The following is a 136726-nucleotide window of genomic DNA, read 5'->3' on the forward strand; positions in this document are numbered from 1 at the left end:
GACAGACCAGTGTTCAATTAAAAAGTGTGCTATAGCAGAAGGGCTCCATGGACTGGGGTGAAAACCTTGCATACAGAAAGCCCTAAGTTCAATTTCTGGCACTGCATGATCCCCAAGCACTCCCAGGAGTGACCCTCTTGAGCACTACATCCAGAACAGCCCCTGGGCGCCACTAGGCATAGCCCCCAAATAGAAATAAGTCAATTAAAAGGTTTGACATGTTGGGGCTGGAGAGATAGTACAGTAGGTACAGTGCTTGCTTTGTATGTAGTTGATCTGAATTCTATCCCCAGCACCCCAGGGTCTCCCAAAGACCCACCAGAATCCCTGAACATAGCCAGGAGTAAGCCCTGAGCACTGCGGGCTGAGCCCCCCAAACAAAACAAAACTAAACTAAAAACTAAAAAAGGAATATGATCATGTGTAATAGAAATCTGAGATAATCTGCACACACCCCCCACCCCCGGGACACAAGCACCTATGTCCTTACATTTAGATGAATGTACATGGAGAACTAGCATCTCTCTCTCTCTCTCTCTCTCTCTCTCTCTCTCTCTCTCTCTCTCTCTCACACACACACACACACACACACACACACAGAAATGCAAGCTAGAGGCAAAAACCATACACTGGGTATTCTCCATTTGATTACATGCAGAGTTGGAACCAGGCTCCCCCCCCCACACACACACACACCTCTCCGTGATCACCAAGTAGCCACAGGTCCAAAACCTCAGCGGCACACGGGAGCACCCTCTGGTTCCATGGCAGCTGTTGCTCTCACAACCCCATCCCTCTCACACCGGAAAGACCAGCTGTGCACATTGTCCCTGGAGGAGTCCCTCACCTACGGTGGTGGCATTCATTCCCGCCCGTCACACACCCAATTGCTTCTCTCTGCTTGGGGATTCGCCCCAGCCCTGGTCACATGAAGCTGTGGGCTGGGGGGTGTGGGGGCTGTGGGCTGGGGATGAGTTATTAGAACCTCCCCGCTGCGGACGCTTCCTGGACACGGAGGGAAACCCCGCGGACCGGCTGCTGGACACCAGAGAGAAGCCTCGCCAGCCCGGCTGCACGGCTGCCCGTGGGTCTGCCGGCCGGGGCCAAAGAGAACAGGCAAGAGAACCCGAGGGGAGGCGGGAGCGCAGGGACTGGGATTCCGCGCGCGCGTGTATGCACGCGTGCACTGTCCAGCGGACGTCTGTCCCCCTTGCCCGGCCCCCCCACCCCCCGGTGGGCATCAGTGCCCCTAGCAAGCCACTGGCGTCTGAGGCAACTCTGGCGGGCCAAGAGTGCGTAGCTCTGTCCTGCTCGTTGGTGGGTTTCGGGGAGTTCGAGACGGTCACCCAGTGACCGGCGCGGGCCAGACAGGCAGCGGGAGGAGATGGGCGGGGGGCGCCCACGGACGGACAGATCCCCCCAAGCGGGGGCGGCGGCCGCGGGCCAGACAGCAGGAGAGGACGACCAGCAGACGACGGCTGTCGAAGGGAAACCGGCAATTTGGGGCGCCGGTTCTCCCCCGCTCCCGCCGCCGCAGCCCCCCGCCCCCGCCGGGGTTCCCTGTCGCCCCGCGTGTCCGCCGGGGCCGCTCCTGGTTGCGCCCAGCCCGGCCCGCAGCCACCGGGCCCAGGACAAACAGCCTTCCCGTTGCTAAGCGACGGCGTTCCACAGCCCGTCGCGTCACCGCGTCGGCGCGGGCGGGGCGGCGCGGAGACGGCGGCCGGCGTCGTTTGTTGACGTTGCCAGGCAACCGCCGCGGCGCTGCCCGGCAACGGCGGCCGACTGTTCTGTCTCTTAAAGGGGCCGGCACCTCGGCCCGGGGAAGCGGGCGGGCGGTACCGGTGCGGGACCCACGCTCAGCCGGCATCCTTCAGAGAGGGGCGCCCCCCCAGGCATTGGACGTTTCAGAGCCTTGAAGGCGGGCTTAGGCTCTCGCGGAGTGCAGAAAGAATGCGAGGAGGAGGAGCTGGTATTTGAAAGCCAAGAGTTTTGAGATGGATGTGAAGTTGATGGCAAGTGTGGAGAGGCGCCCTTGCGGGCCCTCGAGGGGACGTGGGGGGCTGAGATTAAGGCCAGGAGGCACCGATGGCCTCAAATCCCCTTTCCCACGAGGTGACCTTGACGCGTGTCTCCCTTTCTGAAGCAGGGGAGGTAAAACTGTTGCCTCCCGCACGGAGACAGCGTGAAATTCCTACCAAGCACTTACGCACAGAAAGTGCTCCATCCACAGGTATAATTACGTTATTTAATCATTGGGCTCCCTTCTACCCCACTGTGTTCCCAGATAAGCGACATGGAGTTTAGAGAAAACTCCCGGCCGGGTGCCTGCTCTCAGAATCCAAAGTGTGGTGATTATTTCCTCCACTCTGTAAGGGAAGAGATGGCAGGGCATCTTTGTCGGGGTGTTGGGGTGCAGTGGCTATGAAATCAGGCAGTTATTACATGGAGCCAGGGTTTTGTTTGTCTTTTCTGACCTTTTGCTCCTTCTTTGGTGGAACCTGTGATTGCTCACAAAACAGGTCCCTTCCAGGTCACAGTCCTGGATGAGGGGTCCCTCTAGGCGTGTGGGGTCATTGCCCAGAGTTATGGTCTGACTCATGGGCCCTATTATGTAAAGTTCCCGGACAGGTTATATAAATGTGTTTAACATGCAGCCTATAGGGAGGCCTGGCTTGGGAAGAACCAAGAAGCTGCTCTGGGCACTGGCAGGAGTAATTTCAGAGCTAAGAGCCAGGAGTAAGTCCTGAGCATCACCAGGAATGATCCAAAAACAAACAACAGCAACAAAAAACTGCCTCAATGGAAGAAACTGAGTCCTCTGAGAAGTTCTGTCCCCCCACCCCACCCCAGAATGGCTGACTTTCTGTTTCTGTGTCTCTCTGACCCCCCTCACTGTGTCTCTCCATTGCTGTGCAGATCTGTTTTGTCTCTGTTCCCTGAGTTCCTTTGTGGGTCTTGCCTTCTATTCTCCTCGTTTTGTTTGTTTGTTTTTGCTTTTTACTTTTTGGGCCACACCTGACATGCTCAGGGATTAGTTCTCTCTCAACCCTTAGGAATCACTCCTGGAGGTATCGGGGGACCCTATGGCATCCTAGGAATCAAAACTGGGTTGACTGCATGCCAAGAAAGCACCTTAACTGCTTATACTATCTCTATGGCTCTATCTGTTTGAGTGGCTACATTTTGTTTTGTTTTCACATATGGGCCACACTGGGCAGTACTCAGGACTTACTCTTGGCTCTGTGCTGAGGCTTCACTCCTGGTGGTACCCAGGGGACCCCTTGCAGTGCTGGGAATCTGGAGATTGAAACAGAGTCAAGCCAAATGCAAGGCCAGCTCCTTAACCCCTTTACTATCTCTCTGGCCCCTGAGTCTCTAGATTTTAACCCCGTTCATTTCTAGGTCTGTCTCTGTGTTATAATCTGTTCTATACTTTTCAATTTAAATATGATGGCAGGGTGCAGGGAGGCTAGCCTCAGACCCAGCCTGTGCTCCAGGGCCTCACCTAGCATGATACTCATGGAGGCCATTTCCCATGATACTCCAGGAGACCAGACCATTCTGGGGGGTCGAACCCAGACTCCCCACATGTCAAACCTGCCCTCCAGACTGAGCCCCTCTTGTCTTTCCTCTTACAGTTCAATTTCACTTTAAGACTTATTCCTCAAGGGGCCGGAGCAATAGGGTAGCAGGGAGGGTGCATGCCTTTCATGTGGCTGACCAGATTCGGTCCCTGGCATCCTGTATGTTCCCCTGAGCACCTCCAGCAGTGACAGCAGAGCCAGGAGCACCATCGGGTATGGCCCTAAAACAAATAAGCAAACAAACTTATTCCCCAAGAGCTCTAGGGAGATTCAGCACCCTGAACAGGAGCCCCCGCAGCTGAGCGCTATGTCATGTTGGGGGCCTAGGCTCTCACCCACCTACCAAGTCAGGGGGCAACGGGAGCATAAGCATATAGGAGTCCTCAGACCCCAGCGGTCCTTTTCCCCAGTCCCTGCAGATGGGGGGGGGGCAGAATTAGTGTGGGGAGGCGGGTAGGACATGTGGGACTCTGCCCGGGCTGATCTCAGCCGCCTGCCAGCCTGGTTGGCTCAGGGCCGCCACCCACTTGTCCGGGTGCCAGGTTCAGATGCCACCAAATAGTTAAGGTTCTCCACAGGCACCTCCACGGACAGAGAGGATTCCCCATAGCAGGGAGGGGCAAGTGGGGGAGTAGGGGGTTTGGGGGGCAGGGCGGAGCGATCAAGAGATCAGAAAGAGACTGAGCCAACTAGACAGACGGAGAGAAACAGGCTCCAACCAGAGCTCTGGCCACCGAGGGACATGGAAGGGACAGACGCGCAGTTGTCATAAGGCCCCACAGCCCGCCATGGCCGCTCCAATAGTGAGAAAACCAGGTACTTGTCTGCGTGCGAACGATTCTGTGTGGCTGCATGGGACATGTTGCTGCAGGCAGGTCTGGGGTGTGCCTGGGTCCCGTGCTGGCACTGAGTATGGGAGGTTCAGGGTGTACCCTCTGTACATGTATCTGCCTGTTCTGGAGGGGCTGTTGGGGGGGTACAGGTGACTGTTTGACAACAGAACACCATCTGGGCAACAGTCTTCTCTTCCAGACTTCAGTTTCTGGGACCCCTGAATAAGATGGATAAGGAACTCAATCCTTGGGTCTGGGCGTAGTGACCAGCTCTGGGGTGGTTGTGTTTGGGGGTGTGGGCTCAGGAACAGCTAGAGAAGAGCCGTCTTGGGGGCTCTGGTCTTCGGAGCAACTGGTTTGGCACCTCAGTTTTCGTATCTGTCAATTGGCCATGAGAATGATGTCCATGAGAAAGCAGCCACCCCTCTGCTCCTGGAAACCGACGCCATCTCTCCAGGGCTTAGCAGCAGCTTTTGTTGTTTGTTTGGGGCCACACCCGGCAGTGCTCAGAGCTTTATTCCTGGCTCTATGCTCTGGAATCACTCCTGGCGGTGCTCAGGGGACCATATGCAGTACCGGGGATCAAAGAGAGGGTGGCTGCATGCAGGCAAGTGCCCTCCCGGTGGACCCCTCATCAGGACTGAGGGTGAGAACGTCTGGGACCTTTTCATTTTGGTTTGTTTGGCTTGGGGGCCCCACTTGATGGTGCTTAGGGTTTATACTCCTGGTTCTGTGCTTAGGGATCATTCTTTGGAGGGGCTCAGGTGACCATCTGGGGTGCTGGGGAGCGAACCTACATCTGGTACTTGCAAAGCAAGTACCTTACCCTGCTACTATCTCAACCACCCCTGTTTTTGTTTAGGGGCTACATCTGACAGTGCTCAGGGGTTACTCCTGACTCTTCACTCAGGGATCACTCCTGATGTACTCGGGGGACCCTATGGGATGCCGGAGATTGAACCCGGCTTAGCCTCATGCAAGGCAGAGACCCTTCCCACTGGACAGTGGCTCCGGCTCCATCTCCTGCCCCTGTTTTGGTTTGAAGTCACCCCAGTGGTCTGTGGGTATGTGGGACCATGGACGAAACTGTGCCTCCTGCATATAAGCCCCAGCCGGGGCTTAGCTGTTGATTAACGTCTCCAGCCCAACCTCCAGGACCGGATCCTGGCCAGCCCCAATCCAAGTCACTGTCTCCGCTTGCTTCACAGGTGCCTGGTTCCCCTGCCTCTACTGTGACCTTCCTAAGCCTCAGACCCAGATACAGCTGGAGGGACGCTGTCCTTGTGGGAGAGATGCCTGCTCCTCTGCTGGTTCCTGCCGCGATTAGGAAAGTCCCATGCAGCCTGCCCTTCTGTCCTCTCTAGGACATGGGCTTGGGGACCCTGTGCTGCCCCCTTCCTCTTCCTCCCTGTTCCTTTATCAGACAGCTAGTGTGAATGTTCTGCATACAGAAGGCCTAGGTTTGATCCCTGACCCCACGCACCAAAGGGGATGAACTCCTCCCCTCAAAAAAAAGTGGGGGGTGAAGAGATAATACAGTGGGTAGGACGTTTGTCTTGCACACGGTCAACCTGGATTTGCTCCCCAGCATCCCACAGGGTCTCCTGAGTCCACCAGAGTAAGTTAAACCCTGAGCACTATCAGATGTGCACCCCCACCAAAAAATTACAATAAAATGGTAACCCCAGCCCTTCCTAGCTGCTTCCCCAGTTCCGGTTACTCCCCAAGTGCCATATAATGGAATCTTTTTCCTGTTTTTTATTGTTTATCCTGCAAAGTCTAAGCTGCCAGGAGGACCCACTTTTATTTCTTTTTTCTTTTTTTTGGAGGGGGATGGTGTCAGGAATCGAACTCGGTGCCTCATGCGTCCAAGGAAGTGCTGGACCTTTGAGTTACATCCGAAACTCCCTGACCTTTGTCCAGCCGGCCCTCCTCAGAGGGCCTGGCATACAGTAGGCGCTCAATAAGTAGCTGCAGAATAATGGAATGAAGGATGAATGGTATGTGCAGGAACGCTGCTTCGGGGTTCCAGGTGTGCGAAGCCTCTGAATCGTCTCAACAGTCCGACTCCTTTGGCCAATAGGTAAACTGAGAATTGCTGAGGAGGCGTCCCCGAGGAGGGAGCACAAAGCCCCCAGGACCTCGGAGACATGCTCCAATCTTGGGGCGCCTCCGCCAGCCAAGGTGTGGTCACGAAGCGCCCTCACTCTCTGGGTTCTTTTCGGATCTCGGCTGACTTCGGTTCCCGTATTTCTCCTGGATGGGCTCCGAGTGGCAGCCTCGGGGTGCGGGTGTGCGCCCTGGGCGCGGGGTCTGAGCCCCAGCGCTGCGCGCGGCCGAGCTGGCGGGGCTGGCGGGGCTGGCGCGCTGCACCCGCGGCCCGGGCGGGGCCTGTTGCCCGGAGACCAATGTTTTGCGGCTGCAAACTGGGTCTCTGGGCCACGCGGGGGCGGCCTGGGAAGCCCGGCCCGGCGTGGGAGCTGGGCCCGGGAAGGCCGTGGGTCAGCTGGGGGAGCGTGGGGGGGGGGGACGCGATTTGGGGGTCTAGAGGAGACGTGGAAGGGACGTTTTGGACATTGTCGTGAGACTAGAACGGACTGAGGGGCTCGGACCCCCGAGGGGGAGTAGGAGCCAGAGTGCGGGAAGGGGGTCTTGACTCTGACCCGGGGGTGGGGGGGCTGAGCGTGGGAAGGTGGGCGAGTCAGTGGGAACCGGGGTTCGAGAAGGTGAGGCGGGCCTTGGCGGGCTGGGTGAGGGGAAGTGTGGGAAAGTAGCCGTCCAGGGGCCTCTGGAAGAAAAGGGACGGGGTGAGGATGGGTGTTTAGGAGAGGTGGGGTGTAGGGGACTTATATTTGCAGGATCTGGGGGTGCACGGTGAGGGGAGAGGCTTGGGAGGGAATAAGGGTCCCCAGGAGGCTGCAGAAACCGCTGGAAACGCGGGTGAATCAGCCCAGGCCCCCTTCTCCCACGCCCCCCCCCCCCCGCCCTGCCCCGCCCTGGCACTTCGGGTCTCCGGAGGGAGGGGCGCTGCCCGCCCATTGTCCCTGGCCTGGGCAGGACGTCCGGGCGGCTTCCCCCGGGACACGACGTGGGTTACATAACCCTGGCAGGCCGGGGGAGGAGCCAGAGCCGCAGTCTGCCCACGCCCCAGCACCCGCCCCCCAGGCCCTCAACTGCCGCGGGTCCGACACCCCCCCTCCCCCCCCTCCCGCGGCCGCTGCCCAGCTGAGGTATTCTGATCAGCCAGAGGCCCAGCTGCTTTGGGGGGCTCAACTTCCTCCCACCCGTGGAGCAGGCTGAGCTTCTCAAACCCTGGGAGCAGAAAGGGGTGTCCTTAGAGACCCCCGGGTTGAGGCTCTTAGTAGATGTTAGGAGTCAAGAGGGTAAACTGAGTCCAGTCGGGAGTTAACCCATTTCATTGGCTTCTTTCTTCCCTCAGAGCTGTGTGGGCCAGGGACGCTCCTAGGGTCCCCAAACAGCAGCAACCGCTGGGGGGCAGGGGTGGGGCGGGGTGGGGGCTGACTCTGAAACCTAAGGACTTCATCCCCAGCTGGGTTAAGCCAGGACTCTCACCAGACCCAGCCCTCCGAATTTGGATGTTTACAACAATCTCTGTGAGACCCATCCCTGGGAGAGTGGTCGGGGTACAAGACAGTTCTCTCTGAGGTGTCACAGCCTTTGCTGTAACATCTCAGAGGCAAAGGGTGTTTGCCTTCCTGGGGGCGATCGGAGCTAGCCAGGAGTGAGCCTTGAGCACCACCAAGTGTGCACCCCCAAAAAACAGACAGTTCTGGGGCAGAGAGATAGCACATCGGGTAGGGCACTTGCCTTGCATGTGGCCGACCTGGGTTTGATCCCAGGCATTCCATATGGTCCCCTGAGCACTGCCAGGAGTGATCCCTGAGTGCAGAGCCAGGATAACCCCTGAGCAGTAGCCCCCAAACTAATGTGTGTGTGTGTGTGTGTGTGTGTGTGTGTGTGTGTGTAATAAACCAGGGCAGAAAAATAGAGTGGATAAGGCACGCAGCTTACATGCAGACAAGCCAGGTTTGATGACCAGTACCACACAGAACAAGGCTTCTCTGAGTTCCATCAGGTTGATCCCTGAGCTCAGAGCCAGAAATAAATCCCTGAGCGCAGCTGGGTGTGACCCCAAACCCCAAAGCCATAGACCTTAACAGTCGTGTCACTAGAACTAAATACCTAAACTATGGTAATAAAAAATACAAATAAGAGGGGGCTGGAGGGATAGCACAGCGGGTAGGGCGTTTGCCTTGCAGGCGGCCAATCCAGGTTCGATTCCCAGCATCCCATATGGTCCCCTGAGCACTTTCAGGAGTGATTCCTGAGTGCAAAGCCAGGAGTAACCCCTGTGCATCGCCGGGTGTGACCCAGAAAGCCAAAAAAAAAAAATACAAATAAGAGCCAGAGTGATAGTACAGTGGGAAGGGCACTTGTCCTGCTCACAGCTGACCTGGGCTAGATTCCCGGAACCCCATATGGTTGCCCAAATAATAATTCAGGAATAATAATTCCTGAGTGCAGAGTCAGGAGCAGTAACCCTTGAGCATTGCCGGATGTGCCCCCTCCCAAATTCAAATAATAGATGAGTCCAGGGGCTGGAGCAATAGCACAGCGAGTAGGGCGTTTGCCTTGCACACGGGTGACTTGGGTTCGATTCCCAACATCCCATATGATCCCCCGAGCACCGGCAGGAGTAATTCCTGAGTGCAGAACCAGGAGTAACCCCTGAGCATCGCTGGGTGTGACCCAAAAAGAAAAAAAATGAGTTCAGGAGATCGGTAGACAGTTTAAAGGGTGGGAGCACTTGCTTTGCAAGTGGGAAACAGTGGCTCAGTCCCAGATACGTGGCTCCCCACCCAAGCATGCCGAGAGCATCACTGAGAGTTATCTGCCAACGCCAGGCCTAGAGAAGCACCCCAGAATCACTGTCTGGGTATGACTCCACCACCCCAACCCCAGTTACCCTCTTTGTCTGAAGGTACCTCACACAGGCACTGCTTCTTCCACCGCCTCCCCATTGAGTCTTCCGCCAAAGGTACCCAAGCATCATGGTAACACCCTTGACTGTTCAGGTTTTGTTTTGTTTTGTTTTGTTTTTTGGTATTTGGGCCACACCTGGCCAGCAATGCTCAGGGGCTATTCCTAGCTTTGCACTCAGGCATCACTCCTGGAGGTGCTTGGGGGGAGACTAAATGAGATGCTGGGGGTAGAACTCTGGTCGGCTGTATGCAAGACAAGCACCTTACCCATTGTACTACCTCTCCGGCCCTTGTTCAGATCCTCCTTGCCCCCTGCTCAGATCCTCCATGCCCCCTGCTCTTAGAGAACAAGTCTTCAATCTGGTCCCCACTCACTTTCCAGCCTCCTAATTCCTCCATCCAACCCCATGATTCTTTTTCTGGTTTGTTTTTGGGCCACACCTGGTGGTACTAAGGATTTATTCAAGGCTCTGAGCTCAGGGGTTACATGCGGTGGTACTGAGGGAACTTTATGTGGTGCTGGGGATCGAACCAGGATCAGCCATATGCAAGACAGGTGCCTTCCCCACCTTGCACAATCCCACTAGCCCCTCAAGCCTACACTTCTTGCCTTCAAGGATGCCCTTCCCAGCTCAATCTCGTTGTCTGGTGGTTCAGACCCCTCCAAACAGATCATTGGGCACCTGACTGAAATCTTGGTATCCTCTAGGGTCAGCGACTTTGCTACCACTAAAGGTCTACCTGGGATTTAATCTATTTCTCCTACGTTCTCCAGTTTCATGGCATAAAGCTTTTCTTGCTTTTTATTTTCTGGAGGGAAATGTTACTGGTGCCCGCTAGAGCAAATCAATGAACAACGGGACGACAGTGCTACAGTGCTATATTTTGGTGGAGGGTGGTCTTCAAGGATTACTCCTCTGTGCTTAGGAAACACTCCTGGCAGTGCTTGGGGAACCACATGGGATGTTAGGGATTGAACCAGGATCAGCTGTGTGCAAGGCAAACACCCTCCTGCTGTCCTATCTCTTCAGCCCATGTCATAAAGATTTTCCAAGTGATCTTTTGAATCTCTGTGGTGTGTTATGGCCTCTTTCCTTTCTTTCTCTTGACTAGAATTTTTGCTTATTTTTTGTGAGTCTTGCTAATAGTCTGTCAAATTTTTTTTTTTTGGGTCACACCCAGCGATGCTTAGGGGTTACTCCTGGCTCTGCACTCAGGAATTACTCCTGGCGGTGCTCAGGGACCATATGGGATGCTGGGAATTGAACCTGGTCGGCAGCGTGCAAGGCAAATGCCCTACCCGCTGTGCTATCGCTCCACCCCACGAGTTTATCAATCTTAAGTCTTTCATAGAACCAACTCTTGATTTTGTTGATCTTTTGGATTTTTCTTTTCCTTTTGGGTCACACCCGACAATGCTCAGTATTTATTCCTGGCTCTGCACTCAGGAATTACTCCCAGTGCTGCTGGGGGACCATATGGGGTACTAAGGATTGAACCTGGATCAGCTTTGTGCAAGACAAACAAAGACCCTACCCGTTTATCACTCCAGCCTGATCTTTCGGATTTTTAAAAACAATTTTCAGTTCAAGTAGTTCTACCTAGATTTGTTTTTTTGAGTCACACCCAGTGGTGCTTAAGACTTACTCCTGGCTATGCACTCAGGGGTCACTCCTATCAGGGCTTAGGGGACCCTACGGGAAGGCAGGGATGGAATCTCGGTCGCGGTGAAAGGCAAATGACCTCCCTGCCGTACATACCGCTCCAGCCCCTGTAACCTGGGATTTTCCCAGAACCAATTATCTGATGGGCAAGCCAGGAGGTCACGCAGGCCAGTTTCTCTGTCCTACCATATCTCAGACTCTAGAAAGTCATTTTTTTGCCTCTGGGCCTGGGAGAAACTGGGTGCAAGATCTGACTGCTGATTCCTGCAGTCCGAAGGTGCTGAGTCACAGGTTATGAGGTGTTTGCGGGCTCCCAGGACAAAGTTCCAGGTAGAACTCGCAGCTGTTTGGGGTTGCTGGCACTGTTTTACGGGGAGAATGGTATTGGGACTGGGGAACACTCCGGGAGGGGTGCCAGATGACACGAACTCCAGTCTTCAGGCCAGAACTCCTTACATCTGTCTCCAGCCTGCATCCCTACCTAACCTAACCTGGGGCACAAGTGAACTCTGCCTCACCGGTCCCGAAGCCCCCCCCCCCAAAACCGGAGCTAAGGCTGCAGGTCAGGGGATGTGTGAGGTCTGGGCCCCCCTGAAAAGGCGCTGCCTGGACTCGCAGCTTTCAAAACTGTGAGCAACATTTCTCTGGCTTCTAAGCTAACACGGAAGAAAAGTTTAAATAAAAAAAAAAGTCACAAATGCAGAGGTGAGACCCTCATCATCCCAGAGCTCCCCATAGAGGACAGACTGACCACGGGGCTGAAGTCGGGGGGTGGGGGGGGAGGGGGGGGGGCGTTTCGAGGAAGCCAAAGGGTGGATATTGGTGCTGGGCGGGGGAGATCGGGGTGTGGGATGGGGAAGGGACGAAGGTGGGCGCGTGGGGGGACTGGGCTGGACACCAAGAGTAGGAAAGAAGAAGGGGTCGCGGCCAGGAAGGAATAAGTGGGGGAGGGGAGGGGAGGTGGAGGGCCGCGGCAGGGCCGACGCGGGCCCCGCGGTCGGGATCGCGGGGCCGGGGCAGCGGCCCCCCGCCCCCCGCGGCCGCCCCTTCCGCTCCCCGGAAGCGCCGAGTCCTCCTGCCTTATCGGGCGCCGCTATTTCGGTCGAGGCCCGGAGCGCGGCGCCTATTTTTAGCGGCGCGCGGGTAAAAATGGACGCGGCGCCGAGCGACTTCCCGCGGCCGCGCGCGCGCCCCTCGCGAGAATTGGGGCCGGGCGCGCGCCTGATTCACCGCTTCCCCCCCCCCCCCCCCCCGCCGCTGCGCGCCTGCGCGGACCTCCAGGGGCCCCGTGACGCCCGCCGGCCCGCGGGGCGCCCGAGAGGCCCCGGCGAGTCCGAGCGTAGCCCGCCGGGCCCCCAGCGTCGGACTCTGGGGCAGACGCGCCGCGCCCCCTGCCGGCAGCCTCGGGGATCGCAGGCGGCGCTGAACCTCGTCTTTTCTTTTCCCACTCTCCCTCGCCCACCCATTTTCTAAATGGGGAAACTGAGGCCAGCAGAGCAAACGAATGGGAAGAGGGGGGCCTCACCAAGTCGCCAGGTAATGGTCGTGTCGTTTGAGTTTGGAAACTTCCCTTCGTGGTTGGCGGAAAACTTGACTCGATTTGTTTTTGTTTAGGACTATAAAACAATGATTTTGTAACCTCGGGAGCTGGGGCCCCTGGATTGCATGTCTGCATGAAACTTGGGTTTGGTCCTCCAGCTTTACAAAATGAAGCTCAAGAAAGTATAAGGGAAAAAAACCAAATAACTTTCATTTTACTATGGAGATGTTGGGCTGGAGCGGTAGCACAGCTGGTAGGGCGTTTGCTTTGCACGCAGTCAACCCGGGTTCAATTCCCAGCATCCTATATGGTCCCCTGAGCACCTCCAGGAGTAATTCCAAGACCTCCAGTTCGTTCCTGGCTCTGCACTCAGGAATTACTCCTCTGATGGTCCTCAGGGGATCCTATGGGGTCTTGGGGATCAAATTAGGGTTGGCTGTGTGGAAGGCAAATACCCTACCCGCTGTACTATTGCTCTGGCCCTTGACTGTTTTTTTAATTGTGTGGTGTGTGTGTGTGTGTGTGTGTGTGTGTGTGTGTGTGTGTGTGTGTTTGGGCCGCACCCAGCGATGCTCAGGGCTTACTCCTGGCTCTGCACTCTGGAGTCACTCCTGGCAAGCTCGGGAATCATATGAGGTGCCGGGGATCAACAGGGTCACCCTCGTGCAAACCAGCACCCTCCCTGCTGTACTCTCTCTCTCTTCCCCCTGATTAATCATTTTCAGTTCCCTTCTGCTCCTTAGCTGAGAGGCTCATCACCTCCTACCCTGTATTTCCCTTGGGTCACTGGCAGTGGCCCCCATTCATTTGTGTTTTTAAAATAACACTTTGGGGCTGGAGAGAGAGCACAGCAGGTAGGGTGTTTGCCTTGAATGTGGCCAACCCGGGTTCGATTCCCAGCATCCCATATGGTCCTCCAAGCACCGCACCGCCAGGAGTGATTCCTGAATGCAGAGCCAGGAATAACCCCTGAGCATGGCTGGGTATGATCCAAAAAGCAAAATAAATAAATAAATAAATAAATAAATATAACAGTTTGCTGACTGGGGCTTAACTCAGCTGCAGAACACTTGCCTTGCATGTAAGACCCTGGGTTTGATCCCTGGCACCCGCACCCAAATAAAAGAATTTAAAAACTCAGGTGAGGGCCAGCGATAGTGAAGCGGGTTTCCCTTTTTATGACTGACTCCGGTTTGATTTCCCGCATATGGTCTCTGAGCCCCACCAGAAGTGATCTCTGAACTCAGAGCTAGTTGGAAGCCCTGAGCATTGCCAGATGTGGTCCAGAAGCCAAAAAGAAGGGGCTGGAGTGATAGCACAGTAGGTAGTGCGTTTGCCTGGCACATAGTCAACCCGGGTTTGATTCCCAGCATCCCATATGGTCCCCCGAGCACCGCCAGGAGTAATTCCTGAGTGCATGAGCCAGGAGTAACCCCTGAGCATCACCGGGTGTGACCCAAAAAGAAAAAAAAAAGAAATCGAAAAGAAAGCGGGGGGGGGGGGGGGGGGAAGAACACCTTAATCACCCTGCATGTGGCCAATTCCAGTACAATCCATTTGGACTTCCCTGGAATACCAGCTTCCATTGTCCAACATCTACTTTTCCCCAGTTGTTTTTGGAGGTGCAGTGCTGGGGTTCCATGGTCACTGGGGTGCAGAGGGTCGAAGCTGGGTCTCCTGTGTGTATATCAGCCCTTCGAGCCTCTCATGCCCGCCCTGCCCATCCATGTGTTCAATGCCTCCCCTGGACATTTTCTTTTAGGAGCTGGCAGTGGACACTGGGCATACTGAGGTGCTGGGAATGACGCTCCAGTCTGCCTCGGGCATAAGCCCTCTGGCTCTTTCCCTGGCCTCTCACTCGTGTTATTTTACAGGGTCCTCACCCCAACCCTAGCCGTGAGACAACAGTCCTGAGCCCCATGAGCATGGGAGGAACTGTGCTCTGCCCCCACCTAGGACTTTATCAGGAAACCAGCTGTGTCTAAGTTGGGGTTCACCCGGGTGCCTGGGGGTTCACCCTGTCAGCACTCCACTTTCTCCCTTCCCCTCCCAGCCCCGAGCACGGGAGCGAGTGGATTAGCGAGCGATGAGGTCATTTTCCCGGTGACCTTGTGTCCCTGGTGGTTAAAAGCGTGGGGTGAGGGGCTGGAGTGATAGCACAGCGGGTAGAGTGTTTGCCTTGCATGTGGCCGACCCGGGTTCGATTCCCAGCATCCCATATCACTTCCCAAGCACCGCCAGGAGTAATTCCTGAGTGCAGAGCCAGGAGTAACCCCTGAGCATCACTGGGTGTGACCCAAAAAAGCAAAAAAAAAAAAAAGAGGTGTGGGATGATTGCCTCGAGCTGTTCCCATGAGGCCATCTGGACCATCTGAAGGAAAAACAAAACAGGGAGCCTGGATCAAGCTGTGCCTGAAGGTGGAGGTTCCTGACCTGTGTGTCTTTCGGGCCACCCCAGGCAGCGTTCCTGGCTCGGTGTTCAGGGGCCCCTCCAAGTGGTGCTGGGGGAGTGGTCTGGTTCTGACACTCTGCATCACCCCTGGTCCTAATCAGAACCCCCGGAGCCCCCACTTAGCCCCGTTGCCTGTGTGGAAGCCTGGACTGGCTGGGATGGTCAATGCCCCCCACCTGTGCCCCTGCACTGGACAGGCAGGACTTGGGCAGCTCTGGGTATGCCCAACTCTGTGCTCCAGGCAGAGGCTGTGCCTCGGGACAGTACCACTTCCTGCAGACACCAAGGCTGATGGGTGTGTTACCCTCCAGCTCCCCTGCCCTCTGCCCCTGCCAGTGTTCAGAGGGCCACCCCCCCTCATGCTGTATCTAGAAGCCTCTTTCTTGGATGCCTCCCTCTGGATGCCCCACAGGATTGCACCACAGTCTCCTCTGTATGTGCCTCCTGCTTTGGGTGCCTACCTCAGGCCTAGTCCCTCCATGGATTCTGTCTCCCATAACAGGCCCAAGCCTCACCCAGATGCCTTTCTCCCTGTACTTGCCCTCACCCATCACTCTGCTCTTTCTTACTCTTTCAAGACTTCCTAGGTAGGGGCTGGAGTGATAGCACAGCAGGTAGGGCATTTGCCCTGCACGTGGCTGACCCGGGTTCGAATCCCAGCATCCCCTATGGTCCCCCGAGCACTTCCAGGAATAATTCCTGAGTACCTGAACCAGGAGTAACCCCTGTGCATTGCTGGGTGTGACCCCAAAAAAGCAAAAAAAAAAATGGAAAAAACATCCTAGGTAAAGGTCAGAGTGATAGTATAGCAGGGAGGGCATTTGCCTTGCACACAGCTGACCTGGGTTCGATCCCTGGCATCCTATAGGCTCCCCCAAGTCTGCCAGGAGTGATCTCTGAGTGTAGAGCCAGGAGCATCACCAGATATGACCCTAACCCCCCCCCCCCCAAAAAAAAAAGCTTTAAAAAATTTCCCTAGGTAGAACCAGAAATGTAGTTCAGTAATGGAGCCCTTTGCCTTTGCGTATGTGAGGCCCTGGGATCAATCCCTGGAAAAAAAGGAACGAAAGACAGGAGGGAAGGAAGGAGGAGAAAGAAGGGAGGAAAGATAAAGATTGTTCTCTGGGGCTGGAAGAAGCAGGACAGCGGGGAAGGCTGTTGCCTTGCATGTGGCCAACCTGGGTTCCATCTCCAGCGTCACATATGGTTCCTCGAGCACCGCCAGGCATGAGCAGGCAGAGGGCCCTGAGCATGCCAGGTGTGACCCCAAACAGAAACAAACAGAAGCTTCCTCACCCTCTCCCTGCTACTCCTCCCGGTCCCAGCTGCTCCAGCCTGAGCCTCAGACTCTTCCAGAGGCTTCCCTGCCCCATGTTCCCACCCAGGCACCCCCTCTCCCTCCCTCCAGACACGTCCTGTCCCAGGAGCTGTCCTCTTTTGGTTGCTTTCCCTTCCCTGCCCCGCCTGTCCTTTGATTAATGTTGTTGCAGTGATGGGGGAGCTTACACACACACACACACACACACACACACACACACACACACACACACAGACACACACGTATGCCTAGTTGCAGGGCTTCACATCTGTAGCTGGGGGTTCACACGTTTATATCTGGGGGCTCGCATGTCTGTAGCTGGGGGCTCACACTTCTACAGTTGTGGTGCTTGCTGCAGTAGCACCTCGCTTAGTTGCAGGGTGCCTGGGTTTATGCACTTGTAGGGCCGGGGCCCACGAGAGCAGCATGTGACCAGGATCACACTAAGGCAGTGCTGGCCTCGTGCCTGCAGGACAGGTGTTCCCCATTTTCCCACATCCCTGGGCACCAGACATCATCTGTATATATATGCAGATGTATATACATACATACATATATACACATACACACACACACTCACAGTCACACACAGCCTTTTTGCATGTTTGGACCACACCTGGTGGTGTTCAGGACTCACTCCTGCCTGTGCTCAGGGATCAGTCTGGCAGAATTCAGGGGACCCTGTGGGATCCTGGGGATGGAACCTGGCTTGGTCACGTGCAAGGCCACCCCACCTGGTGTGCTCTCTCTCTCCAGACAGTTTTTTTTTATTTTACCTCTAGAGGTAATGGGGGGGGGGTCACTTCCAGTGATGGTCTGTAGTTTGGGCCCATTGCTCTGGCACTAGAGCTGTGCCCACCAGTACGGACCGGGCATATTGTGTTAGTGTCCAGCTCAGTAGGTCACTTGTATCAGGCTGCACATATTCTCTGAGCACTCCCTCTGGCCCAGAAGTTATATAGTTTTATTAATTTTTCTCCCCTTATTTTAACTTTTTTTGGGGGGGCATACCTGACAATGCTCAGGACTGACTTCTGGCTCTGTGCTTCAGGGATCACTTCCTGGTGGGATTGGGGGGTCCTATAGGGTGCTGGAGATTGCATGGGGGTTTACCACATGCAAGGCAGGCGGCAAGTGCCTTAACCTCTGTACTCATCCCACTAGTCCCCACGGCATGAATTTTCCTTTTTTTTTTTTTGCTTTTGGGTCACATCTGGTGGTGCTTAGGGGTTACTCCTAGTTCTCACTCAGAAATTAATTATTCCTGGTGGTGGTCGGGGAACCATATGGGATGCTGGGGATCGAAGCAGGGTCCGTGCAAGGTAAACCCCTACCCCACTGTACTATCGTCTCGGCCCCCAAGCAGGATTTCTGTGGTGGTCTTCATGTGCTGAGCCAGGACGGTGCCGACCGCGAGTGTAGGAAGGTTGAACTCCACTGGGTTGTGGCCTGGTGAGGATCCCCCATCTGCGGACCCATGTGCAGGACAGATGCCCATAAAAATGCTGTTCTAGGGATGGATCCAGGATGCAGGTGCTGTCTGGATCAATACCTGATAACTCACGGGGTTCCCTGAGTCCGGCCAGGAGTCATCCCTGAGCACAGGACCAGGAGGAATCCTTGAGCACCAGTGTGCCCCCCATAAACTAAAACAATAATAAAAGAATTTTGTGGGGCTGGAGCGATAGTACAGCGGGTAGGGCATTTGCCTTGCATGCGGCTGACCCGGGTTCAATCCCCGGTATCCCGTATGGTCCCCTGAGCCCCTGCAGGAGTGATTCCTGAGTGCAGAGCCAGGAGTAACCCCTGAGCAACACCCGTTGTAACCCAAAAAAATGGAAAAAAAAAAGGAAAAAAAGAATTTTGTATTTAGTTCTTGGTTTTGTTTGATTGGGGGCCACGTGGGGGGCTGTGCTTACTCCTGGCTCTGCCCTCAGGGTCGCTCCTGGTGGGGCTCAGGGGACCATATGGGATGCCAGGGATGGAACCCAGGTTGGTTACATGAAAGGCAAGTACCCTATCGGTAGCACTATCTCTCAGGCATTCTTTATTATTAATAATAATAATGATAAAATAATAACAAAAGCTAATTTAAAGAATGGGACCCCACACAGGAGGTGGGACGAAGTACTGTGACCACACCTTAGCCCCCAGAACCCCTCCATCTGGCTACCCGCCCTCTCCCCTCTTCTAGAAAGTTAGTTGTCGGCGCGGGGGAGGGGTGGGGGGGGAGTTGGGGGCAGTCCCACCTCTGATCCGGCCGCAGCCTCCTGCGGCCGCCGCGGCCCGGAGCCCGGAGGGAACTCGAGCCCGAGGCAGGGCGCGGGTTCGGGCCGGCGGGCAGGGAGCCTCCGGGGCCCCCATCCATCCGGGGGCCGCCGCTCGGGGCCGGGTGAGTCAGCCCCCGCGCCTCCCGCGTCATCCCGGCCGCTCGGATCCGCTCTATTTCGGGCCCGGGGCGCTATAAATAGAGGCTCGCCCAGCGGAGCCGCCCCCCCTGCGCCCGGGCCCCCCCGCGTCCCGGCCCCGCAGCGGCCGCCGCGCCACGCGTCACCGCGGCTAAGTTTAGAGGCGGGTGGGGACACCGGCCGGGCACTGCGGCGCCCCGTTTCCAGAGCCTTCCAGCCGGCTCCCCGCCGCCCAGAGCCTCGCTCACCCGCGGCAGAGCGAGGGGCGGGGGACCCCAAGCTCACCCTCCTCGCCCGCCCCGCGCCCCGGACAACTTGGGACCCCCGAGGCTGAGATTCGGGGTTGCGGTGGGGCTGGAACCAGGGGTCCCCCGTGGCCGCAGAGCTGCAGCGGGGCCCTGAACTCGGGCGCCTCCGGGAAGACTGGCGTAGAGAGTCGAACCCCCAACCTCCCACGCCCCCCTCCCCCCGGGAGCAGGGAGGGATCTGGGGGTCGGAAAGTTGAAGTGGAGTTGGGAATAAAACTTGGGGAAAATAAAACCGCACTGCGGGACGGAGGGCAGACCCCGCCCCCACCCGGGCCCACCTCCCGACTAAGGCTCAGTATCCGTCGGCCGCGGCGGGGTCTTTGGGGCTGCGGGGGCACTGAACCGAGCCGGGGGAAGCAAAGGAATCCCGAGGGGGCCACCTGCAGGGGTCTCACGCGCCCAGAGTTCTGCAAGAGGCGCTCGCGCCACGGACATCCCGAAGTTTCCCGTGGGGAGCGACCGCCCCCTGGCGGAGAAAGACCGACTTGCAGGCTTGGGCGCCAAGTCATCCACACCGGCCCCGGGACCCCCACACCGGTCCCTCGGTCCCTCGCTCTGTGTCTCTGGGACCTTAGCTCCCGCCGCTGTCTAGTGACATATTGACCCCAACCCCCGGGGAGGGTGATTGTGAGACTAGGAGTACACCTTGTTCCATCTCTTTGGACTGATTGTATAATGAAGAATTCCCCCGCCCCAGGGGGGACTGACTGGAAGCTGCCACAAGTGTGTGGGGGGCGGAGGGGAATTCGGATAGAGAAGGGACACTATGATAATAATAGTTGGAAATGATACTCTGGACAAGAACCGAGTGTTGAGAGTAGGTAAAGGACCGAGTGTTGAGAGTAGGTGAAGGGATATTCATAATAACCTTTTGGTATCTGTATTGCAAACCATAATGCAGAGAGAGAGAGAGAGAGTCAGACAGACAGACATGGACAGACAGGCAGAGAAAAAAAACGCCTGCCATAGATTCAGGGATGGGGGTAGTAGGAGGGAAGCTGGGGACATTGGTGGTGGTAAATGTACACTGGGGAAGGGACTGGTGTTGGAACATTGTATGACTGAAATACAATCATGAGCAACTTTGTAACTGTATCTTACTGTGATTCAATTTTTTTTTTCCTTTTTGGGTGACACCCTGCTATACACAGGGCTTACTCCTGGCTCTGCACTCAGGAATTACTACTGGTGGTGCTTGAGAATCAAACCTGGGACTTACGCGAGCAAAACAAACACCCTACCCGCTGTGCTATCGCTCCAGCCCCCTGTGATTCAATTTTTTTTTTTGCTTTTTGGGTCATACCTGGCGATGAACAGGGGTTACTCCTGGTTTTGCACTCAGGAATTATTCCTGGCGGTGCTTGGGGACCATATGGGATGCTGGGAATCAAACCCAGGTTGACTACGTGCAAGGCAAATGCCCTACCCGCTGTGGTACCTCTCCAGCCCCTGTGATTTGATTTTTTAAAAATTCCTCCAAAATACTTTCCAGTAATAAAAGGCAGAGCCAGGCCACAGGACATCTTTATGGATATGAACAAGATGTTCATCTTCCTGGAATGGAAATACCAATTCAATGGAATTCCTGTCTTTTATTTTACTTATTTATTTATACTTTTTTAATGAATCACCATGAGGTACAGTTACAGACTTACAGACTTTCGTGCTTACATTACAGTTACAGTCATACAATGATCAGGACTCATCCCTCCACCAGTGCCCATTCTCCACCACCAATGTTCTCAGTATCCCTCCCACCCCCACCCCCCAGCCTCTGGGGGCAGGTGCATTCCCTTTTATTCTCTCTCTCTCTCCTTTTGGGTATTATGGCTTATGATACAGGTATTAAGTGGCCATCATGCTTAGTCTATAGTCTACTTTCAGCACTCATCTCCCATCCTGGGCGGGCCCTCCAAGCATCCTTTACTTGGTGGTCCCTTCTCTATCTGAGCTGCCTTTCCCCCCAGCATGTGAGGCCGGCTTCCAAGCCATGAAGCAATCCTCCTGATCCTTATCTCTACTATCCTTGGGTGTTAGTCTCCCATTCCGTTACTTTATATGGAATTCCCGTCTTAATCCCAACAGGAATCTTTTTTGTTTGGGGGCCACATTTTAGGGAGTTAGGGGCTACTTCTGGTTCTGTGCTCAGGAGTGACCCCTGGTGATGCTCAGGGACCATATTTGATGCCCAAGATGGAACCAGGATCAGGGGGATGCAAGGAAATTAACCCCTGCACTACTTCCTCTGTCCCATTCCAAGAGTTTTTTTTTCTTTTTTTAAAATTTTCAAAAACTTCATAGGACTTCCGGGGGGGGGGAGCAGGAGGTGGTGAGAGGCTGTGGTCTCAGGGGTCTGGTTCTGCACCTCAAATATATATACTAAACATAAATACTACCCTTTCAATCATAGCCCCTGCTCCCCAAAAAGGTTTTTCATGGAAACTAAGAAAGCAGGTGCAAAAGATTCTTCCAAAAGAGAAAATGGTCACAAGAATGGTTGGACTGTTTGAAGCTAAGAGGGAGGAATTTTCCCAGTGGAGATCAAAACAAATAAAAATAAACAGTATGGCATGGAGACCAGGAACATAGAGATCAAGGCAACGCTCAAAATAATCCTAAATAGACCTGTGTGTATGGAAATTTGGTATATGAGGAAGGTGGAATAGTACAACTGGGAACAGGATAAACAAATAAAGTCAAACTAGAACTCCACACTAGGAGGAAATATTTGGAATATATACAACTGACTAAGAATGAGAATCGGAATCCACAAGTACTCCTACAAATTAATAGCAATAAACAAAGGCCTACAAACCGCATGAGAAAAATGAGCAGAGGATATGAGCAAGCCCGTCACCTAAGACAAAATCTATCAGACCAATAAAGTCATGAGAATGTTTTCTCTCCTTAGTAATCGCCGCGAGCTGCCGCTTAGAACAGTGTGATACCAGCCCTGCAGGAAATGACTAACACTAACTCATCAGCCCGGACTCTGCTCAGATGTCCCTTCCTTTAGTGAGAGAGCCCTGGGGCTGGGCTCGTTCCCCTCCACCCCCACCCTGGCCTCTCCCTGCCCACTCGGGGTTGGCACTGCAAGGGAACCGGGCTGTTCCTCCACCTGTATTGTGAGGTTCAGGAGGACGGCGCGAGGTTACGATTGGTCACCACTGGCTAACACAGTCCCGGGAACAGGAAGGAAAATTGTGAGAAAAAAAAAAAAAGAATGAATTGGGAGTCTGAGGCGGAATCAGTGGCCGATCTGGAATTCCAAGCCAAGCCAGTAGAGAGAAAAAGGGGTCTTGTTTAGTGTCCAGCAACTTCTCGGGCGCGGAGTCTCGCCCGAAACCCGGGCGGATAAAACGCGCTCCCGAAACACAGTCCTAGGAATTAAAGGGTTTGGAGTCCAAACCGACACAGTCCTCCAGGACCATAGAAAGCAACAAGGGGGCCGCCCCTCCCGATGCTCCACCCCCTCCGGGGAACGGCGAGAGAGAAGTCGGCGGCTAGAGGGGCCGGAAGTGCGGCGGGCCCAGGGCCGTGCTGGCCGCCTCGGAGGTGAAAACGCCTCGATTCCTTGTGTGTTATTTTTCCTGGTAGCGCGGGGGACAGGGAGGTGAGTTCCCGCTCCACTGAGACCGTCGGTGCAGTGACTTAACGAGGGGAGACCATCGAGGTGCGAGGGGAAGCCAACGGAAGGCGGGGCGGGGCCAAAGAAAGTGGGGCTGGAGGGGCGGGATGAGTCCCGTGCTGAAACTTGGGGTATTGGTGTTTATCATCATCATCGTCATCATTGTTGTTATTATTATTGTTATTGGCTTTTTGGACCACACCCAGCGGTGCTCAGAGCTTGTTATGCTCCGGGATCACTCCTGGCTCTGTGCTCATGGGGCCGGGGATAGAACCCGGGTGAGCCACGTGCAAGGCAAATGCCCTCGCCGCTGTACTGTACTGTCACTTGGGTCTCCAAAGTGTTGGTTCTTTAGAACCGGAACCTTGGAGTTTTTCTGATGGGGGTGCGGGGAAATGGCCATCATTGGGAATGCAGATGTAGGTGTCTCACTCCATCCTGCCAACACCTTTTCATTTTTCAGGCCCCTGAAAGATCTAGGGATGGATGAGGAGAGTGTGCAGCCACCCCCAGGGCCGTCCCCCAGGAAGAAGTTCATCATTCCCCTGGATGAGGAAGAGATCCCTCCGGCCAGGGTAGGCCGAGGAGAGGGGGTGCCCCTGGGAACAGGAGGTGGGTTGTTGGAAGGGCTCTGTGGGATCCCAGTGTGGGTCTGGCTATGTTGGGGCCTGGGTGGTCTTGAGGGGACGGTTGTGTCAGTTTCCCCATCTGGAGCACATCCTGGTGGTGCTAAAAGAGGCCCAAGGCAGGGGAGGGACTGGCAGCCTGGCAGAGGCCCTGGATGTGCTTTAATTTTGTTCGGGGGCCTCACTTGGTGATGCTCAAGGGGATCATATGCAGTGCCTACTCGAGCTTGCAGGAGTACGGGCTCAGTGATTCCTAAGCACAAGTGACCTGCTCACTGTGCTCTGTTCCGCATCCCAGATGAGTCTTCTGTGCCCAGCACTCTCGTTTCACAGGGCATCCATGTATGGCTGACATTGGAGAAGTGGAAAGTTTTGCAATTAGAACAAAAAAGCCTGTACCAGGGCGTCTTCTAATCAAAAGTCAAGAATCTGGCAACTCGGAGAGCCCCTTCCCACAGGGAATGAGAGGCTGGTGCTCAGGACAATCTTTTATTGGTTTGTTTTGTTTGGTGACCACACCTGGCAATGATCAGGGATCACTCCTGGCAGTGCTCGGGGGACCTTATGGGATGCCAGGGATTGAAACCACATTGGCCATATGCAAAACAAATGCCCTCCCTGCTGTATTATCTCCCGTCCCCCCTCCCCCGTACCCCTGAGCCCCCCAGGAGTGATCCCTGAGCACAGAACTAGGAGCAAGCTCTGAGTTTGCTTAAACTTCTACTCATCACAACCCTTTTCTGAAACCCAAATATAGGTGTGTCAAGTAGGTATATAGATCAGATATTTATTGTCAGATTTATTTATTTATTTATTTATTTTAATGAATCACTGTGAGGTACAGTTACAGACTTACAAACTTTCGTGTTTACGTTTCAGTCATACAATGATCGAGTTATTGTCAGAGATTTGAGACCAGTTTTTCACTACCCCCACATCCAGCTTGCCGACCCCCTATGGGCTCACAACCCCAAATTTAAGAAGCTGAGTGCCTGTTCTGCCTACACAGCCCCCTGTGCACTGCCTCCAAAAGCAGCTCTACAGGGAGCTTCCCCCCTATCACCTCATGGATGGTGTCACATTGGTTGACACTCACATGATAAGGACCTCGCCCGATGACACATGCCTGAGCACATGTCCTGTCCCTGTCTTTGAGCAATATATGATGCAAGAGAAAGTGGGCCAGGGTCAGAGGGTGTGAGGGCACAGGTGCAGCCTTCCTAGGGAGGTCATCAGGGAGGGCCTCTTGAGGAGGTGACGTTGCAGTGGAGATGTGAAAGTGGGGAGGGAGAGAGGGAGGACGTGCTATCAGGGAGAGGACAGGAAGGCGGGGCCAGGAAAATAGCTGGGGAGCAGGGGTGAGTAGAGGCTGGCTGGGCAGGTTGGCAGAGGAGGACCCTGAGGCAGGGAGCAAGGGACATTTTTTTGTGGGGAAGGGCAGGATTGTTGGGCTACACCTAGAGGTGCTCAAGGGTTGACCCTGGCTCTGTTTGGAAGTGACCTCCGGTGGCCAGATCTGTAGAACAGCAGGTAGAGCATCTGCCTTGAATGAGGCTGACCTGGGTTCGATCCCCAGCATCCCATATGGTCCCCCTCAGCACCGCCAGGAGTGATTCTTGAGCGCAAAGCCAGGAGTAAGTCCTGAGAAACGCCAGGTGTGTGACACCCCCCCCCCAAAAAAAAAAAGACAAGAAAGACTCCTGGCGGTGCTGGGGGAACCCTCTGTGGTGCCAGGGATGGCACCTGGGTTAGCCACGTGCCTGGCAAGCACCCTACCCGCTGCCCTGTCGTGTGTCTCTGCCCAGGCCAAGCCCTTGTTCAAATCCACCCGGAACCTTCCCAGCACAGACCCCTCGCCTGTGCCAGCCTCCCTGAGCTACGCTGAGTATGCCCTCTCGGTGCCCCCCGGAGCACCTGTACCCTCCGGAGCACCTGTGCCCCCACGGCTGCCCGCGGCCCCCGAACTCCCCACGGCAGAGCCCCCCAACCAGGCACCCAAACCTGCCGCCAAATCCGGCAGCATCATCGTGAGCCCCCGGCAGGTGAGGCTCGAAGGGGGTTCGGGGATTGTTACCCACTCAGTTCTGGGGCTCGGGAAGTCCAGCTGCTGGCAGATGTGCACCTCTGTGAGTCCCCCAACCTCAAGTCGGCTTGTCGGCTCCCCCCCCGCCCCCCGTCAGACCCTCAGCACAGGGATGGGGCGTAAACATGCAGTGCAGAGCACCCCATCGCTCCTGGGGGCGTGGCTCTGTTTGTGAGGTGCGTGCCCTGTGTCCCAGGGCCTTTTGCAGGGGCACAGCCTTGGTTTAGGGGGTAGGAGGTTTTGGAGGGGCTGCCGGATACTTTCGACATGTGTGATACTGAGGACTCTCCGAAGCTCAGGCTTCGGGGAGGGGTACCTGGGTCCTTCCAGGACAAGGGGAGGGTGTGGAACCAGAGGGGACTCGGGGCCAGCAAGAGGTGGGGGGTGGGCAGGGGTCACCGGGCGGCTCGGCCCAGGTCAGCCTGGGTCATGGCTCTGCCCCTCTGCCCTGCACAGCGGGGCAACCCCGTGCTGCAGTTCGTGCGCAATGTGCCCTGGGAATTTGGAGAGGTGCTCCCTGACTACGTGCTGGGCCAGAGCACCTGTGCTCTCTTCCTCAGGTGAGCGGGCTCCCCCTGCGACCCCACAACAACAGAAGCCAAGGGTTAGACTCCCAGGTCTGAGGGAGGAGGCTGGGGATGGACCCTGGTCTGAGGGAGACTCCCAGGTCTGAGGGAGGAGGCTGGGGATGGACTCCTGGGTCTGAGGGAGGAGTCTGGGGATGGACCCTGGTCTGAGGGAGGAGGCTGGGGATGGACTCCTGGGTCTGAGGGAGGAGGCTGGGGATGGACTCCTGGGTCTGAAGGAAGAGGCTGGGGATGGACTCCTGGGTCTGAGGGAGGAGGCTGGGCATGGACCCTGGTCTGAGGGAGGAGGCTGGGGATGGACTCCTGGGTCTGAGGGAGGAGGCTGGGGATGACTCCTGGGTCTGAGGGAGGAGGATGACTAAGCCATTTCTGTCTCAGATGTCCAGGATTGGAGTTGAGGAGGAATAGTGTTCTTTTTTCTTGAGGTGGGGAGCACATTCAGCGATGCTCAGGGCTTATCCTGGCTCTGCACTCCTGGCAGGGCTTGGGGGACCCTATAGGATGCCCAGGATTGAACCTGGGTCAGCTGTGTGCAAGGCAAGTGCCTTCCCCACTGTATTATCTCCCCGGAACCTTGGGCCAGTGTCTTAACCTTTCTGATCTCTGGGCCAGACTGTGGCTTGTGCTACCCGAGCCCCACCGGGTTCCCACAAAGATAGGCTGCTGGACTCTCCAGGACACAGGACACTGACCCTCCTTCCCTCTGCTCCCTGCTCCCCAGCCTCCGCTACCACAATCTGCACCCTGACTACATCCATGAGCGGCTGCAGAGCCTGGGCAAGAACTTCGCGCTGCGGGTCCTGCTGGTGCAGGTGGATGTGGTAAGCAGGCCTCGGCAACCTCATCTGGGAAATGGGTGCGTGAGGCCACAGGCTGCTAGGGGTGGGTACGGCTCAGCCCCTGTGGAAGCCCAGAGGGTGGACCCCCCCTCCACCCTGCCACCGGGGACCGTGGCTCCATGGGCAGGGACACAGGCATCTATCTCCTCCACCCTAACCACCCACCTGAGAGCCTCCTTAAAGCAGATCCTGGGGTCTGTTTGGGCTTGGGTTACCACACCCCTCCCCAGGCTTCTCCTTATGCATCTGCTCTTCACTGAATGACACTTTCCCCTCTTTGCACATGTCTGGAATCCCCCACTCTGCTCTCCTTGGCCTCCTGCACACCTCCTCGTAATCTCTGGGCCCCATGCAGTTGGCCCTTCCTCCAGGAAGTTCTCCCTGATTTTCCATCTCTTCCTCCAACTCCCCTACCTTGACCACTCTGGGTCTTCACTCTGGGTGGGCGTGTCCCCTGCAGACTCTGGACCCCAGAAGGGCAGGGTGTGGACTGTTTCCTGGCTGCAGAGTCTGGGCTTCCTGGAAGCCTCGGCAATATTTGGAAGCCTTGGCAGTATTAATCGTCAAACATTTGGGCTGGCTCTGCCCATGTCTCTCAGCCTGAGTTTCCTCTTGCAGAAAGATCCGCAACAGGCCCTCAAGGAACTGGCCAAGATGTGCATCCTGGCCGACTGCACCCTCATCTTGGCCTGGAGGTGAGAGGCCCCTTCCCAGCCCCTCGACCTCCCTGTTTCTCCCTTCTCCCTGCTTGGTGACCCTGCTCCAGGCACAGCCGTGCTCAGTGCCTCAGTTTCTGCATCCATCAGTAGGGTCTTTTCTGAAAATTTGAATGCTCGGTGGAGTGATAGTCCAGTAGTCAGGGCGCTTGCCTTGCACGAGATCGACCCAAATTCCACCCCCAACACCCCAAATGGTCCTCCAAGCACCACCAGGAGGGATCCCTGAGCACAGAACCAGGAAGAAGCCCTGAGCACCACCAGGTGTGGTCCCCAAACAAAAGAAAACAAGAAAAACAATTTGGTACTGGTGATGCGACTCAGGAATTTTTTTCCCTCATTCTTCACCTTCCAAGCAGTGCTCAGGAGACATTTTTCAGCCAGTTGGGCCAGTAGTTCAGTGCCAGGGCCTGGGGATGCTGCGGGGAAAGGCGCCCAGAGCCACACGGTGCCAGGATCCAGACAGGTAGCCTCATTAGTGTACTATCTCCAGCTGACAGGAACCCCAGAGTTTCCTATGTGCAGATCAACATCTTCAGCCCTAGCATAGCGCCTTAATATCTTTTTTGGGGGGACAGGGGCAGTTAGGCCACACCTGGCTGTGCTTACTCCTGGCTCTGTGCTCCTGGGCCACTCCTGGTGGGGCTCAGAGGACCTGGCAGAGCAGGGGATCAAATCCGGTCCGGTGGGCTGTGTTCAAGGCAGATGCCCTCCCCACTGTACTATCTCTCTGCCCCCCACCCCTTTTTTGGAGGGCTACATGTGGCAATGCTCAGAGGTAATTCCTGGCTCTGTGCTCATGATCACTCCTGGCGGTGCTCAGGGGACCATATGGGCTGCTGGGATTGAACCTGGGTGGGCTGCAGGCAAGGTAGACACCCTTCCCACTGGATTATCTCTCTGGCCCAGGCATCCATTTTTTTTTTTTCTTTTTTGGTCACACCCGGTGATGCACAGGGGTTACTCCTGGCTCTGCACTCAGGAATTACTCTTGGCAGTGGGATGCTGGGAATCGAACCTGGGTCGGCTGTGTGCAAGGCAAACGCCCTATCCACTGTGCTATTGCTCCAGCCTCTGGCCTCCATTTCTGATCCACACCTTCAGGTGCTCGGTGCCCTGTGTTGCTAGGGATCAAACTTGGGCCCCTCCCCCCCAGCAAAGGCCTACAAGTACGCATACCTAACCTGGTGCAGGTACTCTGGGCCCTGGGGCAGTGGGAACATCTGCTCAGTCATGAGTGGGGCAGGGAGGGTGCGGTAGGGCCCCGCGTGGGGGAATGCTCAGCGTCCTCACCAGCTGACCCGGAATCTTTTGCAATCATTCCATAAATGAGGTTGAGCTTGGTGTGCTGGTGCAGAGCGAGATCCTGATTAGGTCAGAGTGTACAAAATTGGGGAGACACAGGGCGCGCTGGATGGGGTACTCACTCCCCATCCAGAAGATGGAGCTGTCCACTGCTACAGGAGTCCCGCCAGGAATGACCCCAGGGAAGAGTCGAGTCAGCCCTGCATACCACCGTGTGTGGCAAATAAACGTTAAAAGAAAAAAATGGGGGTGGGGGAGAATCTTCTCTCAAGAAATCATTGATCACTGCCTAGACAGACATGCTCCTTTTTATTTTTCTGCTTTTTGGGTAATACTTGGCAATGCTCAGGACTTACTCCTGGCTCTACACTCTGTAATTAACCCTGGTGATACTTGGGGACCATATGGGATCCGAACCCCAATGAGCCGCATTCAAGGCAAACGCCCTCTCCCCTGTCCTATCTTTGTCCCTGTGACACACTCCCTTGGAAGGTAGGAGCCGGGATTCCATCCCCAGCACCCCGCACAATCCCCCAAGCACCATCTGGGGTGGCCCCCAAACAAAAAACAAAATTGTTGCTGCCTTGCTCAATTTTTTTTTAATGTCGGAGTCCTGCTGTTTATTCAGCCACTGATTTAGCTGATTGAATTGGGCACGAACTCCACATTACTTTTTTGTTTTGAATCACTGTGAGATACAGTTACAAAGCTTTCATGTTCGAGATTCAGCTGTACAGTGATTGAACACCCATCCCTCCACCAGTGCACACTTTCCACCACCAGTGTCCCCAGTATATTCCCCCACCCCACCCATCCCAGTCCTCACCCTGCCTCCATGGCAGGCAATTTCTCCAGTACTCTCTCTACTTTTGAGCATTATGTTTTTTTTGTTTTTTTTTTGCTTTTTGGGTCTACAGCACCCGGTATTCCCAGGCGGTCTCCCATCCAAGTACTAACCAGGCCTGACCCTGCTTAGCTTCCGATATCAGACAAGATTGGGTGCATTCAGGGTGGTGTGGCCATATTCGATATGCCAAACACAGTAACAAGACTCACAATGTTTTTGGGCCCGCTTGAGCAAATCGATGAACAACAGGACGACAGTGACAGTGACAGCTTTTTGGGTCACACCCAGCGTTGCACAGGGGACCATATGGGACGCTGGGAATTGAACCCGGGTGGGCCATATGCAAGGCAAATGCCCTACCCGCTGTGCTATTGCTCCAGCCCTGGGCATTATGTTTTGCTAGAATTTTCCCACCAACATTCAAGCCTTCCTGTGCCTTGCTCAATTTTGAAGGCAGACTTGAGGCCCCTGGACAAACGCTGATTTGCTTTTTCTCTACTCAGAGAAGGGCAGAGCCGGAGTGATAGTACAGCGGGGAGGGCACTTGTCTTGCATGCAGCCTACCCAAGTTTGATCCCGGCATCCCATAAAGTCCCCTGAGCACCTTCAGGACTAATTCCTGAGTGCAGAGCCAGGAGTCAGCCCTGACTATTGCCGTGTGGTCCCTCCTGCAAAGTAAAATATTTTTAAAAAGAAAGATTGGCACTTTCCTGTAATGCATCCAGTCATATGTCTGAGTTCCTCCAGAGACCCGCTGTGACTCAGCTGTTCAGCTCCTTTTGAAATGGTTAATTACGCGTCAGAAAAGCAGGGCCTGGCTTGAGCGTTCATGGACATGGGTGGAACTTGAGTTCAGGACGATTCAGCAGTGGCAACCACATCCCCTCGGAAGGACGCTCAATTCTAACCTCTCCCTTTGCAAAGTGATAAACACCTCCCTGTGTTCCTGTGCTGGACCAGGGTGTGCTTCTGTTTGGAGAATCAGCAGGGGTCTGGATTCCCCCTTCCAGAATAATTTGCTTTTTCGGTTTTTGTTTTGGAGCCATGCTTAGCGGTGCTTAAGGTTGACTCCTGCCTCTGTACTTTGGGAGTGACTTCTGGCATGGCTTGAGGGACCGTAGTGGGTGCCAGAGATTAAATTTGGGCTATTCAGGTGCAATGTAAGCGCCCTCCCCACTATGTGCTCTCCAGCACTCACCAATTCTGCCCCCCTCCCCCCATGGGACTTAAGGGGCTTTGCCAAAACCATGGAGCTTAAAGGTTACTTCAGTGACGAAGGGACCATGCAGTGTCAGGGATTGAACCTGGGGCTTCTATGGGCAGATCATTGTGCTTCACACCATTTCCTTAGCCCTAGATGTTTTGGATTTGAAGTGCCAAGCTTAAATTACCCTGTCACTATAGATCTGCCATCGATCCATTTCACAGATGGGGAAGCTGAGGCCTAGAGGGGAGATCTCTGGCTCAGGACCACTCGGGTGGGGAGGCCAGAAACGGGACAGGAGCCAGAGTAGTAGTAGTACAGTGAGTAGGACGTTTGCTCTGCATGCAGCTGACCTGGGTTCAATCTCTGACATCCTATATGGTCCCATGAACACCACCAGGAGTAATTCCTGAGTCCAGAACCAGGAGCAACCCGTGAGCATTGCCGGGTGTAACCCAAAAAGCAAAATAAATAAGACCACCTCTGCCTAGAGCAGGTGGGGGAGGCTGGGAACTTTGCTTTTCTAGTTACTCACATTGGGCACTTCTAACAGTAGCTGGAACTGGCCTAATGACCAAAACTTAAACCCTGCCCTCCCGCCCCCCATCCCCACCCCAGCGCCGAGGAGGCGGGCCGCTACCTGGAAACCTACAAGGCCTATGAACAGAAGCCGGCGGACCTCCTGATGGAGAAGCTGGAGCAGGATTTCATCTCCCGGGTGAGGGTCCTGCGTCCCCCTCTGGGGCCACCCCCAGCTTCATCCCCAGACCATTCTGTCCACTCTTTCCTCTGCCCTGTTGCCTGGCTGCCCAACCCATCTTTCTCAGCGAAGCCTGATGCCCCTTCCTCCAGGAAGTTTTCTCTGATTCCTTAGGCCCTATCTAGTGCCCCCCATCAGAAAAAGATATGGGAGGCGAGGTGGTTTTAGAGGAGGCACACCTCTTTGGTTTTTCCGTATACTCGAGCTGAGCTGTTTTAGTGGGGTTCCCCCTTTCCAGCTTACATGTTTCCTCACTCTTGGCCATAGCTACTGCTAAGTGAAGGCTTGGCACTGGGTCCAGGCAGTAGCGCATGGTGATCAAACACCGCCACCCCCCGCCCCCCGCAACTCTTATGCCTTTCCCAGGGACTCTTCCCCGAGGTCACACAGCTGGGGGCCTCCCACTAGCAGCTGAACAGAAATCCAGGCCTGTTGATCCGGCCCAGCTCTGCGCAGGAACCCGGGCGGCACAGACTCACCCACCCAAGTCTCCAGCCTGGGATGAGCAGGGCCACGGTCCTCACCCAGGCCACAGGGCTCCACTCTCACCCCTGTGAGCAGGTCACGGACCACAGCTGCCTGAGGGGGTTCCCCCTTGCCCAAGGTTCACTTTCCTGGGTCATACTGTGACCAGCTGCGGGCTCAGCCCCAGGACCATGGCCATCCCAAGCCCAGATGTCTGGCCCTGGGGTTCAGCATCAGGCACCCACAGGGGACACATGATGGGAGGACAGTGTGCCCCCAGCCTGCATCCCAGGGACCGACCCACTGGATACTCTTTCTTAGCCCTTCTCTACTTGCAGATGACCGACTGCCTCACCACCGTGAAGTCAGTCAACAAAACGGACAGCCAGACTCTCCTGGCCACTTTCGGGGTGAGGCAGCCTATTTGCATCGGTTTCTTCCCCGTTGTCCAGAAAGCCTCTCCCCGATTTCCATCTGCCTCCTCCGGGGGATAGCTCCTGGCCTGCCCAGTGGGGTGGGTGCCCGCCCACACCTGACTCTGCACCCCGCACTCCTCAGTCTCTCCAGCAGGTCATCGCAGCCTCGAGGGAAGACTTGGCCCTATGCCCCGGCCTGGGGCCCCAAAAGGTACAACCTCTAGGTCTGGGCAGGTGGGGGGAGGGGAGGCAGGAGGGAGCCCCAGGAGTGTGGCCCCAGAGCCCACAGTGCTGTGATTATGGGACCTCGGGATTGTATGACAGAAGGAAAATGAGCCTGGGGAAGGGGGCGGGAAGTCCAGGCCCCAGCTCCCCTGGGCACTGGGCACATGTCAGGGTAGCCACCTTTTCCCTAGCGCCCTCCCCTTGAAAGAACCTGAAGTCCACTCAGATTAAAGTGACCCCTTTAATCAGTCCCCCCCCCATTCCAGGCCCGGAGACTCTTTGACGTCCTGCACGAGCCCTTCCTGAAAGTGCCCCCGGACCCTGCAGACAGGGGGCGCCCACCGCAACAATAAAGCACTTGGGGGCCTGGCTGTCTGGCTGGTGTGTGACTGCAGGGAGGAGGGGCTTCTTTGGGGCTTCCTTGCTGTCTGCCGGGAGGGAGGGGGGCAGCTCAGCTGAGTTCCATCAGTGGTTCTCCAGGATCTGTCCAGAGCTTCTTCTTCCGTTTCTTCTCACGCCCCTCGGGAACCCCCTCTTCCTGCGCTGCCTCCCCTCCAGGCTCACTGGCCCCCTGTCCAGCCTCAGGCCCCCTGTGTTTTCTCTCCTTCTTCCTCTTGGGAGGTGACAGTGCTGCCTGTGGCAAAAGGGTTTCGGGCAGCTCGGGTGCCTCATTCCCTTCGCAGGGCTCCCTAGAAGCCTGTGGTCCTTTGTCTTTCTTCCTTTTCTTGGTGGGGGGCAGAGTTGCCTGGGCCGGGGAGGTCCCTTCCGGCTCCATCATTTCCCTGCAGGGCTCCAGCGCCCCGGTGTCTGGCTCCACCAACCCTTGGCGCCCCTTTTCTCTTTTCTTCTTGGGGGATGGCTGTGTGGCAGCCTCCTCCTGGGGCTCCATCATCTGCTGCAGCTGACACTCACTGGGCACCCCCTCCCTGTCCTTCCGTCTCTTTTTCTTCCTGGGGGCAGACAGGCCCTGCCCTTCCTCTGTCTCACCCTGGAGCCCGGGCTGCTCCCTGGTCCTGTCTGACTCCGGCACCTCCGGCTCCAGCTCGGCAGTTTCGGCCTCTCTGTGCCGCTGCTTTTTCTTCTTCTTGGGGGGCACTGGGCTCAGCGCCTCCAGGGGTCCCTGTGGCTCAGCTTCTGGGGACTCTGTGGTCAGAGGCTCCACCCCCTCCAGGCCTTCCAGCTGCTGTTTTTTCCTCTTTCTCTTCTTCCCCGCCACCATCTCTGGTGTCCCCAGAGCTGCGTCCACCTCCAGAGTCCCATGCCCATTCACGGGCTCTCCAGGAGTCGTAACCTCTGGCTGATGCCTTTTCTTTTTCTTCTTTCCCGAGGCGGGAGACCTCAGCGCGGAGGCTGCCCCAGGCCCTGTGACGGGAGGGCTGCCCCCAAATGCACAGAACCGAGGCCTCAGACCTTCGGGAATCTGAGGTGCGGGGCTGGCTGGAATGGGCTGCAGGGGCATCCTGGAAGTGGCTTCTTGGGAACCCTCAACGATCCGTAGGTTGCCCTGGGGGGCTGGCGCACAGGTGAGGCCCCCTCCTGCCTCTGCTGAGGGGGCCAGCAGGGTGGCATCCCCAGCTCGAGGGCCGCTGCTGCTGAGGATGCGGTATCGGTGCCGCTTGCCAGCCACTTTGCCCTTCACCAGCTGGGAGCCAGAGAGGGGCACCAGGCGTCCATTGAGGCTGGAAGGGGGAGGAGGGGAGAAACAGGGTCAGGTTTTCTTGGTGTGACCCAGGAAGAGATCATTCCTGGGTTTCTCAGGAATGCCCGTCTAAATCTGACCCTTCCCCATAAAGAAAACCTGATAACGTTAAGTGCTGGGGGAGCCAAGAGACAGTACAGGCGGGAGGGCTGTCTTGAACACTGCTAACCCAGATTCATTCGATAGTCACATCCCACAGGGTCCGACTGTCCCCACTCCTGCCCCCGCTGCCCGGAGTGATCCCTGAGCGAAGAGCCAAGAGTAAGCCCTAAGCACCATCAGGTGTGGCCCGAAAACAAAACAAAATAAACAAACAAACAAAAAAAACCAAAAAAAGTGCCAGGGAAGCGGCTCAAAGGGTTAGAGGGCAGGTTCTGCGTGCAGGAAAACGGGGGTCCCATCACAGCACCGCAGGGTCCCCAACGCTATCTGGGGGTAGCCCCAGATAATGGTCGGGGGCGGAACCTAAAACCCAAATAGGGTTTGATCACCGCGATATTCCTGTCTCGGTCCACTCACCAGGCAGGGACGAAGTCGATGGGGGCTTGGATCAGCCAGAGTTCCGAATCAGGACCCGTTAAGGCCTCCAGGGAGAAACGAGGGGGCTCCGAGGACGCCGCTATAAAGTTGGGGGGGCAAGAGAATCGCGCAGCACCTGCGAAGAAAAATAAAGGGGGGGGTCGGACTTTCTGGGGCTCCCCGCTTCCCGGAGGGGTCCCAACCTCTTAAGCGTGCCGATCCCCTAAGCGGGTGTCTCCCCGCTGCGCTCCTGCTCCCCGAGAGGACCTCTTCGTCTCCGGGGCTCCTGCGCCCCTCCCGAGGGGACTGGCCGCGCCCGGGGACCCGGGGACTCCCGGGAGCCCCGTCCTCCCCGCCCTGCACCCCGTCCACCCACCTGAAAGTGACTCACCTCCAGCCAGGGTCCCCGCCATGCCCGGGGCCGCAGGTCACCAGCGCCCGCCACGGACCACGTGGAGCCCAGAGGCGTGGCCTTTCCGGGCAGCGCCCAAGTGACGCGGGGGGGGGTGTTGCTCCGAACCCGCCCGCTCTCGGCGCAGAACCCCAGACAATGTCCACTTGAGCAGAGCCGACGACCGAGGCACACTCGTGCTGCCCAAAGCATCCGCGGAGGCTGCCGCTTTGCCGCCCGGCGGGGGCTCGGGCCGCGCGGGCCCCCGAGGACGCCCCCCTCCGTCCCGCCGACCTTCTCTGCGCCGACGTCGTCTTAAAGGGACCGTCTCCTTATTAGCCCCCCGAACTTTTAAAGGGACAGGGAGCGCGGTTGGGCTGGAAACTTGAGACAGGTAAGCGCCCCGGTGGGCAGGCCAGTGTTTTCGGGGTTACAGTCCTTTCCCGGGCCCCCGGCTGCCTCGGAAGTTCAAAGCTTGAGCGACAGAGATGGGGGGGAAAATGGAGGCGGGGGGGCTATTCCGGGGGCTCGTATCAGCTAGGGGCGGGACTTCTGGACTCCGGGGGCGCGGGAAACCCAGGGGGAGGAGCCCGCGACTCTCGGGGCGGGGCCTCGGGGCGAGCGCGGGACACGCGTGGGGCGGGGCGCGCGGGGAGGCTGAGCTGCCGGGTCCACAGGCGCGGGTGGGTGCTGGTGCCTAGTGGGGGGGCGCTGCCCCGAAGGCGGTGAGCACGGAAAAGGGAGTGGGAGTCCCGAGCAGCGCCCCTTCCCCGCCCCGGGGAACGTGTAAACAGCAGCACGTGGACGCAGATGGGGGAGTGGGGTGACGCGCGGGCCCCTTCCCACGGGGACCGCACCGCGTGGGGCGGCGGGCGGGGCCGCGGGACGGTGGCTAGACGGGATGACCCGACTGCATTCCTGGCCGGTGTGTCAGCGTCGCCGCCCGCCCCCTCTGCAGAGATTTTGAGGATCCTTATTGCCGAATGGCTCCCCCTTCTGCAGGAGGGCCCGGCGGCCCCCACGAGCGGAGAGGACAGGGAAGGGGACGCGTTAGCTCCGCCCGGGATCCCCAGATAGTCCCCCCGCCTCGCGCGTGGGCGAGACACGCGGGCGCCGCCCCTGCGGGTGCAGGGACTACAGTTCCCAGAGGCCGCGGGGCGGGGGGTGCGGGGCGTTCGGCGTAGGTGCTGCTGGGAATTGTAGTCCCCACGGCCTATTTGGGTGGCGGGTGCTGGAGAGCCTTCGATGCGACTCGCTCTTTTCTGCCCGCTGAAGTGTCCGAAAATGCTGATTTAGCAAAAGCCTCATTTCCGTCTTCGGGGTGGGACATGTGAGTCTTTCAGCCTCCAACCATCTCTCCCTTTGGTGACCCCCGCCAAATCAGTGGGCCACTAGGGGCTCTTTCAAGGGAAATCATTCAGGAGGTAGAGCGCATGTCTTGCAGGTGCAAGCGCCGGAGTTCCTTGGTGGTCCTCTCCATCTCCGCATAAAAAGGAAGTCGGGGAGGGGCTGGAGCGATAGCACAGCAGTTAGGGCCTTGCACGCGGCCGACCGGGATTCGATTCCCAGCATCCCATATGGTCCCCTGAGCACCGCCAGGAGTAATTTCTGAATGCAGAGCCAGGAGTAACCCCTGTGACCCAAAAAGTTAAAAAAAAAAAAAGTGGAGAAGAAAAGAAGGAACAGCTCAAACCTGAGTAATGCAAGTTTTGAGTGCAGGAAACCTGGTTACCTCCAGGAGTAGCCCTCAACATCGCAGGGTGTGCTCCCCCCAAAATAGGGGTAACTGAACGGGACAGGTGGGGCAGGGACTATCTCCTGCAGCCGCCCAGAGATAGAGTCTGGACTGCGACTTCCACGGACAGGTCACCCTAGACTCCTTGGACTCGCCCTTCTTGTGAAATAGATTTTGAGGAACCGAAGTGATCCCACAGCGGGGAGGGCTCTTGCCTTGCACGCCGGCGCTGGCCCGGGTTCGACCCTCGGCATCCCACATGCTCCCCCAAACATCTCTGAGTGCAGAGCCAGGAGTCCGTGCTGACCACCGCCGGGTGTGGCACCAAAACAAAAACAACTACAAAAAAGATTTGAGTGCCTGCTGATGGAAGGAGTCTGTCGCGTCCTGTCCCTCCGGGACTACAAGTCCCAAGGTGCTCGAGGTGACCCCGGCTCCCCCTCCCCTCCGGACCCGCCTCCCTCCAGTTCCAGTCACGTCGTCTAACCTGTTCCAGGCGCCTGCCCCGCCCCGTCCTCCGCTGCTCCCCGGAGCCGGAGCCGGAGCCGGAGGGAGCCCCCCCGGTGCCAGGACCTGTCCCGGACCCGTGAGTTCCCCCCCCTCGGGGTCCAGCGTCTTTGGGGAAGCCCGCACCCAGACCCGCGTCCCTGGAAAGACCGGGATGGGTCTCGTACGCCAGTTCCCTGGGGCAGAATTGGGGGGTGCGCAGTCACTGGGGTTTGGGGGAGAAGAGAATTGGGATGCAGGCTTTCCCGGACAGAAGGAAAGGGAGTTTGAGTTGGGGGAATGGAAGTTCTGGGCGCTTTGGCCCCAGGAGGTGGAGAAGTGGAACCCCCGAGATCCTCGGATGGAGTGGGGGGCGCGGTGCTTTCGAAAGTTGCAGTCCTCGAGTGGCATTGGTGTATCGAACCCCCAAGTCTGGGGCAGAAAAGGGAAGCTCGAGCTGGGGCTCTGGGGTGGACGGCCGTCCTGCCTTCTCCACCGAGCCCTTTAAATACCCAGCGGAATGTAGGGGTGCCACGGGGCAGGGGACGAGGTTCCCCGAAATGGTGCCAGCACCCGGGGTCTCCCTGAACCCAGTATTCCCTCCCGTTTTCCGGCTTCGGGGTGGGGGCGAGTATGGGGGGATGGTGGCGGCTGTCCAGTTTTCGGTGCCGCTGCGCGATCCCCAACATGTCATTAACCCGGGAGTCAGACCTGCTAAACCAGCGCGGGAGGGGGCGGTGTGTGGGGAGGGGCTCGGCCCCAGGGCGCCCCCTAGCGGCGCCGCCCCCGCTATTGCTCCACCGAGGTGAGGAAATGTCACGATGGGGGGGCGGGTTTCCTGGGGACATTGGAGAGGCCAGCGGAGAAACCCTCAAGGAGGGGATGAATTCTGGGAAACTGGAGTGGACGGGGCACTTACACCACGGCCTTCTACGGAGAGGCAAACTGAGGGTTAGAAGGGCCCCCCACGGCAGCGGAGTTGGGGAGGGGGTTGGGAGTGGGTGTCAGGATTTGGTCTGACCCTGCCGGGAAAGGAAGGCGTTTCGTCCATCCCCAGGAAAGCATTCCGTCCTTCCCCACCAGATTTTCAGACTAACCTGCCTCTTCCGGGGCTCCGCACCCTGACCCCGAGGTGAGAAATGTCACCTCCTCCCTGTCTGTCTGACCTGGGGTGGCGTGAGAGATAAGGGAGGGATCCAGGCTAATTCTGGAGGTGTGTGTCTGTCCTTGGAGCTGGGGAGGGCAGGGCCCTGGCCCTCCCCTCGCTCTGTCTCCCCCTCCTCCCCTCCCCCCAGCGTCAGGAGTGGGGATTAAACCAGGGTCTGACAAGAGAGAGCAAGCAGCCTTTCCAATGTTTGGACTTGAAGGGCATTTGGTGATAGCCCGAGATGAAAGTAAAAATAATAACTGGGGTTGCCAAGCCCGAGCTGGAGTGAGCCAGGCGCTGGGCTGGCAGGTAGAGACGCTGCCCTGTTGTCTCCAGAATTCTCAGGCAGCTGTCCCACTGGTGTTGCCCACCCCCAGGAACAACTTCTTCCTACCCCTGCGGCTGGAAAAAAGGGCACTGCCCATCTCTCTTCTTTCTGTTTTCTTTTGCTTTGGGTTATACCCACCAGTGCTCAGCGCTTGTTTCCTGGCTCTACACTCAGGGATCACTCCTGATGGGCTCAGGGGACTATATAGGATTCCAGGATCAAACTCTGTCATGCCGAGTGCAAGGCAAGCATCCTCCCCCTCCCCTATGTTTTGGGGGATGACGGGACTCAGGGATGCCAGGAGAACTGGAAATTCACCACCCAGGTGAATTCTCAGGAAGTTGAGAATCTGGAGTTCTGTGTTTCTGGGCTCGGGCTGGGGATACGCTTATCCCCAGCTGGAGTGCTGGCCTGGATTAATCCCTTGGGTGTGGCCCCAAAACAAAAAAAAAAACAAACCAGCAAATAAAAGAACACCAAAAAACCTATGGACTGCAGAGAGTTCAACGGACATTGCCTGGAGGAAGCTCAGATTTTTTTTTTTTTGCTTTTTGGGTCACATGCGGCAGTGCTCAGGGGTTACTCCTGGCTCTGGACTCAGGAATCACTCCTAGTGGTGCTCAGGGGACCATATGGGATGGTGGAAATCGAACCCGGGTCGGTCGTGTGCAAGGCAAATGCCCTACCTGCTGTGCTATCGCCCCAGCCCCAGAAAGCTCAAATTTGATCAACAAAACCAAAACCACACAAAACCTGCAAAACAAACCAACCCCAAATCCTCGGGCTTGTGGAATCTCAAAAAGTACTGGTGCTTGGTTTGGGTTTGGGAGCCCCCAGAGGTGATGCATCAAGAAGCATTGAACTTGCAGCCACAAAACTGCGATCCAGCCCCTGAGCCCTCTTACATTTTGCCTCTGGTTCAGAACGAGTTGAAAGAGTCTTTTGGTGGGTGGGGGAGAGACTGGGGGATTATTTTGGATTTTTTTTTTTTTTGCTTTTGGGGTCACACCTGGCTATGCTCAGGTGTTACTCCTGGCTTTCTGCACTCAGGAATTACTTGTGGTGGTGCTCAGGCACCATATGTGATGCCCCTCGGGATCCATCCATGATTGGCCCATGCAAGGCTCTCCCCACTGTTGGAGTTTGTGACTCAGTGGGTCTGATCCTGTGCTCTCTTAATGAATAACCAGGGAAACAGTGGTAATTAAGAACCCTCAATGTGTGGACTGGATTCATGCCCTGCTCAGAGCCACAGAGCCAAACACTACACAAATGATGTCATCCAAACCTCACGCCAGGGAGCTGTTGCGTCCATCCCCCCTATGTACCGGAGGAAGATTGGGCAAAAAATAAAGAATTAACACCGAACACAGACTTTCCTGGGAGACCCCACCCAGTGTTCTCTACCCCGACCCACGCCCACTGTCTCCCAAGTCCCAGAAAGGGTGGGGGGCGTCGCAGCGTCCTCAGCAGTGGGGACACAGCTGTGTCATTCCCATCCCGGTTCGCCCTGCCCAGTCCGTCGGAAGACGACTGCTCCAAGAAACCCTTCGTGTCTCGTCCCGCCGCCCCGCGGGGTTCTTCACCCCGAATAACCCTGCTGGGATGTGGAATCAGAAGGGGAAGCTGGGAACGGGGACCCGGACCGGGGCTGGAGAGTAACTCGGGGGTGGAAGAGAACTCGCGGGGGCGGGAGGAGCCGGGCGGAGAAGACCTGCGGGTGGAGGGAGGAGCCGGGCCTGGGAGCCGGGGAGCGGCCCGTGCCGCCCTTGCGCCCCGCCCGAACCCCACTCCCCTGCCGCAGGAGGTTGCGCACCTGCCCGGGCCCGCAGCACATTCCCGGGGTCTGAGCTCAGGCGCGGTCCGCCCGGCCGACTCGGGACGGGCCGTGACCCTGAGCGCCCCCTGCCGGCCGCTGCGCCCGCAGCCGCCCCAGCCCGGCCCCACGCCCAGGCCTGGCATTTCCTTCCACCCAGAGTGTTATGTGGAGCCTAACAGACTTGGGGATCGTGAAATTTTCCCATCCCTAAGTAACCGTTCGCTGCCAGCATGCTGCCGCCGGAGGCTGCGTGCCATTGTGAATTTTGGTGTTACTTTTGGGGGAAATAGAAAGCAGGCCCAGCTCACACGGTGCCAGGGATCAAACCCCCATCTGCACACCAGCCCTTTGAGCTATCTCCCTGATCCCAGCACTGTTTATCTGTCTTGGGGGGAGTCTGGGGGGGGGGTCAGGGGGAGGAGGTAGACTCGGCGCTGTTTACAGTTTCCTCCTGGCTCTGTGCTCGGGGGTGACTCCTGGCAGGTCTCTGGGGGCCATAGAGGGTGCCTGGATGGAACCCTGGTCAGGTGCATGCAGGGCAGCACCTTCCCCCTGGATGATCACTCAGGACCCTCATTTGTCTATTTTGACAGACACGATGTCTCCTGGATATTCCAGAGGCTCTAAAATATTCGAGTTGGGACCAGAGCAATAGTAAAACAGGGAGGGTGTTTGCCTTGCACACGGGCAATACGGGTTTGATCCCCTGCATCCCCCATATGGTCCCCCAAGCATGTCAGGGGTGGTTCCTGAACACAGAGCCAGGAGTATCCCCTGAGCATCGCTGGACATGATCCAAAACCCAAAATAAATAAAAATAAAATCCCTGAGTTGGGGTTCCTGAGGTCCAGACATTTTCAGCTACACCTCTGGTCCCTTGTACCCTCCCGACAGCCCTCAGTGGTCGGCTGTGTTTCTTTTTTCTTCTTTTCAGATCAGGAAACTGAGACACTTTTGTCAGGGTGGTGGGTGAACAGGGGTCTTACCACCTCTAAATCCTAAATGTGCCCCTCCTTGGGCCTGTCCACATCCTATGGTACCCTCCACATTCCCTGAGACTTTGAGGAGATGGGTAAAGGTAAGGTAAATCCCTCCCGTTGATAGTCGATTTGCTCGAGCGGGCCCAGTAACGTCTCCATTGGAGACTTTGTTGTTACTGTGTCTGGCATATCGAATACTCTCGGTAGCTTGCCGGGCTCTCCGAGAGGGGCGGAGGAATCGAACTCGGGTCGGCCATGTTGGCCGCTTGTAAGGCGAACGCCCTACCCGCTGTGCTATCGCTCCAGCCCGAGGAGATGGGTATTGGATGGAAATGGGTATTTTCTAAGAAATCTAGATGAGTCCGTTTGGAGAATCCGAGCCTGTTCCCATCAGGAATCTTGAACTGTCTTTTCCGAAGTTGCAGGTTTTCAGTGCTTATCAAATTCCCAGAACAGCCCTCTTTGCCTCTTAGAATCTTGTTTTTGTTTTGGGGGCCACACCTGGCAATGCTCAGGGACTACTCCTGGCTCCGTGCTCAGGAATCCCCCCTGGCAGCGCTTGGGGGACCATATGGGATACCGGAGATCAAACCCAGGTGTCCCATATGCAAGGCAGGAACCTTACCACTGCCCTATTGCTCCGGCCTGCCTTTCAGAATCTTGATGCCTGCGAGGTTGAGTCGCTGATTGGCCCCTTCCTTTCACTGGTGGGGAAACTGAAGCCCTAGGAGGTGGAGACGCAACGCCCAGGGTCACACGACACTCCCCAACACACCCAGATGAGCCACTGGCCCCAACAGGTTCTGTTCGGAGCTTTCCCAGACAGCGGCCGTAATGGGCATGCTGGGGCCCGCCCCGCTGCCCACGCTTGCCCCACCAAGCCCGCGCTGCAAAGCCCGGAGCAGCGGGAGGTGGCAGCTGGGTGTGCATGGCGGCTGCCATGGGGATCATGATGGTGCCGGCTGGACCGGTTTCTGGTGGCCTGGCCCCCCTCCCACTGGGCTGGTGACCACTGCCCCCAGCCACCTCCCTGGCCGTTCCAGGAACACTGGGTCCTTGTGAAGCAGTTTTCTTTCTGGGTGTGGGCCCTGGGGAGAGGCGGTTGGGTGTCCCTGGCCTCGGGACCCTCCGGTCTGAAGACAGCCCAGAAGGACAAGTCAGGTCCTGACAGGGAGCCCAGCCTGCCAACTGGCTCCAGGATGTCCTGGGATTAATGTTTCCTGAACCCCACCTTCTTATCTTTTTTTTCGAGGTGCCTGGGGCTACTCCCAGCAATGCGGGGCCTGATAATTCAACCATTCAATGCTACAGTGCTGGTGGGGCACTGTTGGGGTCCACCAGGGCTGCCCGCAATGCTGCTGGGGGCTAATATGGTGCCAGGGTTGGAACTTGGGGCCCAATGCGTAGAACATATGTGTTCCAGCCTTTGACCCATCTCTCAGCCCCTGAGCCCCACTTTCTTGCCTGCATTGGGGGTTTTGACCATAGAATGAGGGGGTAGAAAGCCAAATTCACAACCCTGGGAGGAAATTACAACACAATGGTGTTTGTCTATTTGTGGTTTTTTTTTTTTTTGTCTTTTGCAACTGACCCGGGTTCCGGGTTCGATTCCTCCGTCCTTCTCAGAGAGCCCAGCAAGCTACCGAGAGTGTCTCACTGACATGGCAGAGCCTGGCAAGCTCCTCGTGGCATACTGGATATGCCAAAAACAGTAAAAAGAAGTCTCACAATGGAGACGTTACTGCTTGAGCAAATTGGTGAACAGCGGGAGGACAGTGCTACAGTGCTTTTGGGGGAGGGGGTGCACACCTGGCAATACTCAGGGATTACTCCTAGCCTCTGCACTCAGGAATTACTACTGGCCTACCGGCCATGTTTGGGGGAATCATATGGGATACCAGGGATTAAATCTGAGTCAGCCACATTGAAAGCAAACACCCTACCTGCCATACTAGTTCTCTGGTCCCTCAACAATTTTTTAAAAAATAGGGGGGCTGGAGCGATAGTACAGCGGGTAGGACATTTGCCTTTCATGTAGCTGACCCAAGGTCAATCCCCGGCATCCCATATGGTCCCCCGAGCACTGCCAGGAGTAATTCTTGAGTGCAGAGTCAGGAGTAAACCCTGAACATCACAGAGTGTGACCCAAAGAGCAGGAAAAAATTTACAGGGAGGAACAATAGTACAGCGCTTAAGGCTCTTGTCTTGCATACGGCCAGCGCGGGTTCTATCCCCCGCATATCATATGGTCCCCTGAACATCCCATATGGTCCCCTGCACATCCAATATGATCGATCCCCTGAACATCCCATATGATCCCCGAGTGCAGAGCCAGAATAACCCCTGAGCATCCCCAGGTGTGCCCCCACCAATATTATCTCTCGGGGGCGGGAGGAAAGACTGAGAAGGTTTCTCCTCTCTCGGCAGGTGCCCCGCTCCGGCCGGCACCATGGACAGCGAGGCTTTCCAGAGCGCGCGGGACCTTTTCGACCTCAACTTTCAATGTGAGCAGAGAGGAGGGGGCGGGCCTTGCCCGGCGGGGACTGGGTGCGGGGAGGGTCGAAGCGGCTGGGGGCACCCTCCGGCCCGGTCCTCACCTCTCCTTCCCGGCCAGCCCTGGCCATGAAGCACATGGACCTGAAGCAGATGGAGCTGGACACGGCGGCGGCCAAAGTGGACGAGCTCACCAAGCAACTGGAGTCGCTCTGGTCCGACTCGCCAGCGCCCCCTGGCTCGCAGGCCGGAGCCGCGCCTCGGGTGAGCCTGGCCCCCACCCTGGCCCCGCGCAGCTCCACCCCCACCCCACCCCACCCCCTACCCCCTACCCCCAACCAGAGTCCACTTCTTGCCGCCAGTTCAGGCCAGGCTGACCTGAAAGTGCAGGTATTGAGCGACTTGAGATCGCTTTTTTAAGAGAGGGAAGGGGGGCTGGAGCGAAAGTACAGCAGGGAGGGCGTTTGCCTTGCATACTTCCGATCCGGGTTCGATCCCCGGCATCCCATATGGTCCCCCAAGCACTGCCAGGAGTGATCCCTGAGTGCAGAGCCAGGAGTAACTTGAACATCGCTGGGTGTGAACACTCTCCCCGCCAAAAGGGGGATGTAGCTTGACTGCTGAGCTACATTCTGAGTACTACATACTGCTGAGTAACTTGAACATCGCTGGGTGTGAACACTCTCCCCGCCAAAAGGGGAATGTAGCTTGACTGCTGAGCTACATTCTCCGGTCACTTTTTTTTTTTTTTGCGTCACACCTGGCGGTGCACTCAGGAATTATTCCTGGCGGTGCTCAGAGGACCATACGGGTCCCCATGTGAAGGTCCCCCAGCTGGGAATCGTACCCGGGTCGGCCGCGTGTAAGGCAAACGCCCTACCCACCGTGCTATTGCTCCAGTCCCCCACTTGCCTTTTTAATAGGTGACCCAAAGGTGCTGATTTCAGCCCTGACTCGGGACTCCGTTCCCAGCCCCTGACTCCGGCATGGGACAGCCCTTTTGACTTCCTCCCCACTCCCCATGACGCCCCTCTGACCCACTAATGCCCGGCTCCCCACAGCTGCCCCGGTACAGCTCCAGCCCAGTCTCGGAGCTCTTCAGCAACCGCGGGTCCCCCAGGAAGACGGCCCCCGACGGCGCGGAAGGCCCCTTCGGACGCTCCGAGAGCTCCCCGGCCCTGCACCCCTACAGCCCGCTGTCCCCCAAGGGCCGGCCGTCGTCCCCACGCGCGCCGCTCTACCTGCAGCCCGACCCTTACGGCAGCCTGGACCGCGCGCCCTCCCCGCGGCCCCGCACCTTCGACGGCGCGGGCGGCTCCCTCGGCCGGGCGCCCTCCCCGCGGCCCGGAGCCGGCCCGCTGCGCCAGCAGGGCCCCCCCGCGCCCTTCGACTTCCTGGGCCGCGCCGGCTCCCCCCGAGGGAGCCCCCTGGCCGAGGGACCCCAGGCCTTCTTCCCTGAGCGCGGGCCCTCGCCGCGCCCCCCAGCCACCGCCTACGACGCGCCCCCGGCCGCCTTCGGGAGCCCCCTGCTGGGCGCGGGCGGTAGCGCCTTCGCCCCGCCTCTGCGCGCTCAAGGTGAATTGCTGGGAGTGGGGTGATCCCCCTGAGCTGGGGAGGTGGGAACCCGCGTCCCCGGCACACCCACCCACTCATCTTCGCTCACGTCTCCGCAGACGACCTGACACTGCGCCGGCGGCCCCCCAAAGCCTGGAACGAGTCCGATCTGGACGTGGCGTACGAGAAGAAGTCTTCCCAGACGGCGAGCTATGAGCGTGAGTGATGGCAGTAAGGCGGGGAAGTGGGGTTTGCCAGCTACGTAGGGTGCCCCAAAACCCAACGGTTCGGTTCTCTTCTCAGGTCTGGATGTCTTTACTCGGCCGGCCTCGCCGGGTCTGCAGCTGTTACCTTGGAGAGAAAGCAGCCTGGACGGGCTGGGGGCCCCTGGCAAGGTGAGGGGCTGAGGAAGGCGAAGGAGGGTGGGGGGGTGTGGACAAGCCGCCTTCCCTGTCTCCTGCCAGCTCTCATGCCCTTCTGGACGCTTCCAAGCTGGGATTTTCTTTTCTCTCCCACCTTCCCGCCCCCCCCACCCCTGCCTTCACCCCATCTTCCTCGCCTGAGTCACCACCTCCTTCCTTCCTTCCCTCTCTCTTCCCCGCCAGGACCTCACCAGCGCCACTCTGCCCCGAAATTACAAGGTTTCCCCTCTGGCCAGCGACAGGCGCTCGGATGTGGGCAGTTACCGCCGATCGCTGGGCTCGGCGGGGCCATCGGGCACGCTGCCCCGTAGCTGGCAACCCGTCAGCCGAATTCCCATGCCCCCTTCCAGCCCCCAGCCCCGCGGCGCCCCCCGCCAGCGCCCCCTCCCCCTCAGCATGATATTCAAGCTGCAGAACGCCTTCTGGGAGCACGGGGGCAGCCGGGCCATGTTCCCTGGCTCCCCCATCTTCTCCCGGCTGCCCCCCCCAAAACTGCCTCTCCAGCCCCAAGCCCCCTCCCAGCCCCAGCTGCCCCCTCAGCCCCAACCACAGCCCCAGCCTCAGCCTCAGCCTCAGCCTCCAGCCCCAGCCCCACAGCCACCCCAGCAGACCTGGCTCCCTACAAGCACCAGCGAAGGTGAGTGAGTCTGCAGGGGGGACCCAGAGGGTTGGGCAGAGAGAGGACCAGACCCATCGGGGCACTGTCTGGGGGGTATCGTCCCTTCCAAGCTGCTGTTTCCAGACACTCTTTCTGCAGGAGGCTAAGCCAGAGGAGCTTGGGAATTTGCTCAGGACTCAGGGATGACCCACAGCTAGGCATGGACCAACAGTCAGACTGTCTGATTCCATGCTGTGTGACCTTAGACAAGCCCCTTCACCTCTCTGAACCTGTCTTATTTAATAGGAATGGTGAATAGTGATAGGACCTATCCTTGTTTGTTTGGGGGGGTTAGAAGGCACATCCAGCAGTGCCTAGGGACTACTCCCAGATTGGTGCTCTGGGCTCACTCCCAGCAGTGTTTGGAGGACTGTGTAGAGCCAGGATTGAACCCAGGCTTACTGCATGCTAAGCATGTCCTCAGCTCATTGTGCTTTCTGGTCCCACTAGATCTGATATTCTTGAAATATGCCATTAGAATATTTAATCCATACATCCTGGGCCCTCTGATCAATGACAGTAGTATAGCAGGGAGGACACTTGCCTTGCAAGAAACTGCCCTGAGGGGCTGGAGCAATAGCACGGCGGGTAGGGCATTTGCCTTGCACTTGGCTGGCCCAGGTTCGATTCCCAGCATCGCATATGGTGCCCCGAGCATCGCCAGGAGTGATTCCTGAGTGCAGAGCCAGGAGTAGTAACTCCTGTGCATCTCCAGGTGTGACCCAAAAAGAAAAAAAAAAGAAACTGCCTTGAGGTCACACAGAGAAGGTGTGCTGATGGCAGGTCCCACCAATCGTGGGCAGACTTCTGGGACCACCCTTCTCTTCCCCCTTGCCCTGATATGATTTTTGCTCTTTTTTAGCGCCCCCCAAGCCCCCGCCAGAGCTGGAGCCGGAGCCGGAGCTGGAGGGGCTGCTGACGCCCGCGCTGGAGGCGGGCGAGGGGGACGAGGCGGTCACGCGGCCCCTCAGCCCCACGCGGCTGCAGCCGGCACTGCCCCCCGAGGCCCAGTCGGTGCCCGAGCTGGAGGAGGTGGCGCGGGTGCTGGCGGAGATCCCCCGGCCGCTCAAGCGCCGCGGCTCCATGGAGCAGAGCCCGGCGGTGGCGCTGCCGCCCACGCACAAGAAGCAGTACCAGCAGATCATCAGCCGCCTCTTCCACCGCCACGGCGGGCCCGGGGCGCCGGAGCCCGACCTCACGCCCATCACCGAAGGGGCCGAGGCCCGGGCGGGACCCCCAGCTCCGGCCCCCCCTGTTCCCATCCCACAGCCGGCGCCGCAGCACAGCAGCCCCCAGGAGCAGCCGCAGAGCCAGGTACGTCTATTAGCGCCGAAAGGGGCCTCCAGCTGGACGAGGGGAGAAGGACCCCCTGGGAATTGGTCCATCTCATCTCTGCATGCTGCTGGCCCCCTGCTAACCAGGACCTCCAGCTGCGCCGGCGCCAGTTGTTGTTGTTGTTGTTGCTGTTGTTGTTGTTGTTGTTCCTCGTCCTCCTCCTCCTCTTCTTTCCTCCTCTTCCTCCTTCTCCTCCTCCTCCTCCTCCTCCTCCTCGCGTTTGCCTTGCATGCGGCCGACCCCGGTTCAATTCCCAGCATCTCATATGGGTTCCCCCCCCCCCCCCCAGCACTGCCAGGAGTAATTCCTGAGTGCAGAGCCAGGAGTAATGCAGCATGTGACCCAAAAAGAAAAATATTATTTCATTTTAGTTTTTGATTTTGTTTTGGGGTGCAACCCTGTGGGATGCCTGGGACTGAACCCTGGTCACCAGCGTGCAAGGCAAATGCCTTCTCTGCTGCGCTATTGCTCAGGCCCCTGTGCCTGCGTTCTGATGGGAGGGAGGAGCCCAGAAGCCCCAGATGTGGCTCGAGCACCACCAGGCATAGGTGAGGCTCTGAGTTTGATCCCTGAGCTGCAGAGAGTGATGTCCCCTAAACCTTCCCCCAAAATAATACTCAACGGAGGCCTGGCCACCCAGAGACTTTCTCTGCCTGCCTTCTATTATGCTGTTTTTGTTTCATTTGGGGGCCACACCCATCGGTGCTCAGGGATTACTCCTGGTGGTGCTCTGGGGACCTCGGCGGGAGGGGGGAGGGGGGATCCGAACCCGGGTGGGCCACATGGAAGCGCCTCCCCACTATGCTATTTCTCCGGCCCCCCACCGTCACCATACCATTTCTGACTCTGGTCACCCCACCCCATCCCCTCCTCTCCCAGTCTCTGATCTCTCTCGCCTCATCACGCCCCAGCTGTGGCTAGAAAGCTTCCACCGCCCTCTGAGTCAAAGCTGCCTCGCCACGCTTGATAAACTGACTTGACAGGCCTCGGAGGCCTTGACTCAGAGCTCCTTCCGAGTCTCTGGCCTCCGAGGCCATCCCTGTTTGTGTTTCCCTCTCCACCTCTGCCTGTCTGGCTATAAGCCCCTAGCTCCAGGGACCTGGTCAGCAGTAGAACACCAGGAGACTCACTGGGCCTCGGTTTTCTCATCTGTAAAATGGGCAGAGCAGCTGCCCCATCTTCCAGGACTTGGTTAATATGTGTTTAGATTCTGGGACAGGGAGATACTCAGAACTGGAGGCCAGGCTGGGTGGGTCTGGGGCCCCCAAGTCCCAACACCTCATTATGCCCTGCTCATCCACAGCATCCTGGTGGCCCCCAAGTGGGAGCGAAGAATAAAAGACTCAGAGCCCATGAGATTGTCCAGGGGTTAAGGTGCTGCCTTGTATTTGGCTGATCCCAGTTAGATCCCTGAGACTGCCTGATCCCGGGTGGGAGCCTCCCTGAGCACAGAGCCCTGAGTACCCCTACGTGTAGCTTCGCCCCTGCGAAATTCAAATTTTTTGAGAGGGGGACAGCCAGCAGAGCTCAGGGCTTACTCCAGCTTTGTGCTCAGGTTTCACGCCTGGGGCTGGAGTGTTAGCACAGGGGGGAGGTCCTTGCACCGGTGGAACCAGGTTTGGTCCCCATAGGGTCCCCTGAGCACTATCAGGAGTAATTCCTGAGTGGAGAGCCAGGAGTAACCCCTGAGCATTGCCAGGGAAGAGTAAAAAAGAGGAAAAAAAAATAAAAAGACTCCTGTCTGGGTTCAGGGGACCGGATTTTGTGCCTGGGAGAGAACCCAGGTCGGCTGCTGCGAGGCAAGCGCCTTCCCTGCTGTAGTCTCTCGAGTCCCAAGGCACTTAGCCAATTTGCTGCGAGTTTTGTTGACCTTTAGCCAGGAGAGGAATTTCTGCTAGCCTGCTGGCCTTGGTCCCTGTCTCTTGTCAGGGGGAGGATGAGGGGCCCCTTAGGAATCTCATGAAAAGTACCCATCTCTCTCTGTGGGTACACAGAAGTGGGGGCTTCAGGTGAACACTCTAAATGCCTATTTCCATGCCCTCCTGAGGGTCGAGAAAAAAAACTATTGAGACCTTGGATCTTGGACAGAGGAAGAAAGCACAGAGGAAGAATGACAGGTCTTGAAAGGGTATAAGCTAGCCAGTAAAATCTGCCGGGTCCTGCCCACAGGGAAACTTGAGAACTCCTGGAAGGCTGGAAAGAAATCCTGGTGTCCACCTTGGCACCCGAGATCCTGGATCCTGAGCTCCTGAAGCTTTGAAGATCTTAGAATTACAGTTAGTGGGGCCAGAATGATAGTACAGCAGGGAAGGCACTTACCTTGCATGCTGTCAACTAGGGTTTGATCTCATAGGGTCCCTGAGTACTGCCAGGAGTGACCCCTGAGCACTGCTGGGTGTGGCCCAAAAACCAAGGGGAAAAAAAAAGAAGAATACTGATCAAGAGTTTTAACTTTAGGGGCTGGAGTGATAGAACAGCAGGTAGAATGTTTGCCTTGCACGTGGCTGACCCGGGTTCGATTCCCAGCATCCCGTATGGTCCCCCGAGCACCGCCAGGAGTGATTCCTGGGTGCAGATCCAGGAGTAACCCCTGTGCATCGCCAGGTGTGACCCAAAAAGCAAAAAAAAAAAAGTTTTAACTTTAGTCAAAAAAGAAAAAGACATTGCAAAGTTAGCAAGCCAAAGCTTTGCACGCAGGAAGATCACATTTCATTCCCAGCACCATATAGTCTTGCAAGCACTGAACTGGGAGTAACCCCTGAGCACTGGCAGGTGTGACCCCAAACCACACCTCCTTGGGAAGAAAAACCAAAAGCTGAAAATTCAAAACACTTCTCATTTGGATCACAAAATCACAGCTAAGCCTGGGGAGATGGCTCAGAGTTGTGGGGCACATGCAAAGCATGGGGGAGCCCCAGGTTCTATTCCCAGCACTGCACAGTCCCCAAGCTACTGCTGGGAATGACGCTCAAGTACTGCCAGGAATGGCCCCAAAGCAAGCAAAAATATTAATTCCATATTACAACACTACTCTGCTTATTGTTTCTGCTTGCTTTGGCACCACACCTGGTGGTGGTCAGGGTTTACTCCTGGCTCTGCACTCAGGAAGTACTCCTGGTGGTGCTCAGATGAGCCTATGGGATGCCAGGGATGAAACCTGGGTTGGCTGCCTACAAGGCAAGCATGCTCCCCGCTCTACTATCACTCCGGCCCCTGATTTCTTTTGGAAATGAGACTGAGGGACTGCACAAATGCCTGGTTTCCATCCACAATCATCAGCTCTAGCCTCTCCCCACATCCTCATGAGTTTGAAGGCCCAGTTTCCCAAACTCTGGATTTCTGGATTGGTAGGAAATTGGAGCTTATTAACTTGAAGAACCCCCTGAAATCTCTGTGGACCCCAGAGTCTGTGCACCTCCCTGGGTTCCAGTCCATCTGGTGGGTAACCAGAGTTAAGGACCAGAGGCTGGAGAGATAAGCCAGCGGGGAAGACAGTTACTTTTCACAGCTGGCACAGAGGGGTACAATCCCCAGCACCCCTCAAGCTTCGCCAGGAGTGATCCCTGAGCACAGAGCCGGGAGTCATCCCTGAGCACCGCTGTGTATGGCCAATAAAAACAGACAAGGGATCATCCCGGTCCTCCGTCATCCCTTCAACCCTCTGAACTCTGCCCCCCAGGAGATGCGCTCGGTGCTGCGGAAGGCGGGTTCCCCGCGCAAGGCTCGGCGCGCGCGCCTGAACCCATTGGTGCTGCTGCTGGATGCGGCGCTGACCGGGGAGCTGGACGTGGTGCAGCAGGCGGTGAAGGAGGTGAGCACTGCCCGCGGGCGCGGACGGACAACGGCGCCATAAGCTCCGGAGCGGGCACCCTAAGGACTCACTGCCTGTCCCCTATGCCTCCCCGCAGATGAACGACCCAAGCCAGCCCAACGAGGAGGGCATCACCGCCCTGCACAACGCCATCTGCGGCGCCAACTACCCGATCGTCGACTTCCTCATCGCGGCGGGTGCCAACGTCAATTCCCCCGACAGCCACGGCTGGTGAGTGTCCCCCGGGGGCCGTGGCGGGTGGAGGGGGACCCCCCGCACCGCCGCTCACGCGCGCCGCGCGCCCTTGCCTCACCCGCAGGACCCCGCTGCACTGCGCCGCGTCGTGCAACGACACGGCCATCTGCACGGCCCTGGTGCAGCACGGCGCGGCCATCTTCGCCACCACCCTCAGCGACGGAGCCACCGCCATCGAGAAGTGCGACCCCTACCGCGAGGGCTACGCAGATTGCGCCACTTACCTGGCAGGTGCGAGGCGCGCCCGGCGGGAGCGCAGTGGCGCGCGTGCGCGCGCGGGGACCCGGTGCCCTGGCGGCCCAGGGGGAGGTGGTCGGGGGAGAGAGGGGACTTGGATGCATGGACCTAGCAGGGTGGGGGTGGGGGCGACGTGTAGAGGATTGACCAGGAGCCTCCCACCTGGTTAGTGGGAGCAGGGAGGTGGGGGACGGGGGACAGTGACACAAGAGAGGGACAAAGGCAACAGTGTTACGCAGCTGACCTTTCCAACTAGACGGTCGTTCTCCCTGGCTTGGAGCTGGGCTAGCGGGGGTCAGTTCCCCGCTGGAGAGAGCCCCCCGCCCCCGCCCCAGTACACACCTGGACAGGCGAAGCAGCCTTGGCTTCTGCGGAGGGGTCTGGAGGCTGCCCTCCGTGGAGTCTAAAGCGGGGCTTCAGGAGGGGTTGTGTCTAGGGTCGCAGAGGCACATCTGGGGCCACATTGGAGTCGGGCTGTAGAGCCGGGATGGGACAGGGTGTGTGTGTGGGGGGGTGAGCCTAGCGGGGCGCTTCCTTTGGTGGAAAGGGGGTGAGAACCTGGCCTTCTAGCACCTGCCTGCCCCAGAACCGGGCTGCGGAGGGAGTTTAGGAGCCACCGTAGGAAGTCTGGGGCGCCAGGGAGGTGTTGGCGCCCTGACACCTTGTTGCCGGTAGGTGGCGCCCGTGAGCTGCTCCGTCTAGGGGGTGAGGCCAGGTGGGAGGGCGTGGAGATGGGGGGGGGAAACACACCTGACCGGAAGTGGGGGGCAAGAAGGAACTGAGCGGACTGAACTATTCAAGGGGGACAAAGGGGGGAAATCCTGGATCCCGCAAAAGCCTCTGGGGGAAGCTTTATTACTTAAAAAGGGAGGATCCGGAAAGGGGGAGATGGGGCAGCTGGAAGGGTGTAGTGGGGGACCTGTGCCCTCTGATGACGGTATTGACTACGTGGGAGCGGGGACCACCTAGGAGAGTCACTCATGCACAGGAGTGAATGGACCCCTCCCCCGTCTTGGTGCACCCCAATTATCCCCGATGCTGGAGGCTGCCCGGCCCAAACTGGGGCACCCACCACTTCTCAGGCCGGAGCCAGGTCCCGGGGCGGGTCCCTGCGTGCCCCGTGCCGGGAGATCACGGGTGGTCACTGGCTCGTTGCAGACGTGGAGCAGAGCATGGGGCTCATGCACAACGGGGCGGTGTATGCCCTGTGGGACTACAGCGCCGAGTTCGGGGACGAGCTGTCCTTCCGCGAGGGCGAGTCGGTCACCGTGCTGCGGAGGGACGGGCCGGAGGAGACAGACTGGTGGTGGGCCTCCCTGCATGGCCAGGAGGGCTACGTGCCCCGCAACTACTTTGGGGTGAGCCGGCAGATCACGTGATGGCCTCGAGGGGGGATGAGATGGGAGATGGTCCTGCAGGGGTGTGGGATGGGGAGGGACCCTCTTCTTCTGGGAGAACAAGAGGAGGTCAGAGCTCCCCTAAATGTTCTGGGGACCATGCGATGCCAGGGATGCAACCAGGGCTTCCCTCTTGCGAATCATATGTTCATCCCATTCAGCTCTGTCTCCCCTGGGAGAATTGCTTCATGGTAACCCTTGGGTGCTCACCAATATTACCTGCCTGGGTGTTGGATTGGGTGATGTGTATCTCTCCAATTACACTACTGGAGAAGTTAAAGCAGAATCTGTTGGGACTGGAGTTGTAGTACCGAGGGTAAGGTGCTTTGCCTTGCATGTGGTTGACCCAGATTCAATCCTGGCTCCCTTAGGGTCCCCTGAGCCGCTCCAGGAGTAATCCCTGAGCACAGAGCTCAGTAATCCCCGAGCACACAAGAGTAAGCCCTGAACATAGACAGATGTGACCCCCAAAAACAAAAAGAATCAATTTTAGTGGGAGTAAGAAAGAATTCTGTTTTAGCAAGGGGGAGTTAAAGCACTGTTTGTTTTTTAGGGGGCCTGGGGGACCACCCCCTGTGCTGCCCAGGGGCAATTTCTCTCTATGATCAGGAGTGACCCCTGATGGTTCTCTGGGGCCTATATGTGCTGCCTGGGTTGAACAGGGGTCATTGAAACCCAAGACAAGCTCCTTAACTCTGTGCAATCTCTCCAGCTCTAAAGATTGGTTAATGGGTCAGAGCCAATATACAACGGGAAGTGTGCTTGCCTTGCATGGGGCCAACCCAGGTTCAATCCCTGGCACTCCATATAGTCCCCTGAGCATCACTGGGAGTGATTCCTGAGTGTGGAGCCAGTATTGACTCCTGAGCACCACCGGGTATGATTTCCCCCCAAAAAAAGAAATAATAATCATATTATTTATTGGCCTGCTAAATGGCTCCATGGGCTGGGGCACATGCTTTGATGCGGGAGATGCAAGTTTGATCACTGCAAGATCCCCTAGGTATAGCCAGGAGTGACACTGAGCCGGAAGTAATCCCTATGGGCGAAGGGAGGGGGGTGGAATGAGAGGAGGGGAGCCCCTGGCGTCTGACGCTTCTGTCTTCCCGCAGCTGTTCCCCAGAGTGAAGGCCCCAAGGAGTAAGGTGTAAGCAGAGAGAACCGTTTCCAGCGGAGACAGGAGGAAGCAGCCTGGCGTATCACTGATGCTCCAGGGGCTGCCGCGCCTCCCTGCACCCCAACCCGCCACAGGGCTGGGTCCTGGCCGCCTGCTCCCTGCGCCCACAGAGGTTCTGAGGAGGAGAACCGCAGCCTAAAATTTAGGAACCTGCCTTAGTCGTGGGGGATATTGGAGGTGCGGGGAATCGTGGGGATGGGGGCAGAAGACTCCCTTCTCCCGTTTGCCAATCAAATCCCAACCTAAGTGCCTCCCACTCATATTGACAACCCCTTCCTGACCCCCCCTCTGCCAAATTCTCCCCACCCCAGCCAGCTAGTCCCCAACCTCCCAGCCAAGCCTGGTAGGGAGGGGAGGGGTGGGAGTATATTCATCTCTTCCTGGAGGGCTCGGTCCCCACCTCCAGCCAATCAGTGTGCCTTCATGTCGTGCTGATTTTGTAACAAAATGCAACTTTTTCTTTATAAATAAAGGTAGTTTGCACAAAAGTGGACGCCTGCCCTCCTCTTTGGATTCTGTTCTTTGTTGTTATTCTGTAAAGTAAAGGCCCTCCCGTTGATCGTCGATTTGCTCGAGCGGGCCCAGTAACGTCTCCATTGGAGACTTTTGTTGTTACTGTGTCTGGCATATCGAATACTCTCGGTAGCTTGCCGGGCTCTCTGAGAGGGGCGGAGGAATCGAACTCGGGGCGGCCATGTTGGCCGCTTGTAAGGCGAACGCCCTACCACTGTGCTATCGCTCCAGCCCTTGTTATTCTGTAAATCAATTTAATAATGTAGACACATGTTAGGGCTGGAGGAATAGTCCAGTGGGTAGGGCGCTTGCCTGGCATGCAGACAACTGGATTCAATCCCCCAGCATCCCATATGGTTCCCCGAGTACCCCATATCGTCCCTGAGCCCCACCAGAAGTGAGCCCTGACCATTGCTCAGTATGGTCAGGGATCACTGACCATAAATAAGCCCTAACCATCGCTGAATATGGCCCAAGAAACAAAGCAACAAAAACAAAAGCTTAAGGACCTAGGACCCGAGAGGTGGTACAGCAAGTAAGGTTGCCTTGCATACAGGCACCGGGGCTTGATCTCTGGCACAGTGTAGGGTTCCCCAAGAACTACTCAGGGTGAGCCCTGAGCATAGAGCTAGCTAAGGCTCCAAAACCAAGAAAAATTTCTTATTTAACTTTAAAAAAAATGTTTTTTAATTCTTATTTACTTTTGCCTTTTTGGGTGACACCCAGCAATGCCCAGGGATTACTCCTGGCTCTGCACTCAGGAATTACTCTTGGTCATGCTCCAAGAACAATATGGGACATCAGGATTTGAACCCAAGTCAAATGGTGCAAGGCAAGCACCAAAGCCTCTGTATTATGGCTCTGGCCCGAAAAGTAAAATTCTTAAGGCATCAAAGGAGGGGGCTGGAGTGACAGTACAGTGGGGAGGGCATTTGCCTTGGACATGGCCCCCCTGAGTTCGATCCCCAGCATCCCATATGGTCCCTCAAGCACTGCAAGGAGTAATTCCTGAGTGCAGAGCCAGGAATAATCTCTGAGCATTGCCAGGTGTGACACAGAAAGCCAAAAAAGTTGAAAAAAGACATCAAAGGAGATTCCAAAGCATGAAAAAACATGAAGACATGGTATCACTTGTATCACTTGTCATCCCATTGCTCAAGTAGGTGCCAGTAATGTTTTCATTTGTCCCTGTCTAGTGCTAGTGTAGCCCAATGGCATCTGCTCGCTCCAGGAACACAAAGAGCCTTGAACTCTTTGTTCAGGGTTTTGACGAAGAAGTCTGACCATCTCGTAGGTGGCGGCCTTTTGGCGTCCCCGTGGAATCCAGTCGGTAACAGCTCTAGTCCAGCGGTCTTCTCTGAATCGCATTACATGTCCGGCCCATCTGATTTTCGACGCCTTGGCAAACAAGACAGCGTCCCTGATTCTTTATTCTTTCCTTTTTTTTTTCTTTTTGGGTCACACCAGGCGATGCACAGGGGTTACTCCTGGCTCTTGACTCAGGAATTACTCCTGGCGGTGCTCAAGGGATCATATGGGGATGTTGGGAATCAAACCCGGGTCAGCTGCGTGCAAGGCAAACGCCCTACCTGCTGTGCTATTGCTCCAGCCCCGCATCCCTGAATCTTGATTGTCGACAAAGGTCGGAACTCCGGATTCCTTCTCTCACTTGAGTGAAGCGTGATACTCCAAGCATAGCTCTTTCAGTTCCTCACTGGGATACCCGAATAGCATTCTCTTCCTGTTTTCGTAGACCCCAGGTCTCTGAGGTATATGTTAGCCCAGGAAGAACGGTAGAGTCAAAAAGATGTGCTCGGAGCTGGAGATTCTTCGTCCTCTTAACAACTTATTGGACGTTCTTGAAGGCGCTCCATGCTGCTCTCTTCCTCCTGAGCAGTTCTGGTGCCAAGTTGTTCCTCATGTTGAGTTCTCGACTCGGGTACACATAGCTGCTGCATTCGGAGATGTTTGTTCTGTTGAGAGCAAATGGAACGTCAGGGATTAGTTCGTTTTTCATGATCATTGTCTTGGTGAGATTCAGCTGCAGTCTGACCTTTCCACACTCACAGTCAAAGTCGGCCAGCATTTGTGCCGCTTGGCTAATGTTTGGTGTTATTAGAATGATGTCATCAGCAAAGCGGAGGAGGTGTACTTGTTGGCCGTCTATCTTCACTCCCATTTCTTCCCATTCCATGTTATCAAGACATGGTAACGACAACAAACAAGCAGTTGTATTTGAAAGGACGAGAACTGGAGAGCACATGCTCATGTGGGGGAGACCCTGGTTTCATTGTCTGCTGTTGGATTATAGTTCTAAGCATTTTAAGATGTGACATTGGTTGGTCCTTGCTCCTCTTGAAGGGAGCTTAGGTTTGTTGAGTTATTGCCAGCACAGTGCTCCCGAGGCACACTCAATCCCACCAGGCACTCCCAGTCCTCTGTATCTCTCTTTAACCTCCCCTTTGTGCTCTTCTTCCCTTGTCAGTCACAAATATCCCCAAATCAGACGCTGTAATTTGTAAAGTCAAATTCTTCTGAGGGCTCTAGATATTGTATACGTAAGTGAAATGTTGCTTTTCTGTTTCCTTTATGTCCTTTGCATTGTTTATTTTAGTGCAATATCCTTTTTGTATAGACACAGGAAGACAGTGAATGCTATGCTTTTGTAACATAGGAGTTAATTGACTCTGAATAATATTTACTCCTGGACATTCATCATATTTACTTGAGTTAAGCCTCAGTTGCCGTTACTTCCTAACATCCCCAAAAGGAGGGTCCCGGCGAGGGACTTGGATGGACCCAGGGCAAGCAGTAAGCTACCCTGGCATCAAAAAAGTTCAGGCTAAGGGCCATAAGAAATATAATAAGTTAAGAGCATGGTCACGGAGCAAACTCTGACATGACCGAAAAGAAGAAACTGAATAAGGACCCTGTTGGGATTAGAAAAGACTAACCTGGCCTGAGGACTGTAGTCTGGGATATATAGCGATATGTCCCCAGGAAGAACCACCCCCATGAGCTTAATATATCTCTTACTGTGTCCATACAAAATGACTAGAAATATTATTAAGAAGTAAATTTAATATGGCTGCTTAAATGGATACTGGCTAAGGAAAGGAGAAAGTCATACGCCCTTAGACAGAATTCCACCCTTGGGCGAATCTCCTAGCAGGAACCCAGAGTGCTGAGCACTTAGATGAGATTTTGTCCTTGAGTATCTCCTAGAAGAGTTTCCCCTGAAGGAAGGGCTTTACTGCTGTTCATTATTTATGATAATGTTGTACCACACCTATGTGTAATTGCTACCCCTAACCCTTCAGGATATAACTAACTCTGTGAGACTTGAATACAACGGTCACTGATTACCAATCAGCTTTGTGGCCCCCATTCCTTCGTTCATCCATTGCTGTTGGCTGGCCAGGGGGACAGAGTTTGGTCCCAAATGCACCAAGAGGACCCTCAGGTCACTGCAGCTGGGTTGGTGACCACCCGCCAGAACAGCATTCGTCCGTCCTTTGCACCACAGCAAAAAGCAACAATGAAAAAGCAGATTGAACGAGGAAGGATTACAAATGTATGTAGAGGGGCTGGAGCGATAGCACAGTGGGTAGGGCGTTTGCCTTGCATGCGGCCGACCCTGGTTCGATTCCCAGCATCCCATATGGATATGGTCCCTCGAGCACCGCCAGGAGTAATTTCTGAGTGCAGAGCCAGGAGCAATCAATGTGTATCGCCAGGTGTGACCAAAAAAAAAAAAAAACACAAAAAAAACCCCCAAATATATGTAGACAAGTAGCTCCAAAGAGACCATTATTGGTTTTTTGTTTTTATGGGGTTTTTTTTTTTTTTTTTGCATTTTGGGTCACACCAGCAATACTCAGGGGTTACTCCTGGCTTTGCACTCAGGAATTACACCTGGCGGCGCTTGGGGGACCATATGGAATGCCAGGGATCCAACCCGGGTTAGCCGCGTGCAAGGCGAATGCCCTACCCACTGTGCTATTGCTCTGGCCCCAAGAGACCATTTTTGTAAATTTTGTTTGTTTTGTTTGGGGGCTACACTGGAGATGGTCTGGGGTTACTCCTGGCTCTGTGCTCAGGGATCACTCCTGTCGGTGCTCAGTGGGCCATATGACACGCCAGAAATCAAACCTGAATCGGTTCCATGCACGGCAAGTACTCTATCTGCTGTACTATCTCTCCAGCCCTGCAAAGGGACTATTTTTGCAGATGACTTTGGCAAGGATAGAAACAATGATAGTTGCTGGCTTATTTTAACTTTTGAACTTTGGAGCCACGCCCAGCAGTGCTTGGGGGGCTACCAGGAGGTGCCAGGGATTGCCATCCAGAGGGCGGTAAGTGCATGGTCCCTGTATACCTCCCTCTCAGGCCCCACCACGGACTTAGTCAGAATGAAATTCAAAGAAGGGCCCGAGTGATAGTATAGCAGGAGGGTGCTTGCCTAGTGACAGACCTGGGCTCAATCCTTCTTATCTCATAGGGTCCCCTGAGCACTTCCAGGAATAATTCCTGAGTGCAGAATCAGGAGTAACCCCTGAGCATTGCTGGGCGTGGCCCTCAACACTGCCAGGTGTGGCTCAAAAACCAAAACAATGACCCAGAGCAGACAGGACATTTGCCTTGTACTCAACCAACCTGGGTTTGATCCTTGGCACCCCATATGGACCCCTAAACCTGCCAGGAGTCATCCCTGAGTACAGAGACAGGAATAAGTCCTGAACACCATTGTCTGTGGTCCCCCCAAAACACACACAGAAATAAATATGCAAATAAAAACAAAAAAACATGATCAGAATATGGCCCAGAGGATACATAATGTGGAGACAGCTCAATGAGTTGAGAACAAACTTTGCATATAAGAGGCATCTTTCGGGGCTGGAGAGATAGTACAGCAGGTAGGGCGTTTGCCTTGCATGCAGCCGACCCATGTTTAATTCCCAGCATCCCATATGGTCCCTTGAACACCACCAGGAGTAACTCCTGAGTGCAAAAGCCAACAGTAATCCTTTTGCATCACCGGGTGTGACCCCACCCCCCCAAAAAAAGTCATCTTTGGTGCCTGGAACCACATAGTCCAATGAGGGATCAGGGAGTGACCCCAGCACAGAACTCCAAGCAATGTCCACTCTTAGAAAGGGTAAGTGTGTCCCAAGAACAAACATGAACAAGTAAATCAAGCGAGATGAGCTGGGTTGCAAAAAGGTGTCACACAGATTGACAAACAACCCTCCCATTATGTGCCCGCTGCTCCATCCGGTGGTGAAGCTATGGGAATCTGGACCAAGCTTCTCCCACGCTGTATCTTCCCCTAGGGCTCCATGCCCACCCACACTGCTCTACAGTCTCAGAGACTCAGTCAGAGATTCCTAGTTCTACAGGTCCAGCGTGATAGATTCATGGATTAGAGCCCAGGCTTAGCTTCTAGGACACTCATTTTTTTTTGGGGGGGGGTCACATTCGGCAATGTGCGGAAGTTACTCCTGGCTCCTCACTCAGGAATCACTCCTGGCGATGCTCAGGGGGACCATATGGGATGCTGGGAACTGAACACGGGTCAACCGCATGCAAGGCAAACGCCCTACCTGCTGTGCTATCACTCCAGCCCCTAGACTCATATATATTTTGTTTGTTTGTTTGTTTTTGGTCCATCCCTGGAGATGCTTTGGGGTTACTCCTGGTGGTGCTGAGGGGTACGGGATGCTGGGGATTGAACCTGGTTGGCTTACTCACTGTATCATCACTCCAGTCCCTAGAGACTCAGATTTGATCTTCAGCACTGCAAGTTTCCTGAGCTCCACAGGGAGCAATCCCTAAGCTTTGAGCTGGGAGTAGTCCCCTGACATGGGCATGACCTGAAATAAAACACAGTGCACCCCTCTAGTCTACTGGGGGAGTATATTATTGCCTGTATCCCCAATTGTATGATAAATGACAATGACAGGCTATCCTCTTGGGGACTTCTGTCACAGGCTGATTTTTTCGTTTTTGCCTCCCAAGTAATCCTCAGCCTATTGGTTTTGGTTTTATTTTGTTTGGGGGTCACACCCAGCGACGGTCAGGGGTTGCTCCTGGCTCTGCATTCAGAAATCTCTCCCAGTAGTGCACCAAGAACCACACAGGATGCCAGAGATTTAACCTGGGTTGGCTGCGTGCAAAGCTAGTGCCCCAGCCACTGTACTAGCTCTCTCTGGCCTCTATCCTCTAGCTGCAGTTCAGTGGTAGGGCTCAAGGACTCAGGGATGCTTTGCACACAAGTGACCACCAGGGGCACTCTGGCCCACTCAGGGGCTTCAGGGACACACCTGGAGATGTTCAAGCGATCAGGTGGTGCCTGACTCAGGAGCAGGTAAAGTATGTCCCTCAGCCCTGGTACTAATACCCTCTCTCCCAAGTGTTTTTTGGGAGTCTGGGGCACACCCAGAAGTGATGAGGGCCATTTTTGGCTCAGTATTAGGGAGGCCCTCCTGGTGGTGGTGGTGGTGCTGGACAAGGGGCTGATAATGCTAAGGACCAAACCTGGGCCTTCCTTCGGTATGCAGTGCCTGAGCTCACTGATTTTTGTTTTTGTGCCACCCGGCAATGCTCAGGGCTTACTCCTGGCTCTGCACTTGGAAATTACTCCTGGTGGGGCTCAGGGGACCACATGGGATGCCAGGGATCAAACCCAAGCCAGCCATATGGCCTGGGCAAGCACCTTACCCACTCTACTATTTATCTGGCCCCTAGTTTGGGCTCAGCCTGCCAACCTAACTCTCCCCTTTATATCAAATAAAATTAATTATTTTAATTTGCCCCAAGAAAGATGGGATTTTGGCCTCATTAACCTGAGCCCCGCCGCAGCCCCCGGGGCCCAGGATCTGCACACCTGCTCCTTACTGACGGAGCTGTGGCGGGCCATGTGCTACATGCGGCCCACGTAGAGGGCGATAGCACAGCGGTAGAGCGTTTGCCTTGCGCGCACCCATCCTGGCCTAGCCAGGTTCGATTTCTTCATCCCTCTCGGAGAGCCCAGCAAGCTACCGAGAGTACCTCGCCCGCACAGCAAAGCCTGGCAAGATACCCGTGATGTATTCAATATGCCAAACACAGTAACAAGTCTCAAAATGGAGACGTTACTGGGCCCCCTAGAGCAAATCAATGAACAACGGGAGGACAGTGCTACAGACAGTGCTAACCTGAGCTCCTGATAATCTGGGTGTGAATCAGGAGGAGGACCTGCTTCCCCACTCCACGCTCAGGAGTAGGTAAGGTCTGTTTTCATGCATGTGCCCTTAAACCCTGTCAAATTCTGTCTTTGTCTCAAATTTGTTCTGTTTTTCACACTGAAATTGATTGACCCTGGGTTGGAGTGCTCATATAGTGGGTAGGGCATTTGCCTTGCATGAGGCTGACCCGGGTTTGATTCCTGGCATCCCATATGGTTCCTTGAGCATTGCCAAGAGTGATTTCTGAGTGCTGCACCTAGAGTAACCCTTAGCATCACTAGGTGTGTCCCTCCCCACTGCCCCCTCCCCAAAAAAAGAAATTGAAGGGTCTGAGAGATAGTTCAGTGGGTAGGGCATTTGCCTTATATACAGCCGAACTGGATTCCATCCCCAGTGTCCCATAGGGACCCCCCAGCACTGTCAGGAGTAATTCCTGAGTGCTGAGTCAGGAGTAACCCCTAAGCATCGCTGGGTGTGACTCCAAAAGCCAAAAACAACAAAAAAAGACCTTCACCATCTTCCCCAGAGACCATGTAACCTTGCAGGAACCACCAGAGGATACTTTCCTGTCTTAGAAGTAGGGTCCAATTAATTCAAGTGTGTCTTGAACTTGAACCAGGGAGATGGCTTCAGTTCTGCATGTAGGAGCCCTAGGTTAGATCCCTGGTACCACATGGTCACCTGAGCACAGGCAGGAGCGATCACTGAGCACAGAGTCAGAAGTACCTCCTGGCTACTAAGCATGACTTAAAAAACAGACAAGGGGCTGGAGCGATAGTACAGTGGATAGGGCACTTACCTTGCGCGAGTAACTGCTGAGTATCACTGGGTATGGCCCACAAACAAAAGAACAAAGAACAGAGACAAAGCAAAAAAAAAAATCACCAAAAAATTTGCTTTGTTCCATTTTTGAGCCACATCCAGCAGTGCTTGGGGCTCTTACTCCTTGCTCTGTGCTCAGGGATCACTCCCGGATGTACTAGGGGAACAATATGGGATGCTCGGGAATAAAACCAGGTCTGCCAGATGCAAGCACCTTACCCACCGTACTGTCTCTTTGGCCCTTCAACTTGGGGCCTAGTGAGAGCAATGCTCCAGTCCTTTGCGCTGTCCCCTTAGCTCAATAAATAAAATTTTTTTCTCAGGAATTTTATTTTTATTTCTTTTTAAATTGGGGGTGGGGGTTGGACCACACCCCAGTGGTTGCTAAGGATTACTCTTGGCTCTGCTTAGAAATCACTCCAGCAAGAATGACTCCTGGCAAGTTCAAGGGACTAAACGGACTGGGCTGTGAGGGGCGGGGTCAGTGGAGGTTGCTGGGGAGGGTTGAACCTAGGTGAGCCACATACAATAAAGTGCCCTGCACATTGTACTATCTCTCTGCCCCTATTTCATTGATTGCATTATTATTTTATTATATATTTTTATTTATTAATTTTTTTAGCTTTTTGGGTCACACCCGGCAATGCACAGGGTGGCTCTGCACTCAGGAGTTACTCCTGGCAGTACTCAGGGGGGGGACCATATGGGATGTTGGGAATCGAACCTGGGTTGGCTGCATGCAAGGCAAACGCCCTACCCGCTGTGCTATTGCTCCAACCCCTGCATTATTATTTTTATTATTATTTTGTTGTTGTTTGGTTGGGGGCCACACCCAGCAGAGCTCAGGGCTTGCTCCTGACACTTGTGCTCAGGGATCACTCCTGGCGGTGCTTGGGAGACCCTATGGGATACCGAGGATCGGACCCTGGTCAGCTACAAGCAGTTTTATAAGTGTGTACTCTCTGTTGTAGTGAAACTATTCCTAACTGGCCCCCAATTCCCGGACATTTTCCCCTTAACTTTATAAAGGAGGAAGACAGACGCCTAATGAATGAGATCGATTCTCTCGGTTCTCCTCCTCCCAAGTTTTGTTCCTGGTACTCGGCCATCCTCAACGTCTTGGTCACCGCCTCTCTCCGGGGAGCCCGCCTTCGCGTTCTGGTGCGCACGCGCGCTACCCCGCCTGACCCCGCCCCTCCGGAGTGACGTCCGTGAGCAGCCAATGACTTCGCGTCCGTCCTACGCAGGCTCCCACCCCCGTGCCAGCCCTCCTACTGAATATTCATGAAGGAGGCGTGCCGCCGCCGCCGCTGCCGCCGCCGCCGCACGCCGAGGCCGGCGCCATGAAGTGAGCGGGCTACTGGGGGTCGCTGCTGGCCAGCGGGCGACGGGACTATCAGAGATGGGGTGGGAGGCCAAGGCCGTGCCTGGGACCCGAGCCAGGCTGCGGGAGCCCGAAGAGGTCGGGAGGAAGCGTAGCGGCAGGGAAGTTTGGGCTGGGCAGCGGGGAGATGCCGCGAGGACCTGGAGGCTCCGGGGGAGGCTGGGGGAGACGCGGGCGGACTTGCGGGCCGGCCGGAACCGATGACCCCGGAGTGGGGGTGGCGGGGGAGCGGCTGAGGACACGGGGACTGACCCTGAGCCCCCGCCGCCAGGCTCAACGTGGACGGGCTGCTGGTTTACTTCCCGTACGACTACATCTACCCCGAGCAGTTCTCCTACATGCTGGAGCTGAAGCGCACGCTGGACGCCAAGGTGGGCGCCCCCTCGTCGCCCCGCATCCCGCTGCCCCCATCCCCCTGGGGCTGCCCCGCCCAGCGACTACTGGCCTTCGGAAACTCTCGGGTTTCCTCCCGGGCGCCGCGGAAGTTTGAGCTGAGCTGCCCTGGGTTTTGGAAACGGGGGTTGTGGAGTTGGGACCCCGGGTGCACAGCAAGAGTGCCTCTGGGGTGCATCGCTTAGACCCCCATTCCCGTTCCGGCAGAGCAGTGAGGAGGGGGTTTGCTGGCTGCCTGACTCAGTGAGGGCCAGGGGGCGAGGTTACCCCTCACCCCCCTCCCACAGCGAACTTTGAGCAATTTTTAGAAACATTCGCGGTTGGCATAGGTGCTGTTGGCATCCAGTCGGCGGTTCTGCTGCTGAGCATTTTATAATGCCCAGGCCGCTTCATCTCACTTTCAATTATTTCTGGCCTCAAGTGTCAGAGTTTGATAAAATGTTGTGATCTTGGCCACATTTTTCTCTCTCTGTGTGTGTGTGTGTGTGTGTGTGTGTGTAACCTTGGGTGTAGGTGCTAGAACCAGGGTCCCCCCAACATGTAGAACCTGCATACCAGCTTTCCAGATCATCCCCCAAACTCTTTTTTTTTTTTTTCTTTTTGTGTCACACCCAGTGCTGCATAGGGGTTACTCCTGGCTCATGCACTCAGGAATTACTCCTGGTGGTGTTCGGGGGAACATATGGGATGCTGGGAATTGAACCTGGGTTGGCCGCGTGCAAGGCAAATGCCCTACCTGCTGTGCTATTGCTCCAGCCTCCCCCAAACTCTTTTGCTATTTTTTTTTTCAAAGTTAAAAGGATAAGGACTTGGGCTGGAAAGGATAGTGCATCGGTAGGGCATTTGCCTTGCCAGCGGTTGATCCTGGTTTGATCCCCAGTACCCCAGATAGTTCCCAGAGCACAGAGCCAGGAGTCAGTCCTGAGCACCTCTGGGTATGGCCCACAAGCAAACAACTATGGGCTTGCTAGGTGTCAGGTTCTGTCCTCACTATACTTGCTTTGTTAAGCTCCTTGACCTTTGCTGGGAATAGGGATTAGGCCCATTTCAGACATGAGGACACCAGGCCCAGAGTGATGGAGCCTTGGCTAAGGCCGGAGCAGTGGGGCACTGTAGCACTGTTCTCCAGCTCTTCGTTGATTTGCTCGAGCGGGCATCAGTAACGTCTCCATTGTGAGACTTGTTGTACTGTCTTTGGCATATTGAATACGCCACAGGGAGCTTGCCAGGCTCTGCCGTGCGGGTGGGATACTCTTGGTAGCTTGCTGGGCTCTCCGAGAGGGACGGAGGAATTGAACCCGGGTTGGCCACCCTCCCCGCTGTGCTCCAGCCCAGAGCAGTGGTGCACTTACTGAAAACCATTCAACAAAGAAGGGGTGTGGGTGGGAGGGGGATTCAAACACACGACCCCTGGAGCCCAGAATAAACAATCGTGTTGTTCCTCTATTCCATCTGGGGGTCAGGGGGTGCATCCCCAGGACCTGGACCCTGGGGGTCTGAGAGTCCGGGTCTCATCTCACCTGTACCACATAGGGCCATGGAGTCCTGGAGATGCCCTCGGGCACTGGGAAGACTGTGTCTCTGCTGGCCCTGATCATGGCTTACCAGAGGGTGAGTGGCAGGCCTGGCCAGGCCGGGAGGAGGCCGGTCTGGGGAGGAAGAATACTGAACCAGTTGTTGGCTGCAGGCATATCCGCTGGAGGTGACAAAGCTCATCTACTGCTCAAGAACTGTGCCCGAGATCGAGAAGGTGAGCTGGGCCCCCTCCGAGAGCTGCTCCCTTTTCCCCGGAATTCATCCCTCCCGTGCTTGCCATTATCGCGTGGGGGATCTTGGGGACCTTGGCAGGGCTCTGGGCCCAATTCAACTCCTCCTGGGAACAGGTGATTGAAGAACTGCGCAAGTTGATCAACTTTTATGAGAAGCAGGAGGGCGAGAAGCTGCCATTTTTAGGGCTGGCGCTGAGCTCCCGCAAGAACCTGTGTATTCATCCTGAGGTGAGCCCCGTCTCCTTGGAGCCCCAGCCCCCAGGGTGGAAGAGCTCCTTCCCCCAGCATGAGTCCAGGAGTCCTGGGGGGTCTGGTCTGCAGGATCATGCAGAGTTCCCGTCTTAGCTCTCACATGCTGGCTCTATTCTTCACCCAGGCAAGGACACATCTTCCAGGGAGTCTTCCTACTCCACCCCAGCCTGGGGAAGGTTCAAAGGGCCGTTCTTCCAGAGAGACCAGGGATGCAGTCCCTGACTGTGCCTGGGAGTGACTGGGGGACCAAATGGTGCTGGGGATCAAACCTGATCCTCATTTACTTGTTTATATGTTTTTATTTTTATTTATTTTTTTGCTTTTTGGGTCACACTCCGCAATGCTCAGGAATTACTCCTGGCGGTGCTCAGGGGACCATATGGGATGCTGGGAATCGAACGTGGGTCGACCGTGTGCAAGGCAAACACCCTACCTGCTACTATGGCTCTAGCCCCTACTTATTTATTTTGGTTTTGGGGTCACACCCAGTGGTTCTCAGGACTTACTCCTAGCTCTGTGCTCAGGAATCACTCCTAAGGCTCAGGAGACCCCATGGGATGCTGGAGATGGCCCCTGGGTTGGCCACCTGCAAGGCAAGCGCCCTGCTTGCTGTACTCTCACTCAGGCCCTGATCCCACATTTAAAGCATTTGCTCCTCTGATGAGCTCTCTGGCCAGTCCCTGGACCACTCTTGGCTCTTGAAGTAAGACCCTATTCAGGAATAAAGTGGACTGAGGTTCCCGTGTTCCAGATGTCCCAGTCTCCCCCAGGTGGGGCAGGAAGATTCCCATTCGCCAAGTGTGGTTCAGAGCCCCGGGTGCCGGGTTCAGCCTGTCTGGGTCCTGAGATGTCCCTGAGATGGCCCGCGCCTTCTCCCCCAGGTGACCCCCCTCCGCTTCGGGAAGGACGTGGATGGCAAGTGCCACAGCCTCACGGCGTCCTACGTGCGTGCCCAGTACCAGCAGGACTCCAGCCTGCCCCACTGCCGCTTCTTCGAGGTGCCCGCGGAGCAAGTGGGTGGAGAGAGGGCAGATGCACTCGCGCCCACCCCCTCTGACCCCGTGCTCCCCCATCCCACGTAGGAGTTTGATGCCCATGGGCGTCAGGTGCCCCTCCCTGCTGGCATCTACAACCTGGATGACCTGAAGGCCCTGGGGCAGCGCCACGGCTGGTGCCCATATTTCCTTGCCCGCTACTCGGTGAGGAACGGGTGGGTGGCACTACATGGTTACTCTCTGTCCATCTCGCCTGTCCACCCGCCTCTTCTATTGGTTCGCACCTGTGCCTGTTTTATCTTACTGGTCCCCACCTCTATCTGTTCATCTTTCCTATTGGCCCGCACTTGTATCCGTCTCTCTGATTGGTCCACACTTGTATCCATGTGCATCTCAAGTGGTCCGTGTTTGTCTCCGTCCCTCTTTCCAACTGGCCTGCGCCTGGTGTGTGTCTTTGCTGATTGACGTCAGTGCCTTATCCCAGTCCGTGGTGCCTTACCCCCAGTCTGTCCACCCACCTGTGTCCATCTCACCTCACCTTTGTGAACCCACACGAAGTGAGGTGGGCCAGGACAGAGCAGCGGGGGTCACACTGTCCTGCCCGCCCAGATCCTGCATGCCAACGTGGTGGTGTACAGTTACCATTACCTCCTGGACCCCAAGATCGCAGACCTGGTGTCCAAGGAGCTGGCCCGCAAGGCTGTGGTGGTCTTCGATGAGGCTCACAACATCGGTGAGGAGGGGGCCAGGATGGGTGGGAAGGCGGTGCCAGCCCCATTGGCAGCCCGACCGAGTCTCCCCCCTCCCCCGCAGATAATGTCTGCATCGACTCCATGAGCGTCAACATCACCCGCCGGACCCTCGACCGCTGCCAGGGCAACCTGGAGACGTTGCAGAAGACGGTGCTCAGGTGTGACCAGGGCGGCGGTGCCACCCCCACCCGGCCAGACTGGCCCTAGGGAAACCCTGCGTGCCGCAGGAGTCCCTGCACTCTTCCCAACCCCGCGTTCCCGCAGGATCAAAGAGACGGACGAGAAGCGGCTGCGGGAGGAGTACCGGCGCCTGGTGGAGGGGCTGCGGGAGGCCAGCGTGGCCCGCGAGACCGACGCCCACCTGGCCAACCCCGTGCTGCCCGACGAGGTGCTGCAGGGTGAGCCCCGCCGCCCTGCCTTGGCCTGCCCGCGGCGCCCAGCGGTTTGCCTGCCACCGCCCGCGATGCTGATGCCCACCCCCTCGCCCCCGTGCTCTCTCCGCAGAAGCCGTGCCCGGCTCTATCCGCACGGCCGAGCACTTCCTGGGCTTCCTGCGGCGCCTGCTCGAGTTCGTTAAGTGGCGGCTGCGCGTGCAGCACGTGGTGCAGGAGAGCCCGCCCGCCTTCCTGAGCAGCCTGGCGCAGCGCGTGTGCATCCAGCGCAAGCCCCTCAGGTGGGCCCGCCCGGGAGGCGCCGTCATCCCGGGGGCGTGAGTGAGCGATGGACAGGGCCCGGGCGCCGAGCCTGGGTGCCCGCACTCGGGCAGTGGCATGCGACGCCAGATCAGAGATTTGGGGGCGGGGACTCTCACTTCCGGCCGGGCTTACAGGCCCGTGGGAGACTGGGGATGTCACACCCAGAGTTTCTGCTTGCAGAGCAAATGCTGGGGCCCTTTGGTCTGTCTCCTGGGCCCTGGTCAGAGCCGCAGTGAGGGCCAGGGGCGACGCAAGTGAGACAATCTTTCCGAATAACCGGCCTCAGGGAGTTTGACACCCCAACAGCCAAGACAGGAGGCACCGGGGCTGGAGAGATAGCACAGCGGGTAGGGCGTTTGCCTTGCATGTGGCCTACCCGGGTTCGATTCCCAGCATTCCATATGGTCCCCTGAGCACCGCCAGGAGTAATTCCTGAGTGCAGAGCCAGAAGTAACCCAAGTTGCCAGGTGTGACCCAAAAAGCAAAAAAAAAAGACAGGAGGCACCTGCTGGGTCTGGTGGAGCAGGGTGCTGCTGGGCCATCTTCAGCCTCCTTTCCTCCACCCCCCCCATCTCCCCCCCCCCCAGATTCTGTGCTGAGCGCCTCCGTTCCCTGCTGCACACGCTGGAGATCGCTGACCTGGCGGACTTCTCCCCACTCACTCTCCTCGCCAACTTCGCCACCCTGGTCAGCACCTACGCCAAGGGTGAGCTGGCCCGAGCCTGGCAGCAGGAGACCCCATGCGGGGGTCTGGGCGCAATGTGCGGGCCAGGGAACCCCCAGGCTCTTAGGGGCGGCCCCGGAGCTTGGGTGGTGGGGAGCCCTTGATGTATCCGTGTGAGTGCACGAGGCTCAGGTTTGCTTTTTGGTCAGCCTGGGGTTCTGGGGTGTGCACAGTGTGGGGGGAGGGGTGAAGAAGGAGACTCAGATTTCCGACTTGCCCAGGAGAGGGGAGATGGCCTGGAGGGGCCAACATGGCCGACCCGAGTTCGATTCCTCCGCCCCTCTCGGAGAGCCCGGCAAGCTACCGAGAGTATCTCGCCCGCACGTCAGAGCCTGGCAAGCTCCCCATGACGTATTCGATATGCCAGACACAGTAACAACAAAGTCTCCAATGGAGACGTTACTGGGCCCGCTCGAGCAAATCGATGAACAACGGGAGGACTGTTGTTCTAATTGGGTGGTGCCCCCCCCCGCACAGTGCTCAGGGGTTCTGGGGGCCGTCTGGCCATCCTGAGCCCCAGCTGCATGGGCCTGGCAATGCAGAGCTGTGGGGGACCAGCAGGGCTCCACCAAGTGTACTCCTGGGACCAAGGAGCTGGGGTGGAACCCCGACTCCCGCCCCGTGAGCCACTCCCCTGCGGCCCATCAGGATTTCCTTGTTCCCTCCTTGGCTCGAAGCTGGCCCAGGGCCTAGGCTGGTCCCTGGGGATCGCTTTTCTATCCAGGAAACCAGGTCAGGCTTGGCCGAAGCCGCAGGACGACAAAATCCTGCCCTCTGCCCCTCCCCCATCTCCCCCCACCCCATCCCTGGCCCAGGCCTTCCTGCTGCAAGGGCGGCTAGAAACACCTTTCTTCCTCCATCCCTCTGGTCCACCTTGTCCTTCCTCTGCTGTCCTGGGGTGTCCCTTGCTCCCCCTCCGCCACCCCAGTCACTCTCAGAACACCCTTCACAACTTCCTCCTCCTTATCCTTCAGTTCTTGGAGCACTGCCACCTCCTTCAGGCAGCCCCTTCTGACTCCCCGGCTGGGCTCCCCTCTCCTATCCCAGTGTCCCCACCACTGAACTGTGATAGCCAAGCTAGAATTGTCTCAGTGCCCGCCATGTCTACTGCATGGGACCGGACCCTGAGGATGTGTGACTTTTTTTTTTCCCCCCACTAAGTGAAAGTGAGCAGGGTCGTGGGTTTGCACATTTGCCCGGTTCTGGTCTCTGGGGCTGTCTGTTTTCAGCGGAAGAGAAGTAGCAAACTCCAGGGCTGCAGGATTAGTGCAGTGGCAAGGCGCCTGCTCTGTATCAGCTGACCTGGGTTTGGGTTTGATCCCTGGCACCCATATATGGTCCCCTGAGCCCCACCAGGAGTAAAGGTAAAGGTAAAGACCCTCCCGTTGATCATCGATTTGCTTGAGCAGGCCCAGTAACGTCTCCATTGGAGACTTTGTTGTTACTGTGTTTGGCATATCGAATACGTCACGGGTAGCTTGCCAGGCTCTGCCGTGCGGGCGAGATACTCTCGGTAGCTTGCCGGGCTCTCTGAGAGGGGCGGAGGAATCGAACTCGGGTCGGCCATGTTGGCCGCTTGTAAGGTGAACGCCCTACCGCTGTGCTATCGCTCCAGCCCACCAGGAGTAGGGGAGGAAAAAGGATCAATTTGGAGAGGGGGGGGGGGAGGGAGGGGAGGAGAGGCTTTCTTGAGACAGATCTGCCCATGCAGAAACTTGCCCACAGGGGGGCCAAGTGTTGGTTCTGGGGTCCCCAGGAGGGTCTTTGAGGACCCCTGATGACCAAATGGAGCTGCCTAAGGAATGGTCCATGCAGTGGTGTTGGAGGCAGACAGGAGGCCCTCAAGCAGAGCAGGGAGATGGGCTGGGGGTGGTGAACCCCCCACCCCCGAACCTCTGAACTCTGGGAGGAGTTGTGGGGAGCTTCTTCAGAGCAAAAGAGGGATGTTACCTGACTCGGGGGTGGGGGGTCTCACATTGAGGTGGAGGATGAGTAAGGAAGGGGTCTTTGAGGGGAGCTGGCCTCTGGCTTGGATTCAGGCTTAGAAAGGGGGGGTGGCAGGAGGCTTGAGGCATGGGCGTGGGGATCCCATTGGTGGGATGAGGAGAGTTGGGGGCTCTGGGCTTGGTGTTCCAGCCCTGGGGAGCCCCAGGCGGCATGCGTGCTGCGGTGGGGGGCGTATTGGGTGGTGTGTGTTGGGTGGTAGCTGCTGTGGTTTCAGTGGGGAGCCAGTGGCCGACCAGGTGTGTTAAAGGGGAAGGTTTTGGGATGTTCCTGCCCCCCCCTCGCAGGTTTCACCATCATTATCGAGCCCTTTGATGACAGGACCCCCACCATCGCCAACCCGGTCCTGCACTTCAGGTGAGGCCAGCTATCCACACATACGCCCGGGGTCCAGCACCCTGCCTGGTGCCCACCCTCCCCTCTGCTCCCACAGCTGCATGGACGCCTCGCTGGCCATCAAGCCCGTGTTTGAACGTTTCCAGTCAGTCATCATCACTTCTGGGGTGAGGCTCCCACCGTCCCGTCGGGGCTCCCCTCCCCTGCCAGGGCAGCTGGTGCCCGCCGGGCCCTGCTGAGACCTCGCCCGCTGTCCCCGTTTCAGACGCTGTCCCCCCTGGACATTTACCCCAAGATCTTGGACTTTCATCCCGTCACCATGGCGACCTTCACCATGACACTGGCCCGGGTCTGCCTGTGCCCCATGGTGCGTGTGCAGGGCCACTGGGAGGGGTTGGGGGTGTTCCCACCTCCTCTCTTGAGCTCCCACAAACTTGGCTCAAGACTTCATCCTCCTCCTGGTCTCTCCTCTGTAAACTGGGAGAGTTTTCTGTCTTCGAGGGCAGCTGACAGGCTTTTGGGAAGTGGTCGTCCCCCCACCTTGCTGTACCCTGACCCAACCTCAGGCCTGGCTATTATCCCGGTTGGGGTCACTCTGGAAAGTGGGCCCCGTGCATGTGCCATCCCAGCCCCTCTGCAGCCGGCCAGCCCATGTGCTTTAGAGTGGAAGCTTTGGGGGGTGGGGCGATGACTCATGGGGCTGGGGTCACTTTGCCTATGGGAACCCTGGATTCCCTCCCCGCACCACATAGCTGTATCCCACCCATTCCCACCAGCGTCTCCCCACAAAAAAAAACAGAAGGAATATTTTCAGACTTCAGGGACATGGTGGCCATTAAAGAGTCGATTTGTGATAAACTCGGGCCACTGAAGCAGGTGTGAGCTGCCTGCTCCAGGCAGGTGGGCTGCTGGAGTGGCTTTTGCCAAACTGGAACATCTGGGTCTCCTGTGGCCTTGGAATTGCCAGGGCTCCTGGGCCACCCCACACCCCGTTTGAGGAGGTTGCAGGTGGCAAGACCCGATTTTCTGGAATTCTGGTGAGGCTCTGGTCAGAGTCTGTTCCTTGTGGCAGTGTGGCCCAGGCCACTCACTGACCCTGAGCCATGGTTCACAGGGTGGTGAGGGGCCCTTCCCAGATGCCATCTATAAAAGCTGGAGGGAGGGGGCACTGCGCCCCGGGGGTGGCTGGAGCCTTTTTGGTGGGTGACCTCTTGGGCTCTCTCCAGATCATTGGCCGCGGCAACGACCAGGTGGCCATCAGCTCCAAGTTTGAGACCCGCGAGGACATCGGTATGCTGTCCAGGGCATGGGGGGGGCAAGTGGTTATTGGAGGGGGTGGTTGTCACCATGGGGTCACAGTGATGACCCACTCCAAGTAACAGGGCGCGGGCTATGGAGGGGTGTCAGGGGCTGTCCTGGCCCTAACCTGGGGCATGTTGTTGCCGGAAGTGGGGGCCTCCTGGCTAATTCTGCACGGGCTTCTGACTATAGCTTTGACTGGTCATGTGACTCGGCCTGCCACAGGGGAGTGAAAGGCCCATGGTCCCCCCCCCAGGACGAGAAGGGGAATGGAGGCTGTGTGGATTCAACTTTAGTAGGGAATTTAGGAAGTACGTGAAGTTCGAGACAGGTGAGACAGAAAGTCCTGACCCCACCCCCACCCCACCCAGCGGTGATCCGGAACTATGGGAACCTCCTGCTGGAGATGTCGGCCGTGGTCCCCGACGGCATCGTGGCCTTCTTCACTAGCTACCAGTACATGGAGAGCACTGTGGCCTCCTGGTACGAGCAGGTAGGCTGCGTACCAGGGCCCGTCCCCTGGCCCCGCACAGGGTGCCCCTCCCTCATCTCCGCACACCTTCGCGACTTCTATACCTCTGGGAGGGGGGCACCCCACCTTCTGGGTTTCTGGTCCTCTTGCTGTTCTTTTGGGGTCCCCCTTATGCACCTAGGGGGCTTGGTGTGGGGATTCGGGGCAGCAGGGCTGACAAGCTTGTAGAAGGTTCTGAAAAGCTGCTGAAGACCTTTGCTGGAGGTGTGTGTGAGGTCATGGGGCTTTCTGGAAGGGGCTCCAGCTGGGCACTGGGTGGGGGGGGCTACTGCCCAGTTTCCTGAGTGCCCTCAACTCATGCAGGGAAGTGGTGTGGTGCGGGGGTGGGGTGTCAGAGCAAGCACTGGAGAGGGGTGAGCCCGGCTGACCCCAGGGCGGAAGATGGGGGCCGGGACTAAAATTATTCTCCTGCAACTCCTGCTGCACGGCCGGGGGGATCTGAGGTCTGCGTGTTGGGCAGCCACCATGGCCATGGTCCGAGGAGAGCGCCCCCTGCCGGTGCGCGCCTGCTCCCATACCTGGGCGTGGTCAACGGCCCGCCCCCCCCCCCATCTTTCTACCAATCACTGCCCTCCTGGAAGTGGGGCCTGGTGGGCACTGGTTAGGGTTGCCTGAGAGGGTGAGACTGATCAGCTCCACGTCCCTCCCTCTTTGTTGGGCTGGGGAGCTCTAAGGCCGAATTGGGGTGACATGGGTGGCTGCATCACTAGCACTACTTCTTGTGTGTGCCCCCCCCCCCCCACCTCCGCTCTCCAGGGCATTCTTGAAAACATCCAGAGGAATAAGCTGCTTTTCATCGAGACCCAGGACGGAGCCGAGACCAGCGTGGCGCTGGAGAAGTACCAGGAGGTGGGCACATGCGCGGGTGCAGGGGCAGCGGGATGGGGGAGGGCGCGGCCCAAGGCTGGTGATGCGATTGACATCTTGGGTCCCCTCCAGGCCTGCGAGAATGGCCGTGGGGCCATCCTGCTCTCCGTGGCCCGTGGCAAAGTATCTGAGGGCATAGACTTCGGTGAGCTGCCGGCCTGCCCCCTCTTCCCCCACCCCCCCAGCATCCTGGCCTACCCCTCTACCCCCGCCCCGTCACCGCCTTCTCTGCCCACAGTGCACCACTACGGGCGGGCTGTCATCATGTTCGGTGTCCCCTACGTCTACACCCAGAGCCGCATTCTCAAGGTAAGTAGTGGGGGATGGGATCACTGGGCACAGAAAGGTGGGGGAGGGGCGTGGCTGGGCTATCCCCCCACCCAACACACACGGACCTCTCCAGGCACGGCTGGAGTACCTGCGGGACCAGTTTCAGATCCGTGAGAATGACTTCCTAACCTTCGACGCCATGCGCCACGCAGCCCAGTGTGTGGGTCGCGCCATCCGGGGCAAGACAGACTACGGGCTCATGGTCTTCGCAGATAAGGTGAGGGGCTCGGCGGTGGGGGCCCTGCCTGTTCCCGCACGCCGGAACCTGGGCAGGGGACCCCTCACTCCCTCCCCACGTGCTTTTCTACTCCCAGCGGTTCGCCCGCGCGGACAAGCGAGGGAAACTGCCCCGCTGGATCCAGGAGCATCTCACCGATGCCAACCTCAACCTGACAGTGGACGAGGGGGTGCAGGTGGCCAAGTACTTCCTGCGGCAGATGGCGCAGCCCTTCCACCGGGTAAGCGCCCCCGTCCGCGTGTCTGCGGGATGGTCTCTGCCTCCCCTGGCCTGCCCCCCTCCCCCCAAACATTGCCGTGTCCTCGGCAGGAGGACCAGCTGGGCCTGTCCCTGCTCAGCCTGGAGCAGCTGCAGTCGGAGGAGACACTCCGGAGGGTGGAGCAGATCGCCCAGCAGTTGTAGCGCCCCCCAGTGGCGGGACCTCGAAGACCACCCAGCACACGCTCCCAGCTGCCCACTGACACCTTTAATTGGTCTTTTGTGGTGGGAGAAGCAGGCAGGGTGGGAGGGCTTCCCCAGGAGGTGGGGAGGGAGGCAGAAGGCCACGCGTGTCCCTTCCCCCGCATCACTTCCCGAAGCGCCGTGTGTGGTCCTGCGCACTTCAGCGAGGGCCCAGGTCCTGGGTGCTGGCGCTGAGGGTCCGAGAGGCCTCGCTCAGTTGGCGGCTGGAAAACTGGGGACCACGAGAGGGTCAATTGCCCGCTCTCGGCCCGCCCCCCTCCCCCTCCCACCTCAGCGGCCAAACCAGCCCAGGGGCACCTCACCTGGGCGCCAGCAGCCTGCGGGGCGTCCGTGTTCAGCACGCCCAGCGACATGGCGCGCTTCATCCTGCAATGCAGGGGGAGGCCTGGGTGTGTGACCCCCACAAGCCCCAGGGGTCCGGGGCGGCGCCCCCCCCCTTGCAACAGGGCACTCACCCGCCGGCCCCTGCGGCCACCTCACCACGCAGTCGCGACACCAGCTTCTCGCTCCCGCGCCGGATGGACTCTCGGAACTTTGAGAAGGAGCTGCTCCGCCGCAGGGGCTGGGGGGGACACCAGTCAGCCCCCCACTCCCCGTACGCCAGCCCTCGGCTCCCCGATCCCGCCCTGCCTCACCTGCTGCTCTGTGACACCAGCTGTGCCTGTCGCGGGGGCCCCTGGGGAACAACAGAAAGGGGGTGGTCGTTGCGGGGAGGAGGGGAGATACAGAAGCGCGGGGGGCGGGGCGGGGGCGGGGCTCACCCAGAGGGGCGGGCAGGTCCTCCCGGCGCAGGATCTCCTTGTACAGCGCCTCTGCCTCCTGGTACTTGTTCTGTTTCAGGTAGGCAGACGCCTGCAGAAGAAGTGGGGGGGGGCATGGTGACCTTGCGCCCGACCCCCAGCCTGGGCCCCCGCCCCCCAACACCACCTCTGTGCCTCTTCCATCTCCTCTGCAGGAGTGGGGACGCTGGCCCTCCCACCCCCGGCTCCTTTCAAATCACGCTGTAGGGAGAGACCCAGATGGGGGGCTCGCGGGGCTGGGGGGTCCTCCCAATAAACATCTAAGTGTGTCTCTGGTGCCACCGGCTCAGCTTCCTGCTCTTCTCTAGCTCCTGGACTTCGCGCCCTTGGGCGGGGTGGGCTGCGCCCTCACCAGGTTGTTCTTGGTCTTGGCCACGTTGGGGTCGTGGGGCCCACCCAGGGCCTCGTAGATGCTCAGCGCGCGTGCGTAGTGCTGCTCCACCGCCTCGAACTTGCCCTGGTTCTGGCACAGCAGCGCCAGGTTGTTCAGCTGCTTGGCCACGTCCGGGTGCTCGGCGCCCAAGACCTGGGGGGCACGAAATGCCAGTGTTCTGGGGGGGCTCGGGGTGGGGGGTGGCGGCCAGAACTGTCGGAGGGGAGGGTCATGACCAAAGCGGGGACGGCGATCCAAGACCCACCCTGACCTGGTCAGGCGGTCGGGTTGGGGGTGGGGTTTGGGGAACCCACAAAACGGGATAGGGGGGCACCTTTTCCCGGATCTCCAGGGCACGCTGGCATAGGGGCTCAGCCTCGCGGTAGCGCCCCCGCTTCCCATAGAGCACGGCCAGGTTGTTGAGGGTGGCGGCCACCTGCGGGGGGTGGGGGGACATGTGTCAGACAGCGGCAGGCCGCCCTCAGTACCCTTTGCCTGTCCCAGAGCCCCCCAACTCACGGCAGGGTGCTCGGGGCCCAGCGTCTGCTCCCGGATCTGCAGGGCATCGTGGAGCAGGTCTGTGGCTTCTTTGTATTTGTTCTGGTCCCTGCAAGGCCGGATGGGGGCGGGGACCTGGTTGACTGGGCCAGGCCTGGTCTGTGGGGAGGAGGGTATGGGGGTCCCTGGGGGTCCCACCCCCTCGGCACACCTCCCTAAGCTTGCGCCCCTGCCGCCGGCGGCCCGCGGGCCCTCACCGGTACACCAGCGCCAGGATGTTGAGCATGGTGGCCACGTCCGGGTGGTTGTGGCCCGAGCTCCGCTCCAGGTCCTCGAGGGCCTGGCGGCAGAGTGGCACCGCCACCTCGTAGCGGCCCTGGCCCGCGTACTGGATCACCAGGTTGTGCAGTGTGCGCAGACGCGCGGGGATCTCGTAGCCGCCCTGCTGGGCCGCTGCTGCCCCTGCCGCCTCGGGACCTGCAGGGGCGCCCCAGGAAGGCGCACACACTGGGATGGGGGTTCAGCTCCATCACCCCCGCCCCGCACCCACCCCTACCTCTCCTCCCCACACCCCTATTTCTCCTCCCCCCACTCCGCACCCTATGTCTCCACTCCTCTCTCCCCACCCCCCAGCACCCCTACCTCTCCTCCCCCTCTCCGAACCCCTACCTCTCCTCTCCTCTTCCTCGTTGGGGAACAGGGAGGCCAGGCTGTCTCGGCGAGGGGGGGACTCAGGCTGCTGCAGAGCACGGGAGAGGCTGGGGGTCACTTGTTTGAGGGGTGATGGAGGTCTTGGAGAGGGCCTGGGGGCTCACAGGACTTGGGTGGGTGGGGGGTCTGCACAAGATCAGGGCCTCTGAAGGGTCTCTGGTCTTGGACCTCACTTCTTAAACTATCAGTGACCCACAGGGGCTCCCACGATTGGAGGTGAGGGGCACAAAAACTGGCGAGGGTCAGCGGTTCCTGAGCATGGGCTGGAATGATAGCACAGTAGGGAGAGCGCTTGCCTTGAATGCATTCGACCTGGGTTCAATCCCCAGCACCCATATATGGGTCACTGAGTCCTGCCAGGAGTGATCCCTGAGTGCAGAGCCAGGAGTAAGCCCTGAGCACAGCTGGGTGTGACTCCCCCACCCACCCCGCCCTGCCAAAAAAAAAGGTTCATGAGCGTGTAATGACCAGACTCAGTTAATTCAGACTCAGTTAATTCAGACTCAGTTAATTCAGACTCAGTCACGCACAAATCCACATTGTTTCCTCCAATGCCAGCCTGTCTTGCATTTCTCAGGTGAAAATGGGTTTCAGGGAACCTTTTCCTAGGAAAGATTTTTTGGGGGGGTCACACCCGCTGATGCACAGGGGTTACTCCTGGCCCTGCACTCAGGAATTACCCCTGGCGGTGCCCGGGGGACCACATGGGATGCCAGGAATCGAACCCGGGTCGACCATATGCAAGGCAAACGCCCTGCCCACTGTGCTATCACTCCAGCCCTGGGAAAGATGTTTTCTACTGGGGGCAGGAGGGAGTTGGGGCCACACCCAGTAGTGCTCAGGGGTCACCTCTGGCAGTACTGGGGACTCTGGCATGGAGCTAGGGAATGAACCGGGCTCAGCTGTGAGCACAGAGCCTGAATCCTTGTACCATCTCTGGCCCCTGGAAAAGCTGAAGCATCCCTGAAAGGGGCAGTGGACAATCCCTCCCCACACACACCTGGCTCTCGGCGGGTGGGTCATATTGCTGCAGCTGGCTCAGGAACACCAGGTGGTTCTTCTCCTCCTCCAGCTGTGCCACAGCCTCCTCGCTGGCCTGCAGCCGCCGCTGAGTCTCCTCCAGCTCCTCCCTCAACCACGCGTTCTCCTGGGCCAGGCGCCGGGCCTGAGCCCGCAGCCGCTGCTTCTCGGCCTCCAGTGCGCCCATGTGGGCTGAGAGGGCCAGCAGCACCTGTGAGGCCGGGCGGACAGATCACTGGCCACCCCAAGGGGCTGCACGGCAAGCCAGGGTCCCCCATTCTCTCCAGGGCTGCCCCAATTCCTTTTTTCTTTTTTCTTTTTGGGTCACAGCAGGCGATGCTAAGGGGTTACTCCTGGCTCTGCACTCAGGAATTACTCCTGGCAATGTTCAGGGGACCATATGGGATGCTGGGAATCGAACCCGGGTTGGCTGCATGCAACGCAAACACCCTACCCACTGTACTATCGCTTCAGCCCCTCCGTCCCAATTCTTGAGGTGCCCAAGATTGGCTCTGGGGATGCTGAGGCACCCAGGGACCCCTCTGTTCCCACACAGGCATCCAGGGAGTCCCCAAGTCCCCTCAGTTCTCTACAAGCATTGCCAGTGATGCCCAGATACCCCAATCTCTGCCCAACAGGCTCCCTCCCGGTATTCCCGCTCCCCGAGACCGGTGACTCTCCTACCTGGGCTTCACCCAGCCCCAGCTCGATGGCCTCCAGCGAGTGGCTCAGCACCTGCTGCTTCTCCTCCAGCAGCTCCGCGCCCGTCAGCGCGCCCGCCAGGTGCCCTGCCAGGCCGTGGTGCTCAGCCCGCAGTGCCTCCAGGCCCTGGACCACCTGCCGGGTCTGGCGCACCAGCTCCTCGGGGCTCAGGCGCTCAGGGGCCCCAGGGGCCGCCACCTGCACAGACATGGCTGCTCCTGGTGTGGGGGAGGGTGGCATCAGGGTGTCAGGATCATGACAGGAAATGCCCACGCTCATGCCAAGCGGCAGGAGCCCCCTCCTCCGGCTGTCCCCGCTGCCGCCGCCGCAGTTGAAAAGGAGACGGGAAAGCCAACACCCCACCCCACCCGTCCCCTGCATGGCTGGCTGCTCCCATCCCCGCTGGCTCAAAGGACCCCACAGGAGGCAACAGTTGCCCCAAGCAGCTCACCTGGCCCGTCCGCAGCACCCCAGGACCCCTGGTTCCCTGACCTAGAACCTGGGTGAGCTGGGCTGGAGGGCGGGGCGTGTGGGGGTGGCAGCTCTGAGCTCACTCCTGTGCTGGGTGTTTTCCTGGGAACCAGTCGGACCACTGGTGGGGGGCGGGGCCAGAGCAGGGGGCGAGGGGCAGTGGGCCTGGGGGGTAGACGCATCCTCCCAGGGTTGGGGGGAGCTCTGGTGGGTGCAGGGGGGTGCCCATAGGTCGGTCCCAGGGCTGACAGATGACAGACAAGAGCCCCCAGGGAAATGGGGCCCCGCCCTCTGCTGCAAGCAGGCCCGGCCAGCCCAGGGCGAGTGGGGACACGTGAGGCAGGTGTGGTCCGTGGGTGCCACACAGGCCACAAGACAACAGAGGGTCTCGGGCCGGATGGGAAATGGGTGGGGAGGGCCTCGGAGCTGTGGCTTCAGGTGACAGGGTGATGACACCAAAGACACAGTGGCTTTTAATAGACTCCTTCCACTGCTCTGGGCGGGGGGTGGGGCAGGGGGACACCTGGGCACTGGGGCACAGGACACCCTGATCTCTATCAGCATCGGCCTGGGGGCCCCCAGCATTAGCTGGACGCTAGTGCTGATCCACCTGGGGTCAGAGCATCACATGGAGTGGTTCTCAAACCCCTGAGCACTGTTGGGGAGTCCTCCCTAAGAAAGTCCCCCATGCAGTTTGTCACAGGGGGTCAGTGAGACCAGAGAAGGGCCACCGTGATGATGAGAGCTGGAAAAGATTGCTCTGGACAAGAGCTGGGTCTGAAGGGAGGCAGAGCAATATGCATGACAGCCTTTAGTCTCTCTACCCTGCAGAGAGACAGAGAGGTGTCTGCCACAGGGGTAGGCTGGAGTTGGGAGAGAAACTGGGGACACTGGTGGTGGCATGAAATATGCACGGTAAAGGGATGCGTGTTGGAGCATCATATGGCTGAAACCCAACCATGAACAACTTTGTAACTGTGTATCTTATGGTGATTCAAAAATAAAATAATTTTTTAAAAAATTTGAAAATAAACCCACCGAGCAGTACAGCGCCCAGTCTTCTTTTATTTCTCCATCCCCCCCCTTTTTTTTGCAGAGGGGCAGTTCGGGGCACACCCAGTGCTGCTCAGGGTTACCTCAGCTCTGAGCTCAGGGATTACTTTGGATAGAACTTGGGGGACCATCTGGGTGCCACGGATTGAACCCAGGTTGGCTGCATGCAAGGCAAGTGCCTTACCTGCTGTACTATCTCTCCAGCTCCTATTCCACCATTTATGATTTTTTTTCTTTTTGGGTCACACCCGGCAACGCACAGGGGTTACTCCTGGCTCTGCACTCAGAAATTACCCCTGGAGGTGCTCAGGGGACCATATGGGATGCTGGGAATCGAACCCGGGTTGGCTGTGTGCAAGGTAAACGTCCTACCCACTGTGCTATCGCTCCAGCCCTTATTTTATTTATTTATTTTTGGGTTTGGGTTCACACCTGGCAATGCTCAGGGATTATGTCTGGCTCTGCACTCAGGTCACTCCTGGTGGACTATGAGATGCTGGGGATCGAACCCGGAGCGGCCGTATGCAAGGCAAGTGGCCGACCCACTGTACTATCACTCCAGCTCCTTATCCTGTCTTTTAGATATGACATACTCACTTACACAGAGAGCACTTTCTTACAATATTGAGTACAGTACTGCACTGTCCTCCCGTTGTTCATCGATTTGCTCGAGCAGGCCCAGTAACATCTCCATTTGTTGTTACTGTGTTGGGCATATAGAATACGTCACGGGTAGCTTGCCAGGGTTTGCCATGCGGGCAAGATACTCTCGGTAGCTTACTGGGCTCTCCCAGAGGGGCGGAGGAATCGAAATGGGCCGACCAGGTCGGCTGCATGCAAAGCAAATGCCCTGCCCGCTGTGCTATCGCTCCAGCCCATATAGAGTACATACTCAGAAATAATACACACAGACTGTTAAAATACAGTCTGTGTGTATTAAAAATACAAAAAAAATGCAACTCAGGCTAGAGTGATAGTACAGTGTGTAGGGCACTTGCCTTGCACGTGGCAGACCCAGGTTTGATCCCCAGCATCCCATAAGGTCCCCTGAGCCCTGCCAGGAATAATTTCTGAGCACAGAGCCAAGAGTTACCCCTGAACATCACTGGGTGTGGCTCAAAAAACTGGAAAAAAAATTCTGAGCACAGAGCCAGGAGTTACCTGAGCATTGCCAGGTGTGGTCCCCAAACAAAATAAAAACAAACCAACTCCAGGGCTGGAGAGAGAGTCGAGGGGTAAAGGCACTGATCTTGCATGCAGCCAACCCTAGATGAATGACCCTCACCACAAAGGATCCCCCCAAAACCACTAGGGAGTGACCCCTGAGCACTGCCAGATGTGGCCCCAACCCTGGCCCCTCACAAACAACTCAAGGGTCCAGTGGGATGACTTAAGTGGCCGGGCACATGTTCAGCCGGTGTGAGTGTCCAGTTTCCATCTCTGGCACCAAACTTCTCCTAGCGCCACCAGCTGTGACCATGATAGTCCCCATGTACTGATGGAGGTGACCCCTATTTTCAAAACTAGAGAACCCAGGGGCCAGAACAACAGTACAGCAGGTAGGGCATTTACCTTGCCCAAGGCTGACCCAGGTTTGATCCCTGGTACCTCTGGTGTCCCCAAATCACACTCACCTCCCGGGCTGCACCCCAACTCCCAGGGCCTTTGGCTCTGGGAGGGCAAAGCCTGGCATGGCGATGATGCCAGGCCCCTGGGCCATCTGTAGAAATGGGTCCTGTCCATGTATGTTCAAACAGGCCGATAGTAATGTGTGCCCAGGCCTCTTGCAAACTCCCAGCCCCCAGGATTCTCACAGACCTCCTCAAAATCAGTCAACCCACAGCTGGAGCAGCTGGATAGTCCCCCACAGTCGCAGCAGCTTAGACACGGCCACGTGGTGTCTACCACAGACAGGACAATAGCTCCAAGCTCAGGCTCCTCCACTGGGGGTGGGTGTGGGGTGGGTGGGAAGGGCTTAAGGGGGAAGGGTCCAAGGCTGGGAGTTCCCTGGTGCCCATACCCATCCCTCAGGCCCGTGTACAGCAGAATCTGCTCATGAACAGAGATAGTTCAAGGGTCAAGGCGCTTGCCTTGCCTGTGGCAGACCCCGGTTTGATCCCCAGCACCACACATGGTCCCCTGAGCACCAGAAGGGGTGATTCCTGTGCAAAAGAGCCAGAAATAGCCCCTGAGCACTGGCAGGGATGACCCAAACCTGCATCCCCCACTTAGAAATGCCTCATGCGGGGCTAGAGTGATAGTGCAGCAGGTAGGGCATTTGTCTTACATGTGGCTGACCTGGGTTCAATTCCCAGCATCCCATATGGTCCCCTGAGCACCACCAGGAGTAATTCCTGAGTGCATGAGCCAGAAGTAACCCCTGAGCATCGCCGGGTGTGACCCAAAAAGGAAAAAAAAAAAGCCTCATGCTCAGAGACGCCCAGGTGTGGTGCAAATCACTGACTGCGAGAGAGAGAGAGAGAGAGAGAGAGAGAGAGAGAGAGAGAGAGAGAGAGAGCAGGGCCCGTGTCTGGGTCCCTCTGTACATGCTATTGTTTAGGGCCAGGGAAGTGGTGGCTCAGTGGCAGAGCACACGTGGGCATGTCTGAGGGCCTGGACTCGCTCCATGACATCACAAAAGAAACACGTTCAAATGAGACTGTAGCCCCTTGTGACCATGCGGTTGAGTCACTGAATGTGGGGGTGTGGGCTCAAACAATGTGGCCCCCCTCGAAAGCTTCTGAATGGGGCAATGACCAAATATCAACTGCATTCTGAGGTGTCTGTGGCAGCATGCGCCCAGATCCACAGTTTTGGGGCAAAACGTGGTGACAAGAGGAAACAGTTTCAGAATCCCCACTCGGGTTACGACGGGTGTGAGCACGCCATGTCGAAAACACAAGATGTGTGCCTTCATCAAAATAAGACCCCAGAAACCCAAGCACAAGAATTTGTAAGTCTACAACTGTACCTCATGGTGTTTCACTAATAAAATAAATAAATAAATAAATAAATAAGACCCCAGGGGCCAGAGCCATAGCACAGTGGGGAGGGCGTTTGCCTTGCATGCAGCCTACCAGGTTCGATACTCGGCATCCCATACAGTTCCCTGAGCACTGCCCGTAATTCCTGAGTGCAGAGCCAGGAGGAACCCCTAAACATTGCTGGGTGTGGCAAAAAAAGCTTAAAAAAAATAGACTAGTGACAGTACAGGGGGTAAGGTGCTCGCCTTACTCTAATACATCCTGTCCAGGTTCAGACCCCAGCACTGCATGGTGTCCTGAGCACCACCAGGGGTCGTTCCCATGCACAGTCAGAAATAGCCCTTGAGCACTGCCAGTTGTAGCCCAGACGCCCCCAAGACAAAGAGAAAAAACTTTACAGCCAAAGGATGCCAACCCATCTCTAAGCCTTCCTCAGGGCTGTCCTGGTGGGGACAGGGAATTACTCCACGATGTTCATTTGCCCAGTGAGGGCAAGGAGTGAGCATGAGAGGCCCCCCGCCTACACCCACCTACACTGCTCATAAATCAGTCTCTCCCGCTGCGTCACTCTCGACATCATCTCCCGCCTCACAATCAAGTTATACCATCCCCCAAATCCATCAGCCTCCCCATCAGGCATGCACTTGGCGTGGCCTCGCGCCCCTGCACCACAGGAACAGCGATTCCCCTCAGCGCTCAAGCGGTTTCCCAATACACACGGGCAGCCCTCTCAAAAGCCCACCCCCATCAAGCAGCCACTCCAGTCAGGTGTATACGGTGACAGACAGACACCCCCCCAAGCAGCCACTGTCCCCAGGTCACAGCCACACTGCCTGGTGCTCACTCTCACCCAACCGGACAGGAGAACCCTCACAGCCATGCCCCGACTCACAGCCAACCCCAACTCCACACACCTGCCCCAAGCACACACGCACACACGACCACGAACCTCCAACATTCTCGCTTTCTCGTGCTCTCTCACGCGTTCTCTCCTCTCTCTCTCTCTCTCTCTCTCTCTCTCTCTCTCTCTCCCCCCAATAGTACAGCAGGAAGGGCACCCAGGTTTGATCCCCGGTATCCCATATGGTCTCCTGAGCCCCACCAGGAGTGATCCCTAAGTGCAGAGCCAGGAGTAAACCCTGAGCATCTCTGGGTGGTCCCCAAACAAACAAACAAAAAAAGTAAATTAGGCTGGGGCTAGAGTGATAGTACAGTGAGTAGGGTGTTTGCCTGCTTGTAGTCAACCCAGGTTCAATCTCTGGCACCCCATATGGTCCCCCAGCATGCCAGGAATAATTTCTGAGTGCAGAGCCAGCGCAGACACACCTACTCGGCTACACACACCCTGAGCATCGCTGGGTGTGGCCCCCAAACAAAAAATATTCTCTGTCTATGTCTCTTTCTATCTCTCTGTCTATCTGTCTGTATCTCTCTCTCTCTCACACACACACCTGAACTTTATATCCCAAACACTGGGACCCCGTTAGTGATCACCCCCCCCCCGCCAGTCTACACAGTATCTCTCTCTTTCTCTCTCTCTCTCTCTACACACACACACACACACACACACACACACACACCTGATCTGTCTCCATCATACACACCTGAGTGGCACCCGTGGCTTCACAGACACCTGTGGCCCAGAAGTAAGCACGCAGCTACCAGACTACACACATATGCACGGGCGGGCCTGACCGTCCCTGCACGCGCCCACAGCGGAGCTCGATTGCAATCACACGCACCCCTGGGCTTCTGCATCAGCACACACACACCTGAGCTGTCATGCTCCATCTGACGCACCCCCGAGCTCCCGGGCATCACCCCTCTGAATGCCCCCAGCACCCCATCTCACACACATACATACACAGGCCGGCAGAAGGTCGCCCTGAGGGTCAGCCGACCCCCAAACACAAACTACCCAGAGCCCGCGGGCGCGCTCCTGGCGTCCCAGCTGGGCCGTCACAAGGGCCCCGGCCTGAGGCCCCGCCCTGTCCCCCGCTCCTGTTTACCTGCGCACGGGGAGGGGGCGCGGTCCCTGCTGGGCCTCCAGACTCTGGGGAGCCCCGGGGTGGAGAGGGGGGTGTCCAGGGGCCTCCCGGCCCGCCTCCATCCGCCGGGCCGGAGGACCCAGGGGTGCTCGGGGCCCAGCCCTCATCCCCTGCCCCCGCCCCACCGTCGCGGCCCCCAGGGCTCCCGCCTCGCGCTTCCGGCGCCCACCTGGTCTCCGCCGGCTCCCGGGACCGCTCGGCTGCGCCGCGCCCCGCCGAGTCCGCTCGCGGCTCGCACGCCCCGAAGTTCCCGGCGGCGCCCAGCGGGCGGCTCCTTCGAGGGGCGGCGCGGCCGGGCCCCCGCCCCGCAGGTGGGGCCCCGCCCACAAGCAGGTGAGGCCCCGCCCCGCAGCCAGGCGCCCGGGAAAGTCCAGCCCCCCGGCTTTAGCCAGCGGGGCACCTTCAGGGCACGTTGAATCAATCCCAGGACGATGCCAGCGCCCTTGAGACGTGGAAACGGGGGTCTCGGTGCGGCCCGACGTGATGAGTCGGAATCTGGGAGACTTTGGATAGGTCCCTTCTTTTTGGCGGGGTTGTCTCCCAAGCTGTGCTCCAGGAGCTCAAAGCCCCTCCTACAACCCTCTGGCCTTCCAGGCTGGACAACTTTTTTTTCATAATACCTGAAAGTGGCAGTCTCCTGCCCCCGTACCTGGCTATTCCTCGCCAGGGCCCTTGGAGGGGAGCGGGTTGAGCTTTCCTCCCCGCCCTGGCCAGGGCCCCGGCAGCTGAAGACCTCCAGGACCAGCCACCACCATGCTGAGACCACTCTCCGCTCACCTGAAGGTACCGGCAGAGAGACAAAGCCACGTGGGTTCGGGGCCGAGATCTCCAAGCCTACTCGGATTGGAGTCGAGCATCCTCCACCCAGATCCTCCAAATTCCAGTAGGCGGGGGTCACACCCACCAACTGGCCCCCTGGCACCGTGTAATCCCATCAGTGGCCAAGACTCTGAGACTATAAAAACCAGCTCCCGGAACCGCGCGGCCGCATTTGCAGCCGCGCGACATCTTATTATGACATCTCATTCCTACTTTGACAAACTGGCAGGCTACCGAATGTAGCCTGCCCACACGGCAGAGTCTGGCAAACTCCCCGTGGCGTACCCAATATGCCAAATACCAGTAACAATGATGGGTCTCATTCTCCTAAAGAGCCTTGAATATAATCTCAGGGCTAGGATGAAGGAGACGTTACTGGGGCCTGCTCGAGGCAATCGACGAATAACAGGATGATCTGTGATCTGTGATCTGTGACCTGAAAGTAATTTAATTTGATAAGACATTTTACATTAAATATGAATGTATGGTTTATTCAAATTTTTAAACCTAGATTAATCTTTTTGAGTGTTTAAAAATTATCTTAGGCTGGACATTTTACTGCTCGGGTGCAGCAGTGCTGGGTGCCTGCTTCAGGGTCACACCTGGCGGGCGGTGTCACGCTTCAGGTACCTTGTGCATGCGCACTTGACAGCCACACCGTCTTCCCCACCTGACTACACCCTCCCACCAAAGCACAGCTTCATTCCCCTGCTTGATTTTGTTCACGAGTTTTTAAGGAGCCAGGAAGATCACTCCAAAGGCTACATGCATGTTTTGCTGGTGGGAGAACCAGATTCGATCCCTAACTGAATGGTGGCGCCCCAGTCCCCTCAGGCACCAGCTAGAGAGACCCCTGAACACTGAGCAGGCTGGGTGCCATCCTCAAATAAAATAATTTTTAAAAAAATTTTTATTAGTGAAACACCATGAGGTACAGTTATAGACTTACAAATTTTTGTGCTTGGGTTTCAGTTATACAATGATCAAGTACCCATCCCTCCACCAGTGCCCATTTTCCACCACCACTGATCCCAGTATCCCTCCCACCCCACATCCCCCCCATCCCACCCTGCCTCTGTGGCAGGGCATTCCCTTTTGTTCTCTCTCTCTTATTGGGTGTTGTAGTTTGCAAAAGAGGCAATGGGTGACAATCATGTTTGGTCTATAGTCTACTTTCAGCATGCTTCGCCCATCCTGGGAGGATCCTCCCAACACCCTTTATTTGGTGTTCCCCTCTTTATCTGAGCTCCCTTTCCCCCTAGCATGTGTGGTTGGCCTCCAAGCCATGGAGTAAAATTCCTGGTACTAATCTAGGCCATTCTTGGGTGTTAGTCTCCTATTTTGTTACTTTATGTTCCCCAGATGAATGCAATCTTTTTATGTCTATCCCTTTTTTTCTGAGTCATCAAACAAAAGAATTTTCAGGGACCTGAGTGATAGTACAGAGAGGAGGGCGCTGTCTTGTACTCAGCTGATCCAGGTTCTATCCCCAGCACCCTACATGATCCTCCCCGAGCCTGCCAGGAATGATACCTGAGCACAGAACCAGGAGTAACTCCTAAGCACAGCTGTATGTAGCCCCAAAATAAAATAAAATAACAAAAAGAACTTTTGAAACAGGAAAACCTTTTACATCCTGGTGAACATTAGGTCACATGGTTAAGCTGTAATCAGTCTTTTTTTTTTTTTTTTTTTTTGCTTTTTGGGTCACACCTGGTGATGCACAGGGGTTACTCCTGGCTCTGCACTTATGAATTACCCCTGGCGGTGCTTATGGGACCATATGGGATGCTGGGAATCGAACCCAGGCCAGCCGCGTGCAAGGCAAATGCCCTCCCCACTGTGCTACCGCTCCAGCCCCATGTAATCACACTTTTATAAAACATTTTCTAACTTTTGGTGGGATTACACCCAGAGGTGCATGGGGCTTGCTCCTGGTTCTGCACTCAGGGATGATTCCTGATGGGGTTCAGGGACTACACCTGGTGCCAGAGATTGAACCACCCCACCTCGTCCACGTGCAAGGGAAGCCCCCCATCCCTGCCTCCTGCTCCCGCCCTTTGATCACATTGAAGAGCTGAACAGAGGGTTCTGGGTTCAATTGTAATTCCAAATGTGGAAATGAAAATTGTTAGGATTGAAGTTTAATATACTATTAAAAACTTCGGAATTTACGTGTCCATATTATACACAAATCTTAAACAAATCTTGTTCATACAGGAATCAGTTGGCAAATTTTTGTTCCTGGTTGAATAGTGCCCCCTGCAGGACTTGGGAAGGTGGCTGGACCGCAGAGCTTTGGCCACGGTTGTAACAAGACCTGGGTTTGGGGTTTGGTTCCTGACACCTGTCAATGTCACTGTCCTCCCGTTGTTCATCGATTTGCTCCAGCGGGCCCAGTAACGTCTCCATCGTGACAATTGTTACTGTGTTTGGCATATCGAATACATCACGGCGAGCTTGCCAGGCTTGCCGTGTGGGTGAGATACTCTCGGTAGCTTGCTGGGCTCTCCGAGAGGGGTGGAGGAATCGAACTCGGGTTGGCCATGTTGGTCGCTTGCAAAGCAAACACCCTACCCACTGTGCTATACACCACAAGAAGACAAATGGCCTTTTCCAGGGCCATAATTCCAGGACCCTCAGTGAATGCCTGCCATCACAGACACAGTATCGAACCTAAAAGTGCTATTTTCCCTATATCCACAATTATGAGAAAGTTTATTTATTTATTTATTTTTCATTTATTTGCTTTTTGGGTCACACCTGGCAATGCACAGGGGTTACTCCTGGCTCTGCACTCAGAAACCACTCCTGATGGTGCTCAAAGGACCATACGGGGTCCTGGGAATCGAACCCAGATGGGCCGCGTGCAAGGCAAACTCCCTACCTGCTATACTATCTCTCCAGCCCTTTATGAGAAAGTTTAGTTGACACTTTTGTCACAGAGATGAATAATAAATACTAATTAAATAATACAATGATAATACCTGCTCTAACAAAAGTTATGTGGATGTGATTTCTTTCAAAAGTATCGAACAGCTGGAACAATAGTACAGTGGGTCAGGCATTTGCCTTATCTGCAGCTGGCCCGGGTTCAATCACTGGCATTCCATGTGGTCCCTCGAGCACTGCCAAGAGTGATTCCTGAATTCAGAGCCAGGAAGAGTAACCCCTGGTGGGGCTGGAGTTATAGCACAGCGGGTAGGGCATTTGCCTTGCACGTGGCCTGCCCCGACCCGCGGGACTATTCAACGTGGATAACCGGAGAGGGTGCGCGAGTGGGAAAAAAGACAGAAGAATGGGAGCAAGACAAGACTCTGATCAAGCTCCAAATTTATTTCTCCCAAACTAGGCTGGAGCGATAGCACAGTGGGTAGGGCGTTCGCCTTACAAGCGGCCAACATGGCCGACCCGAGTTCGATTCCTCCGCCCCTCTCGGAGAGCTCAGCAAGCTACCGAGAGTATTCGATATGCCAGACACAGTAACAACAAAGTCTCCAATGGAGACGTTACTGGGCCCGCTCGAGCAAATCGACGATCAACGGGAGGGCCTTTGCCTTTTACCTTTTAGCTTTTTATAACTGATTACATGAGGAAGTGGGCAAAATGGGGAATTAACAAAGCATGCAGATATTAAGTGAATCAGAGTATGATCCCTAACGATGGGCCAATGACAGTTATCTCAGCGTAGCTCAGAAACTTACACCACGTATTTTAACACTTTTCCAAGAAGAGATTAGTTCCTAAATTACAGGTCAGGCTGTACTGACATTTTGGCTCCCGGCAGCGGCTGACCCGGATTCAATTCCCAGCATCCCATATGGTCCCCCAAGCACTGCCAGGAGTGACTCCTAAGTGCAGAGCCAGGAGTAACCCCTGTGCATCGCCAGGTGTGACCCAAAACGAAAAAAAAAAAAGAGTAATCCCTGAGCACAGCCAGATATGGGTCAACACCGCCCCCAAAAGTATCGAGATATTCTTACCCAATACTGTGTACTGCATTTGCATGTCTAGGCGCCAGAGTGATAGTAGAGCAGGGAAGGTTCCTACCTTGCCACGGCCAACCTAGGTTCAATCCCTAATACCCCAGAGTCCCACCTGGGCAGATTCCTGAGCTTAAAATCAGGAGTAGGGACTAGAGCAATTGTACAGAGCGTAGGGCATTTGCCTTTCACGTGGCCAAACCAGGTTTGATTCCCAGCATCCCATATGCTCCCCTGAGCACCGCCAGGAGTAATTCCTGAGTGCATGAGCCAGGAGTAACCAACCCCTGTGCATTGCTGAATGTGACCCAAAAAGAAAAAAAAAAAACAGGAGTAAGCCCTGAGCACCTCTGGGTGTGGCCCCAAACAAAACTCAAGAATTTGCATGTCTGGCAGTACTCCTACATAAAAAAATTTTAAAAAAGAATTTGCATGTCTGTATTATACACGGATATTGAATGTGATATTTTCAGACAGTGGTTGAACATGGGTAACAAGTCACAGAAGGAGAAGCCCTGCTTCTGGGACTACTAATTAGAATTAGATGAGATGATGTTGTTGGCCTCCTTTTGTGTTTGTGGGGGCAACACACCCAGTGGAGCTCAGAGTTTCTTCACAGGGATCACTCCTGGTGGTGCTTAGGGGATTACATCCAATTCCCAGAATTGAAGCCTGGTTGGTCTTGGTTCTGGGCATGTGTCTTAACCCCCATGCTATCTCTCCTGCCCATTGGTTTCCTTTTCTCTTTTCTTTTTTTTTGGGGGGGGAGGAAGTGGGATGGGGTGGTCATACCTGGCAATGCTGAGGGCCGACTCCTGGCTCTGTGCTTAGTAATTACTCCTGACAGGGCTCAGGAGAACATATGAGGGTCCCAAGGATCGAATCTGGGTCAGCCATGGGCAAGGCAAACTTCCAAACTGTTCTGACTCCATCAGCACTGTAACTTTTAGTTTTTTCCATTTTTTAATTTTTTTCTAGCACTGTGAATTTAAGCACGAGAAAAAGATTCTTCCCAATAAAGATCAGTTGAGTGGTGGAAGGAATGAACGGATGTTTCCTTTCTGGCTTCTAGCATCTGAGAACCTCAGCTTTTCCAGTTTTTCTCTATGTGTTTACGCGATGTTTTCCAGCAGAGGGCGCTGCTGATCCATGGAGCTAGCTGCTCCCTTTCTCCAGGCGACGCCCCCTATTAGCCTCTGTTTCCCTCTCTGAGTCCGTATGATGCTTGCTCTTCCCAGACGCCGGTGGGCCCTCGGGCCGGATCAGATGCTTTTCCAGGCTCCTGGACTGCAACATCCCAGCGCTGCTCCCTCCAGTTAGCACAGCCTGGGGGACAAGTCTGTCTCCCACCCTGGGCTGTCCAGCCCAGGAGGACCAGAAGAGTCCACCAGCCTGTCTCAGTCACTGCTGTGTCCCCCAGAGGCCCCCTGTGCCCACCAGACATGGAGGAGGCACTGTAGCACTGTCCTCCCGTGGTTCATCGATTTGCTCTTGTTGTTGCTGTTTTTGGCATATCGAATAGGCCACGGGAGCTTGCCAGGCTCTGCCGTGCAGGCGAGATACTCTCGGTAGCTTGCTGGGCTCTCTGAGAGGGACGGAGAAATCAAACCCGAGTCGGCCGCGTGCCCTGACCCGCGGGACTAGTCAACGTGGATAACTGGGAGAGGGTGCGCGAGTGGGAAAAAAGAGAGACAGAAGAATGGGAGCAAGACAAGACTCTGATCAAGCTCCAAATTTGTTTCTCTCACGCTAGTTTTTTATAATTGATACATGAGGGCTGGAGCGATAGCACAGCGGTAGGGCGTTCGCCTTATAAGCGGCCAACATGGCCGACCCAAGTTCGATTCCTCCTCCCCTCTCGGAGAGCCCGGCAAGCTACCGAGAGTATTCGATATGCCAGACACAGTAACAACAAAGTCTCCAATGGAGACGTTACTGGGCCCGCTCGAGCAAATCGACGATCAACGGGAGGGCCTTTACCTTTACCTTTTACATGAGGAAGTGGGCAAAATGGGGATTTAACAAAGCATGCAGATTTTCAGTGAATCAGGGTGTGAGCCCTAAAGGCAGGCTCATGGCAGTTATCTCGGGCGTAGCTCAGAAACTTATACAACGTATTTTAACATTTTTCCAAGAAGAGATTAGTTCCTAAATTGCAGGTCAGGCTGTACTGACATTTTGGCTCCCAGCAGCCGCGTGCAAGGCCAACGCCCTACCCACTGCGCTATCGTTCCAGTCACTGCTGGAGTTCCCCTGTGCCCGCCAGACATGAAGGAGGCATAATGGAAATTTGGGTGTTGATGGAAAACACAACTCAAACTGACCCCATTGTTTTGTTCTGTTTTGTTTTGGGGTCACATCTGTCGATTATCAGGGGTTACTCCTGCCTTTGAACTCAGGAATCACTCCTGGCGGTGCTCAGAGGATCATATGGGATGTCAGGGACTGAATCCCCACCTGGTGGGTCACATGCAAAGCAATCTCCCATCCCATTGTATTATCACCCCAGTCCCCTAGCCCCATTGTTTTGGCCTCTGGAGAATAAAGAAGGTCATACAGGGACCAGTGCCTTGTGGCCCAGGTGCAAATGTCAGCTCTGTGCTTTGCTGTGAGACATCCAAGCCAGGAACTTACCTCTTAAACCTCAAGGTTCTGCTCTGTAGACCGGGACTCACAGGGTAACTTACTCTGCAAGGCTGTAGTGTTGTGGGATTGAATGAATGCTATAAAAGCTTAGAAGCAAGCCAGAGTGACAGTACAGCAGGGAGGATGTTTACTTTACAATTGGCCAACCGGGGTTTGATCTTCAGCATCCCATAGGATCCTCCGAACACCGCCAGGAATAAGTCCTAAGTACAGAGGCAGGAGCATAGCCAGGTTTGACCCAAACAGACCACCAAAATAAATAAATAAATAAAAGGCTTAAAACCTGGAGCACAGGGTGAACCCACTGTGTATGTTTGGGGAGGATTGGGAAGGGTTTAGTGCCAGATAGGGCAAGATGGGTAGTAATTCAAATCCTAGTCTTGGACCAGGGATGATGGTCAGCGGTCAGATGCCAGTCTCAGATTGTTGGGGTCTCAGCAGCCAGCCTGAGACCCTGGCCAAATCCCCTGCCCTTGGAAACAGGAGCTGGCTCTGTTCACAGGGGCCCAGGGCCTTGTGCTAGCTCTCCGCACCCAACTTCCAGGCACTCTGGTTGAGAGGATAACGGGATGTAGGATGCACCCTTACTATCTGCCTGTGTTAACACACCCAGCCCTGAAGGTGGGAAATGTAAATCATTAACTAACATCTGTACTGTGCCTGTACCGAGCTGCCCTAGGAGATGTATGTATAAATACCCCTGTGTGAGAGCTAATAAACGGAGAGCTGCTTGACCTCCAGCTTCCCCCCTTCTCTGCATGATTCTTTCTCGGTAGCAGTGGGGGCCCGCAGTGTGCAGGAGGCCAGGGCAGAGGCTTCTCCCCTTCCCACTCCCTCTCCTATAGGGAGTAAGTCCAGCGGCTTGGGGGATCATACTCCAGTTTGCCAGGGTCAACTGGCCAGGACCCTGACATCACATGTCTGAGTTTTGGGTTCTATTCCTATGCATGAAAAATAAATAAATAAAGGCGGGGGGTGCTGTTTTTTTTCCTCTTTGGGTCACACCCGGCGATGCTCAGGGGTTACTCCTGGCTCTGCACTCAGGAATTACTCCTTGCGGTGCTTGGGGGACCATATGGGATGCCAGGGATTGAACCCAGGTCAGCCACATGCAAGGCAAATGCCCTACCCGCTGTACTATCACTTCGGCCCCTGGGTTGCTTTTTTTTTTTTTTTTTACTTAGTTCTTGTTTTAGGTGTCACACCTGGCTGTGCTCAGGGCTTACTTTTGGCTCTGCACTCAGGAATCACTCCTGGTTGTGCTTGGGGGACCATATCTGGTATAGGGGTTTGAAACCAGATTGGCCCTGTACAAGGCAAACGCCCTCCTAGCTGTACTATCTCTCCAGCCTGGGTTTGCTTTTAATTCTGTGTGGCCACACCATTCTACAAAGAAATGATCATCCATGTCAAGAGAGGGGTTCGGCAGGGTGATACCATTTCACTGAAACTCTTCAGTGCCACCCTCAAGAATGTCATGCGACTACTGGAATGGGAAGAAATGGGAGTGAAGATAGATGGTCGGCAACTACACCACCTCTGCTTTGCTGATGACATGATTCTAATAACACCAAACATTAGCCAAGCAGTACAAATGCTGGCCAACTTCGACCGTGAGTGTGAAAAGGTCGGACTACAGCTGAATCTCACGAAGACAATGTTTATGAGAAACAGCCTCATTCCTGACATTCCATTCACTCTCAATGGGACAAACATCTCCGAATGCAACAGTTATGTGTACCTAGGTTGAGAAGTCAACATGACAAATGACCTGGCACCTGAGTTGCGCAGTAGGAAGAGAGCGGCTTGGAATGCCTACAAGAGCGTCGAAGAAATAGCTAAGAGGACGAAGAACCTCCGGCTCCAGGCATATCTCTTTGATTCTACTGTTCTTCCTGCATTAACATAAGTCTCAGAGATGTGGGCCCTACGCAAACAGGATGAGAACGCTATTGGGTCTCCCAAAGAGGAATCGAAAGAGCTATGCTCGGAGTATCACGTTTCACTCAAATGAGAGAAAGAATCTGGAGTTCCGACTTCCATCAACGTCAACGGTCAAGAATCATGGATGCTGTCTTATTTGCCAAGGTGTCGAAAATCAGATAGGCTGGACACGTAATGAGATTTGGAGATGACCACTGGACTAGAGCCGTTACCGACTGGATTCCATGGGATGCCAAAAGACCATGTGGCCGCCCACCTCCGAGATGGTCAGACTTCTTCATCACGACCCTGAACGATCGGTTTGAGGCTGTTTGTGTTCCTAGAATGAACAGATGCCACTGGGCTACACTAGCATGCGACAGGAACAAATGGAGATGTTACTGGCGCCCGCTCAAGCAAATGGATGATTAGTGGGAAGTCAAGTGATCAAGTGGCCACCAAGGATGAGAGACTCTCCCAATAACAAGGTCCAAGAGGCTGGACTGTGTCATGGGCCACTCACTAGGTAGGTGATGTGGTCCTGTTTTGCTGCCACCCTCATGGGCTCCCATGTCACTCAGGGAGGGATTGAACTGGGAATGCCCCTTGCCCCAGTTCCCAGACCCTCTGAGTCTTCCTCTCTTGCTTCCACAATCTATCTCAGAGAAAACCCAGGGCCTTTGCACATGCTGCTGTCTGGAGCTGGTTCTCCACATCCTTAGGTCTCTCTGCACAATGGTCAGCTCCCCAGAGAAGACTGACCAGTGTTTGTTCCCACTATGTGTTCTCTCATGATCAGACTGACCTCTCTCTCTCTCTTTCTCTCTCTGTCTCTCATTTTTGGGGCCACACCTGACAGTTCTCAGAGCTCACTCCTGGCTCTATGCTCAGCTGGGCTCAGGGGACCATATAGGGTGCCGGGGATCAAACCCAGGTTGCTGCATGCAAGGCCAGCGCACTCCCTGCTGTACTATGGCTCCAGTCCCCATCCCACTCTTTTAAAGAAACTGCATTCAGGGACCAGAGTGATAATACAGTGAATAGGGGGCATTTGCTTTGCATGCAGCAGACCCGGGTTTGATCCTTGGCACCACCAGGAGGAATTCCTGAGCATCACCAGGTATGGCCCCAAAACCAAAAATTTAAATTAAAAATAAAACAGATAAATAAAGCAGCCACACTCAGCAGAGCCTGCAGGGCACCTTGGGGCACTCCCAGCCATACTCAGCCTGGCAGCGGTGTGGGACAGCAGGTTTGGTGTTGGTGGCCTTTGGGTGCCAGGGATCAGCCCAGGGCTCTGCGTATGCCCAGCCTGTGTTCTACCAACTTCAGGCACATCCCCAGCACTCATTTTCCTTCCAAGTTTCAACTGACCTTCCCATCCCCACCGCTCTGGCTGACATTCCAGAATAATTTGCCTGTTTCTGCTCTGGAAAATGTCACCTCCACAGGAAGCAGGATGACTTGTTGTGTCATCCTGGGGAGCAGCACTCAATAAAGAGTAGTTGCCTTGACAGCTGCCTGATTCTAGAGAATTTTGTGATGTTTTAAGGAACTCTGTCTTGGGACAAAGGTTTCTTGGGGTTTTTGATTTGTTTTGGTTGTGGGACCAGACCTGGCGTGCTCAGGGCTTAGTCCTGGCTTTGTGCTCAGGGATCACTCCTGGCAATGCTCAGGGATTGAACCCAGGTCAGTTGTGTGCAAAGCAAACAAACACCCTCCCTGCTCCAAATTGCTCCAAATCTCCCAATACAGGGTTTATTAAGCGCCTTCTTCACTACCGGAAACAAGGGGAGAGGCAGAGAGGCTCCATTTCTCTAAGTCAATGTCTTTTTTTTTTTTTGCTTTTTGGGTCACACTCACACCTGGCGATGCACAGGGGTTACTCCTGGCTCTGCACTCAGGAGTTACTCCTGGCGGTGCTCAGGGGACCATATGGGATGCTGGGAATCGAACCTGGGTCGGCCGCGTGCAAGGCGAACGCCCTACCCGCTGTGCTATTTCTCCAGCCCTCTAAGTCAATTTCTACCTGCCTAGGGGAGATGCAAGGGAGACTCGGGAAAGGACAGCAAAGGTAGAAATCACTGAAAGAGGAAGTGGTCCCAGAGGGAAGGGAACACGGTTTTTCTCTGTTGCAATCCTAGGTGCTCCCTGGAGGCGGTGTCCCACTAGTCCTATAATCTTGGTGCCTTCCAGAGGGAGGACGCAGTTTCCTCTGTGCTGTCCAGCTCTTCCCCTCCAGAGAATCCCCGAGTCAGCTCTGGAGGTCCCGGCTCACCCCACTGAGGTTACCAGCAAGAGTCTGTGTTGGTTGGAGTGTGCCAAGCCCCGTGGCACCCAGCCCCTTCCTTGTGGGTGGGAGTGTCCTGCAAGGGCTTTGGCTGCCCTTGTAAGGTGGTGAGGCTGGGGACACCCGAGATGCCTGGTTTATAATTAACCATGACACGTGGGGACCCACCCCCTTACACCCGCCTTCTCTAGCCCCCCCCAACTCCAATGCCAAGGGGCTCACACTGCAAACTGCACGGCAGGTTCTAAAAATAAATCCTTCCTGGACCCAGCCTGCGCTGTCCCTCCCTGTCCCTCCCTGTCTCTCCCTGTCCCTTCCACTGCAGAAATCTGCCTGTTGTCCCCGGTGGCGGCTCCTCCCCGATGCTGGCCCTGAACTCAGCATTCACCCACCTGATCCCTCCATCTCTGCAGCAAACCTGGGGTCCTGAGCTAGGGGCTGAGCCGGGGTTCTGGGAGGTCAGGGGCTCCCCTAGGACAGGGGCTAAAGCATCTGGATTCGGGACTGGAGTGATAGTACAGCAGGAAGAGCGTTTGCCTTTCACACAGTCAACTGGGTTCAATCCCCGCATCCCATACGGTACCCCGAGCATTGAGCATCGTCAGGTGTGACCAAAAAAAAAATAGGGGGCTAGAGCGATAGCACAGAGAGTAGGGGTTTGCCTTGCATGTGGCTGACTCGGGTTCGATTCCCAGCATCCCATATGGTCTCCTGAGCACCGCCAGGAGTAATTCCTGAGTGCAGAGCCAGGAGTAATCCCTGAGCATCGCCGGGAGTGATCCAAAAAGCAAAAGTAAATAAAAAAAATTAAATTAAATTAAAAAATAAAATAAAATATCTGGATTCTTTCTCCCCCTTTGGGAAAGTGGAGCGCCCCCCCTCCATACACACACATACATACAGAAGCTTCCCCCAGTGGCAGGGGTCAAACCAGAGCGCAGGTGGTTTCTGTGTGTGTGGGACAAGCCTGGCCATGGCTGCGTGTCCCCGGCCAGGGGCCAGCTGTGACCGCCAGCCCGACTCAGCACTTACAGGGATCAGCTTAGGGGAGCCCAGGCGCAGTGCTGAGGGCCGCCCATACAAGGTCATGGGCTGGACGCAGGGCACGCCTGGGTTCAGGGCGGTGAGGTGAGAGGCTCAGCTGCCCTCCAGCCCCCCCCCGAACCTGCGGGGAGCCCTCTCAGCCAATGGCAGGGCTGGGCCCCCTATAAAAGGCAGGGGGTCCCCGCCCTTCCTCCGGGTCCCTGTGGTCTCCAGGATTCGAACTCCCCTTTCAACTCAGCCCAGCCAGGTACCACCCGCGGAGGGGGATCAGGGTGGGGTTCAGTCTGGGGGTGCCTGGGGGTCCCAGCAGCCGACCTGGGCCTGGAAGGGGCCTGACATGCCTCCATCTTGTACGCTGGAGCCTAGTGAGAAAAGGCTGAGCTGTGGGGACTGCCCTGGGCCCCGCTGCGACTGGTGGTCTCTGGGACCCTGGGGAGGGTGACCCTGAGACAAAAGGAGATTTGGTGGCTGCCAGCTGTCCCGGGGTCTGTGGGGGCTCTGGGCTGGGGTCTCTGCAGGATGTTACCAGTCCGGGCACCACGGTTGGGGGAGGGGGTGGTTCTGTGTCACCCGTTGGGGTTCCTGCCTGTGTGACACCCTGGGCCTCTCCTGGGTCCTGTGCCTGCCCTTTGGGGTTCCAGTACAGGTGCCAGGGTCCTGGGCATGAACCTGAGCTGACCAGGGGTCTGCCCTGGTCCTGTGGGGTCTGGGGGCTGTGAACTGTGGGGCCAGATCTGTTGAGCCACAGTTCTGGGGCTCAACTGTGTTTCAGGGTCCCCCTTGGCAGGTCCCTAAGAGGAAGAGGAGGTGGTACAATCTGAAGGGGGCGTTTCTGGGCTGAAAAACCCTGAGCCCTACCAGACCTAGATGCATGTCCTTCCGGCCCCCCCGGGCCCCCCACCAGGCCCACCTGTCTCCAGCCTGCTGACTCCAAGCAAGCTGAGCCCCTGGAATGCGGGGGTGGGGGCGGCAGCTGTTTGAGAAGAGGCATCCAGCCAGAATCTATAAATAATTCCCAGCCTGGACCACAGCTCCTGAGATCTTGGGGGCGCGGGTGGGGGGGCTCCCCATGACCTGCCCCTTTGGCCTGACGCCTCGTCCTGCAGGTCACCCTGCTCTCCCTCCCTCCCGCCCGCCTCCTGGCTAGAGGAGCCATAGCACAGCGGCGAGAGCACTGGCCTTGCACGGAGCTGACCTGGGTTGGATTCCCAGCACCCTTGATGGGCCCCCAAGCCCCTCCAGGAGTGATCCCTGAGCACAGAGCCAGGAGTAAGCCCTGAGCACCGCTGGGTGTGATCCCCAAACCCCCGCAAAATAAATAGACAAAATCAATAAAGGAATCACTTGCTTCTTCCTGAGATTGCCAAGCATGAGGCATGAAAAGCCTGAAGCAGAGAATCACTCTCCTTCGTTGCAGTCTCGACTCCACACCAGGGGCTGCAATCAGAGAGGGCCTGCTCTTAGACCACAGCTCAGAGAGGCTGAGCAATTGGCCGAGGACACAGAGCACGAAAATGGTCCCCCGGAGTAGGGCACTCGCCTTGCGTGTGGCCAACTCGGGTTCTATCCCCAGCATCCCATAGGGTCCTTCGAGCACTGCTGGGAGTGATTCCTGAGCACAGAGCCAGGAGTCAGCCTGAGCATTGCCAAAGGTGGCTACCACCCCTTAAGAAATAAAAAAGAGAGAAAAAATATGGCTCACTGTGGGGGTCAGAGCGATAGGACAAGGGAGGGCATTTGCCTTGCACGAAGCTGACCCAGATTCTATCCCAGCACCCCATAAGGTCCCCTGAGCACCACCAGGAGGGATTCTTGAGGCAGAGCCAGGAGTCACCCCTGAGCATCGCTGGGACTGAGCCAAAACCAAAAGAGACAAGAAAAGAAATGGCCCACTGGGTTCTCAGCCTGTACTAGTGGGGGAATGGGGTGAGGGCCTCCTCCTCAGCACCCTGTCCCCCCTGCACCCCCTGACTTCATGGAGGAAGTACCCACCCCCGTTCATGCCCATCCCCAGCCCCACCTTCCACTCCCACAGGGTCCAGCAGGACCGGCTGCTCCTTGTGAACAAACAACAGGCAAATAATTTCTTCTTGCAGCCCAAACCCTTTCCTTAGAACCCTCTATGGTGGCGTCCACATGGCCCCAGAGGGCAGTGTGAGGAGACCCCAGATTACAGCCCACACAGAGAGATGCAGCAACTTGCCCAAGGTCACACAGCTTGTTCTCAGTGGCAGAGCTGGGGGTTCTGTTCAGATCCCAGAATCCCTGCTCTCCTCCATGCCTGTCCTCCAAGGCTGTCCTGATTCAGGGGTGTCCCCTCAACCCCGCGGCATTTTCCAGAGGCTGGCCAGGGTCACCTTCCAGGGGAGGACAGATGAACTCTGGGTCTGGGGGGCTTGAGGAGGGCTCCCCTTCTGCTCCTGCTCCTCCAGCCCAGAGCTGGATCTGGCTTCAGGACCGTGTCCCCCCGAAGCCTGGCCCGTGGCTGGGGCCTGAGGGACGGAGCTAAGTGTCTCCCTCATGCCCCCAGCCGCAGCCATGCCTTTCGGCAACACTCACAACAAGTTCAAGCTGAACTACAAGCCGGAGGAGGAGTACCCTGACCTCACCAAGCACAACAACCACATGGCCAAGGTGCTCACCCCCGACCTCTACAAGAAACTGCGCGACAAGGAGACGCCCTCGGGCTTCACCCTGGATGACGTGATCCAGACTGGAGTGGACAACCCAGGTGGGCCCTGGCGGGAGGCAAGACACGAACAAGGACGGGCCTGACCCGGAGGGGACACGGGGGCCGGCACGGGGTGGGGTATGCGTGGTACAGCCTTACAGGCAGGCAGAGGGCAGAGAGCTGGGTCCTTCTCCAAGGAGACCCCCAAGGGCAAGTGGAATGGGGGACCCAGGGACTATGCCTCTCCTCCTCTTCCCTCCTGGGCACCAAGAAGGTCTCTTGGCCTCTGTGGATCTGCAGGGGTGACCGTTGAAGGCTTGGAAGGGCTCAGGGAGAATTCAAGAACTGGCCTGTCTGAGGGAAACATTTTTAGCTCCCGGGAGCTGGCCCCCAGCTCAGTGGTCAGCTGCGGACACATGCTTACAGACATGCGCTCACCCACAGACACACGTGCACACACAGACAGACATGTGCTTATAGACACATATGCACATTCAGACACATGGAAATACACATACAAGACACACAGAGATAAATATGCATGTACAAGATGACACAGTGCTCATATACATACAGTGCTCACACAGACACCACACACAAACATTCACTGCATGCATGCACAGATGTGTGCATACACATACTGATATATGCATAAACACACATACACAGACAATGCACGGAGACACACACATACATAGACACTGCACATACACATGCACAGAGACATGGGTGCACACACGTACACAAACATACAAATCATGTACAATGTGCACCTAGAAGAACACATGCACACATACATACACAGATGCATACATACACATGAGTGCACACATCCACACGCGTGTAAGACATACATGGGGAGATACACATGCACACACATACCAGATGGTGCACATGTGCATATGCATGGCCACATGCCCACACTTTAAAGCATGAATGCTCAGTGAGTGCGCACACACACACAGACACGTTGGCACACACGGACCCACAGTCTGCTGATCCTGGACCCTGCCTTCCTCGCTGAATTGTCCTGCCCTCCCCAGGTCACCCCTTCATCATGACCGTGGGCTGCGTGGCCGGGGACGAGGAGTCATATGAGGTGTTCAAGGACCTCTTTGACCCTATCATCCAGGACCGGCACGGGGGCTACAAGCCCACCGACAAGCACAAGACCGACCTCAACCATGAGAACCTCAAGGTGGGTGGGGCTGAAGAGAGGGGCCTGAGAAATAAAGACAAGACAGAGACACGGGGGGGGGGGGGGGGGGGAGGAGAGACATGGGAGCCGGGAAAGATGGGGAAATGGAAGGAGACAACCAACAGGAGAGAGGGAAGAGCGGAGACAGAGACGGAGACAGAGATGGAGACGAAGACAGAAACAGATGGAGACAGATATGGAGAGATACAGAGATGGAGAGAGATGAGAGACAGATGGAGAGAGACAGAAATGGAGAGAAAGATGAGAGACAGAGTTGGATAGAGACAGAGATAGAGAGAGACAGAGATGGAGAGAGACAGAGATGGAGACAGAGATGAAGACAGAGACAGAAACAGATGGAGATAGACAGAGACAGAGACAGATATGGAGAGAGACAGAGAAGGAGACAAAATAGAGAGACAGAGACAGAGATGGAGATAGAGAAAGAGATGGAGAGAGATGAGAGACAGATGGAGAGAGACAAAATGGAGAGAAAGATGAGACAGAGTTGGAAAGAGAGAGATAGAGACAGAAACAGAGAGACAGAGATGGGGAGAGACAGAGATGGAGAGAGATGAGAGACAGATGGAGAAAGAGATGGAGAGGGAGACAGAAAGAGAGGAGGGAACAGTGGGGTGATAGCGGGGGCAGAAGGGGGTCTGGAGGAGCGGGCAGGGAGGCAGCCGGGCGAGTTTGGGGTCTCATTGAGTGCCCAACAGGGCGGAGACGACCTGGACCCCAACTACGTGTTCAGCAGCCGTGTCCGCACCGGCCGCAGCATCAAGGGCTACACGCTGCCCCCACACTGCTCCCGCGGGGAGCGCAGGGCTGTGGAGAAACTCTCCGTGGAAGGTGAGACGTCCCTCGCCCCCACCGGGGTCCCCAATCTTGGCTCTCCGCAGGCAGGTTCCCGTAGCCTCTGAAACCCGTTTTCAAAAGCTAGAGCTTCAGACGTAGCCCCAAGTAGAAGCTTGGGGACATCAAGATTTGGGGTGTCTGGGGCTTTAGAGAGTGAAGTACTTGCCTTGCCATTGTCCCGTTTCCCAGCATCCCACATGGTCCCCTGAGCACACCAGGAATAATTCCTGAGTGCAGAGCCAAGACTAACTCCTGACCATCCTCGACTGTGACCCTCAAACAAATATATGAGCAAAAAAACACCAAACTTTGGGGAGTTTGAGAGCCAGAGAGATCATACAGGGATTAAGGCACTTCCCTTATATGGAGTCAACCTGGGTTAAATCTCTGACACCCCACATGGCCCCCAAGCCCCACCAGAAGTGATCCCTGGGGCACAGAACCAGGAGTCAGCCCTGAGAACCACTAGGTGTGGCACAAAAGCCAAATGGAGAAAAAAACCCAGAACAAGAAAATAAATACATAGTTGGGACCAGAGAGATAGTACAGTGGGTAAGATGCTCGCCTTCCACCCAACTAGCTGGTCCCCAGAGCCGGTCCAGGAGTGATTCCTTAGCTTAGAGCCAGGAGAAAGCCCTGAACACTGCTGGGTGTGGCTCCAAATCCCTTCCCCACAAAAAAGCACAGTCACACACCGGCGTATACACTGAGACTTGACAGCTCCCCAAATTCCTGAGACTGACTTCCGGTGGTCTCCCTAGTCAGCCATACCCCACATTTGTGTGTGACTGGATTGACTCAGGCTGTAGGAAGGGAAGACTGATTTTTTTTTGTTTTGTTGGTTTTGAGATCAGTTTGGGCAGTGATCAGGGTTTATTGCTGGCTCTGTGCTCAAGGATCACTCCTAGTGGTGTTTGGGGGACCTTCTGGGGGACCAGGGATTGAACCTGGGTGGGCTATACGCAAGACAAGTACCCTACATGTTGTCCTATCTCTCCGACACTGAGATTCTGATTCTGACTGACTGCTGGCATGGGAGTGGGATGCAGGAGCACATTTGGGGCCAGATCAGGATCTGGGTATAGGCATGGTGGGATTTTTGTTTTGTTTTGGCTTTTTGCATCACAGCTGGCAATGCTCAGGAGCTCCTCCTGGCTCTGCACTCAGGAATTACTCCTGGCGGTGCTCACAGAGCGATATGGGGTGCCAGGGATAGAACCTATGTCGGCCATATGCATGGGTTCTACCCACTGTACTACTGCTCCAGCCCCTCACTGTAGTGTTTAGGTAGGTGCCTTCAGCGGCATCAGTCTGGGTTCCCCAGACTAGCTCTGGAGGCCATGGTGCTGGGCCAAGACTGCTAACCCCGTCTCCCCCTCCCCCCACAGCCCTCAACAGCCTGACCGGGGAGTTCAAGGGCAAGTACTACCCACTGAAGAGCATGACGGAGGCGGAGCAGCAACAGCTCATTGATGACCACTTCCTCTTCGACAAGCCTGTGTCTCCCCTGCTGCTGGCCTCCGGCATGGCCCGTGACTGGCCTGACGCCCGGGGCATCTGGTGAGGGTCCCCCTGCCACTCTGCCCTGTGCCCTCCCCAGAATCCCCCCTACTTCCCATCAAAGTTGACACCCTAAAGAGAAATGTTTCCGAGCACCCCAGCACCCCCACTCTCCAGCTCTGTGACTGACCCTGGAAGGGGGATGAGTCAGTTAGAACTTGGACTTGAAGCAGAGTCCCCCTCCCAGGCCTGTCACCCAGACACAGCAACACGCCCTGCCTAGTGTCCCCATATGTGTCATTGGGGTCAGCACTATTCCTGGTTGTTGGGGTTCTTGTAGAACCCATTAATGGAACATGTTGGAACAGTTCTATGGTCCACTTAGGGCTCATGCCAGGTTCTCTATCATTGCTAATGAATTTTCTATGACTCCCTGATTTCCATAAAGTGTCTCTGTTTTAAGGGCTTGGGGCACACCTGGCTGGTGCCCAGAGCTATTCCTGGCTCTGTGCTCTGGGGTCACAGATGGTGCTTGGGGGACTTTAGGTGGTTCCAGGGGTTGAAAAGGGGCTGACTGCATGCCAAGCAAGCACCTGAACCCCAGTACCATCTTTCAGATTTACTGCTAGCCTAAGATTTGAAAATGTTTCAAGAATCGACACTTCACAGGCTTTGGCGAGTTGAGATGCTAAGATTTACAGATGGCACGATTCTCAGATTTCAAGATTCTGAGAAATATTTTTAGGCTCAAAGGTTGTGCCAATTTCAGATCTCATGATTCCAAGGAGCCCAACATTCCCAGATCTTAATGTTTTGTGGAGCAAAGACTGTGGCCGAGAAATCTACAAGGTGATAGGATGAGTCACTGGTCAGAGACCAGAGGTAGGATTTCCACAACTGAGCAATTCTGAGGCCATACTTCTGTTTTTCTTTCTGCCCCCCCCTTTTTTTTTTTTAAGATTCTGAGATTCTAAGCCTAGAATATACTGCTCTAATTAAAGTCTAGAATTTAAGGGGCTGGAGAGACAGGACAGCAGGTAAGGCCTTGCACATAGCCACTGATTGGGTTCAATCCCTGGCACCACATATGGTTCCCTAAGAGCACCTCTAGGAATGTTCCCTGAGCTCAGAACCTTGGGCAGCACCACCAGGTGTGCCCCCCCCAAAACAAAACAAAACAAAATACTGTTTAAAACCCACATTTTCTTGACCCCAGGATTGGAGGGTTCCCAGGTCCCCCTCACTAGGTCTCCAGGGGGAAAGTTCCTGCAATTCTGAAGAAGCCCAGGGAGCCCCCGCGGTGTATAAGGGCTGTTGGGAGGGAGGGAAAAGAGATTCTGCGGATGGATTTTGCGGAGCTGATTCCTTCTTGCTACTCCCCACCCTAGGCATAACGACAACAAGAGTTTCCTGGTGTGGGTGAACGAGGAGGATCACCTCCGAGTCATCTCCATGCAGAAGGGGGGCAACATGAAGGAGGTTTTCCGCCGCTTCTGCGTGGGGCTGCAGAAGGTAAAAGTGTCTGTGCAGAGCTGAGCGATAGCACAGTGGGGACGGCGTTCGCCTTGCTTGCAGCTGACCCGGGTTGGAAACCTGGGCATCAGCTATGTTCTCTTGAGCAACTCCTGAATGCATAGACAGGAGTAACTCCTAAGTATTGCAAACAAACAAACAGAAAACTAAAAACAAAAATACAGAGTGTCTGGGTAGGAGAGATAGCACAGCAGGGAGGGTATATGCTTTGCACGTGGCCGACCTGGGTTGGATTCCCGGCACACTGTAGGGTTCTCCCGAGGGTTCTCCAAAAGTGATTCCTGAGCATAAGTCTTGATAACTGAGCATAGTGCTCAGGCATAAGTCTTGAGCACTACTGGGTATGGCTCCAAAACCAAAATAAAAAAAGATAGTAAGAGTCCAAAGCACGCCAGGGGGGGCAAACCACGCCCACTATTAACCACGCCCACCAGCAGAAGGGACGTGTCCTTATTACAAGACACCGCCCCCTCCCTGTTCCCCACCAACAGCTATGCCCTGCGCCTAGTTCATCTTTTGTTCTTTTCTTTTCTTTCAAACTTTTATAAAAGTCCGTCCTTTTAAGAGTGGGTCTCGGGGCTGGAGTGATAGCACAGCGGGTAGGGCGTTTGCCTTGCACGCGGTCGACCCGGGTTCGATTCCAGCATCCCATATGGTCCCCTGAGCACCGCCAAGAGTAATTCTTGAGTGCAGAGCCAGGAGTAACCCCTGTGCATCGCCAGGTGTGACCCAAAAAGAAAAAAAAAGAGTGGGTCTCCAAAGCGCAGCCTCTACACAGTCCCCCATACGCCCACCATGTCAGGTCTTAGGACCCTTCCCTTCTGAATCTCATCCCTCCCCACTCTCTCCTCCTCCTTCACACATTCTCACTCCAAGTGGACGTCTGGGTTGCGGGTGTTGTTGGGACGTCCGTGGGCGCTGACTCCCGCCTGGTCCTCTCTTTTCATTTTAGATTGAGGAGATCTTCAAGAAAGCTGGTCACCCCTTCATGTGGAATGAGCACCTGGGCTATGTGCTCACCTGCCCGTCCAACCTCGGCACCGGGCTGCGTGGGGGCGTACACGTGAAGCTGGAGCATCTGAGCAAGCATCCCAAATTCGAGGAGATTCTCACCCGTCTGCGCCTGCAAAAGCGAGGCACAGGTGCGGGTCCTGCTCTGCACACTGGCGGGGGGCTCATGGTAGCGGTGGGAGGTCTGGCGAGGGCTCTACTGTTCCATGGACATTACTGTGCTTCTCCCAGGGGCCGGAGAGATAGTACAGCAGGGAGGGCATGTGCTTTGCACGCGGCCGACCCGGGTTCGATATCTGACATCCTATAGGGTTCTTTCAAGCACCTCCAGGAGTGATTCCTGAGTGCAGGGCCAGGAGTAAACCCTGAGTACCACTGGGTGTGGCCCCCAAATCAAAACAATATATACACACTTTGTTCCTCCTTAAATGATCCTATCTCAATCTGATATCAAGGTTGTACCATATACATCGTGTATGTCCCCCAGGACCTCTTTTCCATTTGTAAAAGGGAAGGGTCTTTGGATTGGACCCCAGACAACCCAGTTCCTGAATTCACCCTCATGCTCTATTTTCTTGTGCCATGATTGAGGGCTGAGATAAGTTGAAGACGTGAGCTCATGAATAGGCATGTGGGAGGCGCTACTTGCATTTGTCACCATACATGGAGCTGTCGCAGCTGGCACAGGGATCATGGTTCCTGCTCCGCTGCTCCCTCCTTACGCCCTCGCCCCTGGTTCCCGCAGGTGGCGTGGACACGGCTGCCGTGGGCTCAGTGTTCGACGTGTCCAACGCTGATCGTCTCGGCTCGTCTGAGGTCGAGCAGGTACAGCTGGTCGTGGACGGTGTGAAGCTCATGGTGGAGATGGAGAAGAAACTGGAAAAGGGCGGGTCCATCGACGACATGATCCCTGCCCAGAAGTAGGCGCCCTGCCCACCTGCAGCCGACTGCTTGAGCCCCAGCCAATGGAAGGACCCCGTCTGCTGGAGGCCCCGCCCCTTCACCTTTGCCCCGCCCCTCACCGGATTCCCGCCTCTAAAAGGGCGGGAGTTGTACGATTTCCAGGGAATGGGGTTCAGCCTCTGGGTTCTGGCCAATGAAAAGCCTCCCTTACACCTGCCTCTCCTTTTTTCAGAGCTCCGCCCACCAACCGGAGCTCCACCTAGTTGAGAGCGCTCCTGCACATCTGGAGCTCCTGCTTTTTCTCCAAAGCAACAAGTAAAAGCAAAGGTTGCCTTAACTTTGTGCGCAAGTTTTTGAGGGAGGAGGACTCTTGTCGTTGGTCGCCCTGTGACTTCCATGTGGTTTGCCCTCTTACGAATGTGCCAGATAAGCTTTATCACAACTCTGCAATGAGCAGTTAGGGTAGAGGCCAATCCCCCAAATCACAGAGCCCCAGGGGAATCTGAGATCCACAGTGGCCTGACCCAGGGTCACATTGCTGTACTTGGGCCCTTTCCAACCCCGACTTCAGATCAGTCATGCTCAAATCACACACAACGGAAAAAGGGTCAAACTAATGACAGAGCCTTGAATTTGGCCCATGGGATTCATTAGCTGCCTTCTGCATCTCACCAAACATCCCTAAGAATGCTCTTCCCTTACCTCTCCAGTCTGCCTTCATTTCTCTATTGGTGCTGTCTTTCCAACTTTCCTTATTTCACCCTGTAACTCCCCGCCCCCCCCGCAGTTCCTGCCATCTTCCAGCATGCATAATTATCTGCAATTCTTCAAGAGCAAATGAAATTACATCACTGGGTGAAGGCTCATCTTTCCAGTTCTTTTCACACTCTTCCTATGACTATATACTCTTTCCTTCCGCTCCTTGAAGCCAGCATTTCCCACCTCATGCCTGCCTGAACTGTGTCCTCCTCCAGATGGGGCTGGCTCAAATCAGTCCTTTCCTACCCCCTGCCTTGAAGTTTTTAGGTATCTGCTTTTTACAGAGCTGAACAGGAAGAAGCCAGATGAAACTGTGGAGTGGTAGGGCCAATGAAAGGCAAGAAACACTTCAGTGTCTATTGGGTGCTGGTCATGTCAATCCTCTTTACTCAATCCAATAAGTGAGATCTCCTCACCCCTATCTCCCCAGCAAAGCATGGAGGTCAGGTGGGGCTCACAAAAGAGGTTCCAAAAGGAAATAAGGGGAATACTCAATAGAATCCTCAGAACCTGCAGGAAAAAAAAAATTTCTTGTGTGCCACACCCAGAGGTGCTTGGGGATCAAACTTGAGTGCTGTGTGCAAGGCAATCTCCCTACCTGCTGTACTATCACTCCACCTCACAGGAAACACTTTTCAAGCCTTAACTCATACACTCTTTTCTACTGAGGGAAACGGACCCAGGGATGGCTTGGAAAAAAAAAAAAAAAGATGGAACAGGAAAAGACCCTAAAAGTCAAGTCATCCAAAGCATGTCTTGTAGGGCAGAGCTATACTCCACCAAACGCAGTCAGCCCCAAAAGACAGATAATCCAAACAAATAAGTCCTTGTTGGCTTCAGTGTGGATGGATCACTAAGCCAATACTGCTGCCACCTATGGTTCTTCATAGAGGTATCAAACACCCCCACTCCCAGCTCTGGTCCAGGGCATACCCATTCAACTCTAGCGTAACCCTCAAAGCCCAAATTCAACACACCAACATGATGTTCTTTCCCTAATGGTCCTGTCAGAACCTGGGTTCCCCACCCCCAAGTCCCCCAGTCGAGCACGGGGGCCTGGCTCGGGTCAATGACTGTTTATTGAGTAAATGTACTACTGGAGTGTGGAGTGGCTTAGAGTCCAGTCTAACGAGTGCTCAGGGTGCTGAGTGGAGTGACTGGGGGGAGAGGGGCAACGAACAGTGACGGGGGGCCTCTTGGTGCCCTGACCTCTTCTGCAGCTGCCCTGAAGCCTCACCTCCCACCCCCATAATTGCCATTCTGCAGATGAGGAAACTGAGTCTCAGCCAGGAAATCCCCCGTGCTCCCCGACAAGCCACATCCCCTTCTCTTCATCTCGATGGCGAGAGGGGATGGAAACCCCGGAAACCCCAGGGTCAGTGTGGGGGACAGGGGATGCTCCTAAATTTATTGGGCAACAGGCTGCAGGTGAGGGGGCTGACGGGGGGACAAGGGGAATAATAACTTAAAAACCGGAGGTGACTGTGGTAACTCCCCCGGATATTTTTGCAGAGTGAGGGAGTGGGGGTATTTACAAGGGTTTGTACAAATTGCCCTGCGCCACCTAGGGCAGGAAGGAGGGGGCTCGAGCATGGGGGAGACAGAGGGGAAGGAATCTGTCTCTGGGACCTCCCACTCTAAGGACCCCCCCACAACCCCAATCCCCCAGTCTTTAGGCTCAGCAACTCTCTCTGCCCCACCCAAGGCCTAATTCTTGAGCTGTGGGGTAGGAACGGAAGTTTCCTCAGTTTCCCTTTCTGCCCCCAAAGTCTCCTCAGTGCCCCATGGCAGGGCGAGGGGGGACAGGTCAGCTGGAGGCTCTGCGGGATGGCAGGTGCCAGTTCCTCCTGCGACGTTCCCCTCACTCTTCCCTCTAGCCCAGCGGCTGGACAGTCGAGGGACCTCGTTCTGTCCCTGTCCCGAGAGCAGGGCCATGCTGCATGACACGGGAATCTGAATCCGCTCCCTGGCCCCTTTCCCTCCAGGGGAAGCAAAGGGGTCAAGAATGAGGCCGAGCGAGGCCCGGGGGTGGGGAACCGTGGCGGCTCAGAGCTCGAGGTCGTTGGAGATGCGGGTGACGAGGGTGCGGAAGGCCAGGGCGGTGCCGGCCACGCGGCGGAAGAGGACCCCCCGCAGGCCGGGCCGGGGCAGCTGGCAGACCTCCACTTCGAAGTGGGACAGGGGCTCGGGCCCGCCCGCACCCCCGTGCAGGCAGGCCAGCAGGAACGGCTGGGGCTGGCGGCAGCGGCAGCGGGCGGCCGCCGTGGCCTGGCGCAGAGCGGCCATCAGGGCCTCGGGAGGACGCGAGCTGGTCAGCTTCACACTCCAGGGGAATCGGAGCAGCCGGGGGGCGGTTTCCGCTTGATCCCAAGGTAGATGGCAACTGGGGGGAGGGGGAGGCAAGAGGTCAGGGGTCAAGGGTGGGAGGAGAGAGGCCGGCCCCCCACGCTCTCCTCTTGGGAACCCCCTCCTGGAGAGCCCTTGGCATCCGGCCTCCTCCTCCAACCCCAGAAACAGCCGGACCCAGGGCCCCGGGGCTGGAAACTACATGTCCCAGCATCCCCTGCAGCCGGGCTGAGGGCGGAAGCGCGGGTGCGGGATTCTCCCGGCCCTGCCTCCAGGACGCGGCTGAGCTGCAGCCAGCCTGGATTCTAGGCGATAAGGCTACAGGAATGGCCCTGTGGCCAGAACGCCCCAGCGAAAACCAGGACCCTGCCAGCCCAGCTGGGCCTTGTGCTTTGTCTAAAGAGTCAAAAATTCTGGTTTGGAGTCTGCTACTTCACACATCTTTCTTTTTCATTGTCCTTCGAGGATCCATTGTTTTCACACCCAAGACCAGGGTCTTTCCCCCAACAGTATCGGGGCGTTTTTATTTTTTGGGGTCGGGGGTGGTTGTGGGCCTGCGCACACACCTAGCCTAGCTCAGGGACCATTCAGTGCTGGGGATCTAATGCTCCGGCCTTTTGAGTCCTCTCCCCCAGCCATATATGTTATATAGACACATGTATCATACATATATATGTGTATAATATAGGTTGGAGTGATGGCACAGTGGGTAGGACGTTTGCCTTGCATGCGTCCGACCTGGGTTCGATTCCTCCGTCCCTCTCGGAGAGCCTGGCAAGCTCTCTGTGGCATATCTATTCAATATGCCAAAAACAGTAACAAGTCTCACATTGGAGACATTACTGGTGCTTGCTCAAGCAATGGGAGGACAGTGATACAGTGATACATAATTATACATATGTATTGTATTATATATTTCCCCCATCCCCCATAGTCACAGTGTCTTAAGATAGGTGCTCTATTGGCATCTACTAGAAGACCTAGAGATAATTTAAAAAATTGGGGTGTGTGATATTTTGCTTCTTTTTTGTTTTTTTGGCCACACCTGGTGGTGCTCAGGGACTTACTCCTGGCACTGTGCTCAGGGATCACTCTTAGCAGTGTCTAGGGTGCCATACTGTGATGCTGTGTCGAACCAGGTTGGCTCTGTGCAAGGCAAGTGCCCTACCCGCTGTACTATTGCTCCTGCCCTGAAGAAATGTTTTATCTGGTTCTGGGTTTGGGTCCTTTTGGACCACACCTGGCTCTGTGCTCAGGGCTCACTCCTGGCAGTGACCAGAGAACCATAAACAGTTCCAGGTTGGAAACTGGGTTAGCTTCATGCAAGGATAATAGCTTAACTCGTGTACTGGCTTTCCCAGGTCTGAATGTTATTTGTTTTGCGATGAGCAAGGGAGCCCCGCACCAAGAAATGTCCTACCTAGACTCCCAAAGGTTCCTCCTAAAACTTATGGTGCACATATCGGCTTTCCGGCTTAGGTGAGGCAGACTCGTCTTTAAGAGAATACATGATTCCGGTCTGACCAATGAGAGCACTTCACCCGGGCCGCCAAGACTGATTCAAGGAAGAGCATGTAACTAACAATGGCCAATCAGAGTAGGCCACGTCAAACATGTGACTGACCCCAGCCAATGAGAGTCTGTCGTGAGACTTGGCTGGGAACTTCTTGGGAAACTATTTCCACCTTCTCTAGACTGGTGCTGTGTCCATCCAAAACAGGCCATGGCCAAATCCAACACAGCTTGCTTCTACAAATAAACCTATTGTAATATCCATGTGCTTTGGTTTTCAATATGGCTGCCCTGGTGCTCTGTCTGGGCCAAATAAGACTGATGGAGATTATCCTCAAGGCCCAAGGTTTCCTCCAGGAGAATTCTGATAACGTTTGTCACCTGCTGACACAGGGCTACCAAGACCAGTGTTTGATCAAGGTAGGGTGCCCAGGGATGGGGGGAAAGAGGAAGGCAGATGGAAGGAGGACTGAGGGGCATTACAGGAAATTGGACAACAGAGGGTGAGACTCAGGTACTAATAAAAGGGGAAGTGGGGTGAGCTAGGAAAATGGAAGGGGCTGCTGTGGCAGTCAGAGGCAAGCACGCTCACTCACCTTGTGACCTCAGGTCCCCCGATTCTCTCAGGTTCGTCTGTGACCCTAGGGGAAGGAAAGGGGGCAGAATGTCTCATCTGAACAGAGGGGGACCCCTCCCCCAACCCCCAACCGCCACGCCCCCCACAATGCTGACTAGAGCAGGGAAATGCCTGAATTCGTATCTGATCTTCGGCTCTGCCCCAAACAGGGCACCCCTTTGGAGAAGGTTAGTGCAGGTTGTAGGAAAGATTCGGAAGACAAAGAGAGGTGTGGTGGACAGACACACACCTGCAAATAGGACACACGGCCACGTACAGACACACATATATACCCCCTCCTTTGGTGAGAAGATAACCCTGTTATCAAGGTGTCTCCCCCTTGAAACTGCACCTCTCCCTCTCCCACACCCCTGATCAACCATTGGAACTATTTGATAGTCAGTTGGTCTATTTTGCCTATTAGTTTTTGGTTTATTTTGGGGCCACACTTGGCGGTGCTCAGGGATTACTCCTGACTCTGCGCTCAGGGATCACTCTTGCTGGTCTCTGAGAGACCATATTTGGGGAGCTGAGGATTAAACCCAGGTCGGCCGCGTGCAATCCAACCGCCTTACCTGCTGTACTATGACTTCAGCCCATGTTTTGCCCATCTGTATCCCTGCCCACGCAGGGTTTATCTCATTTCTTTATGCCAGTCTAGATCTTAGGTTGGTGCCACGTGCTCAATTCGTAATTATCACAGCCACAAGCTGACATTAAAGTATGTCCAAGGCCACGTGCTATGTGATCATGATACAAAAGCCTAAGCAAAAAGGTACTATTTTTACTGTGCCATTTTACAGACAAGCAAAGTGAGGCCCAGGTCCACGTGGTGCCCACATCTCCCCTCTTGAGATGTATACTTTCATATCTAAGGCTGGGATGTGTACTGGGGCTCCCTCGCCACTGGAGAAGCCCACATTCTCTCTTAACTTTCTCTTGAGTGCCTCTTTCTCTCACCTCACATTCTCAGAACTTCCAAATAAAATGCTATACTTAAAAAAAAAAAAAAAGGGAAGAGCAAAGTGAGGCCCAGAGAGGGCCAGCGACTTGCTCATGGTTGCTGTGGCTCACTGAGTCAAGGGTCCAACAGAGCCACATACGGATGTCCCCAAGTCCCACTCCCCACCCCTGCGGCAGCCCCTTCCCCACACTGGCTCAGACATGCGGCTGGAGGGAGTCAAAGCACAGGGACTTACTGATCTTGGATCCCTGGGGCAGAGAGGCGCCCGAAACACAGCGGTTAGAGTTTTGCCGTTTCGAGGGATCGAGGGTAACCCTGTAGTATGAGGTGGGAGGGGGTAGAGGAAGAGGAAGTGGAGGAGGAGGAGGAAGAGGAGGAGGAGGAGGAAAAAGAAGAGGAGGAAGAGGAGGAGAAGAAGAAGTCAGGCACAGGAGGCAGAGCAGAGCAGAAGACAGGTTAGGCCCCTTAAGTCCGCCCTCTCCCCGCCGCCCCCTCGCCCCCCAAGTTCTGTGGGGCTCACCTTCGGGTCAGTTTGGAGGTCAGCTTGGTGAAGAGGTTGGTGGTGGGGCGGGGTCGTCCGGTGGGCAGGGGTGTGGCCTCATGGGCCAGCGTGGGAGAGGCGGGGGGCCCGTTCTGCACGCCCCCGCTGCCCCCACTCCCAGTGCGTCGGTCCCGGACCTGGCCGCCGTGGAAGGTGCTGCGGATGGTGGAGCCGCGAGCCAGGCGGCTCCGCTCCCCCGAGGCAGGAGCCAGGCTATGACTGGAGGGGGAGGCGGGCGGCACCCGCGGGGTCCCCGAGCTGGGGGTGGAGAGAAAGGGATCAGGGCGAGGCTCCGGCCACCTCCTCTTGAGACCAGGAGCCCAGCCCTGGAGCCCAGAGTTACGGCTGCCTGGACGGTTGTACGGATCTGACCTACTCTTCCTGGAGCCGCTCTGCCGCGGGTCCCACGGCCCAACCCTCCTCTCTCCAAAGCCAGCAGCGGGGCACATTCAGAGAAATCTCTGGGTGAACGCTTTTGCCTCTGTCATCTAAGTCCCGGAAGCGTATCAGTGCCATCTGTTTTCTGCTGGTGGTTTGGAGGCGGGTGAGAGATTGGATCACACCTGGTTGTGCCCCAGCTTAGATCCCACACTGCGCTTCGGGTGCCCCGGCTCGAACCCGTGCCAAGGGAAGCGCCCTACCCGCTATACTATCTCTCCAGCCCGTTCTCCCTGTGCTAATGGGGCAACACCTGGTGGCGCCTGGGAGAACACGGAGCCTTGCGGATAGAACCCAGGGCACATGATTTGGGGTAGGGTCCTCGGGTCCAGAGACCCTCGTCTCATCTCTCTCAAGATGCTCTGTGGGCAGCTTATTGGCCCAGGATCCTCATCTTGTTGATTTATTTGACTGAGTCCTGAGATCCGGGAGCAGACCTCCAACATCTATGCTTCCAAGGCCCGCAGGTCAGCGTGGACCTGAGAAACCCTGCTGGAGGCAGAGCCCCGCCCCCACAATGCCACAGGCCCCGCCCCCACAGAGCCCCGCCCCGCAGAGCAGGAGGGGGGTGTGTGTGGTGGGCGGCCAGCCTGACCGAATTCAACCAGGCTCAGGATGCTGCTAGTCTACGCCAGCTTCCCGTGCCTGGCAGCTGAAAGAGGATTCAGACTCGGGCCAAGCAGCCAGAGAAGCAGCCAACCAGAGGCGGCTGGAGCCATGACATTCTGGGGCGCCACTCGGGTTCTAAAAATGGATCATTCAAAAATAAAAAACAAAACTCCGTACAGGTTCCCAGCACTCGTGGGCGGAGCACAGCACCCACTGCTCTCCCGGCACTGATGACTGGTTCACGGGGCGGGAGGGCTGGGGGGAGGCACCGCGGGGTGGGGGCGGGGGACATGGCAGCCAGCCGCTCCACAAAACCTACGACATGGGGTGGGGGGGAAGATGTTCCTGCCCACCCCCACCCAGGGGTCACTGCTGCCCGGACCCTCATACCTGTTTTCTTTGCCATTGGGCAACAGCGACGGGCGCTCGGACCCTGGGCGTTCTGTGCAAACATACGTGTTCCTGCGGGTCATCATGCTGGGGGGAAGGTTGTTCTGTGGGAGACAAGGCCCGAAGAGGGGTGAAGCGGTATGCCTCACCCACCTGGAACCCTCTCTAGCCTCCCTGGGCAGCGGGAGATGGTTCCTTCTCGAGCTCCAGTTTAAAGTCAGGAAAGGGTAAAATGACAAAAAATCTATAGAGGCTTTGGGGCACATAGCCCCCGGGACTGAAACGCCAGTGGTCCTGCCGAGCTGTAGGTCAGCAAAGGTTCCAGAGGGGGTTGTCTTGACCGGCCATCCAAGCCCTGCAACAGTCAGCTGCTCTCAGGTTTTGGGCTGGCTATCTCCCCTGCCTGCCTTCCCCAACTCCCTCCTGGGAACTCCTCATGCTTCTGTTTATAACCACCCCTGAGCCAGGGGTTAATTTGGGGTCCCCACTTACAGCTTGGTGGGGGAGGGGTACAAGGAATCGCACCCAAGGCCTCCAATGTGCAAGGCCGGAGAGATAGTAAAGCTGGTAAGATGCTTGCCTTGCACGTGGTTGACCATGATTCGATCCCCAGCACCCACGATGGTCTCCCAAGCTCATCAGGAATGACTACTGAGTGCAGAGCCAGGAGGAAACCCTGAGCACCACTGAAGTGTGGCACCCCCAAAAAAGCAAACCCCAAAACCCACAAGGTACGGCACTGCCACACCCCCACTTAGGTGGGTCACTTTGTATTGTCCACATCTGTGCTCACAAACTGCGCTGGGGTGGACGTCAGCGATGGCAGTTGCAGAAGCTGGATCAGGTGCAATTTCTCTGAGCCTCTGGAAGTCTGTCCAAGATGGGCAGAAAAAAACTTCTTCTTTCAATGTCTGGAAGGATCCCATAAATCTGAACCATCTGGGTCTGGAATTTTCGTCCTGGGCAAGTTTTTGTTTTGGCTTTTTGGGTCACACCTGGCGATGCTTAGGGCTTACTCCTGGTTCTGCACTTAGGAATCATTCCTGGCAGTGCTCGGGGCACCATATGGGATGCTGGGATCGAATCCGGGTCAAGTGCATGCAAGGCAAATGCCCTCATCACTGGATTATTGCTCCAGCCCTCTTCACGAGCAAGTTTTGTGTAGTCCAATCCAATTTCTTTAACAAGAGCAGGAATGTCGGCGTTTTCTACTTCTTCTTGTGTAAGTTTTGGTTGTCTCTAGGTGTCCTTTTCATCGAAGTAGTTAAATAACATTGTTCCTGATACCAATTTCCTCTCTCTTGGGAAGAAGTTCTCATTTTTGTTTTTTGGCTTTTTGGGTCACTCCCGGTGATGCTCAGGGGTTACTCCTGGCTCTGCACTCAGGAATCACTCCTGGCGGTGCTCTGGGGACCCTATGGGATGTCAGGAACCAAACCTGGGTCAACTGCGTGCAGGGCAAATGCCCTACCCGCTGTACTATATTGCTCTGGACCCTTACTTTCTTTCTTTCCTATTATTTTTTTTGGGGGTTATGGGGTGGGAGTTTGACCAGACCTGATGGTGCTGGAGGGGTACCTCTGGGCCCATGCAGTGCCAGAGCTGAACCCAGGCCTCCCTCATGCACACAGCACATGCTCCAGCCCTTTCAGTTCTCTCCCAGCCTCTGCCATCTTTGTCCCCTTGCTAAGCCTCGCTCAGGATTCCAAATCGGATCGCTTTTCACTAGTGTACATCTGTTTTCTTCTTTACCAATGAACTTTGTCTCTTCTCTTTATTATTTCCTTCCTTCTACTTTATTGGGGGAAGCTAATTTCCTTTTCCGTTCCTAGGGTCACATGGAGTAAGTTTACTTTAATAAAAACCACCCTCCTTCCCCGAGCGTAAACTGAGCCAGACACTGTGTTGAAATCTATGCACAGGATCCTCACAGTAACCCAAGTGCTCTCCCAGGCCCGTGTCACAGGCTGGAAGACCAACGCTCAAAGAAGCACAGTCACTCACTCAAGGTCACACAGCTTCGCCCATGGGATTCAAACTGGTCTGTGCAGGCCCAGATTTCTGACTTTTTCCTCCACCCCTGACGCCCGAGGCTGAGTCTCTCCGGCTCTACTGGACCATTCCTGGAATGTCAGATGCAGGAAAGAAACTCCATCTTGCCCTGGTTCCTTGGTATTTCCCTATAAGGGATCCTGCCCATCACTGCCGGAAATTGAGCCCTCTGGATGTCAAGAATGCGGCGGGTGGAGCGTCTGAGCATCGTCCTGCAGCTTGGGCTTGGCCTTGTGCCCTGGGCAGCCCTTTGATGGGCCTGTTCCGCTGTGTTGGTGCGTTGTTGCTCCCCCAGGGCTGGTCCGTGACCCGCTACTCCAAGCCCTCCTACCTTTTCGGTAAGTACCATGCCTCACTCCCTGCCTTCCATGCCGCAGGAAGTCCGCGTTAACGCTGCTTTTCTGAACCTATCACCCTATTTTACTGCCTAACATCAAGTGCAATCTCAGAGAGAGTTCAGCTCCTGTCTGCACAGGGCCAGAAGGTAGGGAGAGAAGCCTGTAGGGACAGAACTGATGGCACCTGCCAAGTAGCTCTTGAGGGTGAGAGGTCAGGGAGTCCCAATCCCAGCCAACCCCTACCAGAAAGTCCCAGCCGTTTCCCAAAGTCCCAGCCCTGTCCCACCCACCAGCCATGCCCCAGCGCCCCTCCCGTCCCACTCACTGGGGTGCTCGCACTGTCCTTCCTCCGCTCCGGGATCTCTGCCTTGTTGGGGTTGTGGGCGCTGCTCACCATGGGGCTGGAGGGGGGCAGCCCTCGGCTCCCACTTCCCGCGGCGCTGCAGCTGGCCTTCCGGCCCGGCAGGCGCTCCTCCTTCAGCTCCGTATCTCCCGTGCTGGTTGGGCTGCGCTTGGGGTGTAAGGGCGTAGGGGAGGGGCCGCCTGGCAAAGGAAGGGCACAATAGTTAGGGCGGGAGTTTGGGGGGAACGCAAAGCCTACCTGGGGTCTGGGTGATCCGGGGTTTTGGCCATCCTGGCACGGGCTGGTTCCTGCAGGGCCATTCTGACAACACAGCACCAAACCGCTAAACCACGTGATGAGGCCGTGGCCCAACTTTATTTCCAAGACCCCAAGGTTGGGAAGCACCCCTCGGCGCCTCCTCATAGGGCAGTTAGTCCCTAAAGGAGTCTCGGGCTGCTTCGGCTGTTTTGGCCATCGATAACCCACACAGAGCTAGGTGTGACCAGGGGCCGAGCCATCCCGGGAAACTGGCCAAGGAACTGGATCGAAGCGTTCCAAGCACCTGTTCATGAGAGAGCTGAGCCTGGGAACACCAGGGCCCTCGGAAAACAAGGTTGCTGGCTGAGCAGATGCAGAGTGTGAGCGACAGAAGGCAAACTGGAGAGCCAGCGTGCAGGAAGGTGCTTTTCTTGCAAACAGCTGCTGGGCATGGCCAGGAGTGACCCCAGAGCACAGAGCCAGAAGTAAACCCTGAACACCACAGGGTGTGGCTCCAAAACCAACTAAACAAACAAATAAAACATGTGCAGAGGAGCAACACCTGAGTAATGTGTAGGTGGAAGTTTCAAGAAGTCTCTTGGAAATTCTGGACCTGATTTATGGTGGAGGTGGGGGTGACAGGAACTATTTCCATTCTGCAGGGGATGAACTGCCTTTCAGGTGCAAAATGTTTACCTGAGCGTGGGAGGGAGGTCAGAGGGCAGTGTTCAGCAGACACTTTACACAACATCGCCCCTGATGTCCCAATTACAGTGGATTAGTCCCAGTGGGACCTTGATTTTATCACAACATTCCCTGACATGAACCAAGGAGATTCCAGCTACTCTTTGGGCAGCATATAAGGAATTGAGCTGCTGCCTGGGAAGAAAGCACAAGAAGCATGACACAGGTGGAAACTGAGGGCAGAGAGGAGAGTGGCTGCTGTGGCAGTTTTTATTGTGGCTGTTGCTTTTCGGGGAGGGGGAGGGGGCACATTGGGCAATGCTCAGGGCTTAGCCCTGGCTCTGGGCTCAGAGATCACTCCTGGAAGTGCTTGGGGGACGCTATGGGGTGCCAGAGACTGACACCAGGAGGCTGCATAAAGGCAAGAGCCTTTCCTCCTGGGGGCCGGAGTGCTAGTACAGCAGGTAGGGCAGTTGCCCTGCACGCAATCGTCCTGTGTTCAATCCCAGGCACCCCATACGGTCCCCAAGCCTGCCAGGAGTGACCCCTGAGTGCAGAGCCAGGTATAAGCCCTGGGTGTGGCCCCCAAATCAAACAAACAAACAACCATAAAAGGTCTTACTTCCTGTACTATCTTGCCAGGCCCTCTGGTTTATTTTATTTTAGGTCACCCCTGGGGTGTGCAGCAACTACGACTAGTTTGGTGCTCAGGACACACCCTGGGGTTGACCAAGGCCTGAACCTAGAGCTTCCACGTGCCAAACCTGCCCTCTGAACCTTTGGGCCATCTCCCTGGTTCTGGTTTTACCACTCTGGGCAATGCTGGAGGAACCACGTAGGTTCAGCCACTGACCCAAGGTCTGCGATCAGCTCTCCCACCCTGACTCCGTTGCCCATGCCCCTGGCAGCACATTCCCGTCACCACGTTCCCTGCAGCAGCTCAATTTTTCCCTTTGCTTCTGGGCCTCCCATGCCTGTGCAGAATCTGAGGAAACCCAGGCCTCCCTTACTTGCATGCACTTGCCCCGTCGAGCAAGGAGGCTGGGACCGGGCCTGGTGGGCTTTCGAACAAACCCTGCCCTTGGGTGCTGTGGGGGGTCGGTGAGGGAATGGTGGGCACTTACAGAAGTCACTATGTCTGCGCTGGCGGTGGTAGGTGGACGAGGTGCTCCGCTGCCCTTTGCTGTGGCTGGCGCCTTTGCTGGAACTTGTCCCATTGGTGGTGTCGCTGGGCGCCCGCACCCGTGCCAGGGCCAACCCCGGGGCGCCCCGGTCCCCACCCTCCTGCAGGAGGACAGACCCGGAGTTTCAGTCTCAGGGTGCCAGTGCCCGCCCCAGCAGGCCCTTGCCCTCCACACTGCACACCCCAAAACGCCCCGCCCCCAACACCTTCTGACCTCAGTCTTCCTGCCCAGCAGGAGGTAGGTGGCGGTCACTTCATTGTACTTCTGGCTGGTCAAGGCTTCTTTGATTTCTTCCCGAGTGTATCCCATACCCACCATCACCTCTGGGGGACGTGGATAGAGAAGGGTCAGTCTCCTCGGGCCCCTCCCTTCACTCATTTTTTTTTGCGGGATGGAAGGGCCCACACCTGGTGATGCTCAGGGCTTATTCCTGGCTCTGCCCTCAGGGATCACTTCTGGCAGTGCTCGGAGAACCTATGGGCTGCCGAGTATCTAACGGGGTTGGCCACCATGCAAGGCAAGCGCATCCCGCTGGCTATCTCTCTGGGCTTCCCTTCACTTATGTCTGCACCACAGAGCGATGTTAGCTCACTGGCCGGCTCAGGGGCGCCTCCTGATTCTGCCAGCAGCACCCTGATTTTCCTTGGAAGTACTTTCACGGTGCACTGCCACTGCCGTGAAGCCTGCCTGCTCTGAGCCCCAAGGCGGGAATATCCTAGGGCCGGTCCCTCGATGCCCAATACAGAAGTGATTGGTTCAGAGAGGTACACACGATCCACACCTGGCCAATCAGAATGAACTCTCCCTACAGCCACTGATTGGCTTAGGACGAGCACATGACCTACATCTGACCAATCAGAATTCCCCATAGTCAAACACCCCTTGATTGGTTCAGGGTTGAGTGTATATACCTCAGGATCCTGACCTCTCAAAATCGGAATGTTCGAAGAAGTCAGATTGGTGTAGTGGTAACCAATGGGCACCAGTTTAGGACTTCAACTGGACAGGTAAGAAAGTGGCTTCTCTTCCCGACGTGGCATTTGGACTGTTCTTGCCAGCTCATTCCTACCAGGGGAGCTCCCTGGGGAAGAAGCCACCATTGAGATCCCCAACCACAGTCTCTGAACACTAGGATCCAGCCGTGCCTGAAGGCCTTTTAGTTCGTATCAATAACATATCACTAGTTGGTTAAAACACTTGAAGCTGTTGGTTAAACTGCTGGTTAAACAATTTTTCATTGGGTGGAATCGGGATTGAACCCAGGGCCACAAGCATGCAATGCTTCACTCCTGAGTTATATTCTTGGTCCCACGTTGGCAGTCTTTATTTATTTAAGTTTTGAGGTCACACCTGGTAATGATCAGGGGTTAATCCTTGCTGTGAGATAATAATTCCTAATGATGCTGGAGAAACACACGAGGTGCAGAGGATTGAACCTGGGTCGGGCACATGCAAAGCAAGCACCATCCCCACTGTACTATGTCTCTGGCCCCCGTGTTGACAGTTTGTGACATACAGAAATGGCAATCTCGGGTGGCTCGGCTAAATCTCTGGTTTAAGCCCCACTGCGCAGGTGTTCTGTCACTTGCTACCATTAGAGTCTGCTCCAGGCTTTCATCAGTTCTGCTGGTCTGTATCCTCACATGCAGGGTAGGTTTCCAGGAAGATGCCCAGGGGCTCTTTCGGGGCTACTGCTGTCGGGCTCAAGGGTTTGAGGGGGGATAGGGACCAAAGAAGCAGTGGTGAGGTATATGCCAACGTGGGGGCTTTCCCCAAACAAGCATGTTCCTAATGACATATGCCCAAACTCTTCTTAAGTTTGTGTGATTTCCTTTTTTTTTTTTTTTTGTCTTTTGGGTCACACCCAGTCGATGCACAGGGATTACTCTTGGCTCATGCACTCAGGAATTACTCCTGGCGGTGCTCAGGGGACCATATGGAATGCTGGGAATCGAACTTGGGTTGGTCGCATGCAAGGCAAATGTCCCACTGTGCTATTGCGCCAGCCCCAAAGTTTGTGTGATTTCTTTTGATCTCTGCTTTCAGTCAAAGCTACCAGACATCCATGCTCAGCATGGGCTTGCTCAGTGCTCTACGCTGATGACTTAATTAATTTAGTGAATTAGTCTGCTCATAGGAACCAGTAGAGATGCCATCCCAGGTTCTGTGGTCATTTCGTTTTGGTTTTACTTTTGTTTTGGGGTCTCCCCCCACCCCACCGGCAGTGCTCAGGAGCTCACTCTTGGCAGGGCTCGTGGGGCTCTACTGGGTGCTGGGGATTGAACCCGGGTCAGCGGCATGCAAAGCAAGGGCCCTACCTGCTGGACGAGGTCTCGGGTCCCTGGTCATCACACTGTACCGGGGAGGACACAGCAGCACAGAAAGAACTACCTGCCTTGAACACCACAGGCCACAAGCAGGAGGGACAGACACTTGGTGGTCCCTGACTTAACCTTGGGCCGGGTCCTGAGGCCCCTCCTCCACCCACGCCCCTGTGCCCGTGGCTCTTGCCACCTCACCAATTCTCTTGGTGTCCCCAAAGTCCTCCTCCGGCTCCGTGTATGGCTTCAGCTCCTCGCCCTCGTAGCCGATGTTGATCCACTTGTCTTTCATGATTTGCTGCAGAATTGGGAGGCAGGGGTGGCCAGACGTCAGAAGGGCCCGGGACCAATGAGGTCCCATACCCCCACATAATGACAGGGCCCTCGGTTGGGGCCAGCTGCCCTGCCCCCCACTCTGAAGGCCTCACACCTCAGAATTGAGGGCGCCCCGAGAAAGCAAAGCGCTTGCTTTGCTTTCTCACCCCCAAGGAAGCTGCCGGATGCCACCCTCCTCCGCCTGCCATCAAGGCCCCTGTAATTATCCCAGGAGCTCATTAGCTAATTACTGCATGGCAGGAGGTGGGGGGAGCAGGCGAGGCTGTGGGGGGGCGCTTCGGGATGGGCCTGGGAGCCCTTTCCAGGGGTCCCTGTGGCCCCAGGTTTGCTGGGGGCTGGGGGCGGGGGGCTGACCTCCAGTGTACAGCGTTTGGCAGGGTTCAGCACCAGGAACCTCCGCAGGATGCTCTCACAGTCCGTGGACATGTAGAAGGGGACCCGGTATTTCCCTCTGAGCACTCGTTCACGCAGCTCCTGAGATGGGAGGACCGGGGTCACTGGGGCGGGGGCTGGGCTACTGTCCCACCTCCTGATCCATCACACACACACACACACACACACACACACACACACACACACACACCCTGTCCCAACATTCTCTCAGCATTCCCTTCCTAGAAATGACAGAGGCGCCAGGCCCAAGCCCCAGCCAGGTGGCAGTCCCCAGCCCTCTCGCCCCACCTCAGTGTCTGTCACATGGGAACATGCGTTCAGAGACCCTGGGGGTGCCCCAGATCTTGCACTCTCCCCCCTCAAACAGGTTCAGCTGCCCCCGCACACACCCGAGCGTGAGGGAGCTGCTACAGGTTACAGAGACTACATGGCCCGTCTAAGTTCAAGTCCCAGCACCCCAGAGTGTCCCCTGAGCCCTACCAGCAGTCACTGCTGAGCACAGAGTCAGGAGTCAGCCCTGAGCACTGCTGGTTGTGGTCCCCAAACCAAGACAAAGGCGTTGCTCACTTCCGGCGCAAGGGAATGAAAGGGAAGAAGCCTACATGGCCCCTGCCCGATGCCCCCCCACCCCGCCCGCCCTGGACCATAAACAAGGCAAGGAAGAGAGAGGGAGGGGCAGTCAGGGGAGATCAGATCCCTCCCCGCTGAGGGAGGAGGTGAGAGTCCAGCAGGGAAGGCGCTCACTGTGCGCTCTGCTGACCGCTTGGGTGTGGCCCCCAAACCGGAAAAAAATAAGAAGGCTGGAGGCAGCAGTGATAGTGGATGCTCCCAGCCCTGGGTGATGAATATTTCATCCATCCCGGATCACTTTCCTGCAGGGCCTGCACCTCAGCTCGGAGCTTCTGCTCAGGCCAGCTGGCATGGTGGGTGGCAGGCGGGACTGCGGAGCCCATTTTCCAGATGAGGAGACTGAGACCTGGAGCCATGAAGTCACGGGCACCAGGACTGCTCATGACTGGATACGGCAGGGCTGGGGGTCCAGGTCAGGCAGGTGGGCTCCAGGCTGGTGCTGGAATGTCCCAAGTTGGCCCGAATGCCGAGGAGAAGGAGCCATTGGGCCCCTGATGCCAGCAGGACTGGCTACCAGGAGCAATGACATTCCAGCCCACTCCCCCAGGAGGGGTGTTTGCATGCCAGGCAGGTAGGGTTTGGGCGGCTCCTCCATGTCCCCCTCCGCAGGTGGGGAAACTGAGTCTCAGAAAGGGTCTGGGTCCAGGGTACTCAGCAAGGAAGGGACAGCATCAGGACTGACCGCATCTGGGTGCCCCTTCACTGGGCAAGGAGAGGTATGGGGGGTGCTGAAGGGGGTGCTGAGGGTGGGGGGGGAGGCACAGGTCTGGGCTGGGACTTGATAAACGATCTCTAGGCCGGAGTGATAGGACAGCGGGCAGGACTCTTGCCTTGTGGCTGATCCAGGGTTCAATTCCCGGCACCTCATAAGGCCCCTCCAGGAGTGATCCCTTAGCAGAGCCAGGAGTAAACCCTGAGTACCACCAGGTAAGGCCCCAAAGCCAAAAAAAAAAAAAAAAAAAAAGACAAATAAGAAAGAGAAAGGGGCTCTTGGGTCACAGTGGGGCCTACAAGGTTCTCTCTGGGTGTGCGCCCTGGGCCCCTGCCCGCTGAAAAGAGGGGGGCACCCTCCTCTCTGGGGCTCCCGGCACAGGGAGGGGAGCCAGGTTGGTGGGGGGGTCACCCACCTCCCCGACCTCCTTCCTCAGGCCTGGCTCAGAGGATTCAGCACTCGACTCCCAGGCCACAGCCAGAACTGGGGAGCAGCAGCATGTCCCCAACAGCCCGGCCCAGCCTGCTCTGTGCCCACCTGCCCTGCCACCTGGGACAAAGGCTGGCACTGCCCGAGGAAGGGCCAAGGGATCAGGCAGGGGTGAAGGCGCTCGCTTGGTGGAAACCCCCTCTGGTTGGAATCCCGGCACTACCAGGGGTCGCTCTTGATCACAGAGTCAGGAGTAGCCCCTGGGCTTGGTGAGAATCCGGGAGGTAGGGGAGCAGGGAAGAGAGCCCCCCAGCCACCGGGATGGTGGGGAGGGGTACAGGGACTGGTTTCTGCACACATGGAAGGGGTGGTGGGGAAGCTTCTCCGGGCTCCTTGCCACACCCGGTACTCGGCCCAGCAGCAGTGATGGCGATGGGGCTGGCAGGGCGGGTGGTGTGCATGCCAGGACCTGGGTTCAATTTCCAGCACCACACGGCCCCTGAGCACAGCTGATTGTGGTCCTCAAGCATCACCCTGAGTGGCTCCCCACTACCACAACAAAACACAGGCATTGACAGTGACAGTACCACAACTCCATTGGTCAGGGCCTGAGAAAGGGGACAGGAGGGAGGGTGCTTGCCTTGCAAGCTGCCGACCCGGGTTTGATCTCCAGCATCCCACAGGGTCCTACGAGCATCGCCAGGAGCAACCCCTGAGTGCAGAGCCAAGAGTGACCCCTGAGCACCGCCGGGGGTGGCCCAAAGTCCAAAGAAATCCACTGGTCAGCCCAGAACCCCCACATCCCCCCATGCTTTCTGCCCCCACATATGGATTTTGCTCAGTTTTCTTTACTGCCTGGGATGTTGACCCATGAGGGAAGGGATGCCTCTGGAGTCCCCAGGGCTTTGGGCCACACCCAGCTGTACTGGGGAGGGCAGTGGGGGTCGGGGTGCTCTGGACATCACGCCTGGGGCTCATGCTGGGCACAAGATCATTTCCTGCAAGAGAAGCCTGAGTGCCAGCCACTGGACCATCTCCCTGGCCTCCAAGTCCCCCTTCTCTCAGAATGTCCATGCTGTGAACTTGTGCAGCTGGTGGGGACACAGGGGGGTCCAAGCCCCCTTCAGTCACACCTATCTATCTATCAAGCCTAGACAGAGCCCGTTGGGGGCACCCCATATACTGGGTGCTGCTCAGGGAGCGAGGCGGGGCTAGTGGGCCGTCCTGTCAGTGAATCACACCTACATGGCGCAGCCTCCGTGTGGGCCTGTCAGCACAGCAGCGCCAGGAGGTCCGGGGCAGCAGAACACACGGCCGACCTGGGCTCCATCCCTGGTCTCCCACAGGGTCCCCCAAGCACTGCCAGGAGAGATCCCTGAGCGCAGAACCAGGAGTAGCCCCTGAGCATCACCAGGTATGACCCAAAACATAAGGAAGTGCAGAGAAGGACCCTCAGGAGGAAGCTAGGAACTGGGCCCCCCTCTCTCCCCTGGCACTGTCCAGCTCTCTGTGGGAGTGGGGTGCAGGAGGCTGGGGGTCTCCTGGTGGAGGGCAAGCCCCCTAGCACCCCCCATAGCCCCACCCAGTACCTTGAGGTTGTGGCCGTCGAAGGGCAGCGAGCCGCTGACCAGGGTGTACAGAATGACCCCCAGACTCCAGATGTCCACCTCCGGCCCGTCGTACTTCTTGCCCTGGAAGAGTTCCGGGGCGGCGTACGGGGGGCTCCCACAGAACGTGTCCAGCTTGGAGCCCAGCGTGAACTCATTGCTGAAGCCGAAGTCGGCGATCTTGATGTTGGCCTCAGCATCCAGCAAGAGGTTCTCAGCCTGGAAGCGAAGAGAAGGGGCAGATGGTGGGACCCACGGCTTGGCCCCCAGGCGACGATGCGGGATGTGCGGGGGTGCCTTGGGGTCAGGTGGGCGCTACTGACCATAAGGCACCTTTGCTGCTTTTGGGTGGGGGGGAGGCACACCCAGCACACGAGGCAAGCACCCTGCCTGCTGTACTATGGCTCTGGCCCTTTCCAGCTTTTTGCGGGGGTCGTGGGGGGGTGGTCATCTTGGCATTACTTCCGGGTTGTTCCCAGCCATGCTCTGGGGACCATGTGGAGCCAAGGGTTGAACCCAGGACTCTCACATGCAAAGCAGGGACAATAACCCAGTCGTCCTCTCCAGCTTTGGGAGGAGTCATATGGGTGGGGACTCAGGCAGCCCTGGGCCTGGTGAACTCTCACCAGCTGGGCCAGCAGGTCAGTGCTGGGGTTCGAGCATGTGGTGCTACCTGTATGCAGCGTTCAGGGGGCCGCTGGGTCTGTGCTATGCTTGGGGTACCAGGGCTTACATGGGGCTGGCGGCTTGCAAGGCAAGCGCCTTGGCCCCTGTTGCATCCCTCTGCCTCTGCCTCAGGTTTTCACGATGGCAAATCCATACAAAAACCCAACCTGGGGCTGGCACTATAGTACAGCTGGGTAGGGCATTTGCCTTGCACACAGCCCACCCAGGTTTGATTCCCAGCATCCCATCCGAGCACCGCCAGGAGTAATTCCTGAATGCAGAGCCAGGAGTAACCTCTGAGCGTCGCCAGGTGTGACCCAAAAAGAAAAAAAAAAACAAAAAACCCAACCGTTGGAAATGTTGCTAGTGACAAGGGACATTCCCAGGCACCCTCCGAGCCATGCACACACTTCAGAGAGGTGACCCCTGAACCACACGGTAAGGACGGCACACCCTGCTGGGGGGCGGGGGAGGGGGGGCAACTCAGAGGTCCAACCCCAAGCCTCATATCTGGGTTGGTGGCTGAGGTGCGGCACCAGCCCTGCTCCTTCCGTTCCCGCCACTTCCACGACTTTCCACCAGGGGGCGCGCCCCTCCCGGTCCTGCGGCAGGAGGCGGGCCGGATGCGGAGCAAACAACCTGCCAGGGGCTTCCTGCGGGGCCGCCCAGACAACAGGGAAGGTCTAGAAACTTCCACAGCTGCGTGAACCAGGAAGTAGAGCGAGTTTTAGACCTGACTCGTGAAATGCCTGGGCTGGCATTTTGCACAGCTCTTTGTTTGGAATTCTTTGGGGCTGCATTTGGCCTTCTCTCCTGGGGGTGGGCGTAGGGACCCCCTGCTATACCCGGGCACAAGAAAGGGGGCCCTCGGGGCAGCTCCCTGGGGCCAGGCCACACCTCTGGGTTCTGCCCGAATTCAGTGATGCTGGGTGGAGCCTGAGCCTGCACCTGCAGGGCCCTGGGTGTGATACCCAGCCCAACAGACAATACCCTCCACCCTGTCCAGGCAAACCAAGAACGGCACCCTGGAGTCGATTCCTGAGGGTGCTGCAGTGCCAGTGCCAAGGCCCTGTGTGCTGCCCGTGAGGGTCTGACCCAGCCTGGCCACTGTTTCCTGCCCTTTCAACCCCTCCTCCTGACCCCACCAGCTGCCACTGTATTTGCTACAAAAGCCAGTGAGGGCAGCTGGGGCTGCTGCTGGGGGTCCCCGGGAGTCCTGGAGGGCTGTGGGGGAGGGGGCTGTGGTGGGGTTGGGCAACTGACAGGGACTCACCTTCAGATCCCGGTGCACGATGTTCTTCTGGTGACAGTAGTGCACGGCCGAAACGATCTGCGGGGAGTGGGGAGTCAAAGACAGTGACCCCTTCCCTCCCTGCCCTCCCACCCCCCCCCCCCCCGGCTCAAGGCTCAAGTGGAGGCCCCATGGCACTGTCACAGACTGGACCCCTAAACCCATCCGTGCTGGACTGGCGCCCTTGCAAACACAGACACAGCGAGCCTCTCACTCCTGGGCCCGTCACAACTGCCATGTCCACTCTAGGCCCCCTCACCCCTCACCCACACCCATCTCCCCCAGATACTGGGTCCCACCCACCAATTTCTCCCCATTCCCTGGTCTGTGTGCCAGTGACCCTTACTAACCTGGGGACAGCCCTGACCCTCACACCCTCAGAGCCTCGCTCCTGCTGTCACCCCTCACACTGCTGCTCCCCCCACTCCTGGAGCACACAGCAGCCCCACCACCCAGAGTGTGTCCAGGGGGCAGCCCCTGTCCCCGGCCAGGCCCTGACCTGTCGGAATTTGGCCCGCGCTTCCTTCTCCTTCATGCGGCCATGGGACACGAGGTAGTCGAACACTTCTCCTGCAGGGAGGGAGCAGGCAGGGGGTCAGGGCCAGGGTTAGGGGGCGTGGGGACTAGGCCCAGGGATGGGGGAGCAGGGGCGGGTGGTGGGGGGCAGCAGGGCTGGGAAAGGGAGGGAGAGGGAGGAGAGGACGAGGGGTCAGGGCGGGGTAGGGGTCAGGGCCGGAAGCGAGGAGGGGGAGGGGGTGCGGGCGCCCCTCACCGGCACTGGCATACTCCATCACCAGGTACAGCGTCTTCTCGGTCTCAATCACCTCGAAGAGCTTCACTGCAAAGGGGGTGGGGGCGGGGTCACCCGGGCGCAGTCCTTGCCCGCTCAGGGCCAGTCCTCCCGTGAGAATACCACGTGACTCTGGGAGGGCAAGACCTCGCCCTCCAACTCTCAGGCCAGCCCTTCCCAGTGCCCCACCGGCTGCTTCCCAGGATGCCCGCTTTCTGTCTCCAGGAGCATGTGTTCCCACACTCCCCGCGCAGAGCCCGGCACTCCGCATCCCTCCCCTAGAATATTCAGCCAAGGAAAAGGCAGCAACCATGGGTGGGGGGGAGGGGGCTGGTGCTTTCCACCCTCCCCCAACCCAGGACAATGAGACACCAACAAGGACAATAACCAGCCCCTGGGGCAGCTCTCAGCCCCTCAAGGCACCGAGCCTGCTCCTGTTCCCCCCTCCCCTCCCGCACTGGCACATGCCCAGGACCCTGGCCCACTCCAGAGGAGGAGACTGAGGGTCCGAGATAGTCCGTGGGCAGCCCGAGGTCATGCAGCCCTAAGAGCCTCAGCACTGCCTGCCAGGGGGAGCGCTTCATAAGGAATCACGCTGGGGGGAGGGGAGAGGCAGGGGGGTCGAGGAAGGCCCGGGAGGTGGCAGGGCAGGGGGTCACACTCCGGGCTGGCAGCTGGCCCCCTGCCCCTCCTCACCGATGTTGGGGTGGTTCAGGCCCTTCATGATGCGAACCTCTCGGAAGAGCTGGAGAGAAGAGAAAGGGGAAGAGGGACACTTTCCAGAAACTTCTCCCCAGCCCTGTCCAGCCCTGCCCAGCTGCCTCTCCCGGCCTCACCTTCTGCAGGCTGCTTGGGTTCAGCTGGGTTTTGTCGATGATCTTGATGGCAACCTGGAGGGAGAAAATGGGCAGGTGGTCAAGGAAGCCCCGGCTTGCAGCTGAGGCAGGTGCCCTCATTCCAGATGCCTGAACATCTTGGTTCTGTCCTTGCCCACAGAGACTCAGTCTGAGCAGAGAAGAAATCAGCCTCAGGACCTTTGCACAGGCTGCATTGGTGGCCAAGAACTTGAGGGGCCTTGCACTATCTCTGCTCACCCCTCCAGCCCTGCTGTGTGGATGGCAGAACCTTGGCTAATATCCACAGGCAGCACCCCACTCGGCCCGGTCTTGGTGTTACAAAGGACTCTTGGATTGTTTATTTCTGGACCACACCCTGCAGTGCTCAGGGGCGCCTTCCTGCTCAGAGCTCTGGGAACAGTCCCGGGGTGCTTGGGGGATCATGCAATGCCAGGGACGGAATTGGGGCTTGGGGCTCCTGCACACAAAGCCAGCTCCCCAGCCCCAAAACTCGACTGCTTCCAGGGGCCAAACGCAGCAGTGCTCAGGGGCTATGCGGCCCAGGATGACCTCAGGGCCTTGGACACCTGGGCCTGAGCTCTATCTCTCGAGCCATTTCCCCAGCCCCAGACAATCCATTTTCATTTTTTTTAAATCAGAACAGAGCTTGAACGCAGACCCCACTACCACAAATCATGTAGTCGAGTCTCCCTGTTGGGGAAATCGCAGGGCTCAGCACACCCGGAGTGCAATGGGGAAGCCTCGCCCTGGAAAAACCACCTTCGGGATCGTGGTTTCTCCCCTGCCGGGTAAGTATCAGCAGACAATGCTTTTTTGTTCCTTGAGGGTGGGGAAACATCAGGAAGATGGGTTTTTGGACGATGCCGGGCAGTGCTCACGATTCTGTACTCAGAGGTCACTCCAGCACTGCTCTGATGACCACCGTGCTGGTGGGGATCACACCCTGGCCTCCTGCCTGCACTCACCCCTCTCAGGTTCTCTCCAGTCTCTGAAGAGAACTCAGTCCTCACTAGACCCAGAGGTGAATGGTATAATTATTACCCCCATGACAAATAGGGACACTGAGGCACATGTGCCAGGGTCGAGGCCGGCCTTCCCTGCGGGAGACCCTAGATCCATCCCCGGCACAGCCAAACCAACCAGTCCCAAATCCGAGGCACAAAAGCATTCAGCCTCTCAGCCAGTTACATGGCTGGGAAGTTTCCGGGCTGTGATCTATCTTGTTTTGGGGCCACACCTCCAGTGCTCAGGGCTTAGTCCTGGCTCTGAGCTCAGGGATCACTCTCGGTGGGCTCAGGAGGCCATATGAGGAGCTGGGGATGGAACCCAGGAAAGCCACGTGCAAGGTAACTGCCTGACTCACTGTGCTGTTGCTCAGGCCCCCAGGCGGCCCTCTGACCTCTGAAACACAACCAGTTTGAAAGGCTCTGAAGAGTCCAAATGTTCCTGAATTCCTTTACCTGGATCTTCCCAGTTTTATTTTGAAAACTGACCCCTGGGCAGAGTACTGCAGTGTGTGTGTGTGGTGTGTGTGTGTGTGTGTGTGTGTGTGTGTGTGTGGAGGGGGGGTGCGGGGCCCCCTCCAGCGACTCCCACATATTCTACATGAAAGAATTCTCCCTGACTGGGGGTCAGAGAGATAGTGCACGGTTTAAGGCACTGGCCTAGCACGCAAGTGACTCTGGGTTAATATCCAACACTGCAGAGGGTCCCCCAAGCCCCACCAGAAGTTATCCCTGAGCACAGACAGGAGTAAACCGCAAGCACTGCCGAGTGCGGCCCAAACCCACCCTCTCCTTCCCATCTCAAAAGAAATTCTTCCTAGCTAAAGAGCTGGATGAAGGGCTGGAGTGTGTGTGCTGGGTGGAAGATGTCTGGGTTTGATCCCTGGCATCAAATGCCGGCGCCCCCCCCCCCCAATGGGGCCAGAGCCATAGTACAGTGGGTAGGGTGTTTGCCTTGCACGCGGCTGACCCGCGTTCAGTCCTCGGCATCCCACATGGTCCCTCAACCACTGCCAGGAGTAATTCCTGAGTGCAGAGCCAGGAGTAATCCCTGAGCATTGCTGGGTGTGCCCCCAAAGGCAAAAAAAAAAACCAAAAAGGCCCCCAAAACACTGCGGACTCTGCCTCTTTCCCTTCCCTCAAAGCAGAGGGCTCAGGAGATGGTCCAGAGGGCTAATGCACATGCTTTGCCTGAGAGCCCCAGGTTCAATCCCCAACCCTGGTCCCTGAGCACTACCAGCAGCGGGCCCCACTGCCAAAAACAGAATTCTCCCACGGTTGGGGGAGGGGAGAGGGGGGTCCTCCCACAAGGCCCTGAAATCCGGTTCAGACCCACAGCAGGGAATGACGCGTTCTTGGAGGGGGAGGGGTCCCTCTGCTCTCCTCCCGCGGAGGGGGGGGGGGGGGTTTCGCTGCTGCCAGCCACGGTTCACGCCAGTATGGAGCCGCTCATATGGCTCGGCTCCTGGAATCTGGAAGTGCGGGGAAGCCGATGAATTAATTGTCAATCTGAAGGGAAGGAAGCATTCTGGGGAGAAGCCCAACTCTCTCTGCAGGCGGATGGCTCTGATCCCCGGTGTGCCACGGCCGTCCCCGGGGCGATGCCCTCCCTGGCGCAGATGCCGCGGTGACCTCACTGTGTGTCACCTCGCCCTCAAGTGCGTTCAGCAGCGGGTAACCCCAAATCCTGCCAGCCGCCTTCCTCGGGCCCTGGGCGCACTGGCGGGAAGCTGAAACTGTTCGGAGTATTTGCCCATAAAACCACTGGAGGTGGTCATAGATATAGGCGAGGGGGCAGGGCGGGGGCGTGTCTATCCCGGCGGGGGCGTGTCCTTCCCAGGCGGGCCACGCCCCGCGCGCTGCTGTAGGTTAGAATAGGTTACAAGTGTCTGCTCTTTCTGCAACTCTGTAGCCAAACCCGCGCTGGGCCGCGGCTCTGTGAGCCCCCGCATGCAGTGTGCGGGAGCTCCTATGGCCTCCCAGGTTTCCCGAAAATCGCTGGAAGGTTTGCTGACACCCAAGTCCACGACGGGAAGGCCACTGACATACAAGTCACGTGCTGTGTTTTGTTGGTTTTGGGGTGACCCACAACAATGCTCAGGGCTTATTCTGGCCACAGCGCTCAGGGATCGCTCCTGACGGGCTCGAGGCCCAGACAGTGTTCTAAGCATCACACCCTGGGCTGAGGTACCTCAGAGCTTCCTCCTGGCAGGGCTTGAGGGATCATACATGTGGTGCCGGGGATTGAACCCGCTTTGAGAGGTGTCTCTGGAGCGAGAGATGGGTGACCTGGGGTGGGCCAGGAACACCAGAGCTCAGGCCTCAACCCCTTTCTTCCCCCCACAGCATCGAACCCGTGAGCCAGGCAGGCTCACTCCCCACTATACTATCGCGCATGGTGCTGCCGGGGGTCTGAGATTTCAGGGCTGTCGGAACTGGATTCTTCTGCTGAGGATGTTCTGCAAATGCTTGGGCCCGCCACTGGGGCAATGCTTGCCCCAGCCCTCCAGCCCCACCCACCCACCCACCCACCCACCACTCACACGCGCGCTCACCTCCCGGCCCGTGAGGATGTGCCGCGCCAGCTTCACTTTGGCGAAGTTGCCTTTGCCGATGGTCCTCAGCAGGCGGTAGTTGCCCACGTGGGGCTGTTCCTCAGGACAGGAGGCGATGGAGTTGCGGCAGCGGGCGCCCAGGGAGCGGCTAGACCAGGAGGGCCCTTTGTCCGAGGAGCGGCTGCTGCCCAGGGTGCCATGCTGGGGAGGAGAAG

The 136726-nt window shown here is 56.5% G+C and overlaps 7 protein-coding genes, 1 non-coding gene and 1 pseudogene across 12 annotated transcripts in view; 4 read left to right on the plus strand and 5 right to left on the minus strand.

Annotated features, from left to right (window-relative positions):
• Positions 1–22574: 22574 nt before the first annotated feature.
• ERCC1 (ERCC excision repair 1, endonuclease non-catalytic subunit) lies at positions 22575–33177 on the plus strand. Of its 3 annotated transcripts, none has more exons than XM_056136640.1 (10): positions 22575–22723; positions 23202–23313; positions 25170–25406; positions 25904–26007; positions 26756–26855; positions 27492–27568; positions 31564–31663; positions 32509–32580; positions 32729–32797; positions 33078–33177. In XM_056136640.1, the coding sequence occupies exons 2-10, from the start codon at positions 23221–23223 to the stop codon at positions 33162–33164; spliced, it is 939 nt and encodes a 312-aa protein (XP_055992615.1). In that variant the 5' UTR covers positions 22575–22723; positions 23202–23220; the 3' UTR covers positions 33165–33177. The 3 variants fall into 3 exon arrangements, with proteins under 3 accessions (XP_055992615.1, XP_055992613.1, XP_055992614.1); XM_056136638.1 differs by having other exon boundaries at positions 22630–22783; XM_056136639.1 differs by lacking the exon at positions 32729–32797 and having other exon boundaries at positions 22630–22783; positions 33078–33176.
• Positions 29803–29921, minus strand: LOC130044527 (uncharacterized; annotated as a pseudogene).
• On the minus strand, positions 33095–35445 carry POLR1G (RNA polymerase I subunit G). The gene is made up of 3 exons (XM_056136637.1): positions 35421–35445; positions 35030–35165; positions 33095–34490 (listed from the first exon to the last, which is right to left on the minus strand). The coding sequence occupies exons 1-3, from the start codon at positions 35440–35442 to the stop codon at positions 33263–33265; spliced, it is 1386 nt and encodes a 461-aa protein (XP_055992612.1). The 5' UTR covers positions 35443–35445; the 3' UTR covers positions 33095–33262.
• Positions 35446–37506: 2061 nt separating this feature from the next.
• Positions 37507–55736, plus strand: PPP1R13L (protein phosphatase 1 regulatory subunit 13 like). Its single transcript, XM_056136641.1, has 13 exons — positions 37507–37741; positions 44343–44419; positions 44530–44672; positions 45470–45983; positions 46082–46180; positions 46266–46357; positions 46568–47021; positions 47905–48356; positions 52057–52188; positions 52286–52419; positions 52508–52674; positions 53839–54038; positions 55190–55736. Exons 2-13 carry the CDS (start codon positions 44365–44367, stop codon positions 55226–55228), a joined length of 2481 nt encoding a protein of 826 aa, XP_055992616.1. The 5' UTR covers positions 37507–37741; positions 44343–44364; the 3' UTR covers positions 55229–55736.
• A 9757-nt stretch (positions 55737–65493) lies between these two features.
• ERCC2 (ERCC excision repair 2, TFIIH core complex helicase subunit) lies at positions 65494–77060 on the plus strand. Its single transcript, XM_056135839.1, has 22 exons — positions 65494–65570; positions 67126–67203; positions 67280–67342; positions 67476–67589; positions 68495–68611; positions 68696–68812; positions 69218–69341; positions 69422–69518; positions 69625–69758; positions 69865–70033; positions 70643–70761; positions 73071–73140; positions 73217–73286; positions 73385–73486; positions 74346–74409; positions 74790–74911; positions 75707–75799; positions 75890–75962; positions 76056–76126; positions 76221–76364; positions 76462–76605; positions 76695–77060. The coding sequence occupies exons 1-22, from the start codon at positions 65538–65540 to the stop codon at positions 76785–76787; spliced, it is 2211 nt and encodes a 736-aa protein (XP_055991814.1). The 5' UTR covers positions 65494–65537; the 3' UTR covers positions 76788–77060.
• On the minus strand, positions 76954–87754 carry KLC3 (kinesin light chain 3). Of its 2 annotated transcripts, none has more exons than XM_056135841.1 (13): positions 87677–87754; positions 80934–81169; positions 80230–80460; positions 79188–79254; positions 78776–78995; positions 78540–78627; positions 78355–78456; positions 78000–78173; positions 77609–77699; positions 77483–77523; positions 77303–77409; positions 77150–77213; positions 76954–77058 (listed from the first exon to the last, which is right to left on the minus strand). In XM_056135841.1, the coding sequence occupies exons 2-13, from the start codon at positions 81159–81161 to the stop codon at positions 76987–76989; spliced, it is 1485 nt and encodes a 494-aa protein (XP_055991816.1). In that variant the 5' UTR covers positions 81162–81169; positions 87677–87754; the 3' UTR covers positions 76954–76986. The 2 variants fall into 2 exon arrangements, with proteins under 2 accessions (XP_055991816.1, XP_055991815.1); XM_056135840.1 differs by having other exon boundaries at positions 79188–79257.
• A 12608-nt stretch (positions 87755–100362) lies between these two features.
• Positions 100363–110742, plus strand: CKM (creatine kinase, M-type). Its single transcript, XM_056135519.1, has 8 exons — positions 100363–100459; positions 102743–102943; positions 103927–104081; positions 104801–104933; positions 106328–106499; positions 107828–107951; positions 108925–109114; positions 109729–110742. Exons 2-8 carry the CDS (start codon positions 102751–102753, stop codon positions 109905–109907), a joined length of 1146 nt encoding a protein of 381 aa, XP_055991494.1. The 5' UTR covers positions 100363–100459; positions 102743–102750; the 3' UTR covers positions 109908–110742.
• Positions 110743–111706: 964 nt separating this feature from the next.
• MARK4 (microtubule affinity regulating kinase 4) overlaps positions 111707–136726 on the minus strand; it is a 29313-nt gene continuing 4293 nt past the window's right edge. Inside the window, exons 2-18 of one of the 2 annotated variants that reach the window (XM_056135506.1) lie at positions 136512–136712; positions 132932–132985; positions 132792–132840; positions 132078–132143; positions 131805–131875; positions 131288–131344; positions 129331–129567; positions 125932–126051; positions 125440–125539; positions 123134–123243; positions 122861–123020; positions 120777–120994; positions 118062–118165; positions 116604–116882; positions 116319–116398; positions 115100–115144; positions 112820–113028 (exon numbers count right to left, since the gene is read on the minus strand). In XM_056135506.1, the coding sequence (XP_055991481.1) occupies positions 112964–113028; positions 115100–115144; positions 116319–116398; positions 116604–116882; positions 118062–118165; positions 120777–120994; positions 122861–123020; positions 123134–123243; positions 125440–125539; positions 125932–126051; positions 129331–129567; positions 131288–131344; positions 131805–131875; positions 132078–132143; positions 132792–132840; positions 132932–132985; positions 136512–136712 (2016 nt within the window). In that variant the 3' untranslated portion in view covers positions 112820–112963. Of the gene's footprint in view, positions 113029–115099; positions 115145–116318; positions 116399–116603; positions 116883–118061; positions 118166–120776; positions 120995–122860; positions 123021–123133; positions 123244–125439; positions 125540–125931; positions 126052–129330; positions 129568–131287; positions 131345–131804; positions 131876–132077; positions 132144–132791; positions 132841–132931; positions 132986–136511; positions 136713–136726 lie in introns of both variants that reach the window. The other variant, XM_056135505.1, reaches the window with a different exon arrangement.
• LOC130044610 (U1 spliceosomal RNA) lies at positions 133588–133748 on the minus strand. The gene has a single exon (XR_008795458.1). It is a non-coding gene; the product is annotated as a U1 spliceosomal RNA (small nuclear RNA).

Source organism: Sorex fumeus, unplaced genomic scaffold (genome assembly GCF_029834395.1).
Source record: "Sorex fumeus unplaced genomic scaffold, SorFum_2.1 ptg000122l, whole genome shotgun sequence".
Taxonomy (NCBI): Eukaryota; Metazoa; Chordata; class Mammalia; order Eulipotyphla; family Soricidae; genus Sorex; species Sorex fumeus.

Coding starts and splice junctions, on each gene's coding strand:
- ERCC2 (XM_056135839.1), top strand. CDS start 65,538: ATGCTGGAGCTGAAGCGCACGCTGGACGCCAAG. Junction 67,343..67,475: donor CTGTGCCCGAGATCGAGAAG/GTGAGCTGGGCC, acceptor TCCTGGGAACAG/GTGATTGAAGAACTGCGCAA. Junction 76,365..76,461: donor TCATGGTCTTCGCAGATAAG/GTGAGGGGCTCG, acceptor TTCTACTCCCAG/CGGTTCGCCCGCGCGGACAA.
- PPP1R13L (XM_056136641.1), top strand. CDS start 44,365: ATGGACAGCGAGGCTTTCCAGAGCGCGCGGGACCTTTTCGACCTCAAC. Junction 46,358..46,567: donor GGCTGGGGGCCCCTGGCAAG/GTGAGGGGCTGA, acceptor CTTCCCCGCCAG/GACCTCACCAGCGCCACTCT. Junction 48,357..52,056: donor AGGAGCAGCCGCAGAGCCAG/GTACGTCTATTA, acceptor TCTGCCCCCCAG/GAGATGCGCTCGGTGCTGCG.
- KLC3 (XM_056135840.1), bottom strand. CDS start 81,161: ATGTCTGTGCAGGTGGCGGCCCCTGGGGCCCCTGAGCGCCTGAGCCCC. Junction 77,410..77,482: donor CTGGTGTCACAGAGCAGCAG/GTGAGGCAGGGC, acceptor TGTCCCCCCCAG/CCCCTGCGGCGGAGCAGCTC. Junction 77,214..77,302: donor GTGGCCGCAGGGGCCGGCGG/GTGAGTGCCCTG, acceptor CCTGCATTGCAG/GATGAAGCGCGCCATGTCGC.
- CKM (XM_056135519.1), top strand. CDS start 102,751: ATGCCTTTCGGCAACACTCACAACAAGTTCAAGCTGAACTACAAGCCG. Junction 104,082..104,800: donor TCAACCATGAGAACCTCAAG/GTGGGTGGGGCT, acceptor AGTGCCCAACAG/GGCGGAGACGACCTGGACCC. Junction 107,952..108,924: donor TCTGCGTGGGGCTGCAGAAG/GTAAAAGTGTCT, acceptor TTTTCATTTTAG/ATTGAGGAGATCTTCAAGAA.
- ERCC1 (XM_056136640.1), top strand. CDS start 23,221: ATGGATGAGGAGAGTGTGCAGCCACCCCCAGGGCCGTCCCCCAGGAAG. Junction 23,314..25,169: donor AAGAGATCCCTCCGGCCAGG/GTAGGCCGAGGA, acceptor GTCTCTGCCCAG/GCCAAGCCCTTGTTCAAATC. Junction 26,856..27,491: donor TGCTGGTGCAGGTGGATGTG/GTAAGCAGGCCT, acceptor TTCCTCTTGCAG/AAAGATCCGCAACAGGCCCT.
- POLR1G (XM_056136637.1), bottom strand. CDS start 35,442: ATGGCGGGGACCCTGGCTGGAG. Junction 35,166..35,420: donor GGCGGGGACCCTGGCTGGAG/GTGAGTCACTTT, acceptor TTTTCTTCGCAG/GTGCTGCGCGATTCTCTTGC. Junction 34,491..35,029: donor ATCGACTTCGTCCCTGCCTG/GTGAGTGGACCG, acceptor TCCCCCTTCCAG/CCTCAATGGACGCCTGGTGC.